Below are 131,826 nucleotides of genomic sequence, written 5' to 3'. Positions count from 1 at the left end.
AACATGCTCGGTGTTAATCTTATATGTGAGTATAAGAAGCCCAACCGATAAAAGAAGATGTCAGGACGAGGCCTTACGAGTGCAGCCTCTTGCTTCTCTGACATAGGCTCCAGGGCCGCCCACTGATTTGCGGTCATGGACAACCGCAGCCATTCGCTGGAGCACTCACCGCGAAGCAAAGTTGGGACCCTCGGCTGTATACCGGCTTGGTCCAATGCGGCGTCCTCCTTCGCCCACACCTTCTCCTTTCCGGGGTGTCCATGACTGACGAGGCGGTGGTCGAAGGGCCTTTTCTCACGAAGCTCCTTGTACCATTTTTTGCTGGCCTTGAATTCATCTGACCTGACCCACTCCTTGAACCTCTCCCAGTCCTCCTCCGAGATCCCCTTCTAGTGCTTGTTCACCTCTGTCTTCCAGTCTTTGCCGATGAGCTTCCGGCAGTTATATTGCCACGTGCTCTGGCCCTTCCTCATGACTTGGTGCATCCGCCACTCCAACCGTCTCCTGATCTCATCATTGGCAGGCACGAACCGCTTCCATGCCGCCTCGTAACAGTCCTGCTTCACAGCTTCCGGGACGTCGCTCCATCTTTGAAAGATCCGAGCACGTACCCGTACGATGGCATTGCATGTGTTGGAGAATCTTTCTGCGTCCTCCACCGGTTCCTCCGGGTAGTTTTCTTTGCTCAGCTTGGTGACGACCCACGACTCCGTCGGCACCTTGTTCGCCCCCCGCTTGGACTTCGACTGAGTAGTCGACTCCGTAGCCTGAGACGTCACACCTTGGGCTTCTTCCTCGGTAGCTGCTCCTTGAAGGAGCTGCTGCTTCTCGGCTCCTTCAAGGAACAACTGCTCCTCGCTCATGGCAATTTCCGAGCCCGAGGAAGATGCCCCCGCTTCTTCTTCTACTTCTCCCTCCACAACCGGTGGCTGCTCAGGCACCTCTTCAACGCGAGCCTGAGGTTCCTATCTAACACTTATAAAAGTAATTTAAAAAAACGGAAAAATTCGGCATGACCATAGCTGTAAAACAACAAATGAGTCTACCCCAATGTTATAGCTGCATAAAAAAAACTCCCACCCACATATACCCCCTCGGCACGTGAACCGGACCCTTCTCAACGACCCGGCATGATGGCCGGGCCCAAATTCCTCATATCAACCGACACGATGGTCGGGATCACATGCGTGTATCAATCTTTGCACCAAGAGCAATAATAACGAACATAAACAGCAACCACGTAGCTAGAACTAAACATTAAAAAGCCTAAGTAACTAGAAAAAACATAAACAACAAGATTTAAACCCTAAATAGCTAGAACTAAACATTAAAAATCCTAAGTAACTAGAACTAAACATAAACAACAAGATTAATTTAAACCCTAAATAGCTAGAACTAAACATTAAAAATCCTAAGTAACTAGAACTAAACATAAACAGCAAGATTTAAACCCTAAATAGCTTGAACTAAACATTAAAAAGCCTAATTAACTTCAAATTTAAAACATTATAAACCCTAACACTAATTAACAGCAAGAGAGAGAGAGGCCATACCGTCGCCGGAGTCGGGGCGGCGACAGCGGGGGTCGGGGCGACGGAGACGGTCGGGGTCGTGGATGGGGCGGAGGTGGCCGGGGCGGAGGTGCGTCTCGAATACAAAATTTTGGCGAAGTCTCGCCCTGTAATATATATGGGGAGGGTCTCCAGTGGCAGGTATTTCACGGATACCCGCCACTGGAGACCTTCCTAGGGTTACAAGTGTAGGAGACCGCCGGTGGCGGGTATTTTCGGATACCCGCCATTGGCGACCCACCAGTGGCGGGTATGTGAAAACCCCGCCACTGGTAATTGGAACAGGAGTGAGGGTTAACCACATCCCTGTTCCACGCACTAGTGGCGGTGGTATTGTATATACCCGCCACTAGTTATTATTTTGGTTCTAGTATTATATTTTTATTATATTCTGTGTCTCTCTGAAAATTATGGCACATGTACTTTCAAGTGTATAATAATTATTTCTTGTCTCATTAAATATTTCAATGCTAAATACATTGCTGAAATTGAAATATTTATGCTTTTGTAGTGTTTACCGTGGTTAAAAATTGTTATAAATTACAAAATTGCTCAGAATGGTCTGATATTTGGCATGGAGGCTTCTCACACGACAATAAGAATAACAATTTTTGTGTCAAAATTCCAAATGAAGCCCATAAGAATAACATATTGGGATCATTTAGGTAAATATCTCTGATACCTTCTAAGCCAACATCCAAATTGTAACATTATAACAACTTTGGGCTTGATTTTTTTTTTCATGTGGCTTCATTAGACTGGGAGGTGTTCCCATGCCAAGTTTCAGCTCATTTTGATGAAAATTGAATTTTATGGAATTAAATTAGCACCAAAGCCACACATAATCACAGAAATTTGTATGAAATACTATGAATTAATGTCTAAAACTTGTATTGGGAACAAACAATATTACTATACACCCAAAAGTACAACTGCTATATTTTTTGGAAACGCAGAGAATATAATAGGATTATAATAGAGCATTCTGAAATCATTACCAGTGGCGGGTTTCAGGAAAATAACCGCCACTGGTGATTTGGAGAAGTTTGGGAAATCCCAAGTCCTGTAGCACTCACTAGTGGCGGGTTTCAGCGAAATCACCGCCACTGGTGGCTGCTTCCGGTGGCGGGTTTACCTGTAATCACCGCCACTGGTACCCCTTCTGCGGGCTGCTGCACGAGGCGAGGTGGAAGTTTAGTCCCACCTCGCTAGTTTACGAGCGGTTCGACCAGCTTAAATAGCTTCCTCCCCTTACCTTTGCAGATTCCGAATAAAATCAAATGCCGCTCTCTCCTCTACTCCCATTCGCCTGGCCTGTGGGCCCGGTACCCTCTGTGTGCACTAGTGGGCTCGGATTATAGCCCTGTGGGCCCGTGCTCTTCTGGCCTAGTAGGTAGTAGGCAGCTCCCGGGTTCTTGCCTGGCTAGGCCCGAACCCGAAACAGCCTGGTTGACTGGGCGGGCTAAAAAACTTTTTTGCCTCCTTTTCTGGTAGCACGCAACAGTGGCGGGTTTCACGGAAATCACCGCCACTGGTGTTCCTTCCAATGGCGGTTTTCCTGGTAATAACCGCCACTGGTCCCCTTCCAGTGGCGGTTTTCCTTGTAATAACCGCCACTGGTGTCCTTCTGCGGGCTCTGCGCGAGGCGAGGTGGGAGTTTAGTCCCACCTCGCTAGTTTACAAGCGGTTCGACCAGCATATAAGGCTTTCCTCCCTTCTCCCATCAGCTTCCGATTAATCATCTCACTTATCTCATGTGCTCCTCGCCTGGCCCGTGGGCCTGGGTCCGCTTTGGCCTAGTAGGTAGTAGACTGCTCCCGGGTTCGCCTGGCTGGGCCCGAACCCGAACAGCCTAGTTGACCCGGGCGGGTTTAAAAACTTTTTTTTCTCCTTTATAATGATGAAACAAGCAAATAAAATATGCATTCACAGTAGAAAAATATTGCGAACAAATTTACGGCATTTGTTTTCAAATTTGAACAAGTTAAGATTCGAACCTCGTTAGAATTGAAATTACATTGAAAATCATCAACGAGCATAGCGAACAAATTTACGGCATTTGTTTTCAAATTTGAACAAGTTAAGATTCGAACCTCGTTAGAATTCAAATTACATTAAAAATTACACAAATAGTGAAGTATTGGACAATCTTGTATTTCTTCTTTGTTGTCTTCTCTTTCCTCTTATACGTTTGGACCTCATCGTGGCTGCTTCTGGTGTAGGCTCCGTCTTGTGTGGGTAATTTTGACTTTTTTCTTGTCTGGATCGTCCGTCTTGCCACCTCTTGTTGTTGCCTGGTCGTGGGATCGGGGAAACCTTCATAGTCTTGTTGTGAAGTTACTCCGTCGACCCCAACAATGCTCCTTTTACCTCTCCTCACGACTACGCGGTTTTTCGCTATCGGGTCTTCTACGAAGAAGACTTGTTTGCATTTGGAAGCAAACTGCCATGGTTTATGCAGTGCCGAGATTCTTTTGACGTTCACCTGATGACAGGGAATCTCTTTTCGCAGAATTATTGTTGTGAACCAATGATCTTCATGCCTGACATCGCGTGCCCATCTGATGCGAAACATGGCAATGGTGGTGAAGGTGTAGTCAAGCTCTCAGATCTCTTCGACCACGCCATAGTACGCTTCAGTCTGGCCTTCGCTGTTGGTCCCCGTCTCAGCTACGAGCACTATACCGTTGTTTTGGTACGTACTCTTACGGTCTTGAGCCTTGGTGTAGTACGTATACGCATTCATTGCGTATGACTGGTATGTCACGACGTTGCGGTCGGGAAGCCGTGACAACTTCTGGACAATCTTCTCATCTTCATTCGCCGCAGCCCTCGGATACCAAAGATCCTTGAGCCACATGGTGAATGTAGAATTGTGTTTTCGCTGGATCCAATCATCACTCCTATTAGGGTTGAGGTTTCGAAGTACTTCGATGTGCATGTCGATGAACGGCTCGACCTCTGGCGTGAGTTGTAGCACCATTGTGTGTGCTCTTATAAAGTCATCCATTCTTTGGTGGGCATGCACATCAAGCTCCTTCCGTCCAAGCCCACCTTCACCTTCTAACTTCCCCTTATGTCGTGATTCGGGGACCCCTACGGGTTTGCGGTCCGCCAACCAATCAGTGCAGAACTCAACGCACTCTTCTGCATGATAGCCTTCCATGATGCTTCCTTCGGGACGCCCTCTCTTACGAACATATCGCCTCAGCACCCCGTTCTATCGTTCGGGCCCAAACATGTTGTGCAGGAACGATGGCCCTAACAACAAGATCTCATCGGCGACGTGGACCATCAGATGGACCATAATGTCAAAGAACGTTGGGGGAAAGAACATCTCACATTCGCACAATATCTGTATCATTGCGTCCCTCAGTTGCAAGCAACGGTCCACCGTGATGGACTTCTGGCCGATCGTGTCGAAGAAGTCACAGAGCTTCATGACCGTCTCTCTCACCCATGGCTCCATGCAGTCTCTTATTGCAACCGGAAGTAGCTGCGTGAGAATCACGTAGCAGTCATGAGACTTCATGCCAACCAGCTTGTGGCTCTTCATGTCAACGAGTTTCTTGATGCTGGATGAGTAGTTCGATGGAACTTTGATGCCATGGAGACCCTCGCACATTCTATGCAGCTCGGCTTTGCTCAGACTGTAACACGCAGGTTTGCATCGCGTATATATCATGCGTTCACATTCCTTGTTTTCCTGCGGCGCCTCTTCCTCTATCGGCCACAGCTTCTCCCTTATCCCCATCCACTACAGGTCCTTCCGTGCCTTTGGTCCATCTTTTGACTTGTCCGCGTGGTGCATCATCAAGCCCAACAGGCTGTCGCACACGTTCTTCTCGACATGCATGACGTCTATGGTGTGACGGCTCTATAAGAACCTCCAGTAAGGCAGGTCCCAGAACACGGACCTCCTCTTGTACGTATGGCCACCATCTGGACCAGCAGCTGGTTGTGCTTTTCCGGCCACGACTTCAAGGTCCCTGACAATTTCGTATACTACGTGTCCAGTCAGTTCCCTCGGTTTGTGCCACCTCTCTGCCCTCCCGTTGAAGTTTTTCTTATCATCCCTCCACGGGTCCTTCATCTCCAGCCACTTACGGTGTCCCATGTACACAATCTTTTTTGATTCTGGCAGGAACAACCCTTCTGTCTCATCTCCGCACTTTGTGCACGCTTTGTACCCATGTGTTGACTGGCACGATGAGCTCCCGTTCACCGGGTAGTCATGCACACATGTCAGGAGAGCTGCTCGAAGGGTGAACTCCTCCTTATGAGCGTCCCAAACCTTTCGACCCTTCTCCCAAAGCTCCTTGAGCTCATCCTTTAGCAGTTCCAGATACACGTTCAGATCAGCTCCAGACTGCTTAGGGCCCTATATGAGCATTGATAGGTGGATGTACTTCCTATTCATGACAAGCCATGGGGGGAGGTTGTATATGAATAGGATCACCGGCCATGTGCTGTGTTTGCTGCTCAAGTTTCCGAACGGATTGATCACATCCGTACTCATCCCGAACCTGATGTTCCTGGGCTCTGCGCCGAACTCGGGGAATTCATCGTCCAGAGTCCTCCATTGAGCCGCATCTGCGGGGTGTCTGAGGACTCCATCATCGTTGCGGTACACGCCCTCAGGATCGATATCCGCCTGAGTCGCGTCGTGGTAGATGAACCACCTGACCTCCTTCTCGTTTTGGAACCAACGCTCCAGCCTAGTGCCACAAGGGAGATACCAGACCGTCTTTGCCGCCGCACCACGCTTCAATTCTTCCTCCTCGCCGCCGTCAGGATTGGGGTCTTTCTTCCTGTATCGGGATGTTTTGCATACTGGATGTGCATGTCTTTGTAGTCGCCCTTATATATGATGCAGTCCAGCGGACAAGCATGGTATCAGATGACCTCTAACCCGAGTGGGCATGTAACTTTCTTCGCCTCGTACGTGCTCTTAGGCAACTTGTTGCCCGGAGGAAGTACCGTACGTAGGTAACTCAGAATCTCCGTGAATCCCGAGTCCACGATGTTGTATTTTGCCTTTATACGCAAAAGCTCGAGCGTTACTTCTAGCACACTCTTATCCACGCTGGCATTTTCATATAACGGTGTCTTGGCATCCTCCCTCAGCTTTTCGAACTTACGGGACACTTTCTCATCCTCGGGGTCATCCAACTGATTCTGCAGATGCTGATCATCCAGCATCTCAACCATCCTACCGGTTGGAACGTCCTGTACTGGATCCTCGCCACGGTATGCTTCTTCACCAGGCTGGTCGTCAGACTCCATGTTTTCCATCTCAATGCCGTCATCGACTTCAATGCCATCCTCCCCGTGAGAAGTCCACCTTGAATAACCTGACACAAATCCCCGCATGAGCAAGTGCATCTCGACATCCTCTGGCTCGTACAGCTTGCTGTTCCGACATCTCACACAGGGACAACACATCTTATCACCCCCTTTCCTATGCATATCTTCCACGCCGGCATTGACAAAAGTCTTCAGCCGCTCTATCCACTCAACAAGTAACCTGTCCTCGTACATCCAAGCACGGCCCATCGAGCTACAACACAATTTTTTAAAAAATAAACAAATCAGCTTGATCGACAAAAATGGAAAATTTTGGCATGACCTTTGCTAAAAAAAAAATAGCATTTTGCACTACGAAATTCGATGCCTGCATCAAAAACAAATTACCCCCACCCACATCGGCACGACGGCCGGTATCACATCACATAAGAAATACACTGCACGAAGGCCGGTGTCAACACACATTTAGTATGTTTGAACATGCACGTACACCGATCACGAGGTTAAGCTTAACCCTAGGGCTAACCCCCAGGGGCTAAGCTCCCCCATAAGCAGCTATATATAGAGAGAGCTAGAGAGAGAGAGAGCTAGAGAGAGAGCTAGAGAGAGAGAGGGAGCTCTCATCCGAGCAAATTTAAAGCGAGAGAGAGAGGGAGGATCATCACTAGGGTGAAGGGGAGCTCCAGAGACAGCGGGGGCAGCCCGGGAGAGCCGCCGAAGAGAGATCGGGGCCAAATTTCCCAGCGGCGGCCAAGGCACCATTAATGGCCATTTTGCAAAATTGGAGAAGAATAAGAGGAGGAAGAAGGGAGAGGAAGAGGAAGGAGAAGGGGGGAGAGCTACCTTCCGGCTGCCGCCATCAAATTTTGGCAGGGTTTCGCCGGCGCCAGTGAGGAGAGAGCCGCAGCTGGTCCAGACAGACGCGCGAGCTCGACCAGCTGGGGCTCGTGCAGGGGTTATATATAGACAGGTCACCAGTGGCGGGTTTACGGATAAACCGCCACTGGTGACCTCCAACGGCGGGCGGAAAAATAAACCGTCACTGGAGGCCTCACCAGTGGCGGGTAACATTAGGCCCGCCACTGGTGCTCTCCCACCAGTTTCCCCTGTTTAGTCCCACCTCGCTAGTTTAGAGGAGTTCTGACCAGCATAAAAGAAATTCCGCCGCCCCACCTACCAGTGGTTACTACTCAGTGCTCGGTGCGTTCCCCGTTCCGGTTGAGTTCTAAATGAGTGATCGGGCGGTGCTTAAGGGGTTTAGGGAAGGGCACTGAGACTGAGTAGTACCATCATGTATCGGGTGGTCCACCAGTGGCGGGTCTTTTTTACGGCCGCCACTGGTGGTTGTTAGGGTTTCCATGGCCATTACCAGTGGCGGTGACAAACACCGCCACTGGTGATCCATCACCAGTGGCGGTGACTTGTTTTGGGACAATATTCACCGCCACTGGTGGTGGGGCAGCAGTGGCGGTGATTATCACCGCCACTGGTGGCGCTCATGGATGCCTCGAGAGGCCTCCAATGGCGGTGTGTTTTTTGGTCCGTTTTAACCGCCACTGGAGGGGGATCACGGATGGGGTTTTCTGTAGTAGTGATTCTACTCGAACACAGAGACCCATGCTGAACCACACATATGCACACGAACACTAACTCACGCATAGACACACCCCTAATCTGATTAGGACACAAACACATGCGCCTAGATAGACTCAAATTCAAGATTATCCTAACAATTTCCCCCTAATCTTGAAGTTGACGTCCTCCATGCTCCCCCTGCTTTTGGCTCTCTCTTTAGCTTCATGACTCGTCGTCTCAACTCAACGCATGATCCGGACTACCAACCCATGCGGACACATCTCGCGTGCTACGTGCAGATTAGACACACCATTAATCTCACGCAGGAACTCAACTAAACTGGTCTTGGTCCCACTACACGCCAAACTTGATCTTCTCGCCGAGACACGCAGATGACCACATGCCACCTCGTCTGCACGCACGTCGATCTCTTGCTCCAATGACACACCATACTGTAAGACCCCTGATCACAAATAGACCAGCGATTCACCGTACTCAAGCATGTCCCAAAGGATCAGCAGCATACATGAGTAAATGATACAAGTGGTTAATCAAACACACGTGGCATTATAAATAAAAGTGACTTATTACATCATCCTGAACATATGGTTCAATACATAAATGACATAATAGAGTTCACACAGCGGAAATAGAAATAAAAATAAATAGCATGGTGTGGCGCCAACTCCACAAGCAAAGTCGAAGTAAGTCCAGAACGCCGTCACTAGTACTCCTCGTCGTACTCACTGTCGAAACCTGTTGCTCCTGATAATCACAACATAAAAGAAATGGCCACCTGAGTACTTCTCATGGTACTCAGCTCCACCCTACCCTAACCTTAATTTTATGCAAGACTCTATATGAGGTTGTATGGTAGAGGTTTGTTTGTCATTGCAAAATCAGCAACTAAGTCTACACAATTTTATAACAATTCTCTAAAAAGTTTTAGAAACATTTAACACACAATTTATATAGTATCCATCCAATGCCGCTCAACAACGACACCGGATAAGCAGCGGGATCCTCATGACCCGGCGGCACAATCGACCGTTGTCAACCCAACACACTCACACACACCAACCCTAAGAATAGAGAGATGACAGGTAGATAACCCAAAGTGCCACTTCACTCGTCCATGACCGCGGACACGGCTATTCGAATAGTTTTGACTCTGCAGAGTTTGTACACTGGACCGACATGAAACCGACGTGTTACCCCTTTGCTGTCCTCTGGCCTGAGTAGCAATGGCATTGATTACGTGACCTTTCAATCAACGATCCTTAGTATTGTCTCAGCCCGCTAAGGTTTCCCAGTCAGAGGTGAGTACGTCCACCCGCTAAAGGCCCCTCTTGCGCCAAACACGGCCGCAACCGCTTGGGATAGCAAGTCCCCCAAGTCTCTACGAGACCCAATCCACCACTTGGCTGAGACGCCATCAATTCACGCTAACCTAGTTGGTACACCTTACCTATTTAGGCATGTGGTTGCACTTGTATAGTGAAGTAAGCGGAAATCAGGCATTTTCCCTTATAGGGTACAACGGCAAACCACACACTCGAGGGACTCCAACCCACTCCACCAATCATCCGATGCCGCCATACCCTTGGTAAGTTAACCAGAATAGTTTAAAACCGGCCGGCACTTGTCGCACAAGTCCGACAACACACTCAGCATCCAACATGCTCAAAAATAATTCAGTTTTAATTGAACAATTCTCACTCTTGATGGTCCTGCACCATCAATACATACTTGCAAAGAATATGAACTAAATTATTAAGCATGGCTAAGCATCAACTATTCAGGTTAAGATTCTGCTACTAACAGTAGGTAACATGGCATGGCATCATAATTGATGATAGGCATCAATAGTTTGACTCAAAAGCATAATGCAATTTTAAGTAAATGATTCATTTTGGAAAATATAGGATCAGAAAAATGTGGTGGCACCTTCAGCGTGGATGTCTTCTCCTTCACCTGCTGAACCGTAGCCAAAGTCGCCCTCTCCTCCTATATGTCATATAAGTATAAGCGAATAAATAAATAGCAGAAACTCCAAATAGAACGAATAAAGAGCAACACACAAATCAGCACTTCACAAACATTTATACAGCGGTACAATTCTGCATAGGCTAGAAATACTATGAGTAATCCACAACAGAAAACTAGTCCACTAAAAATAGGACACGGCAAACATATGCAAGAATGACCATTTTTATTAATCTGTGCAAAGCAAAAATACATGCAGCATTCACATAGATATGGATGAATTAACTAGCATGTTCAGAATACTCCTAAAAATATCTAAGATGACATGTAATGGATTTTTAGAAAACAAAATTTGTCTAGACATGGATTTTTTTGTGAAATTCATGCATATGAATTTTCAGGTCAAACAGATTAACTAGAATGCAAAATTTGTCTTTTAGAAAACAAAATACTTACCCAAAAATGAGGATTCAAATATGAATGTTTGACTAACATGAATGTAAGTAAATCTAGGTACTAACATGATTTTATAAACATTTGTGCGAAATTTTACAGAGCAAGAAAAACTATGATCGATGTGTCTACTCCACATAAAATGATGATTTTGCCATTTCAATACCTTCAAATCTACTAGTCAGAAAAATATGATATTAATTGTATGCAAACTAAACTAAAGATACAACATGTTAGACATTTAATATGCAGCAAGTTTCATACAAAAAGAAATTCTAACGAAAAAGATGGAATCAGTCTAATTAGCTCTATATGCAAGAATTTGTGTTTGAGATTTTGAGTTCCAAATCCGTAGGAGACTGATTCGGGACTTCTAATCAGTACCAATGACACCTAGAGATGATCATGAAAGCATGGAAGAAGTATTTGTTCGGTGGAGAAAAATGCAGAAGTTGGAACAAAGGTTTTGGGGTGGTAGGACAAATGGGATCCGAATTGTACAAGAACTGTTGATTGTCTGCGTAGAGAATCATTCAAAAGGGATGTGGATTGGACTAGCTCACCAATTCGATGAACAGAAGTTGATAGAAGAGAAATGAATATTGGGCGGCTGGTGTAGTCGATCAAGTAAAGTCTGCAGCCCCTCGTTGGTGTGACTTGGCCTTCTCTTCCTGGTGATTGATCTCCTTCAGTGCTTCGCTGTGGAGTCCTTCGGTGGAGAATGGAGAATGCAGAGGAATGGTGCGATGTGTGAAATGGTGAGGCTGGGTGGTTGCTTTGGCGTGAGGGCAGTTCCACGAGGGAATATAAAGGGCAATAAAGAGATTTGTTTTAAAGGATTAATGGCTGGGATAAAATGGAGTTAAGAGACACAATTGTTGGAGTTTTTTAGATGATGCGCAAGGGTCAATTGGGTTGTCTCTTGCCCCTGACCGAAATACATAAACAAACAATCACCAAGCAAAAATAAATTATATATAGTACTAATTTATTTTTGGTGAATTTTTTTTCTCCTAACTAAATTATCCTAAGTAACAACACACTTTCACAAGCATGATGAAAGTGGTATGTTACACATACCGGACAACCTTCGACCGTGACATGCTTCCACTGCAATAGAGCCTCACACTGACGAGCACTTGGACACAACCACGACTCACAGACGCTGATCTGGACACACATAACTCTTCAACGAGCTTGCCGACGATAGTTTGCCCTGATGCCGAGTACTTTCCGGCGATCAGTATTATGATCTCCCGTTACTAGAAGATCGGCCCACCGTGATGACAACTCGATCCAATCCACTCCACGCTGCTCCGTTGCACAACCGCAGATCGCCCGCTTTGATCTGTAGACGCCACTCCGCCCATTGACCGCTTCAATCCGCAGAAGTCGCTCCGCCACGGTTGCCCGCCCTGAGGCGCTAGCACATTGCCTCCCCGGGGCAAGCACGTCTTCAAATCTTAGACCTCGCTCTGATACCAAATGTTGGGTTTGCCCAAAGATCAATCACATGAATACGCACACGCACAAACGATTTCATTTGGCCAAAGGCACGCATCGTGCCCTCTATTTTCTCTTTATTTATTTCTCTCAAATCCACGATCTTATTACAACGTGCTGCCTTGGTCTGTATATATACACAGAACCAAGCTAGCTACATGACTCAAACACGACTAGGACAAGAGGTCTAACACCACACAGACTACTAATCATACTCAAACACAGAGACCCATGCTGAACCACACATGCACACGAACACTGACTCACGCATAGACACACCCTAATCTGATTAGGACACAAACACATGCACCTAGCTAGACTCAAACTCAAGATTATCCTAACATGCTGCTGGAGCAAGGAGCTGCTGGAGCACGGGGACATGGTGGTGGACATCCTCCGCCACCTCCCGCCACTCGCCCTCGCCGTCTCCCGCGGTGTCTGCAAGGCCTGGCGCGCCGTCGTCGACGACCACCGCCTCCTCCGTGCCGACCTGCTCCCGCTCTCGCTCGGCGGCGTCATCTACGACAAGAACGACTCCGACATGGCGCTCTTCGCCTGGCGGCCTACGGCCAACGCCGTGATCGAGCATGAACTACACCACCGACTCCGACCACCCGGACCCGGCCTACGACGAGGTCCTTGACTGCTGCAACGGCCTCGTCCTGCTCCGGAACCTCGTCGTTGGCAACATCGCCACCCGCCGGAGCCGCACTACGAGGTGCTCCTCGTCCCTCGCACTCCCCGTGATCTGCCCGCCAGCGAGTCCAGCGCCACGGAGTGGCCGCCTTCCCGGTACGCCATCCATGTCTTCTCGTCGGAGACCAAGTGCTGGACGGAGAGGTCGTTCGTGCGACAAGGGGATGATGCCCCGGGGACGGTCCAAGACGTGCTCTCGTGTCGTAATTCTGATAGGGATTTGTACTGCGCAGCTTATACTGGCACGGCTCACTCTACCTTCCTTTTGTGCACAGAAGAGCTAATTTGGTCCTCAGGTATGTACCATTCTACTCACAGATCAAACACCATATAAATATACAATCAGTTAATAACATTTTGTTATAATTATTTACTTATCAATATATATAATTTGGGTTCTTAATGTTTTGGCGGTGATTTGATTTTTCCAGAGTAAACTTGACGAATCACAAGTACCAAATAATTGAGTTGCCAAACAGAGCCAAAAGATGTGCATATCGTATAGGAAAATCAAAGAAAGAGGGTCTACTGTGTAGTGGACTATCCACGATGCAAGTTTCAGATTTGGCTTCTTTATGAAAAAACCTGCGGCACGTTAGAGTGGATGTTTAAGGATAAAATCAACCTTAAGTCAATATCAAGGAGTTTTCATGACAATGGGCCATGGATCATGCATGAGAATGATGACATGGGGTGGTTGCTCAAGACTGATGTCAACCTTAAATTCATAAATGAATACAACGAAGCCCTAGCAAAAGATGATTTTCAGTGGGACTCGGACGACGAAAATGCTGTCGCTGTTGAAGATTGCACTAAAAAGTGCCCTCCCAGTTTGCGAGCTTATGATATTCTTTTTTGTCTAGGGCTCCATCCTTACAAAGAAATTGTCTTATTTCATGACGAGTCATATACAAATTCAGTATTTGCCTATCATTTAAATAGCTCAAAGGTCCGATACATTGGCAATATGAACGACCGATCCTGCCTACTAACAATGATATAGATGTTTGTTTTCCCTACAGCCCATGTTGGACGATGGACTTACCTGGAAGTAACTAATACAACGTTGTGTTGTGTATTTTATTTTTCTCAATTCGAATGTTAGTATCTTGTCTTGATCATTCGTTTCCCTGTCACTGCTTCAATATGTCTTTTGTAATAGGCTTCATGTAAGATTTGTTTTCCTAGGTGGAATCAAGCCAATTCGGTAGTTCGATTTGATTCCTTGATAAGGGATAACAACTCAGCGTAACTATCACATCAAATGAAGAAAGACATCTTCTCTGTGGTATCATTTTTTGCAAGATAAAATACTGTCAAGATTTCAACATGAAAACTGCAATCAGACTGGAACGCCAACATAACAACTCGTATCTAGCCTGCGCTTGGCATAGCCTTGGGGCCTTTGGGCCGAGAGCTGATCGCATTGCTTGGGACCTTTGGGCCGATAGCTAAGGAGAGAGGAAAGCTCTACAATCCTAGTACTATAAAGAAAGGTAGCCTGTGGCAGCTATCTACGGCCCAGTGCTTTTCGTATGCAAGTGCAAGCCTTTTCGTATTTCAGATGCCATTCAATGAGATCAGACCCACCATGTGACTGCATTAGATTTAAGGGCAGAGCAATTTTGGCCAAACGTTGTCGACACCAACATGGACCAAAATCACTTGGGTTTTGAAGTGGCACATTTGGGCAATAGTCCATCTTAAAAAAGAAACAACAGTTTCTGTTCACTCGATAAGTCGAGTACAAACTTCACCCATGATTTCAAGTTTGGAATCATAGAACAAAGTGAGAATATAATCATCCAACATCCAGGAAAAACCACATGTTTCTTTTCTAAAACTAACATGATTCTCTTCTAAAACTACAGATTGAGATTATAAACTTCAAAAATCCAGAAAAAATGCTGTAAGATCTGATTGATGCACAGAAAATAAAAGAACAAACAGAGCTTAATTACACATATAGAACAAGAGTAGCAGAGGTGGAGTTGCACGTCGTGGGAACATGGTCGGCCGCGCTCAAGGGGAGGGCAGCCGGTCCGGCACGCCCTCACCGGACACCGCCTAGCCAGATCTGCCGCCGCCATGGCCGGCAGTGCTCAAGGACTGCCGAAGACTTCCACCATTTGATCTGGACAGAATAGGGTCCAGGATAAGTAATATGCAAGAATTTTGTATTGATAATTGTGAAATGCATGAGGATAACCGAACAAGAACAGCTCTTTCCCTGAAGGTTACCCACAACACAAGCATAACTTAAGGAGATGGGAACATTATAACAGCTCTGACGAAATATGCTCACAAAGAAACTCACCAGGTGAATGTATAACAGCTCGAACTTGCTATATGCTGGTAACTGTCTCGACGTCTCCTCCGAACTTCATATTTGATACCTCCTCACCAAGGGGTTTTTTCAATGCGACTTGGGCATGGAACAATGACTCTGCAACCTCTGCGTTGCTAGGAAGCTCCTTACGGAGCACCTCATAGTCCCGCACGCAATCAGCCCAACACTCAAGCTAACACAATGTTAACAGCGAGGTGTCAATAGCGCAGTAGGTGAATAATCAGAAACATGTAAAATTCTTACCTCTGCGTAGGATGCTGCCCGTCTTAAGAGAGCTTTTGTGTAGTTAGGTCGGATTTTCAGGGCCTCGTTGCAATCCTCAGCAGATTTTGCCCACCGACCTAACTTCGACCAGCAAGCTGCTCTATTACAGTACAATACTGAGTTTGAGGGCTCATATTTGAGCCCTTCACCATAGGCTATAGATGCCTCAGCAAACTTCCCTGCCTTAAAAAGGTCATTCCCCTGAGCTCGAGCCCGTGCAACTAACTTCATGCTATTTAGAATCATTCCAACCTCTGCATTCCTAGGATCAATAAGTCTAGCCTTCTCAGCCATGGCAACAGCTACATCAAACCTGCAAAACTAGCTTCAATGCTTGTACCAGAACAGAAAATTGATCAGAGTCCTCAAAGTGTATTAGAATTGTACCTTCCAAATGCCATGTTGACCTGGGCTTGGACAACATGTATGTATGAATCAGCTAACATTCCTGACAGTTTTGTGGACACTGAAGATAGAGACGCGCTGTCCAATTTCAGCAAACTTGTCATTGTTGAATCAGCCTCCTCTAGTTTGTTAAGCCGGAGAAGTGCTTCCGACCTCAAGGCAAGGAGCTGCAGGAGAAACATAACTCGATTGTGATCGACTGAACTCCAAAGTTGGTAGCAAAATAACGGTATATCTTCCGCGTAACAAAAATCACAATGGGAAGTTACCAACTGAGAGGAGTCTGCTCCATTGGCAATGGCGGCATCTGCTTCCCTCAGTGCACTCTTCCAATCTCCGATTTTCCTTGCATCCATACAGTTCCCCAGATGGCTCTCCACCTTGTGCAGTTTCTGCCACTCAGCAGGGTCAGACCCGTTCACATTCCCGGCCAGCGTAAGCTGCCTCCTCGCCTTCTCAACCATCCCAAACCTGCAATGTGACCATCACCATGCAATTTCAGTAACAATTCAAGCCATTAACTCACATGGACTATATATACACACATGTATTAATGTTGGATTTGATGGATAAATTAGGACCAGAAATTTCACGACTAGTCTGCAATTCTGTGTGCCGGTGGTCTAAATATGATGTACGACACGGGTAAGCACTCAATTTAAACCCATTCTGAGATACAAAGCGCATTAAAACCACATTAATTTCCAGCGCAAAAATAAATAAATAAATAAAACCACATTAATTCACTGAACTAAATCAATCAGGGATATTACAGACTTCCCCATCCTTTGCAGCAGTCTGAGAATTCATATGATATGAACTCTTGTCACTGCAAGATCAAATCAAGCAAAAGGGCCACTACCAACGATATGATGATCTATCTGTAAGGAAGCACACAGTGCAACGGTGACAAGCAATGAAGCAATGCAATGCAGCAAGATAAGCGTGCACAAGATCTGTGGACCAATTTGGGGATTTCAATGCAATGCAGCAAGATAAGCGTTCACAAGATAATCACCGGAGACACAGCGAGGCGAGGCGGCCATGGGCGCGGCCGCTCGCTGGGTCGAGCCGGACGGCCTCCTCGCACTCCCGGAGGGCTTCGGCGAGGCGGCCGAGCCCGACAAGCGCGGCAGCGCGGTTGCCGCGGCACGCGGCGCTGTCCGGGCACAGAGCCAGGGCGCGGTCGTAGTGCCGCAGCGCCTCGCCGTACCGGCCCTGCTTGTACACTTCGTTCCCGGCACGGGTCACCTCCTGCAAGCTCTCCAGCGGGAAGTTCGCAGGAGTTTCGATGGCCCCGCCGCCGCCGCGCATGATGCTGCCATGGCCGTAGTGGCCAGTGCCAGATCCGAGCACGTCGGGGCGGGGACGCGGTCGGGGCGCGGCCGCGGCACGGCCGGAGGAGCAGATGTTGCCTGTGGGGTGCGCATTGGTGAGCGACGAGCTCGCGGTGCTCGAGACTCCGCCGCCATTGCCGCCGGCAGCCGAGCTGCTGCTCCCCCCGCCGGAGAAAATCAGCGGCCCAGATCCGGAGCGCCGGTGCCCGGGCGGCCGCGGCGGGTTGCTCTCCGCCGCCAGCTCGCCCGATTGCGTCCTCCTGACACTCCCACCTCCCCTCGCGCCGGCCCCCGCCGCTTCCCCGGCATTGCACAAAGCCGGCGACTTTGCCGATCCGGCGGACGACGACGACGACGACGGCGTGGCACGCATCAACAGCGGCGACACCGGCGAGCCGAGATCCGCGAAGAAGTCCTTCTTCGAGTCCGGCTTGTCCTTCCCGTCGAGCGCCAGCACCGCCGCGCGGAGCCGCACCCTATCGGCCTCCTCCGTGCACGACATGGCCGGCTGAACAACTCTCACCAGTGCCACCACCCGCTCACAGCATCAGCAGCAGCCACCACCGCTCCCCTCGCTGACCAAGCAACTGGCATGCAAGAGTGGGGAAGAAAGAAGAAGAGGAACTGCTACAGTACTCAGCAAGAACGGAGGAAGATGAAGTGAGGGGGAGGAAGAAGGAATATAAGGAGGAGAAGAGGACGAGCGTTGGTGCCTTGGTGGTGTTAACTGAGGTCTGAGGGGCTAATTTATAGTCTTAATTTTTTTAAGTGGGAAAGTGTTTTTTAAGGAAAAATCAAAGAAAACTTACTATTTTTTATTTCTCTTAAATCACTCGAAGTTATTTGAGCGTAGAAGTATATTTTGAAATAAATAAAGTACGTAGTTTTACTGTGATGGCAAGTTAGCATATACAGTAGTTACTGCGTTCGGAGGCTCGGAGCAGGGGAAGACTATAAAAATATACTCCATTCATCCCAAAATAAAGTGGCGTGGATTTGTATAAATTCTGATACAAATCCAGGTCGCTTATTTTAGACGGAAGTAGTATCAGCAATAGGATTTAAGCAAAATTATGGCCAAGATTGAGAAAGAAACAACTTAGTTGGTTCAAAAGTTCTTTCTTAAACAAAAGTCATTATGCTAAGTTTACTAAGTGGGGTAGTTTTACTAAGTGGGGTGGTTTTATACTTCCTTCGTCCGGAAACAAATGACTTGGATTTTCGGACGGAGTGAGTAGAATTTTCAGGATCAAATTTTTCATCAAATGTATCTGTGATAAAAAGAATCACACTTTCTTAATATTATAAAAATGAGAAAAACACACACCAAGAACAAAATGCATCGATCTAATTTTGTCGGTTCTTACGACTAACCAGATTTCCAGCACTACTTAATCCACATTACTGGAAACTAATTACCTACTACCCTTGACTGGACTCTTCTCTGCTAGTGCACATTCTGCTATTAACAACTTAGTACAGATGCATTTCTTAATGCATTGTAGCTAATAAATTTTCCTTTCTTCATTCATGCAGGCCAGGTACTGACTGACCAGTCAGATAATGCAGGGCAGGCAGAGATGCATGATTCCAAGTAGATTGAAAATAGACCCCCGTGTCGCCCTCCTCTGGCGACCCGGGGGAACCCTAGGCGCCGCCGGCCCTAGCCCTCAACCATCTCCTTCCCTCGCATCGCCGCCGCCGGAGGGGTGCCGGCGAAGCCGGGCACGCCCAGGGAAGGTGGCGGCTGCGCGGTTTTCTTCCCCTTCGCGCGTGGAGGCGGCGGTTTCTGCACGGGGTGGCGAGGCGGCAGGGAGGCGGCTGGGCGGGGCCGGTGCAGGGCGGTTCTAGCGTGGGGCGACGCGTTGGTGGCCGTGCAGGTCCGGCGTTGGAGGCGGGGGCTGCCGCTGTGGCGGGACGGGCCTGGTTCGGGGCCGGCGCGGGCCTGGCGGGCCGCGGACAGGGCGGGCGCTGGCGGCCACGTTCTCTGCGGATCTGCGCTCGGGGTTGCCGGATCCGGGGCCGGAGGTCCGGCGGTGGTGGGCGGCACGGTGGTCCGGCGCTCGAGGTAGCGGGCTGTGAGGTGGCTTTTCGGGCGGCTCCGCGGCGCGGCGGCAGATGGCAAGGCTGGGGCGACGCTGCTGCTACCCTGCAGCCGCCTTTGGGTCGGCTCCGGACGGTTCTGGAGTGTGGTTGTGGCGGCGGTGGCAGTGCGACGTTTTTGGTGGTCGGCGGTGACGCGGCAGCGGTCGGCAGGCTCCCTGTGCTTCTGGTGCCACTCCTTCGTGGGTGTGCGTAGCGCTGGTTGTCATTGCAGGTTGGCTGTCCGCGTGTTTGAGGAGTGAATGGCGTGGCCTTGGCGAAAGACGTGCTCTAGCCTTGGTTGGGGCCAACGATGGCGTTGCCCGTGGGCGTCGTTGCCTTCTTGAAGGCATCGTTGTTTCGGCCTTGCTTTTCTCTCCTTCTGACCGAGCTCCGAGGGAAACTTGCGATCCAGTTGGATTGAGCGATGGTGACGCTCTCGGCGCCGTTTTCCTCCTTGGGGGCATTGCTTTTGGAGTTCGCACCTACCGTGGGTCTAGTGGTTTGTGGGCTGCCTGTCTGCGTGGTGTCCGTTAGCGGCATGTGTGGCAGCGACGGCGGTGTGTTGTGCTGACGTTGGGCTGCGGCGATTGGTAGTCGGTCCTCCGACATGTCCGTTGGCTTTCGAGAGTTGGTTTTGCTTCGCCGTTGGGAAGTCGGAGTCGCCAGCTCAGTGGAGTGTTGTGTGATGACGATGACTCGGTGGAGGAATGGTCCGTTCTCTAGGGTGTTCGGCGCAGGCCTGCTTTTTACCCCTCCGAAGCTTGCTATCAGAATCGGCGTCTTTTGTTCGCTAGCGAGGGTGACCGGTTGTTTGGCATGGGCCGGCGTGTGCTTGCGTGCCTGCAAAGGTAGAGTCCCCGTTCTTGGGCGTTTGTGGGGGAAGTCGGAGTCGCCAGCTCAGAGGAGTGTTTGTGTGATGACGATGACATCTGCGTACAACCTCGGCGGTATTCTTCTTTCTGCAGTGTGTGTTGAGTGTGCGTGGGTGGCCAGGTCGGTCACGTTGTTCGGTTTTCGGCTCGGTTTTCCTTATAAACGAAGACATTCTATTTTTCTTTAATGCACTGCACGAACCCCCTGCCCTCTTGTCGAGGTTCGGCAAAAAAATTATTAAATAAGACCACTGCCCGTGTTAAACCAACCTGTATATGTACTCCATTGCCATGTATATATATAGTGCCTAGCTTAGCCTAGCCAGTCTTGAACAGTGCTAGTACTCTTAAAAAAAACAATATAATGGTTGTGGTCTGGTCGGTCTAACTTATACATGTATGATTTGATATATAAATACTTCTCCGCTTCTAAATACAAGATGTCCTACCTTTGTTCTAAATTTAAACTTCTTACAGTTTGATCAAATTTATAGAAAAAATACTAACATATATAACTCTAATTTAGTTTTATTCGCCGCGATATATCTTCATAATATATTGAGTACGTACTTTTAGGTGTACCATACCCTTTTCCTATATACTTATTAGGTATTGTAGATATTAGTGTATTTTTCTATAAACTTAGTTAAACTTGAAATCTTTTGACATAGAACTGTTTAGGAATGGAGGCATTGGTATTGATCTCCTGTTGCAGTTAACACGATTGAGTCTCTCTAGTGATCTCATCATGATTTGACCTTCCGGGTTTAATAGGCCCAGCAGGGATGCAAACAGAATCTCACATATATCCCACTTTTGTTCAATTTCAAAACTTAAGCTAAATCTTAACCAAAATTTTAAGCTAGCAAATCTCAAATGGTTTAGATGCAAACGGGACGCCACATATATCCCACGATACTTTTAAGCTTTGGAAAGCCCCATGAAGACATTTTATTTAATAAAACTGAAAGGGATTAGTCTGCGTGTGGAAGCAACGTAGCATTGTGTCTCAAGCTAAGCCATGCCTGCAAGATTTGCAGCGTTAAACAATTGGATTTGATCTCTGAGATTAGCACTGCAGGAAGGAGGCCATGTGACTAATCGATGCCTGCCAGGTCATTTTTGCCGCACTACTGGCGATGAGATCCATAGATTCTTCTGCTCTTTAATTTCTCTTTAGTTTAGCAATCATTCGATCCATGTAATTAGGTGAATTAATCAATATGTTTATTATATATAAATGAAGCAAACACATTTTATTTTTGGTAGTACTAGTACGTGCCTGCAGACAATTTGTTGTCTCACAAATGACCAGAGAGTTTGTATGTATATAAAGCCTTTTATGTCAAGGCCCAATCTTGGAGATTGCCAGAATGACTGAATGTCGAAGTATGTGAAACCATTTTTGATAACTCGGCATAAGTCACATTTTTAAGTTGCATTTTTCTTGAAAAAAATAGATAATTCGCGAGACGTGCAGAAATCACCAAATGGATCAATTTACATGACTTGTATTGTACCAACTTGTTTCCTACCTCATTTTGTGATTTTTTGCACATCTCAGAAACGATTGCAATATTTTTAGTATGAAAATTTCCAAATGCAAGTTTCTACCTTTGTGCGTGTGTTAGTGAGCGTCAGCATCTATATAGTGCATTCTTTTTCTTAAAAAATTCCAAGCTTTCTGCCCTGTTTTTAGTCATGGAAAATCTAATCTGAAGATACATCCCTCAAAATCTGCCCGTTGGAGGATGTTGTTAGCCGTCCGGATGAGTATCCCAAATTCCAGATGTGTCTGGACTTCTTCGGAACGCCTGAAGCTCTATGTACTCCCCCCCTTCTCTGGACTCTCAGTTCAGATGAAGAAATTCTTCCCAATTAGCTGAATTAGCACATGATTAGGAGATATTTCCCTTAAAGATCATTTGATAGTACCGCAGTATATTTTTACAGCAAAAACTTCCCTTAAAAATCACTTGATATATTTTTTCATTAGAGAGATCATGCACAGTTTCGATGTGAAAATGATCACGAATGGATTTGATGCTGATACTCATGAAACTTCAAAACTCAAAACCTCAGCATTTTTCTTGATCCCCTCATTCCTAACTTAAAAAAATCAAAGAACAAATTGAGATTATAATCTTCCAAAATCCAGGAAAAACTACATGTTTCTCTTCTAAAACTAACATGATTCTCTTCTAAAACTATAGATTGAGATTATAAACTTCAAAAATCCAGAAAAAAAATGCCACAGGATCTGATTGGTACACAGAAAATGAGAGAACAAACAGAGCTTAATTACACAATATAGAACAATAGAAGCAGATCAAGGACTGCCGACACCTTCCGCCATTTGATCTGGAGAGAATAGGGTTCAGTACATCTCGTGAACTGGATATGGATAAGTAATATGCAAAAAAATTGTATTGATAGTTGTGAAATGCTTGAGGATAACTGAACAAGAACAGCTCCTTCCCTGAAGGTTACCCACAGCACTAGCGCAACTTAAGGAGATGAAAACATTATAACAGCTCCGACGAAATATCCGTACAAAGAAACTCACCAGCTGATGTATAGCAGCTCTAACTTGCTATATGCTAGTAACTGTCTCAACTCTCAACCTCTCCTCCGAACTTCATATTTGATACATCCTCACCACAGGTTGTCTTCAATGCGACTTGGGCATGGAACAATGACTCTGCAACTACCGCGTCGCTAGGAAGCGCCTTACGGAGCACCTCATAGTCCCGCACGCAATCAGCCCAACGCTCAAGCTAATACAATGTTAACAGGGAGGTGTCAAGAGCGCAGTAGGTGAATAATCAGAAACATTTCGACACATGTAAATTTCTTACCTTTTCGTAGGATGCTGCCCGTCTTAACAGCGCTTTTGTGTAGTTAGGTCGAATTTTCAGGGCCTCATTGCAATCCTCAGCAGATTTTGCCCACCGACCTAAGTTCGACCAGCAAGCTGCTCTATTACAGTACAATACTGAGTTTGAGGGCTCATATTTGAGCCCTTCACTATAGGCTATAGATGCCTCAGCAAACTTCCCTGCTTTAAAAAGGTCATTCCCCTGAGCTCGAGCCCGTGCAACTAACTTCATGCTATTTACAATCATTCCAACCTCTGCATTCCCAGGATCAATAAGTCTAGCCTTCTCAGACATGGCAACAGCTACATCAAACCTGCAAAACCAGCTTCAATGCTTGTACCAGAACAGAAAATTGATCATAGTCCTCAAAGTGTATCAGAATTGTACCTTCCAAATGCCATGTTGACCTGGGCTTGGACAACATGTACATATGAATCAGCTAACATTCCTAACTGTTTGGTGGACACTGATGATAGAGACGTGCTGTCCAATTTCAGCAAACTTGTCATAGTTGAATCAGCCTCCTCTAGTTTTTTAAGCCGGAGAAGTGCTTCCGACCTCAAGGCAAGGAGCTGCAGGAGAAACATGACTCGATTGAAATCGACTGAACTGTAATGCTGGTAGCAAAATAACGGTATATCTTCCGCATAACAAAAATCACAAACAATGAGAGGTTACCAACTGAGAGGAGTCCGCTCCGTTGGCAATGGCAGCATCTGCTTCCCTCAGTGCGCTCTTCCAATCTCCGGTTTTCCTTGCATCCATACATTTCCCCAAATGGCTCTCCACCTCATGCAGTTTCTGCCACTCAGCAGGGTCAGCCCCGTTCACATTCCCGGCCAGCGTAAGCTGCCTCCTTGCCTTCTCAACCATCCCAAACCTGCAATGTGGCCATCACAATGCAATTTCAGTAACAATTCAAGCCAATAACTCAAATGCACTATATAGTATACACACATGTATTAATGTTGGATTTGATCGATAAATAGGGCCAGAAATTTCTCGACTAGTCTGCAATTCTGCATGCCGGTGGTCTAAATGCGATGTACAACACGGGTAAACACTCCATTTGAACCGCATTCTGAGATACGACGCGTATTAAAACCACAATAATTCACTGAACTAAACCAATCAGGGATACTACAAGCTTTCCAATCCTCTGCAGCAGTATGAGAATTTACATGATACACTCTTGTAACTGCGAGATCAAAACTTTTGCTACCAAAACAAGCAAACCGGCCACTGCCAACGATATCATGATCTATCTGCAAGGAAGTATTATCACACAGTACAACAGTAACAAGCAATTCAGTGCAGCCATTTGGGGATTACAGTGAAGCAAGACAAAATCAAGATCCTTGGACCAATTTGGGGATTACAATGCAATGCAGCAAGACAAGCGACAGAATCTCACCGGAGACACAGCGAGGCGAGGCGGCCATGGGCGCGGACGCTCGCTGGGTCGAGCCGGACGGCCTCCTCGCACTCCCGGAGGGCTTCGGCGAGGCGGCCGAGCCCGGCGAGGGCGGCGGCGCGGTTGCCGCGGCACGCGGCGCTGTCAGGGCACAGAGCCAGGGCGCGGTCGTAGTGCCGCAGCGCCTCGCCGTACCTGCCCTTCTTGTACCACTCGTTCCCAGCACGGGTCACCTCCTGCAAGCTGTCCGGCGGAGCTGGCATGGCCCCGCCGCCGCCGCGCATGATGCTGCCGTGGCCGTAGTGGCCGGTGCCAGATCCGAGCACGTCGGGGCGGGGACGCGGCCGGGGCGCGGCCGCGACACGGCCGGAGGAGCAGATGTTGCCGGTGGGGAGCGCATTGGTGAGCGGCGAGCTCGCGGTGCTCGAGCCTCCGCCTCCGCCGCCGCTGCCGCCGGCCCCCGAGCTGCTGCTGCCCCCACCGGAGAAAATCAGCGGCACAGATCCGGAGCGCCGGTGCCCGGGTCGCCGCGGCGGGTTACTGCTCTCCGCCGCCAGCTCGCCCGAGTGGCTCCTCCTCGCGCCGCCCCCCGCCGCCACCGCCGCGGCATTGCACAAGGCCGGCGATTTCGCCGAACCGGCGGACGACGACGAAGACGACGGCGTGGCACGCATCCGCAGCGGCGACACCGGCGAGCCGAGATCCGCGAACACGTCCTTCTTGGAGTCCGGCTTGTCCCCCCCGTCGAGCGCCATCGCCGCCGCGCGAAGCCGCACCCTCTCGGCCTCCTCCGTCCACGACATGGCCGGCCGGATAACTCTCACCAGAACCACGACCCGCTGTCAGCAGCAACAGCAGCCACCACCGCTCCACTCGCTGACAAGGCAGCAGGCATACAAGTGTGGCGAGAAGAAGAGGAGCTACTATACTCGGCAACAAGAGCAACAAGTCCAAGCAAAGTCAAGTGCGAGGATGAATTGGAGTCATGGAGAAGGGAGAGAAGAAGTGGGGAGGAACAGAAGGGGGAGAACAGGGGAGGAGGAGGAGGGTTGGGTGGTGTTAACTAAGGGCTAATTTATACTCCAAATTTTTAAGTGGGGAAACTGTATTTGTTTTGTAAGAAAAAATAAAAAAAACTTTAGTACTCGCTCGGTCGCAAATTTAATACAAAGTTGTACTAAATTAGTGACAAGTAATACCGACCGGAGAGAGTAAGTAGTATTTTTTAAGAAAAATAAAATGATTCTTCTTACGGTACAACTTTTTTAAGTCGACTAAGCTCTGGATACTCCGTAATTTGGAATCATTTGTCTTAAAAAAATCAAAGTTATTTGAGCCATATACATCTTTGAGAATGAATAAATATGTAGTTTTTGCGAAATATACACGCAAGTTGGTGTGTAGTTACATTCGAAAAGAGTATATCAACAAGAAAATGTACGCACAAATATGGACGCGATCTAGGAAGAAACAAGCAACTTACTAGTTGCTTCATAAATTATTTTAAGACAAAGTCATTATGTTCGATTTTAAGTTAATAAAGCCATAAAGGTTAACAAAGTGTCGAGGAACAACTTATGGTCAATGAGAATGTCTTATCTTATATGTTCCACGTCATTTAGAAAAGACAACAATAGGTTATCTTTTAGTATCATATATTATAATTAATGCTTAGACGAATAAAATTAAATACATAAATGCTAATAAAAAGATGAAATTTAGTAAAGAGATAATCTCTTAATTAAGAAAAAGTTGTGCTTTTTCATCATTCATCTTTCTTTCACGTCAGTGACATTGTTAAGAAAAAACTGACATCATTCGAGTCATCTTTCATTCCGTTAGGCATGGCCTTACAAGCCAAGCTCGAAAGGGAGACAAACAACGAAGCGGCATGCCCATAGAAAGATCAAAAGAAGGGTCACCGAAAAACCACACAATTGTTTAACCTGCATTTTCCTCTAAAAGGAAACTGCATTTTTCTCTAAAAGGAAACTCTCCATTGTGACCTGTACTGCTGTACATGTGGATTTTTACGGACGCAAATTAATTAATTATTAATGAGCACAGGTCGACACCTCCTTCACTGGGTCCAGCCTAGCGTACACATTAGACTTACTATTATTAACCAAAACAAGGGAAGGGCCGTTGGTTTGGTTTCCTGCCTTGCCATTCGGTTTGATTATAGAATCAACCATAGAATTATTCTCCTAAGCTTGGCATCCATTAATCAAACATATATATTATTCTCCGCCTAGCTCTACATATATATACACATATTTCTATTTGCATTTCAGTTTGATGGCAATGTATAAGATTGTTGCTTGGGACCAAATGTCACCGTCTTGTTGCTCAGGACAAAACGTGCTCGCCGAATGAATTTGGTGGCTCGGGGCTTCCTAATTTACGTCTGTTGAATGTGGCCCTTAGAGCAAGATGGTGTTGGTTGCCCAAAGTGGAGCCATGTAGGGCTTGGGGTGAATTCCGGCATATGCCTTGCGAAGCAAGCTTCGATGATCTGCCAAGGTTTTTCGGCTGCGGTTTCACATTATTCTGGTTTGATGGTCGATCTGGAAGCATAGAAATGCGATCCCCTTCCATCGTTTCTCGGCTGCAGTTTCACATTATTCTGGTTTGATGGTCGATTTGGAAGCATAAAAATGCGATCGTCTTCAAGAGTCATGCCTCGTGTAACGAGAATCCTTCACATGATCGAGTCCGAGGGCAGGTTGTGGTGGAGCGCCAGCTTCTTTAAGGGCCAAAGAGAGGATAGTCTAGTGGGTAGAATGTGGAGTAGGCGTGAGTAATTGATTTGTATCTACGTCTAATTGCTTTGCAGCATTCTTCTTCGATATAGAATACATCCAATACATCCACTTGGATGTATTCTAGAAAAAAAAAGATTATTTGCTCTCTGTCATACACGTGTCAGTTCCATATATACAGCTGGATTTTCTTTATTTCTCTTGAGATGATATATAAAGCTGGGTTAATTTGCTAGCTGGCTGGCTATACGAAGATACGTACGTACATGCCAAACAGAAGTTTGCAAGTGCAACGGTCACGATGACGCGTGCCCGGAAGATGAGGCCTGTGACGTGTGGAGTCACTGACGCCTGGGGCCCGAATGGGGCCCGAAATGCATGCTAATATTCTCTCGAACATCTCCATACCCCCCTTTGACTGTACTCTTTCCCTGCAACAGCAGAGTTGATTAACAACTTAGTACAAATGCATTGTACAAATGCATTTCCTAATGCCATACATGCAAGTTACAGTAATTACCACTACTAATTTCTACCAGCTTTCTTTCATGCAGGCCAGGCACTGAGCAGTCAAATAATGCAGGGGCAGGCAGGCACAGATGCATGGCATGATTGATTGTTAAGTAAGACCACTGTCCATGTTAAACCAACCTGTATATGTACTCCATTGCCATGTATATATACAGTGCCTAACTTAGCTTAACCATTCTTGAACAGTACAAGTACTTGCTCTTCAGAACACAATGCAGGTGTCAGGTTTATCCACATGCATGATTCTTTTAAAACAAGAATCAGTTTCTTTTAAATTTTGATTAAATACTTCCATCAAATAAGTATACCGTGAAGATATGTATCTTGATGGATTTAATAAAACTAATTTGGAGCTGTTAGTATTGATATGTTTTTCTATGGATTTTGACTTGGAACAAACTTAAAACATCTTATATTTAGAAACCGAGAGCAGGAGTCAGTTACTTTTTTCGAGCTTTGGAAAGCCCCCCCATGAAGAAATTTATTGATTAAACTGAAGGAGAGATCAGTCTGGGTGTACAAGCACCGTAGCATTACGTCACAAGCTAGCTAGCTTGGCTAAGCCATGCTTGCAAGATTTGCAGCACTTAAACAATTGGATTTGATCTCTGAGATTAGCACAGCAGGCAGGAGGCCATGTGACTAATCGATGCCTGCCAGGTCACTTTCGCCGCACTACTGGTGATGAGATCCATAGATTCTTCTCCACTGTTCAAGAGCAAGAACTGGGACAGCAATTAAGCTCTTTAATTTCTCCCTAATTTAGCAATCATTCGACCCATGTAATTAGGTGCATCAATATGTTTATTGTATATAAATGAAGCAAACACATGTTTGGTAGTACGTGATTGACAGTTTGTTGTCACACAATTGGTCAGAGTCTGTATATATAACCTTCGGTATCAAGGTTCAATCTTAATGAATCATGCAAGTTACTTAGCCTTGCCAATTTTGGAACAAAAATATGATAATTTGCGAGCCGTGCAGACATCACCAAATGGAACAATTTCAATGACTTGTATTATACCAACTTGTTTCCTATCTCATTTTGAAAATTTTAGCGCAGCTCGGAAATGTTAATGGTTTTGTAATGAAAATTTCCAAATGCTAAGTTTTTATGAAAGTTTCCAAAGCTAAGAATTACTTACATGATTGCTTTAAATTTTAACGTAAAAACGTGAGTTCTTGTCAAATGATTAAAATGTGGGTTCATATGCAAGCTCAAGCTTGGTTCAGAGAATATGCATACCTTTTTTTTTCCAGTAGCGAAGGCACTAAAAAATCAAAGCCCCTTGTCCTGTCCATTAATGAAGCATTGCTATCTGAAGTTTTTAATACTGCAGAAAAGAAATCGGCAGATACAGAAAAATGATGACTTAACTCGACACTAATTACAGGATGATATCAGAATTAATTCAGAGCTTGCAGTCTAAAATGGAAGCGTTTATCCATTGAATTTGGAGCAGGCAAGAAAAAAGAAGAAATGATTGAGTTGGGGGCGTACTCACAACAAAACTTGCCAGGCTGTCTGCCCTGGTTTTAGTCCTGCAAAATCTAGTCTGAAGATACACGCCACCCGGTAGGAGCTGTCATGGCATGGCAAGCAAGTTATTGGGTAGTGGCTGCAGAGGCATGCGGCTAGGTAGCCATGCCAGCATGTGAGTTTGACACCCAAAACATAAATGTTCATTGGGGGAACAATCTTGAACCCTAAAGAGTGGAGAAAAGTAGATGAATGCACACCTGTCCTACTTAAATGCAGATCACTCTCCACTTGTGATCCATGGCACCATTACTTATTATTCTCCTCAGATGCTTCACAGCAGCTAGCTTTGGGAGCCACATACATGTATACATACATGCATAAATAATTAGCATATGCATACACCCATCCACATTGCTTCCAGCTCAAGACCTGGTTGTACTTTGTAATATGTGATGCTCCCAACAACCATATAGTATGTATGTATATAGCACACTTCTGCATGGATGCTGACCTCAGATGACACAAGCATTACATTGTATATAATTAGGATGGCCGGTTGCCTCAAGATGAAGGGTCAATTGGTTCTTAATTTACCATGCAATGGCCCTCAAGATCACAAAACAAGGATTTTGCCATGGTTATCTTTTAGTTGGCACTGTCAGTTGATTGGGTCTCAAGGCCTGTGCAAAGGAAGGGATCCAATGGGACACCAGCTAGATCATTGGCTCCATCAGGATCAGATTAAAAGCTGCATGCATGTGCAGTTCAGTCCTTGCTCAGTTACTAGATTTTTGTATACATATATGTGTCTGTGACAGGAGGTCCTATCTTGCAGATGACCCAAGGAAATTAAACTGATGAATGGTACGGTAGTGCTATTATAAAGTTATAAGACTGAAAGAAACAAATGTGTGCTTAACTATTGCAGCTTTTCAGTTAGCATCTCATATGTACTACTACCATGGGAAAACATGGACTACATATCATATAGACATGACTTGCAAACACTTAAATAAAAGGGGCAACTACTCCATTGGCCTCTCTCTGGACATGTGCATCGTAAAGTTGGAAGCTTGGCTTTTCCTAGATCTAAGAGTGGTCGACATGACATGTTCTTTTCTCTACTATTTTTTGTTGTATGCTTTCAGATTTCCCTCCAAAAAGTCAGTGATCAGCGAATGTACAAGGGGAACAAGAAAGTGCAATGCTTGGTGGCAACACAGAAACCAACAATGGACGGCAGAGAAGAATGAAAAACAAAACAAAACTCAACCAGAAAAAGATTGAACAACATGGTAAAAGGATGACAAAACTTAAATCAACTGTTTTTCAAAGTAACCAACGGCTGTGGAAGGATCTGCGCCTGAATACATTAGTCCAAAACAAGAGGGGAAAAGAACCAATGCTCCAAGAAATTACACGTCGATAATGTCCGATGGATCTAGAGTGAGATCATAGGCGATAGACGGTGGACGAATCAATGAAAGTTTACACAGTGACCCACATTTTCAGAAAACAGAAGACCAACACACACATCACCTCCAAATTCAGTTCCTAGCTAACTAGCCAAGCTGGGTTGGTCTGCGTCTAGTCATGTATTGTTGGAGCAATTTGAGTTCAATGTTAATTATGCAAGCAAAGTAAACTGGCCAGTGAGTGCCACGTGAGTGGGGCTCCCCCCTGCACGTGCTTGCTCCACATGCATATATGCATGCTGAGCTAGTTCATGTTTTCTTTCCAAGTGTTCTTAATCACAGACTGTTTGTTATTCAAGCTTGAAATGCAGTGGCCAGCTAGTCATGGAGGTTAATTGATGAGAGAGATGGAAGAGATATATATATATTTATATGGATATGGTTAAAAGAGAGGAGAGAACAAGACAAGGGCATTTCCCTTTTCATGGGATCCTCTACCCTATCCATCCCCTATTCCATCTTTGCCCATTCCTAGCTACTTATTTATCTCTCGCATTATTCAGACACTCACTCCTCCGTGCTCACTCAAAACTCATGCTGCTGCACAACTTATATCTAGTTATATATATGCATGCATCAACATTGATGTGAGTAGCTCCAAAATTATGAATATACTGTTTGACTGAAACAGCTCAGATAAATTATCAACAGCATTTTCTACTGTGCAATTTCTATTTCACGTTTCTTGTTGTTTCAACTGAGCTCTTGTTGTCATCACAGGAAGACATCAATTTCTATTGGGAAGTGCCATAGGTATAAGCCTACAGTAGTGCTGCAGGAGAGGCTGGGCAATGGACTATAGCATGGTCAATGTCCTGCATGCAGAAGCAAACGATTCTCCAGCACAGTGCCCCCCCTGTTGGCCCTGGAGCACATATATATATTGTCATGCTCATGTGCTCCAAAATCCATGCATTATTTCCCTCTCACATTCTCATGTCTCTAGCAGCATGTGATGATCAGGGGCCAAACCAAGCTGCTGCATGAGACCTGTGACAAACGGCTGGCTGACCAATCGTACGATTGTCTGCCGTTGGATCAATCATCCAATCTCCCTCCCTGTGCCGCAGCCGTAACGGCACTGCTGCCTAATTCTTCCTTCCTTACAGCTCAATGTGGGCCCCGATGATCTGGGACCATTGATGACCCGGTGGACGGCCCCGATCGATGAAAGGGGCCAGGATGGGATGCGAACTCTGTGCCAGGAGAAGAAATTTGTGGGGCTTGGTCTTTGCCTATCTATACATCTAGTCTCTTGTTGCTATTCATCTCACACTGGTAAAGTCTTGCTTCTGCCGGCCATGTGTCGCCGCATGACATTCCTTCCTTTGTCGACAATCAACAGAAAATTCCTATCCAACTGACCTATTTAAGTCTTGTTTTGAACACGGGAATTTTTTCACTTTTACTCATGAGGAGAATTGAGATGTTTACTCCAACAATTCTGCTTTCTATGGTAGCCAATAGACATGTATGGATGCTTGTCTAGTTGCAAGAAAAGGTGAATCACCCAATCAATGTACTAGGCACGAGACGCACCTGAGCTCCTGCTGCCATGGATCAAGTTGAAGGACTTGCAGGAGTTGACGATCTATAAGTGAAGAAGCTGGATGCATGCACTTGCAGGCAGGCAGCAATATGGGCATCTTGGCCTTCCCATGATGACGCCAGCAGAGGAGAGTGAGTGAGGTCCAGCTTTGCCTTTGCCATCATCTTCTTCTCTGCACTGCCCATCTCTCTTGGTGCTCATCAAACCGGCACCAAAACTGGAAACTGCAGCCCCTGCTCCTGCCACCAACAGAATGATTCAGTAAAGTGCCATATTTTTGGTGATGTGCTCCAGTGCATAAGCCACAACAAGTACTGCTGCTGCTGCTGCTGGCACATGGCAGCAATATTTGCCTGACAATGGCAGCCAAGAAACATGTGTTAAGATGATCATAGGAATGAAGGAAACATTTTTTGAAGCTACGCAAAAAGGATTACTTAAAAACATTATGATGAAGCACAGTACCAAGCAGATTGAAAACAAGCACAGTTTTGTACCAGTATATAGGTCCATATCCAGCTTGGGCCTTGTCTGGAATCTGAAGAGATGAACCCCATGCTGTGGAGTTGAGTGTTATAGTTGTGATTTGATATGATATACATGCAGCTCACAAGTTATAGGCTGCTGAATCCATCAATAAAGCATGATTTCTGTCTTTCTGAAGTGAACTCTCTTTGCAAACAGAAGGTATTACAGATGAAAAATAATGCTAATTTCAGAGATTTAGTCATCCATACACTCAAAGTGACACTCTCTTCTTAAGTCAAAACCACACTGAAACAAAGAAGAAGGCACGATACACAATCGTGTCTGCAAACAGAAAACCTGTACAACTCCTTCAGCATTAAGCTTATGACCAACTAAGCTACCTAGGCCTAGCAACTGAAAAACTAAGCCCCTTTTCAACATCAAGTAACAAAGGGCAAAAAAAAGATAACAAAGAAAACAAATCAACCTAACATTTTGCGAAGACCTAACAAGATGTTCAGCATGTGAGCCGAAAGCTTTTCTTGTAAATCACTTGTAGGAAGATAACACTATGAATAGATCCTACAAGATGTTGGGCACTTGTGCTGAGAGCCTTTCTTGCAATTCTCTGATCTTAGAGCAGAGCTCCACCTTCTGCTCCTTGTAGCTCTGAAGCAGGAAGTCCTTGCCTTCAATAACTTCCTTCAGATCACCAACCTCTCTCTTGAGCATCTCCACCCTCTCTACCTCGACGTTTCTCTTCTGGATACCAACACAATGAAGGTCGTGGTCATCGACGCTGCTAGCAGGATAGCCATTAGCATGCCCATTGGTGGCATCTGATTGCCAATGTCCAGCTTGTAAAGATTTATCATGAGAGACTGCTTCTGCGAGACAATGATCTGCAATGATCTTCCTTAGCTGCTGAATCTCTCTCTCAGATTCAAACAGATCTTGGTTAGCAGCATCCAGCTGGGACTGCAAATTGGTGGTTTGTGTCACCTGGATGCTGAGAGAATTCTTAAGATCAGCTATCTGTGCTTGCATCTCCATGATCATCTCATCACGTCTCTTCAGGTGCTGTCTCAACTTCTGTATGACCTCTCTCTTGCTACAAATGTCAGATCCTGATTCAGAAACACAGGGAGAGCCAGAACTGTTCGAGTACTGAAATGGTCTGCGAGGATCTTCAAGACGGTCAGGCGATGATGTCCACATGACACCACTGTTCTCTTTGCTTGAATCTGGCCCTGACACCCTCGCAAGAGGAAGGGAGGGTTCATCTGGCTTTGATAAAGAACTCGCGGGTGCTTGCTTGACTTCCACTCCACCATCTGCAATCCCTGCATATAACAACCAACAGATATTTATATTTTCCTCCACCTTTTTGGAACAGCTTATGTTGCCGAAAATAGCAAGAAAATAAGCGTCTAGTTTTACAACAACCTGATATAAATGCAACACTGTAATCATCAAAACTTCTATTAAATCGAAGCTCATATCGTTTGGTGCTCAAACTAAGCAAGGATCCAGAATCCAGCTTGAGTTTTGTAAGTAGTACAGTACCTAATAATTATTAGCCCTGGTAAAAAGTTCATCACCCTAGTTTGATGGTTCTAATTAATGATAAAATGGTTTAAGTAGTTTGGATATGCCTTATTAATTGGTATCATGCAGTCCAATGTTAAAAGAACCGCAATCAAATGTCACAAACAGCAAAGTACGACTATGCACATATGCATATGTTGCCACTTGCTAGTATGCATGGACTACAGTGCAAGGTATTCTGTATGGCGGATTACATAAAATGCAATTCTGGATCCAATGATAATCATTACATCAACTGCATTACTAAATGTAATGCCAGCTGAAAAAAATTCATACACTAAATAAGCAACAGAGGATAAATGAAGTTGCAGAAAAAAAAGTACCTGAAACACAACAGTAGCAGTTGGTTTGGTCATAAAACCGGTAGAGATTCGAGTGCAGTTCACATGCTCGAGGTCGTCTGTTGTCTGCAACATTAGATATAGTCAGCACGCATCACTTCATCAGCCAGCAGAACCGATTGCATTAAGGGTTACAAAACGCAAATGGGGAGCATCAGACCTTTGGTGGAGGCACTACTATTTTGCTTCTTCACATCAAGCATTTGCTTCAATTTGCACCCGAGTCTGACCGAAAGCGTGCTCAGCAAAACTCCCCCCGCAACAAGAACCCAGCTTGCTCCTTCTCCACGGACATGATTGACTTCTCCGGCCCTCTGCGCGCTCCCGTTGGCCTTAGAAGACCTCATCTGACAAACCAGTTCCTTCAGCCGTGGAAGAGAGGGAAGGTCTCACCAGCGCGTGGATCTGGAAGTGCCCAGATGAGGGAGAGGCAGAGAAAGAGAGAGAAGGTCTCACTAGTCAGCCAGTGGGTCGCCCGTCTGCCGGGTCGGCTCGGTTCGCCGGTCGCCGCCAGCTCCCGCCGCGGCCGCCGACGCCCAACCGCCGATCGCTGCGCCGCCGCCTGGGGAAGTGGGCGAGAACTCTGATGAGCAACTGATGCCGCTTGGGGAATTTTGGGCCCGGCCGCCATTGAGTGTTTTTGGTCTGGGCCTAAAAAACATTTGGGCCTCCACTTGGGAATTTTGGGCCCCCAGTGGAATTTTCTTCTTAAAACGGAGAGGCAAATATCCTCTCAGAAGTCAGAAAGAAAGAAGGAAAAGAACAAAATGATCTAAGCACAGAGGAGTTTCTTTTTTTTTACTGAAAAATGTAGGAGAAGTTCCGACATATATATATATATATAAAAGAATACATACAATGGGGGGGGGGGGGGGAGACAAAGAGAGGAAAAGGAAGAGAACTCACTTGGGGCACGGAGGCAATAGAGATGAGCCATGCCCTTAGCGCCTCCCTGGCGCCTTCTTTAAACCTACAACTCTAATTTTTAAGAGAGACTTTGAGCTTTAAGAGACAAGTCTGAACAGTAGGAGTGACATTGTTAAAAATGAGATCATTTCTGCATTTCCAGAGTTCCCACGCCGCGGAGAGGAAGATTTCCTTGTAAAGTTCCTTGTGCAGACAGTTCTTGGAGTGCCGGATGAAGGCCATGAAGGGGGGGTCCGGCCCAAGACTAGTCCAATCGAGGCCAATCGTGCACCAATAGTTTAAACTGAAATCACACTTGAAGAAGAGGTGATCTCTGGTTTCTCTAGCATTCAAAGTACAACAGGCACAGGTAAGAATCCCATCTCGGTTGCAGTGGCGGCGATCCATCAAATCCCTGGTGTTGAGCCGATCACAAGCAAGAAGCCACATGAAGCCTTTGATCTTAGGGACACAACGATTCTTCCAAATCCAGTTGAATTGAGAGTCAGTGTGGATTCTAGGGAAGTGGTGCTGATAGTAAAGCTTCGAGGTGAAAGTTCCACTGCCCCATTGACAAAGCCAAAGATCAGTTTCATGGGGCTCAAGGTGAGTATGAGCCACGCAAGCCACGATTTGCTGGTATTCCTGAAAAGCCAGGTTGGAAAGAGGTAGCGCGAAGTGGTCCAAGTGATCACTGGCAAGAACAAAGTTGGAGAGAGTAATGCTCTTATCAATGGCAAATGAGAATGCTCTAGGGAAACGGCTACTGAGGGGCTCACCAACCCAGGCATCTTGCCAGAAGGAGAAGGAATCCCCACTGTCTGGCATTCCCTTAGAAAAGGCTTTGAAGGCAGGGATTAGTTTAACCAAATCTCTCCACCAGAATGAACCCCTCCTGTCATCATCTGTGGGGACAATGCCATTATAATAGGCAGACCAGACAAGCTTGACCCGCGGAGCCTCCGATCGGTTGAAGAATTTATAGATAAACTTGATCATCTGAGCGTCGTTGAAGACAGAGAGATCAAGGATTCCAAGACCACCTCTATTCTTGGGTTTACAGACCCTGTCCCAAGCTGCTAGGGCTTTGCATTTCCCTGTGATTTCAGACCTGTTCCAGAGGGCGATCCTTCTACGCTTGTCCACAGCCTCCTTGAAGCCTTCCTGAACCTTGAAGACACTAAGAGCATAGGCAGGAAGGGAGGAGAAGACAGATTTGACCACCTGGATGCGGCCTCCAAAGGAAAGGAAGGAGGAACAGGAAGCTAAACGCCTGTCAATACGGTCAATAATTGGCATGAGAGCCTTGATTTTGGGCCTGGAAGTTCCCATAGGCAGGCCCAAGTAAGTGAACGGGAAGGTACCAATCGCACAGCCAAGAGTGCCCGCCAGAACCTCAGCACGCTGATCAGAGATGTTGATGAGGCCAGACTTGGCAAAGTTAACCCTCAGACCAGTAGCTTGCCCAAACGATTCCAGAAGAGCTTTTAGGTAGACTAATTGGATGCTGGAAGCTTGCATAATAATGAGGGTATCGTCGGCATACTGAATAATAGGGAAGAACTCGTCACCATTAGGGATTGGGAGGCACAGCAAATTGAGTTGGAAGGCTCTGTTGGTGATGATTTGCAGAAGTTTAGCATGTTGGGAATATGCCCTAGAGGCAATCATGTATGATGTAATTCCCAATGTATTCATAAATATTATTGAGTTGTCCTTGTTTGGACATCTGATATGTATCATTGAATATGTGATTTGATTGTGGAACTATGTATTCATGTTGTTCATACTAAATTGTCCTTAGTCATTGAGGTTGTGCTGGACACATAACCTAGACTAATGTGAAAGTTGGCTGATGACTCGGTTCCACTTGTCATGGGCATGGTGATGTCATTCCAGCTTACACGGACTCGGCTAAAGAGTTTAGCGAGTCGGACTGACCCATATTGAGATGCAACGAGTAGGTCGTCATTTGCATGTCTCAATCAATGTAATCCTTAGACCTGAGGTTATCGCACAATCCGAGTTGTGGATCACCAACTTAGGTTCTGTCAAACGTTGTTCCGTAACAGGGCAGTTATAAAGGCAGAGTTCGGGTTGACTGAGAATCAAGCTGTGTGATGTGGATAACCAAGATGGGATTTTGCCCCTCCGACTGGAGAGATATTCTCTGGGCCCTCTCGAGTGATATGATTCGGGAAGCATGGCCATGCGCGACTTGGTTAATTGTTAACCGGGTCGATCGACTAAGAGTTAGTCGGATGAATCGTATATCACAGATCGAGAAGAGAGTTGAACTATTAAAGGGATGACGATTAATCGCCTATAGTTCGACAAGGTATATCGTGAGGCAAAAAGGGACTAAGACGTATGTCTCATTGGAAGGTACGTCGTCATGACTCGATGGTACTTGGGAGTCGGCACGTTCTGCTAGGAGCCGCTACCGATTGATCGATTGTGAGTCGGACTCCAATCGTGTCCAAGTCGCCATGAGCCTGTGGGGTCACACACTTAAGAGCGGGAGCAAGTATTTGGTCGGGTTGGACCCGAACTGGAATTGGGCTGACAATGCGAGTTGGACTCGCAGGGTGGATGGGCCACAAGGCTTGGAGCCCACTTCCACTCGATATATAAGCAGGGGCGTGGGATGCCTAAAGGGCACGGTTTTTTCCACTCTCATGCGTTGAGAACCCTAGCCCGATTCAGTTCAACCGTCGCACCGGATCTAGCAGTCCGCCGCCGGAGCTCCTCCTCGCACGTGTGGATACCGGCAGAGGTGCTGTACGTTCAGCACTTCGACGATCGCGGGATTGGATCGGCTGGATCGGATCGAGGGACTGCACTGCATCAAGGCGCCGCATCAATAATCCGCAACTGCGCGTCTAGTGGTAATCCTCGTGGCCTTCTACCTCGGCTAGATCTTGGGAGTTCGCGTAGGAAAAGTTTTTGTTTATCTCTACGCGCCCCTTCATAGCAGCCAAGACGAAAAGCAGAGGCGAGAGAGGGTCTCCTTGACGAACACCTCGAAGGCACTGAATCTGCTTGCCTGGGACACCATTTAAGAGCACGGAAGAAGACCCCGAGGAGAGCAGGTTCTCAATCCAGCCCATCCATTTATTGTCAAAGCCCATATGCTGAAGGATGGCAAGGATGGCAGAATGCTCAATGAGATCGAAGGCTTTCTCGAAATCCAGTTTGATAACCACAATTTCCCTCCTGAAGTGTTTGCACTGATGAATATATTCAAGTGTCCAAGCCAAGCAATCTTGGATGGTCCGACTCTTGAGGAAGCCATATTGGTTGGCATGAACCAGCTCAAGGATGATGTGTTGTAATCTGATCGAAAGCAACTTAGTAATCAACTTAAGACAGGAGTTCAAGAGAGAGATGGGTCTAAAATCATTGACAGACTCTGGAGTTAGGATCTTGAGAATGAGGGTGATAAAAGAGGTGTTGAGGCACCGGAGATTGACATTGTTGTGGAAGAAGTCATTACAGAGCGCATACACCTCATTCTTGATAATGTGCCAGCAGCTTTTGAAGAATAGGCCGTTAAACCCGTCCGGCCCAGGCGCACGATCAGACCGCAGGCGCTTAAAAATATCATTAATTTCAGCACAAGAGAAGAGAGCCGACAACGATTCCAGACCTGCATGCCGAGGAATGAGAGAGGCCAGATCGGGGTGTAAAACCCGTGGTTCGGCCTGGCCCAATCTAGCGCAGAAGGTGATCCAGAGGGCATGGGCCTTGGCTTGGTGCGAGTCGGCGATTACCCCATCGAGGCCGCGAAGCTGCGGGATGGCGTTGCGACAATGGGCCTTGGTGGCCCAGGCGTGGAAGAATTTGGTGCACTCATCGCCAAGCTTGGTCCATTTGATCGGTCTCTTGAGGCCTCGGAGTTTAGCAATGTGGGTTTTTAACAGTGAATGGAAGTTACGTTCATGCCTGACCAGGGGTCTAAATTCCTCCAGGAGATCGAGCTCAAGAACCACCAATTCACTATTGCCAATCCAAACGTCCAACCGGGGAGAACGTTTGCTCCAGATTTTGAGCCCTCTTCTAACAGCTTTAAGCTTGGGCACCAGACAACTAGCAGAAGAATTAGCACGGACCGATAGATTCCAAAAGGTAGCCACAACCTCAAGAAAACCTGGAAGCACGGACCAGAGATTTGACCGTGGCGTTGGGGTGATTGATGACCCAGGCGTTGGAAGTGAAGAACCAATCAAGCTGTTCCAGCAGAGGTTCCTCCTGCATGTTGCTCCAAGTGAAGGCCCGACCCTGGAGAGGGAGTTCATTGAGCTCTAGCGAGGCAATTGCATTATTGAAGTCGAGGATGTCTTGAATATTGCCTCCCGGGCGATTACGGTTCTCCAAAGATCTGTAGAAGTTGAAGTCCCCCATGAAGATCCAGTCTTCCTCTTCTCCAATATCCAGCGCACATAGCCAGTCAAGGAATTCTGTTCTGGCAGGCTCAGTGCACGGCCCATAGATGTTGACGACGTGAAAACAGTCAGCCGAAAGGTTAGAGTGAAGCTCCACATGGAGCGCAAAGGGATGGGCAGCCACGACAGTTCTTGAGAAAAGAGCCCCATCCTAAATGGTGATTATCCCACCCGAGTTCCCCACAACACCATCTGCCGGCACAAAGGTAAAGTGGTCAAGCCGGCGGGGAACGAATTTCTTGACAAACTGCAAATCAAAGGACACTTTTTTGGTTTCCCGGAGACAGACCACAGAACAATCATCCTCCAGCACACGAGCACGAACCGCATCATGTTTAGCCGATGCATTAAGACCACGGACATTCCAACAAAGGAAGTTCAGAGACTGGAGTTATTAGAGTGGATGGGAATTAAGTACTCCTAGCTTACATTGGTGCTTGATGATTTGGTTAAATTATTTCTATTTGCACAAACGTGCAGAGCATCTTATATTGTAGATTAAATCTCTCAAAAAATATCCCGGATCAACGAGAATACACAGCAACTTCGACTGCACAATCCTGACAATGAAATCTCTCCAAAACATCCTGGCGAATTTTTTTTTACTGAGCTATACATCGAAATAGATCTTCTGATGCTGGTGACCCCCAACGTACATTGCCAAAGAGGGCATCAAACAACATCATACATTGCCAAAGAATGTACCCATTGGCATAAACAAATAATCCAGAATGATAATGCAAAAGAAAGAAAAATGCACAATCTCCTGACACATCATCAACAGAGGCCAGAAGCAAGAAATAAAACTCTACATAAGCTGGATGAGCTCAACAGATCAGGTCAAGTGTCGGCCGAGGGGAGCCCATCCTTGCAAGGCAAGTGAAGTTCCTTCAGTTGACCAGATGGAACCCCGGGCTCCATCACCAAGTCCACTTCAGCTCGCCTCTCCACTACCGCCCTTCTCCGCCTTATGACAGGTGGCTTTCGCACCGCTCCTCCTTTCCTTGTCCGTAGACTTATCACAATTTCAAGTTCCTTTTTGCGACCATGCCACTTCAATCATAAAGACAGAATAAGAACATGGAGTTAATGTCAGGTCATCTCTGGAGTAAGTAAATGAGGAAAGTGCGGTATATGATTAGTGTATAGCAGCATGTTTGAATGGTGCAAAGGAAGGAGATCAAACAACCAAACGGATCAAAATCTGGGCATTCTTAGAAAACAGAGTTGATTCAAATAAGTGTGACACTGATGAACCTTTTTCTGATAAAAATAAATAAATAAATTCAGATGAGGCCATCGACCATCTCTGTAAACAGAGAGTACCGAAGGCCAAAAAAAGAGCTTACAAGCTTTAGGCTCGATGAGAGAAGTAAATACAAGCCCTTTCAAGCACTGCAATGCCACCAATTATTGGAAATGTCTATTACCTTGGTGAGCCTCTCTTTAAGCTTTGGTCTTGTAGATGCTACCACCCGTCTCGGCTGAGCATCTGACTTTTGTAGAACTAGCTTCTCAGGTTTCAACTTCCTTGCCCTTCTAGTCTGTAGCTCCATTCTCTCTGCTGCTTGAAGCTTCTTGGCTACTATTTTTGTCACTGTCCTTTTAAGCTTCTTGATTATTCGTTCCTTCTCTTTGTTCCATAGGAACATAGATATCATCTGAGACTTTATCTTGCCATAGCTGTCCCAATCCAGCTTACCTTGGCAGTGGCCACCTTCTTTTGCTGCTCTGGCGATACTATTTGACCATATCTGAAGGACTGTCTGTCTTGACTTGACAGAAACTATTCGCCTCTCCCATATCTTTCTCAACGCAGCACTTATTTTCTCTTTGCTCACTTGTCTGAAAAATGATCAGCCATTACTTGTTTCAAGTTTTGCAAAGCTAGATATTTATTATCTGCACATCCATCTTACATAACAGAAATATGCATTTTATGATTTACCTATGTAATTGACGACGTCCTATCATTTTCTTCTTAACCTGGGATTAGAAAAGAAAAAATTGCAAGAAATTGACTTGATTTTCCCAGATAGTTCACAATCCATAACCTAGTAGTTCTTTGGTAGATGTACAAGTGGTTTCTTACATGACATCACCTTGGGATCTCTCAGAGCCTCGATAGTGCGTTGCTTGATGAGCTGCTTGTGCTCTACAGGACAACGTTTTAGTCCTCATTGTACTCTACTGACATACTGCTTATCTAGCTCACAGTAATGTAAAATTCAACGGCGAGAGCATGGTCATACCTTTGCTTAATTTCCTTCCTTTTGTCCAGGGAGCCTTCCCCTTGTTTGCAGCACCGATCTTCCGTCTCCTTTCGATCTCCTTCTCCGATAAACCAGTGGGATTAACATTATTTTCCAGATCTAATGGCAGGTGAGGTTGATGACCTTGCACTTGCTTCATCATATCACTCTTATAACTTGATGGCTGTGCACTTGACAATGGGACGCGGTCAGAAGAACAATGATGGGGCCATTGTTCATCCATGTCATAGGCCAATCGTTTAGAAGCTTGTACTTTGAAGGATGACAGGAACGAAACAAATTCTCGATCACGAATCGATCGATTGCGTTCTCGGATTTCTTTCTGTAGTACAGCCCGCTCCGACGAGACACGGCACTTACAGCGCGCGAGTTTGACTCTTGAAGGTGTGACAGAACCACATTCGAAGCTCATAGAAGGTACACTCGACCTGTATATGATTTGAGTCGGCAAGCATATTTTTAGCAGAAAGATACAACGTGTTTCAAGAAAGGATTAAAAGGAAAAAACTATGGACATGTTGCAGGCCAGTTTCTGAACTACTGAATTTATCATGAGCCCTTCTGTGTGTGTGATAAATCGTTTTTTCCTTGACTTCAAAACAAACGACCTACATTTCGTCCTAGAAGGTCCAAAATCTAAGAATGAACACATTCACATTATCATTGCAATTACCTAGCACAACGGCGGGCCGCCGCCGCCATGGCTTTGCCGGCGGCGTACACCACGCACGGCAGGCTCGCGATGTTGGCTGTTGGGAGAGGGGAAAAAATATTAGGGGACAAGATGAGATTGGAGGAAGGGAAGAAGCTCGGGGCGTGGAAGTATAGAGACTTCAGACTTGGGAGAGGGAGGGAGGAGGAGGAACTCACCAGCAGGCCAGACAGCAGCAGCAGTTGCAGCGGCAGATTGGCCCTGCAGACTCGCGATACGGCCGGAGGAAGGAGATCGGCGGCGAGCAGACGGCGGGAGGAGATCTGCGGCGTAAGGCACTGGAGGAGCGATGGATTATCCGTGGACTGTTATTACCCGCAAAAAAATAAGAGAATAATGGGCTGTCATTTGCTCGGCTGGCTGCGAGCTTTGAGCTCGGCTCGGCTCGGCTCAGAGGCCAAGCGAGCACAGATGACTGGCTCGGCTTGGCCTGTTCACGAAGTGGGGCGAGAGCTTGGCTCCAGTTGCATATTAGCAATAAATCAGTTGTTTGTCTGTTTATCTCAACATATATCGCACAGTAGTAAGGGCCTCCAGTAAATTTATCGAACGCTTTATGTACGCATGTAATGGATCTTTTTACAGTAACAACAAACAAGGGAAGTGTTCTATACGACAGCAGTTAACAAAATTTCTAAAACTGGCATGTATATATCAAGCATACTGTACGATAATATCAAATACTCACTCCGTCTCAAAATAAGTGACGTGAATTTGTTTAAGAGTCTATGCAAATCCAAGTCACTTATTTTAGGACGGAGGAGGTAAAAGATAAGCTGTATCAACCTGTAAAAGATCAATGGAGGATAGAGCAAATGCAGACATGATTACTTTACAAAGAAAAAACTAGCCCAGACTAGGGAGCATCTTACAAGAAGATATTGTTTGAACCATGAAACCATTGCATTCGTCCATACCAAAGCTGCAAGAGTGGGAGTCCAGAGATATATGCACCTTCAAATTGGTCAAACTAAATGTGGATGACAGAAAAGTACAAGGTGCTGGAGCATTGGTATATGTTAATCAAACAGCAACACGACCTTGCAAAAAGAAGTCGGGAGGGGAGGCCACTACCTGGATTTTATAATAGGAACGAAAGAGTTCCATGGAGTTCAGTAGTACAAATCCCAGAAGGGATAACAAAAGGCTGAGCACAGCAATTTTTACAAACGAAGCAAGCATTTTATAGGATGCATAGAAAGTACAGAGAGAAAAGGAACTAGTCAAGCAAGTCTTCAATCCATGGATGAGCAGCCAGCTTCTCCTTGAGTTTCATACAATGAGACCAGAGTCTCAGAGCAATGCCTCACAACCACCTCCCAGGCATCCATCTTGTCCGGAGCAGCAAGCGACCCGCCAATAGTGAAGAGATCATCAATCCCTCCATTCCGGTAGTAATGATGCTGAGAGCCTGAGACACAAAGCACAGAACAGTTAAAAGAAAACATAGAACTTGGTGTTCAACAGTGAGATTTGACGGTATTACAGGGAATGCAGCAAAAATAAATGCCCACAGATGTTTAAGTGCTCAATTTGGACAATCCAGATAATGATCAGTTATCATCCTTGAATGGTTGTGAAGTCAAATATTTTGCACGAGAAGGTTCAATAATTAACTAACTATGCTCTGATCTACGGTACATTATCATTTACAATGTAACCGCGAAAGGAATGAAAATGGCAAAGGAAATGATTGTGCTTATATCTGCAGACAATGTCTAGTTGTGTGAGTTCCTTCTCAGAGATAGAACTTGCAAACAAGTCAGAAGTAACCAGGATAAAAAGTAATTGAGTACACACCACAAATAGATGTGAGCACTCAAAAATAGGCAACCATGCACTGAACTGCTTGCTCCTGCTATATGCCATAAGCAAGAAAATCATTTACTCCCACGAATCCGTATTAATTGTCTCAAATTTGCCCAAATATGGATGTATCTATGCCTAAAAAGCGTCTAGATACATGTAATATTTCGACAACTAATATGGATCGGAGGGAGTAACTTAATTAAACCTAGATATCGTGCAACCACATAAACATGTGAAAGTGCCCCATTTGTCATTGTTGAGCTAGTATCTTGCTGCTTGTACACTGAACAAAACAGATGTGTTGGTTGATTGATGGCAGCTTAGAGCTGAGGACTTTGAACAGGAGTCCAAGAAGTGGTAAATAAGTCAGTGATCTCGAGCATTTTCTACAATCTTATCGCTGGATGGGAAATAGGCATAAATGTAGGACAGCAAAGCTCCATGAGACCATAGGTAAGAAGAAACACATGAGAATGAATTCAACAACATACCATGAAAATCATCATATAGACATTATATGACTAGTGTACAACGTGCAAAGGATCCTGTATTGCTATCGTATCAGGCCAAAGGGACAGAACATACGCATGTACGACGTGCAATTAGAAGCCTAGGAGAAACCACACAGCTAATTAGTACTGTAATGCTTAGCAATGTACGGAGTACTAAATGGTAGGATAAATCATAATATCAGTACTCCTGTTAAACATACAAACAGTGCCTCCCAAGAGACAACACAGGCAAATCAGTCACGAGTAGGTGCTAACTTGAAATCTGCGCGGATCTTTCCTTGGAACCTTCAACCTTGTCATAACCCATGAAGAGATAAGCTAACTGAATTGCCACTGAATCGCCGACGGAACCCTAGTGAATCCGTGGGAATGGCGGCGCGCGGGGCGGCGGGGTAGTGGAAGAAGAGTGCAGGTCGTACCTGGGGGCTGGAGGGGAACCCCAATCGATGGGTGTATATGCGGCCGAACCGCCGAAGAAGGCCCGCCGCACCGCCACCATAGGCGATAAGATGAGAGAGCAAGAAGGGGAGGAGAAGACAGAAATACGCTTTCCAGAGGCGTATTTCCTTGGAAAGCGACAACTCAGAATCAAAATCAAATATCCCCCCTCTCCCCGCGACGCGAGTCCTCGCCCTTCTCCCTCGTCTCCGGTAAACTTTCTCGCCAAGTTTCCAGAGGATCGCCATGAATCTACCGCCCCGACCTCCCTTCCCCGCGTACGGGCGGAACTTCACGGCTGCGCCAGGGCCAGGCGGGCCGGTGCCGGGCTACGCCAGCTACGGCCAAGCCTCCGCCACCAATGCGGAGGGCACCACCTCCGTACATGGCCCCTCCTCCTCCTCCTCCTTTGGCACGGCGCCGGTGTACGGGCACGGGCACGCCGCGCCGGGCCACGTCCACGACGCGGGCGGCTTCAACCACGGCGCCTACTACAACCCGCGGAGCACCACGCCAGCGGCAGGATTCCCGCACGCCGCACCGGTCCGCGTCGCCGGCCAAGCGATCGTCCCCGGTTCCTACGGTAGCGGCCTCGCGCCCCACGGCGCGTACGGTCCCCAAGCCCACGCCCGCCACTTCGGGCCCCAAGGCCACGGCCAACTGCTCAACTCGTGCTCCTACGGTGGCGGCCTCGCGCCCCACGGCGCGTACGGCCCCCAAGCCCACGCCGGCCACGGCCAACTGCTCGAGCTCGACTCGAGCCCCTACGGTGGCGGGCTCGCGCCCCACGGCGCGTACGGCCCCCAAGCCCACGCCCACGCCCCCCAATTCGGGCCCCAGCTCCTCCTCTCCGATGGCGATGCCGATGCCGATGCCTACTTGCCTATGCCACCATTAGGTCTGATTGCTGATGTTGTGGTTCAGAGTATTTGGAGAGACAACAGTGATGAAGCTTTCGGAAGGATCAAGGAGATGCTCAAGCACAGAAGAAGACACCTCCACATCGCCCTTGACTTGGAGTACCTCGCCAGCGGCAGCACAGATGTTAAGTTTCGGCCAGTAAGCGCCATGGAATGGTACGGGCATCTTCAGGATTTTGTGAACAACGGACAGGTCGTGCAGCTAGGGATGGCCTTTGCCGTGCAGCCACTTCCAGGGGAACCCAGTGTTCCGGTTGCAGCCTATGAAATCAATTTCCAGATTGACTTGGAGCACGGAGATTTCAATTCAGCAGGAGTAGAATTCTTGAAGAAACAAGGACATAACCTGTTGATGCATCAGAAGCTTGGAATTCTTCCACAGATAGTGTATGCAGGGCTTTTATGCCATCTCCCTTTCGGACAGAGTGATGTGACATGGCTAGCTTATAACGGCGATCGAGACATCGCATTTATACTAAGACTGCTGCAATATGGAGGCTCCGGGATTCAGTTGCCATCGAGGCAAGGCACGTTTGGGTACCAAATGAGGCAGCAATTCCCTAAATACTTTGATGTCCGTGTGTTAGCTCAGCTCGTCAAGCCAGGCTGGAATGGCAAGCTGACGACGCTTGCCACCGAGGAATACCTGAATGTGGACAGGATAGGAGGCGAGCACTTCGCTGGTTCGGATGCGTTGCTCACCATGTCGTGCTTTGCTAAAATTCTCAAGGTTGCCCAGAGGGAAAGGATCAGGGCAAGAACAGGCTTGCTTTCAGGAGTGGAGGAGTTACACCTATCTATTCGGTGCAGCAGAGGAATTTTTGCATCAGACATTGTTCGCATGGAGATTCACAGAAAGAACTTTGATCAGGAATCCAATTTGATCTCTCAACTTATGTCTTGCAATTTCGATATTCTTGGTATTCAGGTATCGACAGTTCCCACGTCTTGTATTGTTTTGGTCCCATTTTATACTAGTACTCCATAAGCTTAAACTGTTCATCTCTTGTAGGTAATTGTACCTGGGCAGTGCAGTGGACATGTGAATCAACACTATCAATCCATCAAGTCTCACATTCGAGGGGTCACCAAGTTTGACGTGCAGATGGGTTTCATGAACAGTGAAGGGCGCCTCGGGTTTGGCAGGGTTTGGCTTTTTCACCTGGACATCGAACCCGGTGAAACACGTGTACATCCTCAGAGACTAGCCGCTCTTCTAGCATCTACCGGAGCTACTCATGTTGACACGACTACATTTCTGGCCTACCGAGGTGCCTACGGGATGGAAGTTCTTCTCCAGTCGTTCATACACCCTGGTGAGCTCCCGGTTCATTCGTGCTACTACGCGACTACTTTATCGACCTGGTTCCCAACTCTGTACGACATCTCTCTGCTTGCGGGCGTGTGCCCTGGAGTTGTTTGCACTGGCAACGAGACTGCTCTTGCTCAGGTTGCCGCGTGCCTCGGTGTTGATTCAGATGAGTGCGAAGTGGTGACAACACTGAGGTGCTACTTGAAGATAAGGGGACGGATTGGCTCTCTGCAGATGACTGGATTGACGCGCCAGCTAGAGTGAACCGTCTGTCGTGTACTTTTTTTTTTAGAGCATGTCTGTCACCTGTCACCTTAACATCTGGAAGATAAAGGCCACATTCGCTCCAAATATGCAGACTGTAAACACAACCACGTGCTCTGTATGTAGCATTCCTTCTAACCAAATCTCGAGCCCAAGAGGTTTTTCGGTTTCTGGATCTCTTACGGTTAGGGCTTGTGTTTGAAAGCAAAACTAGACGGATTGGCGCGCTCCGCGACGCCGTCGAGTGTGTCATGTCATCGATTTCGAGTAACTGTGCTGTTATGCATAGTTGTTGCGTCACTAAATGAAAAATGAAAGACTTTTTGATTTTTCTGTCCCGTCTGCTCTTGTTGTCAGGTGCCTAGAAGTGTGACATTGTGCCCAGACAAATTTGGCATTGAACATGTAATTATTATACGCAACATCAGGCCAACACAAAAAAAACGCTTTCCATCATAGTGGAGAGGCTAAGAGCCTAAGAAGAGTATACCCTCATATTTTGTTTATGCGCATAGCAGCCTAGCAGAAGACTTACTCTTCATTGGAGACAGAACCACCGCTGGGAGATAACTAAATCTAACATCATTTTGTATAACTAAGACTAAAGAAAAAATGTACTTTCCCAAAATTGACCTGAAACAAAAGAACTATCATTAGCCACCGAAATAATTTGAACCGATTACAAAACACAGGGGGAAATGGAAAGACATTGTGTTCCATGAAGCTAGTCAGAAGATGGCAGGAAGACAAGCAGCTAACACCGGGAGTGCAGTCTCCCATGAACCTATCATCATTTTTGAGATCTAAATCTTGTAACAGTTTCACAAGCCATCGAGCATAAAACGTAACAACGGACAAGCAACCGAGGACCACATAGGGTAGAACTATGAAAATGCTGCACCAAAAGAGAAAGGTGACGCCTGCACACTATGTTTCTACAACAACAAGAGGTAGTAGGCGATGGAGACGACAATAACACGAAATCACATCACCTATGTTCAGAAATGAACAGCCAAAATTTATGTAGCCAATAGTGCTAACCAGGGCACTGCATTTGCAAAATACATACGGCAAATAATCACAGGCAGGACATATTTAGATATAAACATCACAAACAAGTCAACTTGTTATTCTTATAGAATGCCGTGCCTGTTGCCTTAGATTTTAGACCTTGATAGTCTTGGGATAGTTTCATCTCAGGCCAACACTTCATACCTACACGTCCAAGAAGAGAATATCTCAATTTCCCATATTATTATTTCTATGATAACACCAAGGCCATCTTGAGTGACAGGGCCATACTAAATTAAAATGCAAATTAGAAAGGACTATAATCTTGTTTTGAGGCCATTTATGAACTATGAAGCCCAACACGACCAGGTGCAAAAATAGGGGTAGATGTGGACCAAAGCTCTAGTTAACCAAGACCTTAGCTACCTCTAGTGTGTAAGCGCCTAACTAATAAGAAATATCATCTGAACTGAATTATTGTAATAATTCCCAATTGAATGCATGACCATACTCATTTTTGTGAACATATATGAATACAAAAAGTTTGGTCACATTAATCAATATAGAATCCAGAAGCTAAATACCACAATCCAAAATTCTCATGCTGGTTCATTCCGATTAACCTCATGTAGGCTAAAAAAAGGAAGTCTCAATTGCCAATTTGATAGAACATGCATTTAGTCTTATCACTCCAAGTGTTCAAAACCAATGAAGAGTATCTCAGAATCAGTTCATGCCAAGCACTTGCTTTCGTATGTACCTAAAGCTCTTCTGAAAAAAAAAAGGGCCTTGAGCTCAGGGCCCGAGAGATGGTGCAATTTCTCATCGAATGCCCCTTCGGCAAACAGGTAATAGACAACAGATAGATACATAAAAGAAATACACTCTAAACTGTGGCTGTAGGCGTGAATCAGATCGCTAGTGATAGGTTAAGACAACAACTGTCTGAGAAAAAATCATGATAACTGGTCTCTCATATAAATAAGAAGTGTTCTGATGTTGTATAATTTCTAAATAAACTGACAACCATGTTCGACTGTAAACTTGTGCCTCCTATCTAGAGAACAGATGCAGTTTCAAATATGAGATATATCTCAGAGAGAAGTTGAAAAGGCAAATCTGACCGAACACACAAATTTTACCTCAACACTCTCAGAAATCCACATTGTACTATAAATTATGTGTCCAGCATTTAAAGTAAATTGCAGTTCAGGTCTAATGGGACTAAAATTAATATTAATTACACAATAAAAACAAGATATGAAAAACAACTAATTCACATTACAAGTAGTATTATCAGTTCATTCATAAGAGAAGTCCGTGAAATAAAAACATCATTGAGGCAAGATTGATTATGTGTTTGAATCAGTATAAAGTATGAACCTGAAATAGACTGTCTTTGACTATGTCCTTTTTTCTCCATTGGGCATTTACTTCCATGTGCTGTACTGCTCTTTTGATGTACATGTACGTAGCATAATAAATCTTCCATGCCGAATTGTGCATCTAGTTCTAGTTCTTCCTTCATCGATGCCAAATATGGATTTAAGACCTCAATTCAGGGTAGGGTAAGGTGTTCCCCGTCTCCAGAGCAGCCTCAACTAAATAAACACCTTGTTCAGCCCTGTTCACCTAATAAAGGATATATATATATAGTGTGTGTGTGTGTGGAAGGAGACAATACGCACACACCAGGGCTTCATCCTGATTAAGATTTTGAAAGCTCTGTTATGAGGATTTTATGGATTGGATGAACCTGCTGGGAAATGGCATTTGACAAGCAAACAGGACATCAAGTCAGCACAGAAAGACCTAAAAAATGGCTGTGAATAGCAGCCGATGAACTGAAATAAGCGTGAGAACAGCGGACCACCAGCCACACCGCCAACAGCGGGCGACAGCTGCGCACCACATTCGAAATGCAGCTGTGCGACAACGTGCTAAACCAGCACCTGCAGCCATGCAAATCAACGACCAAATGGAACCGAGCAAACCAAACGGTTAAGGAAGAACGGACAAGGCAACAATGAAACCGAAGCCGGCAACAGATCGAATCCCATACCAGACCGCTTCACGCCTAAACCACGGACACCCGGGAAAATCACGGGGCCGCAACAATCCGAGGGGGAAATCACGGGGCTCCACTGCTCCAGGAAGCCTCGAGCCTTCGAAAGCACAGAAATCACCAGACCAGGCCACCGCCCCAGCAGAAAGCACACAATGGAAAGCAAATCGTACACCAAGAGGGAAAAATGGAGAACAAACCTACAGCACGCACCGGCGAGACGGCCGTCGAGAACAGGGTCAGCAGCCGGCGGGGGAGCGGGGCAGTAGCCGCGAGCAAAGAGGAATCAGAAGAGGCCGTCCCACGCGGAAAGAAGAAGATGCAGGACGAAAGAGTCGGCCCCAGATAAGCCGACGAAGCCCAACACGTAGCCCCTAGAACCGACCATGCAACGCTATTACGACACGTAGCCAAAACGAACCGTCATAACGCCAACAAACTGACAAGCCGGCCCATAGAGCAGGGAACCCGGGCGAAGAAAGCGGCAAAGCGCTGAGAGGGCGAGAAACTGCCCAGCCGTACAGATTGTGGGGATTCTGCTGTGATGGGAGCACAATTTACAGTATGAATGTGATTACATGGTCAAAAAAATCTCGATAGTATACCCTATTATATATGGTAGTACAAAACAAGCACTACATTACATATTCTGATACACTAGTAGCACTCAATATTTAGTCTTTAGCTGTTTACCAGTTAACTCAGCACAGTACTAGATACTACTAGCTAGAACAAACTTGCAACAAAATTAAGGCACCCTGTAATTAAAGAGGATGTGCATGTACCTAGTTGTTACGCTCTGCTACCAAACCAGGATTCACCTCTCTATATATAGTTTGCACTCTGCTATATATGCTACTATTAGGAAAGCCCATCGCGTTTGCATGGAAGTTGTGTTCCGTTTAGCGGGACCGGTCGACCCCGAGCCTCGAGCTGAGCCATTTGCAGACATCGTCCATCTCTTCAGGGATAGTGTAGTGTCCCAGCCTGCAGCGACAGAGATGTTTCTTCACTGTGTTCAATGTTCATATAATCCGTGGGAAAGCAGAAAGGAAGATGAGTTTAATTTGTCAGGTGTCGTGTCGTGTATGCATGCAAGATCTGTATATACCCATTGTAGGACTTGAAAGTCAGATAGGAGAACCCCGATGAGCGCAGAAACTCAGTCGATCTCTCACCATTCTTGTAGGACACAACCTCATCCGCTGCAACATCAACACAGAAAATCAGTGATGAGTATATGGCAGCATCTTTGAGTTGCTCTGCTTGAACTAGCAGGCTTTGTTTGTTAATTGTTACCTCTGCCATGGCAGAGCAGGATGGGCAAGGAGGCAGCTCTTCTTGCTGACATGCTTGAACTCTCCATCTTGCCCCTCAGTGTCCTGAATGCATTCAAATTATATATCAGGAAACATTAAGAAACATCAAGGTTTTTGTTATTAGATTATGAGTGATTGAAAACAAGTACACGGTGTTTTGACAGATGAGTTGGACCTTGAGCAAGGTAGCCATCCACTGAGGCTGATAACTGCACTGAGCGTGATTGGGTAGGGGATACCAGTGCTGAATTTCCCATGAGCATAGCAAGCTGCCGAGTGCAGGGCCGCAGAGGCACCCATGCTGAACCCGCCAATCCCGAGCTTCACTGCATCCACAAGTAGTGAATATGAATGGGGGTGCACATTCAGTTAGCTGAATTCTACAAATTGTGCTGCTAGATAATCATCACACCAGGGATGCAATCAGGATCATGTTAGTTCAGATTTTTGCTCTACCAAATTTGGAGATTTGCTTATATACGCGAGATAAACGGGATATTCTTACACGACACACATTGGTATTTAAAAGATTGTAACGGAAAACATGTTGTGCCTTCTACTTTGATATATATTTCCTTAGATGTTCAGACACGTGTTTCTATGTTCATTTTTGGTACTATGGTTAACCGATCCAAAGTAAGATATAAATAGACTAATAAATTACAGATAAAGCTGTAATACTGGGATTAGCACTTGAACACCCCAGCTAGCAGCTCTCAAGGGTTAAATATACAGATCTTGTGTGATCCAGAAGGGTAGTACCGTCAGACGGCTCGGATGACAGTAGATTTGCTATGTGTGCAGCTGAAGCATCCAGCCCTTCTATGTCGTCGCGACCATCGACCGAAGTATCATCCATGACATCAAACCCTGTTTCGGTTCCATAAAAATGATGTTTAGCCCGTTTCAAAATTCACTGCTCACGGCTTGCTTGAAACACTACATGAGTTCAATAAAATACATGGTTCAATTCCCATAGCATTCATGCAAAATGCACATGTTTAAAACGGGGCCTCAAAAATGTGTAGCAGAGACATCCAAGGAAGAGGAAACCCACATGCAGTGCAGGGGAATCCGCCGAAAGCCGTGACAGGCCGGGTTGCTGCTGTGGGGCATATCCACTTGATCTACATGAGCAAATGTAAGCCTCAAGGTGAATATATATTATATACACTTGGTTGCAGTAGAAACCGATCTGCATGCCCAACCTATCAAAACATCCACTACTGTACTTTGTTTAGAATATTATGCGCTAAGTTGGGCGAGTATCTATGCTTACATTGGGCAAGGGAAGGGAATCCAGGAGCTGGGACCAGCTGAAAAATTGCAGAATGGACAAAATACATTTAGTTCACTGCATCAAGATTCAGGAATAGGATTGCAGCAGCAACAGGTAAAGATATTCCATTCCAGCTTGCAACAGATTATATGAACTGCACGTGCTGCCTAAATTAGTCCTTGGCTGGGGTCTTTTTATATTCCTACTTATTAGAAAGATGCCTATTTCCTTTTAGGTAGCCTTTTCTTTTTAACTAAAAAGCATACTTTCAGGCTTAATTTTTTAGATGCTTGGCTCCAGAAGCAAATGGTAGCAGTTAAGAACTCTATATAAGTGGATGACAAGACCAAGATACTCTAATCTATTGCCAAATCATAAACCTATCATAAATTATGTCATTCTTTATTTACGTGCTTTGCCCAGACAGGGTGATAGGAAATTTGGGATCTTGCATGAACCTACACTTGGGAAATATTTTATATATCATTTGCACACATCAAAGAAATATTTGACATTGCTCTCCACTTACTCAATGAAAAGTGAGAGCATTACAGATGTCCTTGAGAAGATAGTTAGGTGTGAAGTAGGACAAAGAAATCATTTAGTTTCTGAGTAAAGCAATACTAGGAATATACGCATGCAAAAAAGGAGGCCATGTCAATCATTAATTTCAAGCTAAAAGATGCAAGGGAATAAAGTGTTACATTGCGATTATCTAATCACAATCCTCTTTGGTTGTTTGACATGTGCGTGGTTTATGGCAGGTTATACATTTACACAACATACAGGCATATAGCATGCATGTTAAATGCCCGTTTTCGGAAAAAAAAAATAGCATTCATGTTGCATGGAGCAGTACCATGCATGTATCTTGTTTATCTTTTTTTCTTCCAAATTTGGTTAGGAAGTCTAATATTCAGTTAAGAGAACACGTAGGCGGTTAGATCGATACACTAGGATCAAAACCAGATGGGTGGGATTGATGTTTAATCTATCATCTGAGTAGGCAAAGTTTAGGAGAAGTGATACCTTGCACCATTGTCACCTAGCCCATGGAGCCACACAATGGTGGCTAGGTGTCGTCCCTTTGGCCTCACCACATAGCTCCTCCCGTACTCGACTCGACGACCACCCCTGCCACCTGAATCAATGGTAATTTTTGTCAAAGCCCGGCACTGATCTTTGGCCGTCCGTTATCAGGTAGATCAGAAGACGAAAATTGACCAGAAGAGCTGCTTCCATAATAGCTCATGATTTCTGTAGTATGTATTGATGCTTCTGGAGCTCTAGTACTAGTTTGTGTGCTCTCAAATGCATATATGAAGTATGAAGTCCACAGCCCCCATTTGGCTGTATTTATAGTGCAAGCCGAACTGAAGCCCTGAAGAAGGGAATATATGTTAAAACAATCCCTTGAATCTGCATCGATCACGCGACAGTGCGGTTTTTCTTTGTTTTGTTTTCTCACCGTGTGTGCTTGCTGCAGCTGTCTTGACTTGTGACAGGAGAATCTGGAAAGCTCTTTGGATTAGTAGGATAAAAAGATTTCCAAGGTATTGCTCTAGAAGTAAGAATCTGGCACAATGCTTACAGCCTTCACCTTACCATTTCATGCAAAGGTTAAGGATGCATATAGCACACAGGTTTTGATAAGATGCATCTTTGGCAGTCCCAAAGGAACCGAAATATACAAATGTCCATGAATTGGTGCGACTTGGTAAGCTGTACAAAATGGTAAGGAATAATAAGCACAACCAAAATTATTTCCTAGACATGCATGAAGCTTTGTTGCAGAAGCTCTTTTCTGAAGTATCATCTATCCATGGAATTCAGCAAAATCATTTCCGATGGTGGAATTTCGGTGCGGAAAGAATTGTATACCGCAACTTGGTTTCGGTATGCCGTCAGGGTACAACACCCCTATAAAGAATGGTAATATTGCTAGAAGTGCCTATCAAGTGGCAAGATACTAAATCAGCATGGATTAGGGAACCAAATCGGGCCCAAATGCAAGTCAACTTGCAGCATAAACGTGGTGCGTCCTCCATGAAACCATGGCGGTACAGATTCTCAAGACAGAAGTACACCAACATAACCGCTTAAAATGAAGTCGGTATATACACATCATATAGTGCTTCTTAATTACTCTCGATGGCTTACAAAAAATCATACTGGAAAGAATCTAAGCGTTAGTAATTCTCGTGATAAAATGACATAATCAGTTATTCTTAATTTCTTATACAATGTTTTACAATAGGTGTAAATATTAGACAAAATAGGAATAAATATTGCTGAAGAAGAGAACAGCAATCTTGTTCTTTCCTTTGAGGTTCCTTTTTCATAACCAACTTCTACTCTAGGTTTGCTTGGGAACAAAGGTGAGAACCTTTGCAAATATGTGCCGAGTTGCTTTCAGAAATATAATGCAGTTGATCCCTTCTCAACGGCAGAAATTTAAATGGTATTAAAAAAATACAAGCATAAATTGATCTTAATGAAATTTTACCTTTTCATACCAGACCAGAGTGATGCAAAGGTTTGCATCTGGTTTTTCTGGTGTGCTAACCCACTACATACAGCAAGAATCATATGCTCTTCCCTTTTCATTTTCTAATGATTGGGATGGGCAATGTGGGGGGCAGCTCAAGCTAAAATATGTGGTCTATATGCCATTTTTGTTCCTATCTAAGATGAGAAATTTGGGGCTACATCAAGCTACATGAAGCTATTTCTAGAGACAGGTTCATCAGCAACCTTGTAGTCTATGATTGTGCTGCGCCTTAAGAGTACCAGAAGCCTGCATATTCTTCCCTATTGCACATTTTTTCCGCTTCTTCTTGCACATGCCAGTGCCACATCCTTGCCCCTATGAAAAGTGAAGTTTCTATAAAGTAAAAAAAAACATTCTCGAAAAGACACACATACAAAATATCAGATTTGTCGTTTCTAAAAAAAGTATAGAGTTACAGAAGATATGAGAACAGTAAAATAATATTCTTCTTAAAATGTTATCTACATCACGCTTCATTTAGCTTTATATATCGACAGGCTAACTCCAATACTCCAATACACAATGTCAGTGGCAATTTGCATGTAGTATACTTACACTGTAACACCATAATATTTTACCCTTCCAAAATACTATGATATTTTGCCAGGCAAGAAATTTTCTGATTGAGCATGCGATTTGGTACAAGTCTTAATTCAGTTCCCACTAAGGCCAAATCACTGAAACAAAAGAGGTAGAGATTACTCACTGTGACATTGAGTCCACATCAAAGCCTTGGATCTTGACAGAAGTCAACTTCCAGAATGCAAGAGGGAATGTTGCAACATGAAAGATTGTGTCGTGGCCACCATTATCAGAGGAATTATGCCTTTTAAAGTAACTGGGGTATTCTGCATGCTTCTTATTGCATTGGCTGGTTTCTCTTGAAATGCTGAAGTAACGTCTACTTCCGTGCTTTCTACTTTGTACTGCTGATTGTTGATGTGCTTTAACTTTGTTCCTTTTAATTAAAATTTGGGTGTTTTTATGTCCATGTACATGCTGTTCTTTGATTCTATTTCCTATTGGATTTCTAAATTGTTCATATCTCAAAGTTGTGAGATGGAGCATCATTAAAAAAAAGGCGTAAAAAAATCCATGTATAACAGGGAAAAATGAACTCAGAGCTTGTCTATAGGCACTGAGTTCCTTTTTTTCACTTTGTGAGTGCTCTCTCAGTGTCAAGTGCCAACTGCACTGTTCTACTCTCAGTTTTCACCAGAAAAGGAAAGAGAAAACTACGGAAACTTAATTACCTCATAGCTCCGTGAGTACAGGACATCAGAAGGAATTCTGTTCTTAAGTGCATCATGCTGGCAAAACATCGAGAACAGAATAGAATACTTACGGTTGAGGAATTACGTTCTATTTCCGTATGTTTAAAGGAATGTGTACAGATTTGAGACATTTCTCGATTATTCAAAGTTCAGCATCGAAGTAACAAATGAATTTATCATACTACCAACTTAAATTCTCTCAAAAAACACCATGTTTACAGCAAGTAGATGGATGCATCATTCACATCACTCTATCAACAGAGAGAAGTTGTGCAAGGTGCTTAAGGAACATCGTGTGTTCTAGACACTCAGTTTTTCAGGCAGGAAAATCTCAGTTATTTCCTGCTATTCTGATATCCTGAATGCCAAAACACGCTCAGAGTTGATAGAGCGGAAGAATCAAAACATTATCTTTTTTGATGTGGCCTACAGGTATATATGGTAGAGTTATTAGTGTGAGAATGTCAATGCATAGATGTCAAAGTCAAAGCACGGGAAAAGTGGGGGCTATGAAAAGAGGATGATCGAAGAGCTATAATATTTGGCAAAGAAACCATAGTTCTTTCATAGGGAAAGCTTGAAATTCCATGCTTGTGTGTCCTTGTGATCGCTGCAGATAATTTCTAATTGCTGATTCACCATTATCTTGCACAATCTATCATTCGCTTTAAGCTTTAGCATGGAACAAACATTGTTCTGATGTTTCCTGTTTCCTTTTTCTTTTACGAGAAATCAATTCCGGGTGATTATGTTCTAAAGCAAATACCAGAAGAATATTTTGTTCATGTTAAGTAACATTAGCAGGACCAAGTAACATTAACACAGCAAAAGTAATGTGTTTGAAGTGGTCTATGTTTCAAACAAAACTTGCTGCCATGTTCAGCTTCTAGTAAAGAGCTCAAACTAAATTCAAATGAGACAAAGTAAAAACTTGCATGATTTATTGATCATGCCAAGATTTGAGCTGACCATGATATGTTTCCGCATAGCCGTTTACAAGTCACTCAGAATACATAACATTAGGAAATATTGTAAATCTAGGGAACTCAATTCAATGCACGATTCAGAATGCTACATGGCAGATGAGAAAAGTCTGCATGTTAAATTATGGCCTTCAGAATCTTAAGATGCTTCAGAAAAGGATTTAGTTGGGCAACAAACCTAGATTTGGTAGACGATGGTATAATAGCCTAGCCAAGAATTCAAGATTGAAATATATTGCTCATGGTATAATGTCTGTTTCCAGAGTTTCTAATTCTACATGCCCTGCATACATACTCAATAGGTGTCACTCGGTTAATTAGGAGATGCAGCAGGGATAGCGCAGCCGTTAAAAGTCTGTCAGTGAATCACTCTGAAAACCAAAAGACTGGAGGGAACAGAAAATGTGTCACTATTTGTTGTGTATTTTAGAGCAGTTGAATTTTAGGCAGCAAATCAATATCAAAGGAGACTATATACAAAGTGGGACAAATTGTTCGTTTTATCATATCAACCAACTGACCCAAGATAAACAAGGAAATACTAATAGCATAATAACTTAACAAGAAAATACCAATGGAATCCTCTTTTACACAAGTAGGTAACAACGCGTCTTTTGCAAATATGCCTCGTCGTGGCCATTCTGGCGAAGCATCTCCCTCACCCTCCTTTTTCTCTCCAGGAGCTCCGCCCTCCACCGCTTGTATGTGACTAAACGGGGATCGTCGGCGGCGCCCAGGCCCGACAGGAAGGCGTTGTACCCTACCATGAGGTCCAACTGCCGCTTCCTGGCCAGAGCAAGGAAGCGAGCAAACAAGGAGGAGGGGGCTCCGGCGTCAAAGAGCGGCGGCTCCATGTCCTCGGCGGTGGACCACTCCGCCAGCACCTTGAGGTCGTACAGGTTCGGGAAGAAGACGTTGCAGAGGTGCAGGAACCTATGGCGGTCGGGCGGGAGGGCGCCGCCGTTGAGGTGCCTGACCACGTACGCCAGGTCGCGGGCGCCGTCCATGGTGACCCAGGTGCCTTGGGGCACCGCGGCCCGGCTGCAGGAATACAGGGCCTGGCACACGCGGTACGGGTCGGCGCCGGCGCCGGCGCCCGAGTGGAAGTGGAACCGCCAGATGCGGCCGCCTAGGGCTAGCTCGCCGTCTATGTTGAGGAGGGCCAGGGCCAGCTGCGCGGACCGCACGCGGTCCACGCTGGCGATGACCGCCTGGTAGCTGCTCTCCATATTGTCCGGCGGCGGCGAGGAGGGGACGGCGGCGGCGGCATCCTCCTGCTGCTGGGATGTGGCGAGGGCCGCGATGGGGAAGGCGCGGACGAAGGCGCGGAGGAGATACAGCTCTTCCTCCTCGTTGTGGGCCCACACGTCCACCACCCGCATCTTGCCGCCGCCGGCGGCGGATTTAGCAGGCGGCGCCGACATGCTCGTAAAAATCTCGCCTTCCTCCCTTCCGCTGCTCTGCTCGGGCCCGAGAATCCCTTATTTATCTGCCAGTCAACTACAGTAATCTCTCAAATTTGTCGATCTGTCTATAAATATGAATCGGAGGGCTCTCCCCAGTCCAATTTGGAACGGAAACGGATTTGGGGCCGTCCACGGCGCAAGGCAGGCCGGCCTACGGATTAGAATTCTAGTACAACTACTGTACTATTTTGGTTACGATTCAACTTCACAAAAATTGGCAAGCAAAGCATACAACTCTTTGACTTCACAAAAATCGCCGGGCTCAGTTGGGCTGCGGCCTGCTTCCACCGAACGGGCCGTGTAATTGGGCTGCGGCCTGCTTACACCAAACGGGCCATGGAACTACTTTAAGGGAAGCTCGGTCAGTCAAAGCCCCCCCGAAGTTCCCGCGCTAGCTCGCTCGCGGATCCAGATAAGTGGGACCATTAACTGCTGTCACTCACTCACTCCTTCTTCCTCACTCGATCGCATGCAACACAGCTCCACTGGTTCCACTCTAGATCAGAACTGTACTGCTTGCGTCCATGGCGGTGCACGGGAGAACGGCGACGAGCTACGCGGGGCAGCTGGCGGGGCGGGTGTCGAGCCTGGTGGCCCGCTGCTCCCGCGCCACGCGCCGCCTCCTCCGCCGCAACCGCCTCCGCACCGCCTACGGCAGCAGCAGGAGGTCCTCGACGGCGACTACGGCAGCAAGCGTGGCGCCGCGGCCGGCGGCGGCCATGGACACCGGCGGCAAGAAGGGCAACTTCGTCGACGTGGACGACGGCGAGGGGATCTGGCGGCGGGCGATCCTGATGGGTGGCCGGTGTCAGCCGCTGGACTTCGCCGGGGCGATCCACTACGACAGCTTCGGCCGCCGCCTCGACCGCCCGCCGACGACGCCCCGGTCGGCGTCCTCGCTCTCCTGCCGATCCTCCGACAGCCTCGCCACATACCTCGACACCCCCCAGCTCTGATAATGGACGCCTCTGCTGCTGCATTTTTGTTTCTTCTTCTTCTTCTAGCTTCAGCTGATCGATCAGATTCTGTCGCGTGATTTGCTTCCTTTGATGATGAGCTCTGTGCAAATTAATTAAGTTTTGTATGCATGCGCATGGTTAATTAGCCTGCCACTAGATTATTATTCATTCTGATTCAGGTCTCCACAATAAGATTAGAGATTACAAATTCAAGCCCGAATTCCTCCACATTCTTTTGATCGACAATGCAACTCGATCCTAGCTTAATTGGAATGGACAAACTGAATTCCCAACTGTTTGTTTGCCGGCCGTTAGATCTCTCCATCACAAACTGACAATTAATCTATCTCAATGTGCTTTCTTCTTACGTCGATCGAAAACAGGGTTAGCTGACAAATAAGTTGCCACTAGATTGTGACACCAAAGACGTACGTACATGTATATTCTTCTGAATTACGCCAGGCTAGCTCCTCAAGCAACGACGATACCAAATGCATGATGTTGAGATATATGTCGAATATGTGTACGAGTAGGGTTACAGTTGGACTTGGATTAGCAGAGGGTTAGGTGTTGGAGTCGAACACGTGTAACCCGGGCCTAATATATAAAGGCACCGCGGGTAGCCCAAAAAGATCATGACAACATAATAGCAATAGACTCGCGGGGGAGCCAGCGCCTAGAGTGGCCGGTGTTGCGGCGTTGGGGGAAGGAGCGCCCGTAGTCATGCCCCGAGGATGTAGCCTTCGGCCGAACCTCGTTAACAAATATCGTGCCTCGGTGTCATCCTTGATCGTGCATCCGCCGGATTTCGTAACAAGTGGTATCAGAGCGAGGTTAAGGGGATGCAGAAGATCTTGTGGGATGTGTGAGAATCATACTCGACGGGCGCCACGGAACGTCCAATGCGGTGCAAGGTGGAGCATGACGGCGATCGGATTTGCGATCGGTGGAGTCGGACACTTCAGGCAGGCGGCCTGAACCGTTCGATGGGCTGCAGTTGGCAAGGATCAACCAGGCGTGGTGATCGGGCCGACACAGTGGCCGGGAAGACGTCGCGGATCGGACGACGGCTTCGGCTCGCGATCAGACCGGTGACCAGACGCAAGGACGACCGGATAGATCGGGGCGGGATGCATCGCGGTATAGCGGTGGATCGGGTGTAGCACAGGGCGGCATGGGGGACGAGTTGTGTCGACGATGTAGGTGGCCAGGGTGCAAAACGGATTTGTGCATATAATTTGCAAAGGGTGCGACTTTTACAAAGTGCTGGCGGCTGCGTGCTCGTGCAGCAGGTGACAGACACCAGAGTTTCGTCGGACGAGGCTGCGGAAGATGGATTGAAAATCTGAGTAAGAGTTCTACTGCATACGTGTAAAGACGGCGGCACACAAGGATTTTTGTTCGCAGGTTTCGTTTGAATCGACGGAAGGAAAGTCATCGGCGTGGGCATAGAATAAAGGAAGGATTTGCATGCAAGACTAGTTTGGCTCGGATTCCAAGAAGAAAAAGAAAAAGACATGCTGTGAGAGTACTAATCGGATTGGAATTCAAGTAGTGAAGAAACGGAAGAAAACTTGCATGTATATGTATGTTAGGCCTTCACGTGTAATGTTGTTCTGGTCGGGTTCAAAGGAAAAAGGCAAAGGACATAAGGACAAGGGAGGCCAGGTGCGGGACGTCTGATTCCAGGATTGATAGCAAGGGGGTCAGGAGCAGGTGCCGGGAGGCCGACGGACCGCATGCGTCGCAGCGTGGGCAGAAGCCGAGGCCCAGTCTGTGCGGCGAGGCGTCGCAGATATATGTCGAATATGTGTACGAGTAGAATTACAGTTGGACTTGGATTAGCAGATGGTTAGGTGTTGGAGTCGAACACGTGTAACCCGGGCCTAATATATAAAGGCACCATGAGTAGTCCAAAAAAATCATGACAACATAATAGCAATAGTCTCGCAGGGGGAGCCGACGGTTTTGTGCCGACGCCCAGGGTGGCCGGTGTTGCGGCATCATGGGGGAGGAGCGCCCGTAGTCATGCACCGGGATGTAGGATTCAGCCCAACCTCGTTAACAAATATCGTGCCTCGGTGCCATCCTTGATCATGCATCCGCCGGATTTCGTAACATATGATATTTATGTTCTTGTGTGTTGACTAGAGCTTTATATTCGGCACTTGATCTTGATACTGTTGCTAGCTCTTGTTATACCAAGTTTGACTCGAGAAATACTAAGAAACCTCCGCTACATCTTCTATCAACCTAGCAGCTAGCCGGCCCAATTTGCATCTGAGAAGGCAGTAACACCATCAACGGAAGACGGATTTACATCAAGTCCTGTTCTGGCCGTATGATCGATTCACATATGTAATAATGTATTTTGCAGCAGTCCAATAAATTGATGTGGGTGCATTATGCAAATATTGACAGACTTTATTGACCGACAAAGAAATATCTGGCCTTCTAAGGGTCAACATCTATCATAAAAAATTGCATTTGGTGCTATCTAACATGTTATACTACACAACAAGGTATACATAGAGATATACAGCAACCATGCATTTACTAATCAACTACGAGTTTGAATCCTTTATTCCAAGCTGAGAGCAACTCCCTGGGCAGTTCTCCAACTTGCGTTTTTTCCTGCAACAATTTGCATCGTGTTAGACTACAGGAAACGAGCTGAAATCAGTAGGGATTTATACTCCTTTTTCAAAGGGTCACTACCTTCTCTGAAAATGGCGTGACGTCAGTTTTCCAGTATCATCAATGGAAGCTTTCTCTTGCTCCTCCCGATCATGCTTCAGCAGCCCATTTGATTGCTGGGTTGGTGACTGGGAGAAAGCACATGCATCAATTGATATAAATGTGAAATAGACCTAAGAATGTACTTTGCATCTATATATGTCCTGATGAACGGGGTGAAATTTGTTATAACAAAACACCCTGGTGGTAACTGGCAAGTAAAATATAACAAGGATTGCATAATTACACTTTGATGTTGCGGCAATATTTTGGGTTGAATTGGTCTTCTTAATTTCTCAAGGAACTGAAGAAGCGAGTTGTCTTGATCACTTGAAGAAAGTATGCAAAGCTGCAAATAAACAGAAGTAACTGTATTACGCGTGCCCAAGAATCTGAGGCGAACAAATAATGTTAACTCAACGAATTTATAATGATCTAATCATAGAGAAAGACAAGACATTTAAATGCATAGATCATATAATCATAATCACACGTTCGATTTAGATTACCTGCTTGGTGACTCGCTTTATCACTTTATCCAGAGTGAAAAGTTCGAAGGACTTTGGCCCAAGAAATTTCAGACAGAAGTCTTCAAAATTGCAATTGTCAATAGAGTGATCAAGCAGTCTGCAGAGTTTCTCCTTAAATCTGCACCATTCAAAGAAAATGTTGTGAATAAAAAAAACCCTCCAATGGCGAGGACTGAACAATTCACAGCATCCTGGACATTACTCTTCATATAGATCGCTGGTACATAAATTTCTCGCAGTTTGTAGTCTCTCGTATAAAATCTGCCATATAAGGAATGCATAAAAAAATTACAATGCAGGGACGAATCATGGCAGTTTGTGGAAAAGATGCTTAGTTTGTTGACTTGCCAACAAAAAAAAAAGAAATTACAGGGAGCAAGGTAAAAGTAAATCCTGAATACCTGGTAAAGCCTGCAGAGCACCATGAGAGAACAACAAGCACCTCCTTTCACACCACGCGATTTAGCTGTTCTTCTGGAGTGCTGCCTTGATTCATGCTGCGATTCAGGCTCATTCCCGTGGTCACAAGTACTAGGTCGGGAAGTATCAGTTGCCAGACATCGAAAGCTCAATCCATCTCCAACAGATGCAGAAACATCACTACTTGTTGGTTCTTTAGCGGGTATGAACTCACCCTCCTCGATCTCCGCATCAAAAACATCATGCGAAGAACTACAATCGATGGAGTTTTTCCCACCACTCTGAAACGAAAATTAACAGAGTGCAGGTTAGTTTAACTTGACGTGGATAATGAACAGATTATTTCCTGCTATACCTTGGGAGTTAAAGAAAGCTTGTGAGCAGGTGAATCATTGGGAATGCTACCAAGGAAATCTTTTTTGATACCACAATCTTCACAAGCCTCTTTGTGAGCTACAGTTTCCTTCAAGTAGTCTGGCCATTGACAATTAGCCGAAAGAAATGGATGTACTAGTTTTGTCCAAGTCATCATCTGCTTCTCATCAGAAGCGCATGCAGAGGAAATGATACTGCTTATGTCCTCATGCATCACAGGATTAGCATATTCATCTGCAACATTCAACCTCGTTTTATTGATTTCTTTGGCTTCAACCAGCAAAGCTGCAAGAGAGACACGTGCATCAATGGTTAAGAAGGAAAAAAATGCAAGACTTTCTTGAATCCATTGCTTAATGTAGGATCTAGGCTTAGCAGGGCCTAATAGAGTATTACAGGTAATGTTATTTTTGGGAAGAGTGAAAGTTCAAACTACCTTTTTGGCTCATCCTCTTTGTATCCAATATTTTGAAAGAGGGGCCATGATGATCTAGCGATTTGTAGTAATTTTTGGCAATAACCTGTGAGCGTGTCTTATGCAAACATAAACGTGCCTCCGACAAATCTTCAACCTTCTGATTTAAACGAGAAAGTAGAACAGCAAGAGCAGCACTAGTGTTCTTACTCTCCAACAAACAATAATGATCGTAATCATCATTATATAGTTTTTGAATGCACTTCCGGTGTAGAGCTTTGCACAAGAAAAAAAGGCAAAAATAAATTAAGTTTAATAACTGAACAAAGAGGCTTATTCTAAACATTCTGGGCAGTGTATCGTTCTTACGAGATAGATGTTCATTAATCTTCAAATCTCTGTCAACATGCTGTTGGAGATTTGAAATAAAGTCAGCAGTCTCACTAAACCAATGCAACAGCATGTCACTCTCAAACCTTAAATAAAACACAACCGTGAATCATCTTAAATTAATAAAAAGGAAGTTACGAAAACCATTGATTATCCCCCGATAGCTGAAGGAATGAAACAAAGGCTGAACATCAAAACAAATCAGGAACTGGGTACTTACATTTCCTCTTCACATGCCGAAATTGTTGATTCAAATTTATTTTCAATTTTGGGCTTACAGCTATCCGATTCCTCACACCCAGCAGATGATTCATTTTTAGTTTTGCACTTAGAGCCATCTGATCGCTCACTCCCAGATGTGCTACAAACCAAACAATCATTGAAAATAGACCTTCCCAGTTCGGTCTGGTAGCTTGATTGAAGAGTTATACACTGCGATTGAGGACGAGTAGGTTTGAATTAGTTGTGCCAGTAATTTACATGAGGAGCTCATAAGTTTGTGGGAATTTACATTATCTGGTAGCAGGTAATAGCTACGAGTGTAACGTTTGCAGTTAGTGATGTCTGCCTTTGGGGGAAATTCCTTTTCTCTTGAGGGAATCCAGTCTGGCAAGGGCTCAACCTTGTCTTCCTCGCCCTCTTCGGCACAAGGCGGTTCTTCATAACCTATCAGAGGTGAGTACATGTATTAAATTACTGAACCTGCTGTAGACTGCATCTTATTATTTCATTTCTAAAGATCAGATCTAGCAAAATATATTGATGTATTTCTCAATAGCTAGGGCGGCACACTTCAAAATAATAGCGATTGCAAACAACATTTTCAGCCGTATTATTAAGAAAGGTTGACGAATGTTTGTGTCTGGTCTTCGTAGGTGATTGTCAAAGCCAAGAACCTAAGGCGTGCTTTGTGTTCAGAGCAGAAGGAATATTAAACTTCGGCGCACCTTCTTCGCTATCATCATCTTCCATAAGGATACTATCCAAGTTGTGATAAGCATCTGGAGTAATGCTTGAAATGGCCTGCAAAGGAGAACCGATGAGATGATTATGTCACATATATAGGTTCATATAATAGACAAGAACAATGATGTAAATTTTGATGAGAAAAGTCTCATAAACATTGCAACCAACAGCAACGTGATATGATAAAAACTGACTGATATATAAGCCATTTCATATGAACAGCGTGTGCTATGGTAAATAATGATATGAGCTATGTGATATGTTACCTCGCCCACTCGACCAGGCTTCAGATTTCTGCAGGACTCCTCATCTGGCAGAGCAACATTTGGGCGAGGTGGCAGATAAACTTTTATAAACTCATCTAGTAACTCGGGACAGTTACTCAAGCATTTCTTCACCTACAAAGTACAAACACAAAGAATTACTATGAATCAGCCCTGATACTTCCAGTCTATGTTTTTTAACCATTCTTCCATCCAATCTTTTGCTGAGAAATAAATAAGTATACAATTACTGAAGAATTAACAAGTACATTATGGAAAACATCTGCAACGGTCATGGTCCCTCCTTGCTTTCTGTATGCTAGCAAGGTCTTGATAATAGCGGCATACTCCTCGTTAGTGATGTCAGGGTTTCTCTGCAGGCATAAAGTAAAGATCAAGTTAACAACCACCGGCACAAAATAAGCACCCGCAAGAGGATCGATGATGAGAATTTTCTCGAGCACCTTCAGTCTCTGAATGAAATCTAATGGATTTTCCATCCGGATAGCATTGTCCTTGAAGGGGCTATGGCCTTGTGTAAAGTAGATGAAGCCCTGCATGACTTCAGGCTGGCCCTGGAATAGCTCCATGACCGTCTCTTTGTAGCTTTCGACGGAGATATTCCTGATTTCACCGTCAGGATCGACACTGCAGTTGGAAAATCTCAGATAAGCTAGAAGCTAGGAGGCAATGCAGTCGGAAAATCTCACATACCTCCTTTTCCAAATCTCAGTCATGGTCTTGACAAACTCGTCGTACACGTCACGAGGCAGGCTCTGCCTAGCAAGTACCAAGCACTGTCGAGTCTCTGCCATGTACGACTTCTTCCCCCTTTCGGATCGAACGTCGCCACCGTCGGAGGCCGCCTCATCAGCGGACGACGCCATTTCTGTTTCGGCCTCTGCCGCTCCACTGATAGGTCCAGGAAAAGTCACAAACACCTGCACAGCACAAACGAGGATGCATACAAGTTGATGTGACATGATCTGATCGAGAGTACCAAAACCTAACCTGGCCATCGAGTTAAGCAACTGAAAAATTGGGCACCGTGAACTCAAGTAAACCTCCTCCGTACCGGGTTCTGTGTCAAGCAGCTAGCCACGGCGGCGGCGGCGGCGGCCATGTCCTCCGCCACCGAAACTACTCCCCCCCAGCGAAACATAAAATCGAACCCTTGAAAGTCATCAGGGAACTACTCCCGACCTTTTACCAGCGCCCAGCGGATTAAACCTAAGCGACCACACCGGCCGATTTCCCCCCGCCCGCCGCCCGCGGCGACCGGCGCCGGAGACGAAGGGCGCGGAGACGTACGGGAAGGAAATTCAAATGCGCGCGGGACGATTAAACTGGAGATTGATTACGTACCTACGGGCGGCAGCGCCTGGGCAGTCGCTTCTCTGGTTCTAGACCGACGGACGGCGTCGGCGACGGTGGCGATGGCGACGCGGCCGAGGGAAAGGGGGGGAAGAGAGATCGATCGATAGATAAGCGAGAGAGGGAGAAGAGAGTATTTAAGCGAGGGCCTCGAGACCGACGAGGACACTGAGGCTCTTGGGACTCATGGGCTTAGGCTTGCTTCCTTTCGACTTGGGCCTGCCACCGAAGCCCATGTTGCCAACCGGGCGGTAAGAAGGGCCCCGTAAGCCCAGTTCTAAACGGCGTCCGGCTGTCTCTGCTTTGCTCGCCGGCGGTTTGCCGGTCCAGTACGGCGCCAGACCGCCTGTTTTCTTTTTTTAGAAACAAGAAGGTTGTAAAACTTGTGTTTGTCAGAGTCAGGCCAGGTTTCTTTTTTTTTGCGGGCAAGAGTCAGGCCAGGTTTTGGATACTACTTTAAAAAAAAGGTTTTGGATACTTCATTCTTTATTTATTTTCTCTGGAGAAACGGCTGTTTACTGTAAGTTTGGGAAAGACTAGAGAGAAGGCAATTGTAAATTTGTGATTAAGATTGAGATTGCTTAGTGTAAGTATAATAGATAGACCCGGTAGACATTGGTCAGCACTATATATATTGTTGGGATCATGTGTTTGCAAGAGCTCTACTCGAAATTTGCTACAAGCTTCAGCTGAGGGAAGATGTTGTTTTCATCAGCTAGCTAGCAGGAGCAGTGGAGGGTTGCTGCCTTGTGTTCCCAATTTGCTAGCAGAACCGAGTTCAGAAAGGTGCCTTCGTTGCAATATGCAATTGAAAATGATGTAACTAATGGTAACAGCAACTAGCCTGGCTCCTCGCAAAAAAGAAAAAACAACAACTAGCCTGGAATGTTGCCAAGGTGTAGCATATAGCCAGTGGCTTAATAAAATTGCTCTGTAATTTAGCACTGTTTCCTTCTAGCAAGACCTTTTTTTAACAGAAGGGATTGTTCCAATAATCTTAGAAACCATGACATGAAACAAAAAAAATTTGTACTGACAAATATGGTACTCCGTAGGAAATGTCTTCTATAATTCATTCTTTGCTCTCACCACCTTCCATCCTCTTCCCCTCAATGAACTCAAGAAGGTCCCGGAACGCGGCATCGGCGCCGTCGTTCCTCATCAAGACCTCGGCGACCTCCGCCGGCGTGACCGGCACCTCCTCCAGCAGCCGCTCGATCTCCGGAAACATGTCATGGTCCTCCACGGAGTGGTAGTTCCCGGCCAGGACCCGGAACGACTCCGGCGTGCAGAACCCCATGTGGACGTGCACGTCCATCCTGCCCGGCCGGAGCAGCGCCGGGTCGAGCCGCTCTTTATGGTTGGTGGTGAAGACGACGATCCTCTCCTCCCCCGTCGTCGACCACAGCCCGTCCACGAAGTTGAGCAGCCCCGACAGCGTCACCTTCCCCCCGCCGCCGTCTTCGTCCTCGTCTCCGGCGCCGGCATCGCGGTGGTTACGGAGTGCGCCGCCGCCGTTGACGACGACGCTGCTGCTGCGGTCGATGTCCTCGATTAGGAGGATGGACCGGTTGGCGACGCCGACGAGGAGGCGGCGGAGGTCGGAGTTGGAGGAGACGGCGGGGAGCTCGAGGTCGTAGACGTCGAACCTGAGGTGGTTGGCCATGGCGGCCACCAGGCTCGACTTGCCGGTCCCCGGCGGGCCATGGAGGAGGTACCCCCGCTTCCACGCCCGCCCGGTCTTCGCGTAGTGGTCCCTGCGAGTGACGAAGCGGTCGAGGTCGGCGATGATGGAGCGCTTGTGGGCGGCGGGCATGGCGAGCGTGGCGAACGTCGACGGGTGCCGCAGGTCGACGGCGGCCCACGCGTCGTACTCCACCATGTGCATCTTGAGCGCCCTGTTCTTGGACCGGATCTCGTCGGCGGCGGAGATTATGTGGGGGATGTAGGAGCTCAGGGCTTTCTCCGTGTGCTTCTTGTGGAAGGTGAGCTCCAAGGATTTGGTCGGGGCGTGGCCGCCGTGGCCGCCATGGCCGGATTTGGTGTGGGGATTGTTGGTGTTGGCGCCGGGGTTGGGGGAGACGAGGAGGCGCCAGGTGTAGGAGACGCCGTCGTGGGAGTCGGTGGTCTGCTCGCCGAGGTCTATGGTGACCACCGTGGCGCCGGCGCCGGCGCCGGAGGAGGAGGAGTCCTCGAGGCGGGTGGCGCGGAGGCGGCGGGCGGTGGCGGAGACGGAGGAGGAGGAGGAGCTGAGGTAGGAGCGGGCGGCGTCGAAGAGGCGGTTGGGGGAGAGGCCGTCGGTCTCGTCGATGACGACGACGCGGCGGGGGGAGAGACGGGCGAGGAAGGAGCGGGCGGCGGCGGAGGCCATGTCACGGAGCTCGTACGCGGCGCCGAGCGCCATGGCCGTCCCCGCCGCCGTCGCCAGCACCGTCAGGTACTCCCTGCAAGAGTAAGACGATGACGACGACATTGCTGAGATGGTTTCTTCTTCTTCTTCGAGATCGGCTTCTTCTTTCTTCTAGCTTCCTCTCGATCTTCGGTGAGCTCACAATTTCGTGTTCCACAAGAAGCTAGCTTAACTCCTCTCAAAAGAGACAAAGAAGCGCCCGTAATGTAATAAGAACTCTACTCGAAATTCTGCTTCTTCTTTTGGAACACGAAATTCTGAGCTCTACTCGATCTTCTGCTGTTCAAAATTTATTACTCCGTATTATAAGAACTCTTTTTTTTAATAACTTATTGTAATGAGAACTCTATGTTTCTTCTCTTTTGTTGAGAAAATAAACTGGCCCGTGGGCCACAAGGCCACTTGCGTAGTGCTAAGATTTGTTTTCTATTTCTCTCGAAATTATCAGAGTATGTTTTTCTTTTTGCAATAGGCTCGGCTGTTTGGGCTGAAGTAAACCAAACAGCCCATTAGAGGAGTACCGGGAGTGGTTAATGGGCTGCAAAATAGTCTTTCACTGTGAAACAAACAAGGCCTTGGAGAATGGACTGTGGGCCGTAAGAAGCCCATTTAGGCTATGTCACAAATAAAATAAAATCCAGCACGTCTTTCAAGCCACTATGGTAAAAATAATCTGGCATCCCGTGCTTTGCTGTATCACAAATAAAATAAAATCCATAGATAAAAATGACGATGCATTAATATTTAGGCTATGTACCAATAACATTGAAGCATGGTGATACCCTTTGGTAGATTCGAACTATAAAACCAAGCTCACTAAAAATTGAGAGGAGAAACAACATTAGAAAATGAGGAGAGGAACTGATTATTGATTGATTTCTTAACTCACTCACGAGTTTGACGGACCAGCTTATTAGACGCAAAAAGAGAAGGATCGTAAAGAAATGAATAGACAAACACCAAATCTAAACTTTATAAGTAAAAAAAATGGTTCACATTTATCCGTCATTCTATCATTATTACAAAGCTAATTACTCCGTAATCCGTACTAATCTATTGATGACTAATTAATTGTGCAGGTACTAGTACTAGCCCAACTTTAAAATCCAGGACAAGGACGCCCACCGTTTGAGGCTAAAAGGAGACACGCCACACGTTTTGCTCTTTCACACCCCAAAAATAAAGCCTTTTGCTTGTGCTCTAATCAGAGTTGCAATGCTAATCCAATTACCCAACCCTAATCCTTTCTCTCCAGCTGTTATCTGAACCTGTGCTTGTGTGTGGGTTTGGTCAGCAGCAGAAAATGGCCACATTCCACAGCAAGCCGGCCATTTATCTATCTATCTATGATGCCATCATACTAGTAGCAGTATTTTCTTTCTCTTTGGAACTGAAACTATTTATATTGCTTTATCCTGCTTTAGGTTTCCTTTGTCCCCGTGGTATTCCTATCTCCTCTCCTCTTTTCTTCTGTGTCCCTGTGTCCTCTGGGTGGATGGATCTCATCAACAACAAGAACAATAAATAACCCCTCTGCATGTTTTGCTGCTCTGCTCTGCTCTCTCCTCCCAAAGAAAGCAGCTTGCTTGGAGGGATTGGGGTTTCCAAGCTCCTGGCTTGTTGAGCACAAGCAGCAAAGCAAGCAAGCAAATCAAGAACAACAACAACCAACGAACGAAACTCGAACTGGTAATCACAATCCTCGTGCTGCTGCTTGCTGACGACGAGGTCTTGAATCGGGGATCTGCAATCTTGTGGCAAAAAAACGTAAGAATGATGACGACATGAACGACGATTGAAACAGGGGGATTCGATCTGTGCGAGAACCGGTAAATCCCCCCTTCTTCCTCATCTTCGTCTTGCTTGATTCTGTTCGGTGGATTGGGGATCGATCGATCGATTCCTCATGCTTGCTCTTCCTGTTTGATTATCTGTATCAATACAGTTTTTTTTGTGTGCTTGGATTGGGATTAGTTGCAGTAGATCTGAGCATCAGGAGCGCGATTTCGTGTTAGAACCACCGCCATGGAAATTTTCTTCTAGTTCGATTTGGTCTGGGAGGAGCTGTTCATGGTGCCCAAGTATATATCCATCCACAGGAGAAATAGAGAGAGGGGAAAAAATGAGGTAGAGGAGAGAGAGCCGTCTCCGTCACCTGTCAACCACCGACCTCATCCCTCTCTCCCTTTCTGCCCTACGTTGCATCCGCCGTGCGCCGCCAACCCCAACGCCGGCTAGCTTCTAGGCTCCATTAGAGCGGATTCAATCGAACCCCGATCTGGATCGATCCACGGTGGGTGGGTGGGGATTGAGGTTTTCTGAACGAATTAGGTAACTGCATCTTATCTTCAGATACCACACCAACTTACCACTTCATCTGGCTTTCTTCAATTCCTAGGCTGTGGTTCCAGGACGTGTGTTTCCTGTCTCTAGGTTTTTTCTTTTCTTTTCTTGATGTGTGTGGGGAACTGGGGATAGATCCCTCATGGACACACCTCATGTTTCAATTGCTTTCTTAAGGTTGTGGATAGATTAGAGAGATACTGATTGTTTCAGCTAATAGCCTCTTGTAACATGCTGTAGAATGTTTTGATCTAGCCGATGGCGGTAAGGTTAGTCTAGTCATTCTTGCATGGCAAGGGTCTACATTGCTTGCCAAACTTGGTACTTGATCCGTGCTAGCAACATATGTTTCTTCGCTGTTCTCAGTTTTTTTATGATGGTGTGGTTTAATGGTTAACTGGTGCTTTTCATGAGCAAAATGATGCAAATGTACGGACGTGCATAACTCTAGTTTAGTCGAAGAGCTGCTATGTTCTTATGTTTGCCTTGGTTTGTTAATGGTGTGCATTTTTTTTGATCTATCTGAGATCGTATATATCACGATGTTCCTGATGAAGGTGTATTTCTCTTGTTGCAGTAATGATGGGAACAGAGTGCATAACTGCCTCACTTGGCGAGGATCCTGAGCCCTCAATTCCACCTGGATTCGGACCTTTTGCTGCCCTTGCGTTGCAGGGAATCCAAAAGGATGTCAAGCCTGCCGATGCTCACTCTAGTTCTGTTCACGTATTTCAGAGCAGTGAGAAACATGTTGAATCTTTGGAATGCCAACCCTATTCAGCTCAGAGTCGGAATGACACACTCTGCAGTACTTCTGGGAGCCATACATGTAGGAAATCGCTGCGTAACAGACCTCCAATAGATTATAGCCGCTTTGACAATATCTCAGATGAAGATTCCGATGTTGAAGTAGCAGAAAAGGTTGCCTTTTCTACCGCTCTAATTAATTCTTCCTTCTCCAATCAATTGAAGTCTAATACGTTTTTGACGTGTTCCACAATATTTCTATGTTCTTTTGGCAGGGTGTAACTTCAGTGAGACGCAGACAACAATTACCAAAAGGGGTTATTCGGGGATGTGCAGCATGCAGTGACTGTCAAAAGGTTTGAATTCTTCTGCCAAATTGCTGTATTACTTCCGTTAAGTTGTGTTCTTGTTGGCTTATGTCATATCACATCATGCAGGTTATTGCAAGATGGGATCCTGCTGGTGCACGGAGGCCTTTTCTTGATGAGGCTCCTGTTTACCATCCTACTGAGGAGGTACCTTCCATCTTGCTAACTGCTGTTTATCTAGCACCGTTGATCTACTGAATTTATTTACATACCCCAATTTATAATATGTTTTCTCGTGGATCAGGAATTTAAGGACACTCTAAAATATATCGAGAGTATACGGCCAACAGCAGAGCCATATGGGATTTGCCGTATTGTTCCCCCGCCTTCGTGGAAGCCGCCGTGCCTTCTTAAAGAGAAGAGCACATGGGAAAGCTCAAAATTTTCTACACGGGTACAAAAGGTTGACAAGCTCCAAAACCGGACCTCATCCAAAAAGAGCAGAAGAGGTGGAATGATGAAGAAGCGGAGAAAGCTTTCAGAGCCAGAAGAAAACAGTGATCTTAATCAAAGTCAGACCGGGGTGCAACAAAACTCAGAAAGATTTGGATTTGAACCTGGACCAGAGCTCACACTACATAAATTTCAGAAGTACGCAGATTACTTCAGCGAGCAGTACTTTAGGAAAGATGCCATGAATTCACCACCATCAGTGGAAGATATTGAAGGCGAATATTGGCGTATAGTTGAAAATCCCACAGAAGAGATTGAGGTATTGAATATGTCCTTTACAATTCATTGCTCATTTCGAATGTTAGAAAGTGTGCATGATATGAATCACAAGTCACAACTCTGTGATATCCATGCCATGGATTATAGCCTTGTTGAGAGTTCCTACTTAAGTTGTGCGGTGTGGTATTGTTGGATATGCTATGATGGTTTGCATCATTGCATGTAGTCTTACCTAGTCATAGCACTTGCATATCAGCCATTGTAATTCTCAAGTTTTCTAATAGATATTTTACCTTGGGTTTTGATTCTTAACTTATTAAAGATGTATTATCACGTAGGTGATTTATGGCGCTGATTTGGAGACAGGAAGTTTTGGCAGCGGTTTTCCAAAGTTAGCGCCTGAGATGAAATCTGATGTTGAGGATAAATACGCACAATCTGGTTGGAATCTAAACAACTTGCCTAGACTACAAGGGTCAGTTCTTTCTTTTGAGGGTGGTGACATTTCTGGTGTGTTGGTGCCTTGGGTGTATGTTGGCATGTGCTTTTCATCTTTCTGCTGGGTAAGAAAGCTTGTGCTGTTGCTTGTTATGAATCCATGACTATATCTTTTCTAAGTTTGCTTGTTTTTTTAAAATTTGATATTATCACACTCTGAGATGTCTTACTCTGCAATGTTGTGTCTTCAAACAGCACGTTGAGGATCATCATTTATACTCCCTAAACTACTTGCATTGGGGTGCCCCAAAGATGTGGTATGGAGTTCCAGGAAAGGATGCTGTGAATCTGGAGTCTGCAATGAGGAAACATCTACCTGACTTGTTTGAGGAGCAACCTGATTTGCTTCATAACCTGGTGAGTGTTTTCTCTTGACTGGAAAATCTTATTTAAATATGTATCCTGTGTTGTGCAAGGTCTGTGATCTTATTATATCCATGCTTTTCCGACTACGTTGCTTTTTTTTCTCGAACATGCGGAGCGGTGTGTCATTTCCAACTACGTTGCTACCACTACCTATCTGGGAATTGTTTCAAACTGACATGCTTCTCTATACGGGACGATGTAGTATCTGTCAGATGTTTTTGGTGTTGTTTCCACTAGCTTTTTTTTGCCTAGTGCATATGCATGAAGCACATTGTAAGGTAGTTTGTTAAGTAGTCACCCAGGGGCTTACAGGCTAGCAGCATAGATGGTGGGTCAGCCAGCCTGGGTCCAAACCCTCTCCGCTTAATTAAGTCAAGTACCTAGTCCCTCCTAGGTATTCATTGTCTTTTGTATGGAAAAATTTTAGTAATAATTGCAACTCCTGCAGGTTACTCAATTTTCACCATCACTACTTAAATCTGAAGGAGTACAAGCCTACCGTTGTGTTCAACGTGAGGGCGAATTTGTCCTGACATTCCCGCGAGCGTACCATGCTGGTTTCAATTGTGGCTTCAATTGTGCAGAAGCTGTTAATGTTGCGCCTATTGATTGGTTGCCAGTTGGACAAAATGCTGTGGAGCTTTATCGCGAACAAGCTCGGAAAATAACTGTTTCCCATGATAAGCTGTTGCTGGGGGCTGCAAGAGAAGCAATAAGAGCTCAGTGGGATATCCTATTTCTGAAGAGGAATTCTGCTGATAATTTGAGGTGGAAAAGTGTATGCGGACCTGATAGCACTATATGCAAAGCACTCAAGGTAAATGACAGTGGCAATAGTTTATTTTCGTTTTGTTTTAAACTCAGGAAAGTCTGATATTTTTTACAACTTAACTGCTTAGGCACGAATTGAGACGGAGTTGGCGCAAAGGCAAAATCTATGCTCCCCATCTGAATCTAGGAAAATGGACGCTGAATTTGATTCCACTGATAGGGAGTGTGCCTTTTGTTACTATGATTTGCATCTTTCTGCTTCTGGCTGTTCATGCTGCCCAGAAAAGTATGCTTGCCTTTTACATGCAAAGCAGCTTTGCTCATGTGATTGGGACAAAAGATTCTTCCTATTCCGATATGATGTCAATGAGCTCAATATCTTAGCTGATGCTTTGGGGGGCAAGTTGAGTGCTGTTCACAGATGGGGTGTCTCTGATCTTGGCTTAAGTTTGAGCTCATGTGTCAAAAGAGAAAAGGCCACTGATTCCAGGACTGTTCGCAGATCAACTGATGGCCCAAGAAGGTCCTATATGTCACAGGCGTCAACAGTATCCTTGGTACCTTCGTCTGCTTCCAGTGAACAGAAAGATAAGGGAAATAAGATGCTGAGCTTAGCTAGTCCGGAGACTAATAATGCTTGCCCTTCTGCAGAGCAGATGAAACCGGGAAATGTTTCACCATCAAAGGAGCCATGCGTGAAGAATGATACATCATGCCCAACAAACAGTGTTGCCAACATATTGCGGTATAATGGAAGGCTTGGAGACCAGAGAAGCTCTGCAACCATCTTATCTAGCCAATCATTTTCTTCCAATGTTGTGACGAGACCCTTCAATACTTCAAGTGAATCTATGAAAAGTTTGCATGGTTTGGCAGGATTGAAAGGGAGTGGAGAATCTTCTCTTCAAACTGGAAATTGTAGATCATCACATGGTGAGCATCATAACAGGTCACCTACTATGATTCATGATAGAACCAACATGAATCCCAGTTTAGAAAGCTCAAATACATCCCATAGGTTGATCGCATCTGACTCTAATGCAACTCTGTGTCACTCGGACAAGGATCATGGTCTTGTAACACCAGATACTAATGCCTCGGTAATGAGTGAGAAAAGCAGCAGCCAGGTCCGTACTGTGCCAAGCCAGCAGTTTGATAAAAATATTGCACGGACACAGGGTGCGTCACAGGAAGCATCCGTTAGTGTCTCTGTTTTAAAGCCACTCGTAGATCCTTTTGCTGTGAAAAATCCACATGGGTTTTTTACTTCAGGCAATGCCCATCATGGACATTTGACTTCAGTCAATCAGCAACCAAGCGATGGATGGCTTGAAAGGAAATCTGAATCACAGTCTGCTGTAGAAGGTAGGGCCAGGGGACATCCATCTGTCTTAGCACAACCTGTTATGGAAATTCACAACAGGAATGGAGTGGCACAGAGGGGTCCTCGCATAGCAAATGTCGTGCATCGGTTCAGAAGTTCTGTTGAACCTCTGGAAATTGGCCTTGTATTATCAGGGACGTTGTGGTCTTCAAGTCAAGCAATCTTCCCCAAAGGTTCGTATTTTCATGGCTAATTAATTGTTGATACACCTTTTCAGGCTTGGTTGATTCTGGGGAATTTCTGTTATGGATTAGCAGAAGACTAGCCAGATTGTTACATTATATTTGATATCTTTGCCAGTCCGACCTCTGTTTTGTTACTTCCGTTAGTACTTAGCACCGCTATTTCTTTGTAAATGCAGGGTTTAGGAGCAGAGTAAAATACTTCAGCATTGTGGACCCAATGCAAATGGCATACTACGTTTCTGAAATATTGGACGCTGGGTTGCAGGGACCTTTGTTTATGGTAAATTCCAGTCTTGGGCCTACTATATATACCTCTGTTTCAGCATCTTGATCAATTACTGCTTAATGCATTTTCAGGTTACTTTAGAGAATTGCCCGGGTGAAGTTTTCATCAATGTGTCCCCGACCAAGTGTTGGAACATGGTCCGGGAAAGGCTGAACATGGAAATCCGAAGACAACTAAGCATGGGAAGACCTAACCTTCCTACTCTGCAGCCCCCGGGATCAATCGATGGTCTTGAAATGTTCGGGCTTTTATTACCAGCAACAGTCCGGGTGAGACACTGGTTCTTGGCATTCACTAACTAATTTCTGAAGAAACTGTATAGGCGCAATATGGGCTCTTCTGTAATCCTGACCTTTCATTTACCGATTAAATTATTAGCCTAAATACCTAATTCAGGGTGCTACATTTTCATAATTGCTTAATTGCATAAATGATTGGCAGAGTAGATCCGCTGGTATTGGCTCCTATAAATCTAAGTAGTTCTGCTTACATTTACTCTACGATTTTTCCCAATAAAGTTAATTAGTTGGAGCCACAGGTAACTAAGATTTGTGCAGTAATCTGTTCTTTTAATCCTTAACAGGCAATCGAGGCACAAGATAGAGACCGTAACTGTACTGAATATTGGAGATCCAGACCCCATGCGGTCATTGACGATCGAGACATTCACCATACCCTGGGTCCATCGAATATTGCTCTGAGGGGGCTGTTCAAGAGGGCTAGCCCCGAAGAACTGCGAGCGCTGCGAGGTCTACTGGCAAGCAATAGCAATCTGGATGATAGCTCCAGGCAGCAGGCTACACATATCCTGGATGAGGAGATTGCAAAGCATTGGCGCTGACAAGAGTAAATATTAGCCGAGTGTTGTATCTTAGACGGCATGATTTTTTATTTTATAAATTGGTGGAGCGAGTTTCTTTCTTATCTTCTATGAACATGTTGATCCTTGTGGACAACTTGGCATGGCATATCTCTTTGTCTGCTTCTCATGTATAAGATCATTCTGTACTGGACATCTGGGCATCATCTCTTTAAAGTCTAAATGCCATGACAATGGTTTCCATTTGTTTTTCATTCTGTTACCCTTGTTCTGAGAGCATCATCTCTTGCTTGTTGGTAGTCCACAAGTGTACATAGGTCTTTGAGTGCTTCCAGTTTTGCCAAAACATCATACAGACAGAGCCTGCAAGCTTTCATTGCTGGGAAATACCTGCTCCTCGACATATTCTCTTTAAGTACTTCAGGGTAAATACCTGCGTACCTCAACAATGAATGATTCATCTTTTTCAGCTGCATTTATGTTCCTGATGACAATGATCTAATTCTTTGCAAGTTGATGAGTCTGATCTCTGCCTTTCGCTAAGTACATATGGTCACATGATCTGGTTTTCCATTTTGTAATAGCTGCTGCACTACCTGTCCTCTGCTGGGCAATTGATCATGTAGCCAAATTGTTCACGGTAATCTCCTCCCTCATCTTTCTATAGGTAATTGTATATTTCATTTTCACTACCTTTGAAGTTCACTATTATATTTTGTTGCACAAATGGTGTCCACTGCCTTGGAGTTAATACTGTCTTTCTGATGTCTTGTTCAGGGGATACTTGGAAAAACCTTGTCTTTCGATAGAGACAAAATAACACTACTCAGCTTCCTTAGCTTAAATGCTAATGTACTGTTCTCGTGTGTTGCTCCAACTTTTCTCAGAATTATGAAGATCCAATTTTGTTTGAGTAATTACCTCTAATGACTTGTACCTTTGTTATCTTGCAGATGTCAGACTCTCATATACTAGCCTGTAAGTTATCTTTTATGCACACTTGCTCTTATTACTCTGCTCCGTTCACTTCATAGCTGTTGGATAACGGGAGGGCACTAGTTGCTGATTTGTTGCAGATTTATAGTGATGCTCCTTGTTTACTCTGCCATTTCAATTTTATTCTAGAAACCCAGAATTTCTTGCCTTGTTCTCTCCATCTAATGGTACTAGCTGGGAGGTAGATTGATCTGGTTGTTGGGAGGTAGATACACCCAGTAGAGTTTGGATTTCAGCTATATATACGTGTGTATTTTTGGTATCAGAGTCGGCCATCGATGCTTCGGAGCTGTGTAAGGATTTGGACATAATCATTTTCTCGTGGCATTTAAATTATAAATGTTGGATGAATATAGATGAACGTTAGAGAACTTGAGACCACACATATGAAGTAGGCGAGAAATGGCCAAGGCTGGCTGGATACTTGTTACTAGTTTCTGTAGTTGGCTCACAAGATGTCATGTTGCATATATGCAACTTGTTACAACGGTACTTACAAAATTATTCAGAAGCACACTGTGTTAAGTACCAGTGTGCCTCACTGCTCCAAATCCGCAATGTTATTAGTAGTCAAAATGATCACATATTTTGCAATGGATCTCATGTAGGATCTATGTACATGGTACGCAGGGGACAGATGATACGACCACTCTTTGATCACCGTTAGCTTCCTCATTCCTAACTGCTTTCATCTTCTGTGGAATCATCCATCGTCTCATTGGCATCTTTCTTCTCGTCCACCTGCTTGTTTTCAGTCTTCATCTCATTGGCATCTTTCTCCTCCTCCACCTGCTTACTTTCATTCTTGATCTGATTGGCATCTTCCTTCTTTGAGTTTAGGAGCACGACAAGATCACTGAGCGCAACATCGGTGTCGTCATTCCTCATCAGAACCTCAGCGACCTCTGCAGGCGTCACTGTCACCTCCTCGATCAGCCCTTCGATCTCTGGATAGGTGACGTGATAGTCGATGGAATGGTAGTTATTGGCAAGAATCCGGAAAGCCTCCCGGGTGCAGTAGCCCATGTGGATGTGCATGTCCATCCTGCCAGGACGCAGAAGTGCTGGGTCGAGACGCTCCTTGTAATTGGTCGTGAAGATGATGATTCTTTCCTCCCCACTTGTGGACCACAGCCCGTCAACAAAATTGAGCAGCCCGGATAATGTTACCTGTGCAGACAGCAACCGAATTGTCAATCAACATAGGTAAGAAACCTGTGGAATCAAGGAGAGGTGAGGTTTATATATATACAAGGTATTCAGACTCCAAAGTTACCTTGTCCTCTGCCTTCTTTTCTGTAGAGCTGGACTTGGCTTGTTCCTCGTCCTCCCGCTGCTTCAGTTCGATGGTACAGTCGATGTCTTCAACCACAAGAATGGATCGGTTGGTCATCCCAACGAGAAGCCTCCTGAGGTCTGAGTTGGATTCAACCCCAGTCAGCTCAAGATCGTATATGTCAAACCTGAGGTGGTTGGCCATTGCGGCAATGAGGCTGGACTTGCCAGTTCCTGGTGGACCATACAGCAGGTACCCTCGCTTCCATGCCTTACCAATCCTCCTATAGTAGTCCTTTCTCTTGATGAACCTGTTAAGGTCATCCATGATGGACTGTTTCTGCTTCTGGTCCATGGCAAGCGTGGCGAACGTCGAGGGGTGCTGGAGGTCAATTGGTGACCACTCGTCCGAGTACTCATTCATGTATATATTTAGGCTCTTTTCCTCGTCTTTTATGGCCTTGGCGGTGGCCACGATGAACGGGAGGTATTCTTTGAGTGCTTTTTCCTTGTGCTTCTTGTGGAAGCTCACCTCATAGGATTTGATCTCCCTCTGACCATTGCCGTTGTTGTTGGGGTCGCCCTTGACCTCACGGGAGACGAGGCACCACCTGAACTCTACTCCCCCATAGACGTCAGCCATCTCCTCGCCCGCCTCCATGCTAATCACCATCTTCTCGGCGGTCTCGTCGGTGCTGCTGACGCGCAGGCGCTGCATGCTGATGTCGGTGTTGATGCGCGTCGCTAGGTAGGCCCTGACGGCGTTGTAGACGCGGTTGCTGGACCAGCCCTCCGTCTCCTCGATGATGATGGTGTGCTGCCACGTCATGCGTGACCGCAGGTTGCTGAGCGCCGAGGACAGCATGTCGCGCACCTCGGACGGCAGCAGCTCGCTCGCCAGGCTGCGCACCAGCATCAGGGACGCCGCCAGCGACGCCGCGGTCGCGATGGTCTTGTCGTAGGACGCCATGGCTCTTTCCTGAGACTTGTTCCCTTGTGTTCTTGATGTGGAACGATGGTGTGAGCCTGTGAGGGAAAATGGGGCTATGTTGTGGTGTCTTGTGTTGAATTGAGATGGAGAGAGAGCCAGGCCCCTAGAGAGATCTGGGCATTTTATAGTCAGAGAGAGTGTGGGGTGGGTGTGGACCTAGTGATGTCTTCCTCTGAAAGGAAGAGGTCTGGAGGTCTGAATAGACTAGCATTTGCATTTGGTCCTTCTTCCAATCCCCACATGCATTCTGGTCTTACTCAGCAAAAAGGGCTGACACCATCACATTACCACGCAACTTCCACGCACTAATTAATTCCCCTGGAATCTCCATATGGTAATAAATTTGTTGACACCATCTGCAAATGCACCTGCTAATTAACAAAACCAGCGAGCATATCTTGATTCTCTTGCCAAATCACTGTACATCTAAACTCACACGTTTTTTCAGGATTCGTTCCAGGTAAACACTTTTTTGCTCGTCGCAGCATTGATTCTTTGCTAATCACTGTATCCAACCCAAACGTTTTGGGGATTCGTTTCAGCTAAGTTGGGAAAAGGTGTCACCTTGCTTCCTTGGCATCCAAGTTCCTTCGGAATTATAATGTTATTTTTTTCCTTTTTTGCCAGGGGAAAGACGGAAGAGTTGTGGGCAGCAAGTTTCCTGGAAAAAGAAACAGAAGGAGGAAGAGAGGGTCAGAGTTGGAAAGAAAGCTCAATGCGTGCATTTTCCTTGAGGACTACTGCTCGTGCTCTGGGATGCCTTTGTTGACCAAGACTTGTTGACGTCGTCAGGCCGTCTTAGCATTAGCTAATGCTGTGTGGTCTTCCTTAGCAAAAAATGGAATTTTAGCTGTCATTTGGGGAAAGTGATAAGGTTATCTATCTCTTTCTTTCTGGGCATTTTAGCTGGGGAAAGTACTTTTTGAGATTGATCCACCGATGGAACTCAGTGAGGACCTGCGATCGTTTAGCAGGTGCTGTAAGAGTGTGTACTCTTCTTTGCTGCCAGAATTGCTTCACTCTCTGTGGTCAAATCAGTTAATTTAACCTGGGGTGAAACGAGAAATTATACCAACAAGTTGTTTTCTTCTTGGCCATGTGCTACTCGTCGCCCGTGTTTATACCTTGCAAAGAGAAGAATATGAGTGATTCCCTGTTGCCCGAATCCAGATCTTGACCAGCGTTGACTGACATGCAATCCCCTACACGTCCCATTCACGAAATGTCCAGTTCGCAGCCAATGTTCGATGGCCCAGCCCATTTTCTCAGCGGGCCTCTGGGCCCAGATCGCGAGAAAACATAGCCCATTCCAACAAAAGGGAAAGGAAAAAAAAAGCCGCAGCAGCACATAGCAAAGCTAGGATTCGGCGAGTCTTCTTCTTCGTGAGGTCGCATCGCATTCCCTGCTGCTCCCCGATTCCAATCGGCGGCGGGGGGAGGAAGAGAGAGGCGTAAAGGATCCGGCGGCCAGCGATGGGAGGTGGGGACGCGAGCGGGCTGGGCGCGGGGCCGGAGCGGGAGCAGGAGGAGGAGCAGGCGCGGAAGCGGGCGGCGGCGGCGGGGTACGACTACGAGGGGGACGCGCGCTGGGCCGAGTACTGGTCCAACGTGCTCGTGCCGCCGCACCTCGCCTCCCGCCCCGACGTCGTCGGACACCTCCAGCGCAAGTTCTACCAGCGCTACATCGTGAGTTCTTCCCAGCCCTTCCTTCCTTCCACCCCCCTTGTCCCCTTGCTTGCTCCGCCTCAGCTGCTGCTTGCTTGCTTGCTCCCCAGCCGAATTATTAGACCGTCGGAGCTTCCTAGGATCCGCGAAACGCTTCCTGTACGCACGGCACGGAGACTAGTTTGCTTTGCTAGCTTGCTGCGGCGCTTCAGGCCTCTCTTCGATGGGCACTAGGTCAGCGGCGTCCGGTTGGTGCGTTGATGATGCGCCGTCTCTGCTGCTGGAGCCTCGCTCTTTGCTTTTGATTGCGGTAGCAGAATTGGAGTGCTCCCTGCAGACTGTAGTTCATCACGATCTGTTTTTTTGTGTGTGTTTGAAATTGGGTAGATTCTTCCACTGTTACTTAATAGCTGAAATTAGCTAGAGGGGAAGGGCTGTGTGTCTTGGTGCTAGAACCCTCTGTTGCAGCTTGATCTCCAGCAAACATCTTGAGCGCTCCAGCTTCTTCCAACTTGTATTGTTTCGTGAACATGGAAGGCGATTTGCTAAGTCCAGACAAACAATCTATAGAGTAGATGGAAACATTTTTGTCCCGTGACTCTGCAGGAAGAGGAAATTGCTTCGTGCGTGAAATGAAGAACAGAAGTTGCCACTTGGATTTGGTCATTTTTAATTAGCATTGTCAGTCATCATATCCTGCAGAACATGGTGCTGTCTAATGCTGTTTGGTTTTCTTTCTCGACTAAATAGGATCGTGACTTGGTGGTCGAGCCGATGTCATCCATTGGTTCCACTCAGGCGAGCAGGCCAGAAGTAAGGTCTTCATCTTCAGCATCCAGCGAGAGTGTTAGGCCCCGCAATTCAGGTAAAATGTTTACATTTTATGCTTTTACTGCCACAAGATCCATCGATTTATTGGATGGTGTCTGACATCTGAGTTCATACCATGTGTAGGATCTAGTTCCAGATCAGCTGCTCCGCCGCCGCCACCACCACAAACAGACAGGGCTGCAAATCCTTTGCGTTTCGATGCACGGACTATACATTTCTCCATAAATGCCTGGGTAAGGAACAAATCACCTCTTTCTGCAGTGCCTGAATGCGTAATTATGTGTGATATTCGGTGACGGAGAAGTGAGTTTTTTTTTTCTCCTATAATCATAATCATGGTTGTCCACACCTTGTGGAAACCCAACATGGCATCTCTCTTTTAGTATTTTCCTTGCTGTAACATCATGTTGTTTTGGAAAATCATCTCTTCTAAATGCCATTTATATTCTGTTAGCTTATTTGGTCTTCTTGCCCTTGTTCTGACCATCACCGCTTGCTTGTTGGCACTAGTTATTATAAATGAGCATGACATACTCAAACTTGTCTATCTCAGGTGCTGGTTGTCGCTGGTTTGGGAATGCTTCCAATTTTGCCAAAACATCTTGCAGATAGAGCTTGCAAGCTTTCTTTGCTGGGAACAATCTTGTCCTCAGGCTATTCTCTATACAGTACTTATGGGGTAAACAGCTGCCTACATGATAACATGAACATTGAATGGTCCATCTTATTTTGGATGCACTTCTTGTCCTGATGACACTGTTGTTCTAATTCTCCTTTTTTTTTTGCATGAAGAAACCAAGAGCGTTGAACATGCAGGCAATTCAGGGTTGGTTGAACTCTGTACTTGGAACCAAAGATTTTATCCACTTAATGTTCTCCCTTTTGCTCTTCACGTCTCAGCTGCACTTAAAGAGTAAGATACAGTTGTTCTCCGGCAAGTTCATGATTCTAGTGATTTCATTTATTATTTTTTGCTGTAGATGTTTACAAGTTCTGATTTTCCTTTTTCACAGTTGCTGCACTGCCTGTTTTCTGCTGGGCACTCGATCATGTTGCCAGATTCCTAAGGCGTAACTTCACCCACTCATCTTTTTATAGGTAATTATCCGTTGAATTATCTCTGAATTTCATTTTTGTAGTTTGTTGCACTGCCCCGTTGTTAAGGTTGTCTTTGCTGTCTTGTTCAGGGCATACTTGGAAGAACCTTGTCTTTGGGTGGAGACAAATAACACCACACTCAGCCTCCTTAGCTCAAACGCCGAACTAGCCTTGGGATTTCTTCTGATCATATCATTGTTCTCGTATAGTACTTCAGCCTTCCTCAGAATTACGAATATTATATTTCGTCCAAGTAGTTTACATCTTATGAGTTATACCTTGTTATCTTGCAGGTGGAGACGCAACATAATTCAGACATTCATGTACTGGAACGTAAGCTATCTTCTACATGCCTGGTCTTATTTGCTTTCTCTAATTGCTTCCTTGCGTGCGCTTCATAGCTAAGGGATAACACAGGGCACAATATGATATTTTGCTAGGTTTTATAAAGACAATAATTGAGTGTATCATAACTACGATCAGTCTCTGGCTAGTTGTTCATGTATACTTGTCATGTGTACTCTACCGACTACCGTTCCATTTCACACCTAGATTCAAGATTTTTATCCTGCCTGTTTTGTCCATCAGCACTTGTCCATTAACAGCTGAAAATTCTTCTTCTTTTTTGTAATCTTATGTCAATTATACCAATGCTCTATCTCCATTCTCCAGCAACTTGTATTGGCAATACTAATTACTCACTGACTGTTCCTGGCTTGTCTACCTGTTTGTCCAGCTGTTGAAGCTGATGTACCGTGCACCCGTAACATCTAGCTATCACCAGAGCACATGGGCGAAAATCGGGCGAACTGTCAACCCGTACATCCATCGCTATGCTCCGTTCCTCCAAACGCCCATCTCTACGATCCAACGATGGTGGCTCCGGTAGAAGATGGCACAGGAGGATGAAATGAGATCTCACATATGTATTCTGTCGGAGAGGGAGGGAGAAAAAGGCATATATCTACTTGTATTGACCTTACTAGGGAGAATATAAAGTGGCCACACTCGGAACTCAAAACATAGTGCAGCTGTGCCATCTATTTCATGTTCGAGGTCAACTTGTATATTGAATCTTGATACCTCTTGTGTGCTGAGGTGTTGAATCTACTTTAAATCACATGAACATACATTTCGTGCCTGCATGCATACACCTGGCCAAGGGCAAATGCTGCTAAGTATACTCCACTAGTAATAAGTGCGTGACTAATTATTTTTTCTAAGACCTATCATTATCAACCTGTAAGCTGGCGTTCTTTTGGGAGCCTGTTATTTTTGGTATACTTGATGAAATCAGGTGCTTTGCTTTCTGAACCATGTGTTACATTATCAGTTTCACAATGCAATGAAATCCATACGTCCATTGCATGCGTTTCCTGCTCGCTTGTCCTTCTCAGTCCATGATTAACAGGTTAAGCTTTGACATTTACAAATGTGGGTTCCAGAATGCCATGAAGGCCAGATATTCGTCTGCGTCAACAGTAGTACAAAACTGCAAGGAAGATTACATTCTCTTTGTTGAATTTGCGACTACGCGCACAAAACTTGCTCCCAGATATTCGATGCATAGCTGAAAAGGTCAAAGATAAATTTTTCCAAACTGGAAACATTATGTCCAGTTTACTGAACAAGAACATGCTGAGCAGTATCAGAAATGACTCCAAACAAAGACTAAACCAGACCTGGTACTGAAAAGCCTCGAGAGATACTACAGCTCTTCAGTTGATCTCTTCTTACAAAATGGAGTCAATCCATGTTCAAGGCAGACCCACACTAACACCTCCAATCTCCTGCCAGCAGTTGAACATACAATCCTAATAACGCCATACAAAGAAGGGCAGAGATCTACATGGAGAACTGCATAAATATTTACAAGCTTTGCCAGAAGTTTATCAGTAACTTCTTGTCACTAACATCTCGTCTTGCACACTAACTGTGAACTAAATACTGGAAAAAGGATCTGGGAAAGTTACTGTCACTCAGCCACGTCTTCCAAGACTTCTTGTCACTAACATCTCGTCTTGCACACTAATTGTGAACTAAATACTGGAAAAAGGGTCTGGGAAAGTTACTGTCACTCAGCCACGTCTTCCAATCTCTGCCCTATGATGTAGAGATCATCCCTAATAGAATCATGGAGTATGGCATATGATACCTTGGCAAGATAGCAAAATACATAGAAGGTGAGATTGCCCAACCATATGAAATGGTATACTGCAGTGTTCACGGTAGCAGAGTAGCCAAAACTTGGAAAGAGGCCCTTGGCGAACACGTAAGGAACAACCAGCATGGTGAGCAGCTTTGTGGCCATAGGCATTAACAGATGTTGAAAAAACCAACACACAGATATCACCCCGGAAATCCAATTCGCCTTTGCCTCAGTAAGCTTTGAGTCCCACCTTTCACCAATGAAATAGACCAGAAAAGGTATGGTCCTTGAGCGATGAACCTTCAAGATAAAAATACTAACGAGTTAAATATTTTCCTATAACTAAAAGTGTGGCAAATATAAATACTAATAGTGCACGGGTGCCATATGAGACAAGGAGGGGGGGGGGCATTTTATGGGTTTTACAATGAGTACAAACAGATGGCAAACTTGTATGACTAAAATCAATTTATAGAGTTGTATGATAACAATGTAGGAGGTTAGAAAGTGACAGGAGAAGCTGAAACTCACCAACCCCAGCCAAACTCTCAGCAGGTGTTGCCCTATGAACCACGAGTAGAAAAAATCAAGAACTCGGTCCTCATTATCACGCCCAGCAAATGGTGATATTAAAGATAAATCAACCAGCAATCCCATTAGGAAGGGAATGATGACAAGCTGAGAAAAAAAAAGGTTCAGTTATTTAACCGAGCATAAAAAATATGGAGGAAACCACCTAAGTAATTTGCTTACCCATAAGAACGTGATCAGAGAGCGCTTCAAAGATAACATGTGTGTTCTCCCAGAAGTCATGCATGCAAATGAATCTCTAAAGGCAGCAATAATAGTTGACATGATACCAAATCCGACAACAAGAGCAAACAGATCTAAGAGAAAATATTAGACAAGTAAGCCAGAAGGAGATTTAAATATTTAATTTGTTTGCATCTATAAATAATCATTACCATTGGACTTCAAGCTGCCTGCGAATGGAAGCCGAGAAATGGTAGACAATAATGCACGCCCAACTAAGATTGGAAGAGTTAGCATGGCCACATTGAATGTCACAACAGTCAACCATACAAGCGCCACATTTAGTGCAACCAGTCTCCTGGTACAATGTTTAACAAAATGTAAATACTTACTCAAAAGAGCAGAAAAGTCAAAAAACAATGAATAAAGGAAAAAAAAGAATGGTGTTTGTCATGTAAACCTATTGTTAAAGGGTATAGAGCACTTTCCCTTATCTAGCAATTCCCTGAATGAACAGAACTACAAGGGCTTACCATTTATCCTTAGCTTCATCGGTGCTACCATACTGATCTTTTGGTGCAACACTGCTCCCAACCTCATGCCCAGAAGCTCCATCAGGCCAAATAGTAACAAACGAATATTGCATTACCTTCTTCACTGACCATTCATGATAGAGGAGTGTCTGAGTATGGCAAATGAAAAACCTCAGAAGAAGAAGACCAAAAACTGAATCGGCATAGTTTTGTGGCGCTTGCCAAAATGATCTGTCATCAGTATCACGCCTAAAATACCTGCAAATTAGAAACATTAAACTAAAGTATTGATTCGTCAAAAAACTTATCAATACAACAAATGAAACCAATAACAAATACTTACGTTATATCTAACGGGAACAACTCAGGTACCAATCTGTTGGCAACTTCAATAGGAACGAAAATAACCATAATCATAGAGATGACGCCAACAAACAGACTATGAAGCTTCTTTGAATGAAATTTGTAGAATGGTGCGAAAATATCTTGGCAAACACAAGGAAAGACAACTCTTGGCCTCAATATCTATTTAAGAAAAACAAAAAACACATTATGCCCCTGAATCGTATATTGCATATATTGTTGACATGATAAGACCATAAATGTAGAATGATAAATACCTGACAAAAAGGTCTAAACAATCTTGAGCCTAGCTTAAAAAAAATGAGTCCAATATGCCAATGAAGAGCAATGGAAGCAAAAGACGAAGCAAACAGTAGCTCGAATCTCTGAGGCATTGTTGCACCAAACATTTTTGAAGTACAGATATCAACACAGCACAACAGGCTGTCCTTTTAGGAACCTTTGTAACTCTCAAAGCTCTGTGCTTTACAGACTTTGATATGTACTATGTTGTTAATGAATAAATCCCCCCTTTTACAAAAAAAAAAAGTAAGACAGATGTGTTAACCACTAGTACAACAAAGCAACCTGTTTGCACATTGGTGTTTCTATCTCAGGCCATACTATCCGAGAAATATTTCCCTTTGATCCATCTGGAGGGCTGTTTTATGGTCTTTTCTCACAAGGGATTTTTCAACTGGAAATAAATGTCATATTCTCACCTGACACTAAGATATATCTCGAACGGTTACTCCTTTCATTTGATTGCTCCAACGAATCTGGAGTTGTTCGTCAATGTGCAACAAAGAGTAGTTCAATGGCTACCTCCTAAATTTTGCCTAATGAAACTGTAAGTTTTATTAAATTTACATCCAGTTGAAAAACCTTGCCAGTAGACCTTAAACAAACGTCCAGATGGATCAAAATCAAGAGAAACGTAAATATAGCCTGAAATGGAATAGAGAAGTATTAATGTTAATAGAGTGAAACTAACACGAAGTTGCTGTGGTGTAGTGGTTATCACGTCAGTCTTACACACTGAAGGTCTCCAGTTCGATCCTGGGCAGCAACATCTTTTTGTCTACTTTATTTCTCTTTTGGCACTTCAGGTTTCATGAATATTGGCAACTCTACACATTTTTGTTTAAGTATTTTTCTTGGCAGTACAATCCATGAACAATATGTTCGCATTCTTTTTCCAATCTCATTCTCATCTGCTGTTTACAAATTGGGGAAACAAAATATCTAATGACCAGAAAGAAGAAAACAAAGATCCCTACTCGCTTTCAAGTTTCACCACAAGATGCCATCTTTTCCTCCTTCCTCTGCTTGCCTGGCCAAGTGTCCACTCGTATCGATAGGCCCCTGCAAACTCTATCTTCCCCAGCCTGCCAGCGGCGCCATTGCCGTCGTTGCTCGCAGGTCGCAGCTATGGGCTTGCGGATGGTGCGCGGCCCTTGCTGCTGCTCGCCCTCGCCGTCTTCCTCCTCCTCGTCGCCGTCCTCCTCGCCATGGATGCTGCTGCAGCCCCAGCTCCCGAAGCATCATCCCCAATCTCCATGTAAGTGCCTGCCGCTCGAGTCCTGGGCTTCTTCCGTGTGCAAGAACCTGCATGCATTTCTGTACCTTATATTCTTCCGTGTGCAAGAATCGATCCCTCTTGCCTGCACAAGGTGCTGCGATTTTGTCTGCACGCGCGGTTACCTGACGGTTAATGCTTTGTCTGAATGACTCTGTAGTCTGTATCACTGTATGTATGTTTGGCTTTTTGGGTAATTTTGGTAGCTCACAGCCTGAAAATCCCTTGTTCTTGTGCTGGATGCAGTGAGTGGAAGGTCAGTTTGTTCTGAATCCCTGAGGGTCCTGGCCTTGCATCTGTTGCTCAATCGGCGTGCGAGTCGCAGCCGTAGCCAGGGCAATGACATCCTGAGAACCTCCGCATCTTCATCCGGTCTGATGCAAATCACAGAGCGCAAGTCAAGCAGCTCGCCAAAAATCAAGGTCCAGACACACTGCAATCTTATCACCCATGTAATGTAATTTTGTGTTTTGGACTTTTGGGAGTACAGGAAATGACCACATTGTCAATTCCAGGTGGATGCAGAAAGAACGGCCCTTGACAGGAATGCGCAGCACTTGGACAGGATTTATGAAGACATGTCTCCTTGGATGGATACAACTTCTTACACAAGTAGCAGCTTGGAGTATAGCCTCTTGATGCAGAACATCCATGCGTTAGAAAGTAGTTTGGCTGGACAAGACCTGGTGCTGCTGGAGAGGAATATCCTTGTACATATCGAACAGCTTGGCGCTCTGCAATTGTTCAACGCGTCGAGGTCCAGGGCTATCGTAACACAGACCTCACATGAATCAGACTTTGCACTTCCTGGGAGTGTTGCCGAATTTGATCCAGTGACTCCTCTCGGAGAAGAAAGCGATCGACTAATTGTTCGAAGCGGAAAAAGCCAAGAGAGGAAACTGAAGAGAATTAGATCATTGGAAAAGGTCTCAGGGGTTTGCGTAAAGGCGTCCTCGCGAAAACAGAAAAAATCGTGCAAGTCCAGTAGTAGTCAATTTATCGCTGAATGGAAGAACTACCCAGGACGACGAAGGAGCATCGTACGAGAACAATCGGCATTGTTGATGACTATCAAGGTATTCACTTCACCTGCATTCTTATGTGCTGAACAAACGCATGTCATGCTTTCACTTTAAAATCGATCATGTATTTATTTATTTTTCTCTCAGGAGTGTGCAAACCTTGAGAAAATCAGAGAAAATATGGTGAAAGAAGGGCAGGAGGTCAGCTATGATAGGTGGGCTAAGGCAGCTGGAGTTGATGAAGCAGTTCTGAAGAGTAGACTGCAAGCAGGTTACTTCTGCAGAGAGAGGCTATTGGTGACCACCGAATGGCTTGTCAAGTACATTGCGAGGACATACACTGGAATGGGAACAGCTTTTGAGGATCTACTCCAGGTTGCAGGATTATACTTCTTGCCTCTATTTATCCCCTATACCTTGACAAGCAGTAACAGTATATAATCGAGTTATTTGAAAATGACAATACAGGCTGGGAAAATGGGTGTCCTTAATGGCGCCGATAGGTTTGACAGCAATAAAGGGTGCAAATTCTCGACATATGTGAAGTACTGGATAAGGAAAGCGATGCTAGCACTCCTCGCTGAAAATTCTGGAGTAATCCAGCTACCTGTATGCCTTTGAAACCAATAACAACCATCATATATTCATGTAAGGAAAAAAAAACTTTGCTCATAGTATTTACTGACAATTCAATTGTGCAAGTGTAGGCAAGGATGGAGAGTATCATCCGCAAAGTGAAGGAAGCTAAACGGGCAATCCGATCCAGCACAGGGAGGAATCCAATAGACGCGGAGATTGCTACCTTTGTTGGTGTGTCGGTTTCCAACGTTAGATTGGCAAGGAAGTGCTCTCGTCGCGTCGTTTCACTCTACATGGAGATCGGAACCGGACAGAACGCCAAGTTCATGGTATTGTCTGCTGGCCACGACACAACAACACCCTGTCAGATATGTAGATAGATCATAACAGCAACCAGATTTATGACTGAACAATGTTATGTGCTCTGTTAGGAACAAAATTCATAGAAACCTATGATCGATTAACAGTCAATGCATAGAGACCTATGAACAATTTACCAGTCATGACAGCTCATGTACGTTTGGCCGAATGTCGGTCTGACGGAAGGTTTGAACTGCAGGAGGTGACCCCAGACACGTCCCTGGAAGCTCCGGACGAGGCCATCTTCCGGAAGCAGCTGAGGGAGAGGCTGCTGCTTGTCCTGGACAGGCTCCCGGCAAGAGAAGGGCATGTTCTGAAGCTGCGGCACGGGCTCGAGGACGGCAAATGCAGGTCCCTGGAGCAGATCGGGGGCATCTACCATGTGTCCAAGGAGTGGATCCGGAAGATCGAGAAGTCGGCCATGTCCAGGCTCCGGAACGAGGAGGACGTGCACCATGACCTCAAGGACTTCTGTGGATTCTAGTGCAGTTTTGGCACAAGAGGAGCTCAGCCTAATCCATGGGCGAGGCCATTGATGATTGTGATAGGATTCAGACAGGAGTTTGTATATATTTACAACATCACACTGCACTGAATGACACACTTGTCCTGATGATGATGAATGAGTAGCAACTAGCACATACTTAATTATATATGCAGATTCTGCGCAAAAAATATATACATGCAGATGTAATACAGGATTAACTTGATTATTTACACAGTTGAACAGCAGTGAAAAGCTGTAAAAAAAAACTTCTTTTCATGTTCTGTAGTTCAGTTGCTGATTGATAAATTGCATCCTGAGCAATGGATCTGTTGGTATAGACAATATGCAAACTAGGAGCGTTGTGTGAGGAATTCAGAGGACACACGCAAATCGTGACATCTTTCTGTCAAGCAAAAAAGATGAACGATTATTTTTCTCCAGCAAGTACTCCTGCTCTTTTTCCCTAAAAAAAAAGTACTCCTGCTCTTTGCTCCAAGAACACAAAATTATACTACTCCACATCGCGATCATTGCATCACATGAGCAAGTGATCATCGATCGAAAGAAAAAGGGTTATATTACTCGGATCTAATCTAATTCCTGTGGTGAAGTCTGCAGTTGGTGCACATAGAGGAGCTGCTGTTTCTTGGCAACATTGCACTTTGAGTCTGAGAGCGCACCGGAGCCGATGGCCTCGTCGCAGTGCCCGTCGTCACAGACCATCGGAACCTAGATCGATGTTGACTAACCCGCCATTGTTCTTGTCCTCCGCTTTCGCCTCCAAGCCTCTGGGATGCTACTGTCAACAGATGAAAGACCTCGCTGCCGCCTTCACCAATGGCACACGGCTTCTGCCAGTATCCTTGTCAGGCGGCGGCGCTGGCTAGGGTTTGCTTCTCACGTGCAGCCCCTTTGGGAGGAGGACACGCGAATCTCCCTCTCTTCCCCTCAGCGTGGTCTGTGCTCGCGAGGAGTCCGGCGGCGGCAGCCTCGCCGAATATGTCGTGGGAGGGAGCGGGGGCGGGGCAATCCAATCCCAGCGCGGCGGAAGCTTGCAATCTTCTCAGGCTGCTTCCAACTTCCAGGACCAAGGCGGCCGGTCATCGGCTTAATTTGCTGTGTGGTATGAACCAATGCTCCAATTTATCCCCATCTGGGTATTTCGCTCTTCGATTTCATCAACTGCACGGCACTGCATTGCATTTTTTTTTTGTTGGGAGTTCTCTCGAGTGCAAACCCGATTGCTACGACGAATTTACCCCAGTTAGTAGCTGCAGATGGTTTTGTTTGCGATCGACGATGAGATAAACGTCGAGAGGAACAGTAGAGAAAAAACTGAACACGGTTTGCATTTCTCAGTATTGAACACCATTTTATCTCGCCAAGCAACCATACAGATACAGGTCGATTTTAAATTCTGAATTATGATTCTCAAAGAAGAAAGAATAAGTCTGAAATTGGATTTGTATCTTCGTTGGGCATCTGGCCTGCGTAAGACAGTAAATGGAATCCATATTTCAGTGTTCACCACATAGTATTTATGTTCTTTTTATCCAACCACTCGAATCGAAAATCAAAGTAAAAGTAACAGTATTCGAGCTTTCAATCCAAACTCCAACGCTGTTCACGACGAGATCACTCTACATGATAAATCAAGCTAGTCTGATTTTTGAATAAAAACAACAACAACAAAAAATGATCTACATATGTTTTCCTTCTCATCCATCTGTCATCCTGTTCATCTTTCTCATGATCAGTCGTCAGTTGGCAGATGATTTTCCAGAACCGACTTGGCCTTTGGTTGTTCAACCCTTTCATAGAAAAGAATGTAGGCCTGACACTCGAGTACCTGTTTTAATTCTACTTGTGTGATGCTCTCATCGCTTGCACAAAACCATAAGGGAGTGCCACAGCTCTCCTGCTGCTGGCCTCCAAGTTGCCTTGCTCTCACATAAGCAAAATTGTGTCCTTCCCGCAACATCGGTCCATCATGTACAATGACGGCAGCAAGACAATATTTGTACTCATCATTTCTGAAAATTTGAGGAAAAAATAATTATCATTTTTTTTTCTTGGATCCATAAAAAATGTTATGTTCACTCAGATAATCTGATATTGAAAGAGGCCAAAATCTTAGCTATATTGAACTGAGTAAAAGTGTCAATACCCAGGGTCCATGAACTTTGTTATATCAAGTGTATCCTGAAAGCTGACATGTTCTCCCAGCTTGCTTGGCATATCAGGGTGAACATAGTTGAATCTCTTCAGCTGAATGATTAGTAAAGGTGCCACCTTGCTAATGTCATATCGTACTGTTGCAGCTCTGTATATCTTCTTTTCCCCTTTCTGCTTATTATGGCTTTTTTCCATTTGATTTTCATTGCCATCAAGCACCGGTAGCTTTCCATTGTTCTGATTCGGTGTTCTAGTTTGTCTGTCAGCTGGATGGTTGGATTCCTCCTTTCTGTGTGTTTTATTCTCCGACTGTTCAGGTCGGCCATCATTGACTGCTGCATCTTCTTGGCTCAAAGAGACATTTCCAGCAGCTAAAGAACAGTCCGTACAGTGCCAACTCTCGATCACCCCAGCAACATATAAATCCAAGCAATCCTCGATTGATGCAGGCTTCTTTGATGGTATTGCCAGACTGAGATCAAGGTCCTCGGTGGTAACTGATGTGTGCCCACATTCTTTGCAGGAGACATGTTTAATAACCTGACCGCGGAAGAGTGACTTGACCATTGTAGGTTCCTCATTATGCAAAACATCCAGCAAGGAACCAAGCATATTATTGCTGTCTTCCTTCATGCCGGGTCTGAAATCTGGACTCTTTGAGCACATATGTAAGAAGAGGTCCTGTGCAATCAGCATATCTCCTTCGCCATTGGTATCGGTTGTCTCTATGAAGAGCTTCTGCAGTTCCTGACCAAGGTACCTTGTTGGAGCATCCGGTCCTAACATCCTTGCGCGCAGCTTATCAAGTGCAAGGAGACTCTGCAACACTGCATTGAAGTAACATCTGTTCCCGCCATTCTGCATCCCTCTGACCACATTGCCTTGCCCATTTCGATCAACCATATCTGTGCTTAGCATTTCTTGATCGTGCTCACTTGTAGCTACTCTTATAGCCTCTCCTTGTTCCAGTGTCCTGCTATTATTCTCGTGGATTTGTCCCATTTCAGTCCACCCATTCCCCTCCTGTGCATCAACTTGCTGCATCTCTGATCTCTGCATGTTAGCTTCCTCTATTTGTTCCCTTGGTCCTGCACAAATCGGCTGCATCTCTTGTGCAAGCTGAACATTCTCATCCTGAGGTGCTCCAGGGGCATCTTTTCCATACATATCTTCCACTGGCCATAATTTGCTCTTCTCAATTCCACAATGCCATAGCAATGTCCAGATATAGGTTATAAATTCTCCTCCCGACTCGAGGCACTGCTTGTGCGCCTCCGCGTTCCAACTGGGGGCAATGTGTACTAGTAAATCTGCCCATAACCCAGACAGGATCTCCCAGCACTCTTCTTCAGTCTCTTGATCAATCAGTTCCTTCCCCAGCATTGCACCTAGTAGCACAACATCTTCTTTCTTTATTACATCGTCAGCATCTTGGATAGCCTTCTCTGCTTCTTTCATTAGTTGGTCATACCGGCTCTGTAATGAGTCGCAGTTTTTAAGAATATTATCTCGAGCACGTATCACGGTCTCTTCTAAGACCATCTTGGGTACATGAAAGCTATCAGGGATCAGGTCAGGCTTTAAAAGTAGCAGAGATGCACAGTATCGAGACAAGCTATTCGCAGTGATGTACATTTCCTGGAGCTTATCAGGCAACTTCTCATTCTCTTTCTTCTTCTTTTTTGTCTTCTCGTCCACGTCCAGAAGATATGGTTTTGATGAGCAGAAATTAGTGAAGTACAGCAAGAGGGAGCCCAGCAACCCAGGTTTGCTTAAGTCAACACCATGGCCTCGAGCAAGCTTCATCTCACACAGGCTGGTTGCAATGTGCCACACCAGAATTACATGAGAGCATGTGGGCAGGTCGAAGCAGGCCCAACCATACCGCTTCCTTCGGTCACCGTCAGACAGTGATGTGATAACCTTGGGCAGAATCCAACCACTCCTATCCTCATGATTTCTGTTAGGGTTGTCTGGCTGTTGTACGGCGTCAAGAGTGCTGAGCTTCTCTAGGTTTGCACAGAGCTTCTTCAGTATTGCCGGCCTGACACATTCAGGCACATTGATGGCATCGGCGAGGGTTGTTCCATCTTCCTTCTTTGGTACCATTCCTATGGTTATCGTGTGAATCAGATTCCAAAACCTTGGTCTGTCATCATATGACTCCAGGAAGACGTACTGGTCAATAAGTCCATGCCACTGCTTAGTAGTTATACTAGACGTGAAAAAGGATGATATTGTGCTCTCCATCCGTCTGTTTCTAGTGCACTCTTGCTTCTTCTGTGCATACCTGCACACAAGGAGTAATCTTGTCCAGTCCGAGACTAAGTAGCTGGACATCTCCCAGCACTCTTTGAACACCATAAAAAACATGAATACCCATGTGATGATCATGTCAATGTTGTAACCATGCACCACATGAGCCCAATCATTCTTCGGGGGCTTATAGACCTTATAGATGTCCACAGCAAGCCAGCAGACAACGCCGGAGGTCACCACGGAGAGAAATAGATTTGAGAAGAGAGAAAGCAACCCGTTCCAGAAGACTATAGGGTAGCGGGTGTTGAAGTAGTCGTTTACAAAGCCGAGTTGCAGCTCCATGACCCTGAAGGCGCGGTCAGTGTTCTGCTCCTCAAGGATCTTAGTCTTAACTAGCTTTCGGTTAATGAAGAAGAATTCTTGTGGCAGTGCCACATCCTCAAGCCGGCACCGAAGCAGTCTGGACAAGGCAAAGGCCAGAGAGAGATCTTTTGGGTCATTCCCCTGATTGTTTTCCGGGCTTAACAGGTGCCTGCGACATCCCCATATCCTGTCTAGGGTGACCAGCGATGATTTTTCTTGACTCGTAGCAGAACCATGCTTAGCTTGCTGGACCTTCTGGGCATTATCAATAGAGATGGCATACCGAGGCTTACTGAATTTGATGCTCTTATTGGTTTCTCCATGGACCAAGTATTTGTATCCTTCCATCTTCTCTGCATTGCAATCCTCTGGTTTCCAGTTGCTAGTATGAGGGCCTGCACGCATGTGCTCAGTAACGACCTCTGAACTCCTGCCATGCCAGACCGAACGGACCGCCAGACCATATGAAAAGAATCTGTACCAGCTCCTCAGTATCTGGAGGGCCAAAAGGGACCAGAGTGCAGGCGCGAACCTCGAGCCGCGTGACAAGTTCAAGAACGCCGACCCCAGTAGTCTCACCACGTTCCTCCACTCCAAGAACCGTCGCCCATGGCGGTCGTGAACACCATAGCCAGAGATGAAGTCGACATTGTAACGGAAACTAACAAGCACAAGGGCCCAGACCGGGAACAGCTGATTCTTGAAGTTCGCTGTTTGCATGGCCCCAAGCAGGTATAAGACAATAGAGTCAGAGACCGCATCAAAGATGCTAAAGATGGTTTTCATGATTATGTTGCGGATGTGGCGACGGAAGATGTCCATGATGAACATTGCGAGGAACAGGAGTGTGACCAGGACCACAAGAAACTCAATTCGAAACAGGACAAATTTTTCCTTGTTCAGCATGACAAACAGGGATGACACACCGTCGCGTATGTCTTGGATGCCCATCGCTTTCCTAGCCCTCTTGTGTTTGTTCCTATCGGGCAAGCGGAACCTGCAAGGCCAGTTCATCAAAGATATTCACTAAGAAGATGGACTTTGAATAAATGTGGTTGTGGAAAGAGTGGAGTAGTTTAATTCCACATTTCCCAACTCTTAGAGGGTGCTTACTGTCTACATAGACTACTTTTGAATTTCGTGCAGCATAATGAAACTTTTGTTCAAGCACAAATGAAGGACTGTGTCGATAAATGGAAGGTTCAGACTTTCAGCATATCTAAAAGCAGCTAAAGGATAGTTCCACTTTCCATTGGACCATTCATATGGCATAGCATCTTCTGATCAGGAATGTCTGCAACAGATTTCTTGATCTCCAACTATTGCTATGTCAAATTATTTATTTATTTGTGTGTTGGAATATCTGGGCCAGCCAAACTTACTTCAAGTTGACCGGAACCTGTAAATCTTCATTTTAAATTCCTTGGGTGAAAAAATTAAATTAAATTAATTTCTCATGTCAGAATATACACTCTCCTACATGTAGTACTTTGAAACATCATTGATTACAGAAGGGTAAAGTTATGTGCCTTTAGCATTTGTTTGCACTTAGTCTGTTTGTTTCCAGCTCAACTTGTTCATATTTTTGTTGGAAAAATCCCTATGCAGACCCGAGATCTTTTCAGTCCTCCATTTTATGGATTTTTCATGTAACTAGGCTAGGATTAAAAAAACATGTTTTGTTGCAGTTTTATTTGAAGCTGGAGGGCAAACACCAAGCTATGGAGAAACAGAATATTCAATTAGGCTAGGTAGAGAAGGTAATCCTCTTTAGTACAATGTAAGATCCCTTTTTGATATTCAGACAGTTAACATGACTCTACATGCCTACTTAGCAGTAACCAAAGTAGTGTTGGTATTCTCGATCATGGTTCAGTTGCACGTGGATGGTTTACTTAACCCAAACTTTATGCCAATTGAGAAGTATTTGTAGCTGCGTTGGTTGCTGAATTGGATTTTGATAGAACTTAGGTGTGCAGTGGTTCAGCTAAGATAAAGTACCGATGCTAGCTTATGAAGTGCAAAGCAAATGGCATGTACAGTTATTTCTGCAACTAGGTTTTGGTTCCTGTTCACATTGTGCCTTTGCATAGGGAATCATATTTCCTTAAATTAATCTTTCATCTCTTCTTCGGTGACTCGTACTCTGCCTAGACACTGGAGATGCAAAGGGAGAGGTCCTATCATATTATTGCTCTTCAGTAATATTTGTTGATTCCATTCAGGTTTAAATTTCTTTATTTCAGATGAAGTGGAAACTGTAAAACATTGAGCGATTAGCTTCTTAAGCAGAGGATCATTGAGCATGACAAGTGCCCGTTTGGATGTAATGTCAGTGAAACTTCATTCACTTTGCTCTGGAATGTCCACGCACAAAAATTATACTAATGGCTCTGGGGATTATTGTGACTGGGCTCAATGCCGGAGTGAGGTCTTTACTGACTACAGAAATACAGCCAGTCAAGAAAAGCAATCAGCGTGGAGAGTCAGGTCAGCGACTACATATGGCTAGGGGATTATTGTTCTTACTTAGTGGATCATATGGCTTGCTCAAAGTCATCAATTATTTGTCGATATCTTAGTTTCTGAAGCAGTGATGATGAAACAATGTCCTGAAAATTTGAAGCTGTGGATCAATAGGATCAATATTCAGATAAGGTACTCTACACAGCCTTAGATTGAGTCATGGCCTGACTAAATCCCCCTGCTCCTATTCTATCCCCCGTTTCTCTTGTTTTCTATTTTACTTAGAAGATGAGTCTCCCCTATGTAATTGCCTCCGGTTTTGCAGGAATGGATAGCGCTCAACCATGTTCCCAAATGCAGAAGGTGCAAACAAAGGCAAATATGAATCTCGGAGCTGCAAACCCGAGGTCGCGCAGGAGAAGAACAGCATTCTCGATCTTACCAAGGGACTGGCCGCAGTAAGCATAAATGTCCGGCAGTGAGAAGACTCGACGGAGCGTTAACAGGTATTGAAAAGAAGTATGCAAAAGTACTATCGGTAACTAGCTAGGGTGATCGGTGAGCAGTTTGAACCTGGAGGACTCAGTATAGCTGCTTGCTCATGCGCGATGGCTGGAGGCAGCAGGGGGTGGACTCGTCTAGGTTTTAGTAGCTAGGTGGTGTCTGTCCTGGGGATAAACGGAGAGGACACCTTCTTATGGAGACGATACCTTTTCTACAGCATTATAATTATAGTTATATAGTAGTATTAGTATATGCCATTGTTTGACGATCGAATTGACTATTGAGCTAAACATTGATCGAGCATCTACTACTAATTTGTCTTTGCTGAAACCGGCGAGCTAGTGGGACAAAACTCTGCCGTTGCACTATAAAGAATGGACACCTCGTTTTTAAAGAAAAAAATGGAGGGGGCAAACCTTACATTGCTCGGTTATCTAAAGGAAAACTGGTTAGAACTACGACCAGAACAGGCTCGATCACTACCTTAGCTAAATCAGGCCTAAAGCACCATCAAAGTACTCCATATACAGCGAGATTAAGAAGCCGGCCGCCGAGCTAAAGAACACACATGATCTCTAACAATGTTTTTTGGTTAGATACTAAACAGATTTGGTGGTTGGTCCTTCACTATACCCGAATATGGATGTCTGTATTCAAGCATGAGATGCTAGAGGTGGTTGAGGGTTTTTGTTCCCACCTGTTCCAGGTGCTGCAGGCACCTTCTCCCCTGGGGTGGTCATGACAGCGGTTGACGTTACTGATGGTAATGTTCTTCAACCTCTGTCCCTTGGCTCGCCCCCTGAATACTCTATCCTGGGTGGATGTGCAAGACTTCAGATCTCGGATGCCTGGCTGATGGTAATGTTCTTCCTTTTGTTTGCAGCCGATACTGCGTTTTTTTGCTCGTCCTGTGCAATGTGTCTCACCCAGGTTTCATTGAAAAAGAACGCACATGAAACAGGCGGAGCTCAACATTGTTGTCGTCACTGCTGCATACTAGACCAAGTAATTCCGACTTCACCGGAGCAAAACATCATGAAATTTATATCATTATATTCGGGTTCAGTAGTTGTTGGTAATTGCGGTTTCATATCATATAGATCACATATATCAGTGAAGTGATTGCGGGTAAAATTTTGCCTTAACGAAACCAAATAAGTCATGTATTGAAATGGAGTTTCCTGGGATCCACGAGGGACATAATAAAACAGAAAGAGTACTTAATCACTTGGTCAAGCATATATAGTACGTAGGTTACACTTTGTTTGATTGGTTTATACTATGAGTACTGTGGCAACTTGGCTGAATACTGTATAGGTAGGCACGCTGTTTATTTTATTGGTAGCATTTTTTATGCCATCAGCATAAGGACAACTAGCCCATTTGTTTAAAACGCAATTACCCCACTTAGCGCATCTCCAATAATTTGTATGTTAGGTTGTGAGAAAAAATGTCCATATCATCTGCCAGCAATGTTTCATACCACTCTTCCAATGGATTGTATGTAAGTTTCCCAATAAGAGATGAGAAAATAAACCATCTTCTCTCTCATTCCACCTTGGAGATTGAGCAAAGGTTGTTGGTTGATCTACATACAACTTTGATCTCTCTCCTCATTTATTCATTGCCACATCATCAAAACATTGTAGGTGGTAAATGAACCAACAGAGTCATCCAACAACTATTGGAGATGCTCTTACCGTGCATGTTGTGTATGCAATTTTTCTTTCTACTCCCTCTTATGTATGTATGACCTCATAAAAAATTAAATCGGTTGTGCATGCTTAGTATCTTATATATACTAATACCAAATTATGCACGATAACAATTTTGTTTCCATTAATTGAGTGTCTTGGTTTAGCATGGAATATTCAACTAACAGTTCTGGATATTCAAATAGATTCCCACCAACTTCATCTGAAGATACCTTGCCCACGACGACACCCAGTTAAAATTGTGAATAGATAAATGTAGTCGAATTGCTAGCAGTTCCTTCCGCCTAGCTAGTTTTGAAGTCAATGGGTGAACAGTGACCACCATTCATAGACATTATTGGAAATTAGTTGTCCTTGGAAATAGCTGGGTTGCTCGATCGATTGAACCTCCCAGCCAACACACAGAGGGAGAGAGGGAGGAAGAGGGCCAGGAGATCGAGATGCTTTCCCCATATGTAGTTTCATCTTATATGATGGCCACCATGAAAAAGCTGTTCAAGATGGACAGCGCTACTGGTGCAGCCAGCGTGGAGCTCTGGGTGCTGATGACAACACTGTTGCTGGTGGCGAGGTTCCTGCTGGACTTCTCCGGGCCGTGGTACGAGGACAGGGCCATGGCGGCCACCGTCCAAGTCATCGATATGCTGAACTACTCCATGGTGCACTACACCATGGGGCTGATGCAGCTGTCGGCCAAGATGGTGAACGCCTACTTCCAGGTCTGGGCGGTGCTGCTGGTGACCCTCAAGTACAGCATCAAGACTGACCGCCCGTACGGGAGGTCGTCCAAGCAGATCCCATTGCTGGACCTCATGTCGTCTTTCTGGGCAGCCAACCTCATCCGGGTGCAGACCTTCTTCCTCCTCAGGATCCCTCTCTGGGTCATCTGGGGCCTCAACGCAATCCGCATCATTTCCTACTGTGTCTCCTCCGATAGGGCTGCTGCCATCAACCAAGAGAACGCCAAGCTGGTCAGCGACTACATGCGATACGAGCACACGCTCACTAGTACCGGTGATCATCCTGACAATGAGATCGTCAGGATTCAGTGGTACAAGTACCTGGTCTGTGGGGAAGAAGCGGCGTTTCATGATGCCCGACAGGAGAGGAGAGCTTCTTCATCAGCTCAGCCTCAGTACAGGGTTCGGTTGGATCCGGATAGCAAGAAGCTCGTTACATTAGACAAGATATGGAATGTCGCCGATGCTTACACTGGCAGCAGTGGGTTGCTTGGCAGCACCAGAGACGCTGACAACCAACTCAAAGACGTCTGCCTCTCCTTTGCCCTGTACAAGCTGCTGCGCCGTCGGTTCTACAATCTCCCGATACACGAGGCTAGCCTAGGGAAAACGAGGCGGCTTGTCTTGAACTACATCCTACTGGGGGGCTATGAGAGGGCATTCCGCATCACGGAGGTGGAACTATCCTTCCTCAAGGACTTGTTCTACAGAAAGCATGCTGCCATTTTCGCCCGCGGGTTTCCGGCCTTGGGTATGCTCATGTCTCTGTCTCTGATCGCGGCTACCGGATACCTTGCATACCCTGTCCGTCATATCCAAAACACGTTGGACAAAGACAGCGAAAAAATGATCACCCGCGGGGTGTCTGTCACTCGCCTCATAGTTGCGCTTATCGTTATCAAGGAGCTGTCGGAGGTGTACCTGTATGTATGCTCTCAATGGACCAAGGTTCTTATGATCTGTATGTATGTCAAGCACCCGCGCTTGCGGCATCCGTTGGTGGAGGCAGCCATGAGAACGATGTTCTGGTTCATCAGGAGGGGCAGGTGGGATCAAATGATCTTCCAATACAACCTTCTGATTTCTTATTCACAGACTTCCAAAAAATTCCCCAGAAGAATCAAGTTGGAGCCAGAGGTGAAGACGGCCATATTTGAGTCCTTCAAGGGCCTGCAGCAGCATCCGGAAAGGATCGAGTCCTACTTCTCCAATGCCTTCGGATCAAAGGAAACCATTATGCAGCAGACATGGGCGACTGATGAACTGGAGGCTGATACCCACAGAATACTGGTCTGGCACATCGCGACGTGCCTCTTTGAGATACATGTTTCTGATGAAGTGAAAAAACTCAAGTGTGCACGTCTTAAAAATAGGCTCTTGGCCAAAAAATCAACTACTCCAGAAGATGAGTGGCCACATTACTTAACTGCTGTCAGTTTATCGAACTACTGTGCGTACCTGCTTACCAAAGCATTGGTGCCGGACAACGGCATTGTTGTTACAAAGGTCTTGGATGTGGTACGAAAGGAGACCTCTCGTGCCGCTTCCTCCTCCAAGTCATTGCAAGATGTCTACAAAAAACTTATGGAGATTGCCAAGAAGCCCTCTAAAGAGTCTGAGGATGCGGCAAACGGAGAGGTCCATGATGAAGAGCATAATGGACAAGAAGCCGCTGGAAGTTCGGTACTCAAGGATGAAGCGTTCAAGATGGCCATCGATGAGCAAGATCCTGAGGGAGAGGAGCAGCACACAGGAGATGGTGACGACATTAATGGCTCCATGACCATGACCAACAATGAGCAGGTGCCCAATGGCAATGGGGAAGCCCCTCCTACCAAGGGTGATGATAACATCCAGAATTCCGTAATCCAGATGGGTGCAGAACTTGGGAAGCTGTTGATAGAGACTTATGAAGCAGAGAATGACAGAGCAGGTCTGTGGAGGGATCTGGCAGTGTTCTGGACGGGCTTCCTCCTCCACTTGGCGGCGTCAACCAGAGCAGCCAAGCATAAGACACGGCTTGTCGGAAAGGGGGAGCTCATAACACACCTGTGGGCTTTGCTGTCTCATGCCGGGTTTCTCGGGAAGACCATGCATGGGCAGACACTCCTGGACCCAGATGACCTTGATGATGTCGACCCGCTCAGATGATCAATTCCATGGACAGTTGTTGTTTTCTGTACTAGCTAGCTAGCTGGATGACCTTGATGATGCATGGGTAAACTCTGCTTACAAGTTGATGATGCTAGCTGTTGATTTTTCTGCAAAGGGCGGCCATTTTCGGACGCCTATTTAATTGTATCGTCCTATATATACTCGTATGTGTTTAAGTTTGTCATGTCTATCAATGGGTTTCTGTTTTGGTATTATTATACCTTCGATTTGCCACGGGCTTTATTAATGCTTATGGATTTGTGAGAGCTTCCGATTCTTTTCTCTTTTCTTTGTACAGCTCAAGCTTCTTCTGAATTTATGGCATTGTTGGCGACTATCAAGGTATTCTCTTCACCAGCATTCTTATTGTCACATTAATTGTTCATGGTTTCACTGAACTGATCATGTATTTTCTCAGGAATGTGCAAACCTTGAGAAAATCAGACAAAACATGGTGAAAGAAGGGCAGGAGGTTAGCTATGATAGGTGGGCTAAGGCAGCCGGAGTTGATGAGGCAATTCTGAAGAGTACACTGCAAGCAGGTTACTGCTGCAGAGGCCAGAGAGAGGCTGTTGGTTACCACTGAATGGCTTGTCAAGTACATTGCGAGGACATACACCGGAATGGGAACTGCTTTTGATGATCTACTCCAGGTTGCAAGATTATACTTGCTGACTATGTTTATCTCCTATACCTTGACAACTAGTAAACCTTTTGTAATCGAGTTATTGAAAATAACAGTACAGGCTGGGAAAATGGGGGTCCTTGATGGCGCCGAGAGGTTCGACAGTGAGAAAGGCTGCAAATTCTCGACATATGTGAAGTACTGGATAAGGAAAGCGATGCTAGCGCTCCTCGCTGAAAATTCTGGAGTAATCCAGCTACCTGTATGCCTCTGAAACCAACAACAACCTTGACATATTCGTGCAAGGAACAAAAATAAACCCTTTGCTCATAATATTTACTGACAATCCAATTATGCAAGTGTAGGCAAGGATGGAGAGTATCATCCGCAAAGTGAAAGAAGCTAAACGTGTAATCCGATCCAGCATGGGTAGGAATCCGATAGACGCGGAGATCGCTACCTTCATTGGCGTGTCGGTTTCCAACGTTAGGTTGGCAAGGAAGTGCTCTCGTCGCGTCGTTTCACTCTACACGGAGATCGGAACCGGACAGAACGCCAAGTTCATGGTACTCTCTGCTAGCCACAACACAACAACACCTTCTCAGAGATGAAATCAGATTTATGACTGAACAATGTTGTGTGCTCTCATCAGGAAGCAATGCATAGAAATCTATGAACAGTTTAACAGTCGTGAAAATTCATGTACACTTCGCCGAATGTCGATCTGACAGAAGGTTTGAACTGCAGGAGGTGACACCAGACACATCCCTGGAATCTCCAGACGAGGCCATCTTCCGGAGGCAGATGAGGGAGAGGCTGCTGCTCGTCCTCGACAGGCTCCCGGCGAGAGAAGGGCACGTGCTGAAGCTGCGGCATGGGCTCGAGGATGGCAAGTGCAGGTCCCTGGAGCAGATCAGCGGCATCTATCATGTGTCCAAGGAGTGGATCCGGAAGATTGAGAAGTCGGCCATGTCGAAGCTCCGGAACGAGGACGTGCACCATGAACTCAAGGACTTCAGTGGATTCTAGCACAAGAGAGCTCACCGCCTCAGCCCCTTGTGATAGGATTCAGAGTTTCAGACAGGAGTTTGTATATATTGACAACTTGCAGCATCACATCGCAACGCATGATGACACACTTGTCCTGATGTTGAGTTGGTGACCAATGAGTAGCCACTAGCACATACTTAATTATATCACAAACATGGAGATGTAATACAGGGTTAACTTGATTATATATATAAGGGTGAATTGACAGTGAAAAACTGTAAACAAAATTATTATTTTCATGTTTTTGTAGTTTAAGTTCATTTGCTGATTGGTAAATTGCATCCTCTATATTAATATTCATCTGAATACAATGGACTGTTTCCATGAATATTTTGGCTATTGAACAAAGGATTGTTGGCAAGAGGTATCATATATCATATCTAGCAAGTGAATCTAATCTAATTCCTGCGGTGAAACGTGCAGTTGGTGCACATACAGACGCTCTTGGGCACAATGCACTTTGAAAGAGCACCGGAGCCGATGATCTCGTCTCAATCTGCCTTGCAAGACCCTTCGTCGCAGACCATCGGAACCTTGATCGATGCGCAGTTGTCCTCTGCTTTCACCTCCAAGCATATGGACTGATTACAGGCCAACAATCCAAGTGGGGATCAGAGAGAATGACACCATTAATGTACTCCGTCCGTCCCGAATTAACTGATGTGGATTTGTATTTTGGGACGGAGTGAGTAGTATTGTTGTTTAATCCCTATGAAATTAATTTATCCATCTCTCAAAAAACTATATCCATGGTAAGTGTTTTGTGAAATGTGTGCAAGAACTTGGTACCTGAGGATACCACCATGAGAGCAAGAATGGCTAGCAGAACCAAGTAGCTAGTTAGTCCTCATGATCTTTGCTGAAAAGGCCAATCGAGTTTGAATGAGTTGGTGGTGCTTAATTTTTTAATGTTTCAACCTTGTGAAGACCAAATGCATGTAACGTGTGGGTTTACAGTGGAGACAATGCTTACTCTTTCGGAAACAATTTAGAGCTACCTTTTCTTGTCCAAATCAAAAATCAAATTTTTGGTACCCGTTTTTGTCGATGTTGATGGAACTAATGAACAAACAAAACCCAAGAAGCCTCTTTCAGTGGGTGATGGTGCGGTGCGGTCGAATCCACCTGTGACACAAGGCCGCGCAGCCCCACCAACCATCCACCACCTACCCCTCTCCGCCTCCTTAGCCCCCCTCCCACTCAGCATCCCTCTTCATCCTGAACCGACCCCTCCCCCCCCTCTCTCTCGCCCCTCTCCGCCTCCCTTTATATCTCGTTTCCAAACAGCGCTCCTCTCTTCTCCTTGCACCTGCCTGCGCTCCACCGGCCCCTCTCCTCGTGTGGCCGCGCCCTTCTGCCCGTGCAGGGATGCGATCTCTAGAGGTCGGATCCGCGCGCTAGGGCCTCCCTATGGCACATATCACCCCAGATCTGTGTCGGCACGAGCCCGCTGCCATGGATCCGCCGGGAAGGAGCATGCCGTCATGGATCCACCACCATGGAGGAAGGAGAGGAGCGTGGACCCGGATCGGCGCGTCGCCGCCGTCCTCATCCTCGTGCGTCGCCAGGGGAGTCAACGCTGCCGGTGAGTTTTTTGTACTAAATGACACTTATTATGAATCGAAGGGAGTATAAATTGAGGTTTTCAAATCAAAAGTACTTTCTCCGATCCATAAAAAGTGTTACCCATTTTGTACTACGTTAGTACAAATTTCGTACTAAGTGGCGACACTTTTTGTGGATCGGAGGAAGTAAATTGTTTTTTGCAAATTGGGAAAATCAAAAGCTAGAAATTAAAATGGAATAAACCTTTTTTTTTAGGTCTAAGAATTGAATGTACCAAGGGAATCCCCCAGGCCGACAGAACAGCCCTTTTCTAGCTTACCCAAAAGGCCCACGTCCGAAGCCCATGGGTCTTCTCTCTTCCGCACCACCAACCCCCACGAAGTGACGAGAACACCCCTGGTCCATCACTGTCCCCGACATTGGTATAACCCGTAATTAACCCTGAACGTTCCAGGCCCAAATCCGACATTTCCACAGACCGGACACGCGAGCCCGTGGTCTGAAAACGGAAAGCCGTATCACACAACACACACACCACTTCGCTGCAGCACTAGTACAGTACAGCGCCTCCCCCTCACTGCAGAAGAGCCAAAGGGGAGAGTCGAGAGAGCTTGGCGGCGGCGGCGGCGGCTAGGGTTTTGCTCCCGGACGACTTCTACGGACACCCCTTCCTTCTCCTCCCCCGTCAGTTCGTCGTCCGTGCATGGTAATCTCGTCGAGGGTGGTGGCGGTGGTGGCTGCTTGCTAGATTCATTCGTCTCGGGCCGTGGGGGTTTAAGTTAGGGTTTGGGGAATGGCGTCGATGAACCAGTTCGACCTCCTCGGCGACGTCGACAACGACGACCCCTCGCAGCTCGCCGCCGCCGCGGAGAAGGCGAAGGCGGCGGCGGCGGCGGCGGCGGGGGCCAAGCCTGCCGCGGGGGCGGGGGCGGGGGCCAAGCCGGCGGCCAAGCTGCCCACCAAGCCCGCGCCGCCCGCGCAAGCCGGTGAGCTTCGATTCGCTCTTGATGGGGTTCTCTTTCTCCCTCGATCTCTGTCTGTGTGCGTTGTTGTTACAAGGGTGCGCGATTGTAGGGTTGCTGGATCGATCTCTAGATGGCTTTTGGTAGTTTGGTACCCGCGGATTAGAGTAGAGTGCTGCGAATTTTTCAGTCTGCTTGATTTGATCTGATGCTCATTATGTGTGTTGGTGTTCCTCTGTTCTGTGGTTGCAGTGGAGGAGGCGAGGAACTATGGTGCTCCGAGGGAAGGAGCTGGGCGCGGGAGAGGCGGACGCGGAGGCAGGACTGGTCCGAGGCGAGACTATGGTGATGCTGATGCCAACGGCTTCGATGGAGGGTATGGTGGTGGTGCCGTGGCTCGTGGGGAGGATGGTGAGGGGAGGCAGGCACGCGGGCCGCGCCAGCCTTACCGTGGAGGAGGAGGCGGCCGTCGTGGCGGCTACGGTGATGGGCAGACCACTGAGGAGTTTGGTGGACGCCCGCACCGGCCCTATGAGCGCCGCAGCGGCACTGGCCGGGGCTTTGGGATGAAGCGTGACGGCGCTGGCCGTGGCAACTGGGGAACTGTGACTGATGAGGGACTTCCCCAGTTAAGATCGATTGGTCATTTAAGCTTTGGTTTTTGTGATTGATGAATTGTTTTTTTAGTGTTTGACCATTTATTTGCTTGTTTAGGGAAACTGTGGAGCCTGTCAACACTGAAGAGACTGCTGCTGCTGTGGCAGAGGATGAGAAGAAGCCTGAAGATGCACCACCGACTGAAGTTGAGAAGGACAAGGAGGGTGCAGTGAATGAAGAGGAAGAAAAGGAAGCTGAAGAGGATAAGGTATATTTCTGCTATCATCTCATTGCTTTACAGACACAGTTTACACTTTACACTGTCTTGCCATAGTAGCATGTACATTTTGTATTGGTGACGAGGGTGATGGTCACTATCTTGCTGGACATGCCAGACACCATGTTTCATAAGCTTGCTACCATATGCTATTTTGCGGAAGTCATACAGTTACTCAAACAGTCTTGATATTTCCTTTACAATGCTCGCCTAACAACTACTTTTGTCACAGTACAAAAATGGTTTGAATTAACCTCCCTGGAAGCTGCATTTTTTTCCTCATCGCATTTTTTCCTTGTCTTTCATGTACTTCAGTCATAATGTAATATGGAGTTCATCTTTCAAGCCATATTGCTTAGTCTGATTGTCATATTTTGAAATTTTCTTCTCATTGGTGACCAATGCTATATACTTCAGTCATAATGTATCGCCTCGTTTTTTCTATAACCTTATGACACAAGCTTTTTAGCACTATGTCAGATCCTCCACCAACTGTGACCTCAGTGAGCAATTGATTGCTGCTGGGTGCTTGCGATATGTGTTGACTAACCAATTGGTAGCTGAGTTGCCACTTTAAAGGCTAAACTGTTTTTTTTGGTAAGCGATAATGGAATATCCAGTGAGTCTGTTAAACTCTCTGGATCTTATTTTTTTTGAACCTGCACCTAAGTTCGTGTTTTATCTAGCTGGTAGTTGGTTCATATAACAGCTTACATTCTTTGATGTATTGTTTAGTCTTGTTAGTGCAATAGTTTTCCCTAGAGTTTCTGACTTTCTGTTATTTCGTCGATCTGTTGAGTGTCATTTCCTTGCTTGTTGGTTTCCACAGTTTGCTCTGAGATTTCCCTGGGCTTGTTTTCTGATGATGTTCAGTTAGAGTTGCACTACCCCAGTACCCCTTCACCATCTTCCCCTCTTTTTTGGGTGGTTTGTTGTGATATTTAACTTCTCTTACATTTCCAGTTACCTCAGTAGAAGTTTGATTGGGTCTGTGGCATGCTTGCACTCTTTCTGATGTTTTTTCTCCTATTCAATGTGTGCCTGACCAAGGGAGTTTTTGCTGAGAAAATGTTGACATGTCATCATCCAAGTACTATCACATTTGTCATTGATAACATGTACCCTGGCTGCCATTATACAGGAGATGACTTTGGAGGAATATGAGAAGGTATTGGAGGAGAAGCGGAAAGCTTTGCTCGCACTGAAGGCCGAGGAGAGAAAAGTTGAAGTTGATAAGGAGCTGCAGTCCATGCAGCAACTGTCAGTTAAGAAGGTTGCTGATGAAGTATTTATCAAGCTGGTAAGTTGTGCATATGGTGTTCTTCTTTCTTGTGCCTGTGGTCGTATAGATGTTAATTTTTACCTAATCCCCCTGATGCAGGGCTCTGACAAGGAGTTGAAAAAGAAAGAAAATGCAGAAAGAGAGGAGCGTGCCAAGAAGGTATGCCTATTTCTGTTTGCCCTGCTAAACTTCTGCTCTGTATAACCGGTGTAACTTCTAAACTTTTATCTGAGTAAACTGTTCTATATCCTAACTGTTATGTTTCCTGTTCTGTTTGTTCCCTGCCTGAAGTCCCTGAGCATCAATGAATTCCTGAAGCCGGCTGAAGGTGAGAGGTACAACCCTGGTGGCCGGGGTAGGGGCCGTGGGTTCAGGGGCCGGGGTGAGCTGCGTGGGGGTTACAATGGTGGCGGTTACAACGGCGGTGGTGGTAGGCGACAAGCTCCTGCTCCAGCGATCGAAGACCAAGCCCAGTTTCCGACGCTAGGTGGGAAGTGAAGGGGTCCATGCCCTGTGCCCTGATACAACTAGCAGCAGCCCGGTTCACCCGGAACTGTGTCCTTGTTGAGTTGCCAGTAGTGTGTTGTTTCGCCCATCTTTTATTTATCATTGTCTCATTGTCGTCATCATGTATCCCGTGTACATCCGAGGTGCACCCATCAGTGTCGTGTCAGTCAAAATTAGCAGCTTCTTGTGTTTTCTTTATAGGACAAATGGCATGTATGAGATGTTTTTCTGGTGCCCTTGCTGCTCTCAGTGTGCCGGTTTGGTTCAATGATTTTGCTCAGTTGAGAATCAGTCATGTTCCTTTTTATATATTTTCTGTCTTGCGTATTTACTGTGGGGAGTCAATTCTGCCATGGCAAGGCACTTGGAAAAATGTTGGCAAATCATAAACACAAAAATTGGCTCAGATTCACAAGCAATGTGACTCCAGACCAACAGGCACTGAACCAGCACAATGTCTTTATCTGTTCATGCAGGAAAAGAACGGAAAGGCTAAGCCAGGTCTCAGCACAATGTAAAAAGACCTAGCTAGTACTAGATATAAACGGAGCGTAGAAGCAAGAATTGGCACCATATATATCTCAAGCAATGAGATTCCACAAAGGCAGTATATATGAAACAGCACCAAGTATAGCAGCATACTTTTCTCAGTTGGCTAATGCGCAAAAACAAGAGCTAACCCAGAGAGCTCAGCATAATGTAAAGCCCTACTACAATACCATCTACTCCATTACTATGAACAGCAGCAAAAATTGGCAGCATATACATACCTCAATCACTACATTGTTACACAAAGGCAAAGAATAGTAGTATATATTTCATCTTGGCTGGCTGCAATCTGCAGCTGAAGGATACCACAATCTGTGGGACAGGTCCTCCCTATCTGGATCCCAGGCACTCCTCAAGGTCTCATGAGAACGATTCACTTCACCGACACACTGCGACTGCGGGTCAGGCTGAACCGGGCTGCTCTGCTCCTGAAAATGCAGCCGGTCGCTCTGCATACGCCGGCTCATGCTACCGGCGTCGCTGCTGGGAGCCAAAATGCAGCCGGATTCCAACACCATGTCACCCTCCAGTATGCGGAGAACCTGTAATAATATGGACATGGAAGAAGGGGTAAGCACACACAGGAAGATCATTCCTAGTAAGAGCTTCAGATGGCTGAGATGTTTGCATAGGGTCTGACTTACATGGGACATGCGTGGCCTTGAATGAGGGTCGCGTCTTATGCACAGGTTTGCTGCGTGTAGCATGCAGTAGACCTCGTTTTCACAGAAGCGGTCCTCGAGGCGTGGGTCGATGAGTTCGTCGATCGCATGGTCTTCCAGTAAAGGTCGTGCCTGTTGCAAATGAAGGCGAGAGGATTAGTATCATAGAATGTGGCACAGATGGACCTCGTTTGTGTCGGGTGATTGATTGGAAACAAGTAGAGATATATCAGCCAGTTCCATGTCAGTGGATGTAAACAGCATTCAAATAGTAGATTCCTTAAACGTCATTCTTCGGTTAGAGAAAACTATCACTGCTGACTTGGTCATACTCATACTTTATAGTAATACCACTATAATGGTAACATATCATTAACTGACAAAACAGAAAACAAGAAAGGAAACTACGATACTAGTGATTAACCGAGTGTTTGGTGCCTTGCAAACAAATTAATAATTTGGTGAACTCACCCATTCAGTTAGAAATTGCTGGCCCTTCGGTCTGTTAATATCGACAGCCTTGCGTCCGGTGACAAGTTCCACTAAAACAACCCCGAATGAGTAGACATCGGCCTTCTCGGTTATCTGCCCGCTCTGGGCATATTCAGGTGCCAGATAACTAAGCATAGTAAAAACAAAAGGGGGTAAGATTTGACCAATTTCAAAAATTACATTTGTCCAAGCATGGAAAGTATATATATATCTGATTACTTACCCGAATGTACCAATGACTCTTGTTTCAACACCCATGTCTCCGTCAGGTTGCCACCTAGCCAAGCCAAAATCGCCGACCTGTCACACCATTATGAAGAAACTTCAACCTCATAATGTAACGACAATCAATACTTAACGCGGTGACTCAATGGGAAGACAAATCTGTCACACTTAACATTGCATAATAAATCTAAATATGAAAGTAACTTTAATGCATGACAATGACTTTTTCATATCAGTGGCTCCAAATGTATCACTTGTTCACAATGACAATGGTAGCATACCAGCGGCTCAAAATCATGTGTGACGAGGATGTTGTTTGGTCTCATATCACGGTGGATTATACAACCAACCCTACATTCTTCATGGAGGTATCGCAGCCCTCTGGCGGCTCCCACTGCAATCTTCTGTCTGGCAGCCCACCCCAACGTCTCTTTGCTACGGCCTAAAATTGTGCAGCCAATAGTTTAGTTCAGTAAGGTCATACTCATGCCTCAAATAAATGCCGTAAAACTAGCTTAGATTCCATGAGAAATCAGGGCAAGCATTGTGCCGCAGAATCTGATGCATTTTTCTCTAAACTTCTCAAGTTGTCAGTGTGCAGACTAAAAAACTAGCTTAGCTTACCATAAAGATGAGTATCCAGTGATCTGTTGCAAATGTACTCGTAAACTAGCAAACGCCTCTTGTCTTCGACACAGAAACCAATCAGCATCACAACATTCCGGTGCTGCGCGCAGCTCAGAACCTCCACCTCCGAGCAGAACTCGACATCGCCCTGGGAGCTAGCTAGTTTGTGCTGCTTGACAGCAATTGCTTGGCCATCAGGTAGCACCCCTCTGTGAACAGACCCAAACCCACCTTCAGCCAAGAAATTTGCTTTCGAGAAGCCACCAGTTGCATGGTCCAGTTCTGCATAGCTGAACCATCGTGGAGGCTTCCCAAATACCGGCGTCTTATGCTGGCATATCGAGCACAAAGGCGGTGGCCCAGGAGGAGCACTCCTTGACAGTGAGACAACATCTCTCACATTTCCTCTGAAGTTCAAGTCTGACCTGCTCCTGACTGCACTGATTTCAGTCAGTAGATCCAGCTTGGAAATCTTCTCGAGCAAGGCATCTGCAGTAGGAGTTCTTCTAGTTCTAGGACGGTTTCGTACTAATCTGGATGATGCAGGTTCCTCCAGAATGTCAGCCATCCATGGTTGGAGTGATGAGGCTGCCGGAGGAGCTGACGTTTCGCTCTCAGAGTCAGATATGTTGACATCCAATTGCTTGAAATCATCCGTTTCTGCTTCTTTCTTCAGAGAGCTGTTTGCCCCTGGAGCACAACATGGAGAAGTGCCAGGGTCTGGACTTGCGACAGAGGATGTCCCGGTGATATCCATGGTTGCTTCTTTCTTCAGAAAGCTATTTGTTTCTGAAGCACAAAATGGAGAAGTGGCAGGGTCTGGACTTGCGACAGAGGATGCCCCGGTGATATCCATGGTTGCTTCTTTCTTCAGAGAGCTATTCGTTTCTGAAGCACAAAATGGAGAAGTGGCAGGGTCTGAGCTTGATACAGAGGATGTTCCGACATCGGTGCTGTAAAATGGTGTTTCTGGCTCCGGGCTGCTACTTGGTGTCACAGCAGGACCTCGAATCGAAATCTGCTCCTCCTTTACATCACTTGCATTTTCATGAACTGAAGCACTCAGCTCGGGCTGCGGCGGCGCAGTTGCTTCTGACTTCACTCTTTCAGGAGATTTCACCAGATTAAGCCGAAGCACTTTGGGCCGAGAGCGCTTCATAACGACGATATTACACTGCAGTTCTTCCATGCAACGCTTCTCCTCAAGCTTCAGCTCCCTGAGTAACACAAATTTAACATGATCACTAGTTAAGGGGCTATTCAAAAGCAACAACACATATGACTATGCCAACACTGGAGCTGATGTGCTACTGCCACATTACCTGTCTAGAACAACCCAGCTGGCATGCGCTCGCTTCGATTCGGTGGCCACCACGCCGGAAGGAGAACCGGAGACAATCCGAACCTTCACATTTATCTACAAAACAAAAGAACAGAAGTTAAAAAGGAATATTGCCAAGTGACAACTGACGGACAGCAACAGCAATAGCTATAGTTCAGTATCCAAATTTAACCTTGCTGGGATCATACACGTCGCGGAGTTTCAGCATCATCTGAGCACAAAGCTCGGAGACGTCCGACTTCTGGTTCGACACTGCCTTGTGGCCGCTCGCGCAATCCCCCGCAAAGAGTGGGAATCCCCAGAACTTCCTGCCTGGAAGGAGAAAGAGGGGCACGAAAGATTTCAGCCAATGCAAGCAAGAAAATTATGAGTGCAGACAAGTCATGATCCTGAACAGCTCAACGAAAAGACAGTGGTATCTGCCAGTCATAATCCTGGCCATTTCAAGACATTATTCAGGTGCAAGAGGAAGAACTGACATATTAAATCCTGAAGAGCTAGCTAATACAGTGATACGAGTCTGTCTGTCTGTCTGGGACATTTGAAGGCATTTCCAAGGCAAAATTGTGCAGAGAAAGCAAAATCCTGAAGAGCTGAACAATGCAATTCATATGCAGAAAGGGAGGGTGTAGGGAAGGTGAGAAGGTGCGTACCGGAGGAGGGCGGCGGCGGCATGAGGACGAGGAGCAGGATGGAGTCGCCGCGCTGCACGACGTGCGTCAGCGCCCACGCCACGGCCGTCCTCGGGACCTCCCTCGCCGCCGCCCGCGCCGCCACGACCACCACCGCCGCATCCTCCTCCGGTCCCCGGCTCTGCTGCTCACCGTCCGCCGCCATCTCCTCCCTACCAAACCTTACAAGAATCGAAACCGCAGCACCCCCCCGGGAGAACTGAACCAGACAGTAAAACTAACACCGCACCAGAACGAGAGATTGGGGGAGACAGAGACAGATGCAGGCGCGACCACCGCCGCTACGCGCTAGCTCCGAAGGCGAGGGAGACGAGGCAGGAAGGAATCGACGGTGGTGAAGAGAAAAAGGGGAAGAGGCGTCTTTTACTGGAGCTTTTGCTTGGGCTTGGCTGGGGGACCGAGCAGAGTTCAAAATTCCAAACTGAAACTGGGCGAGAAAGAAAGGGAGGGCAACTTTAACTGAAACTCAAACTGGCGCGCCGCCAGAGCCGGAGAGACAGCGACGTGGGGAAGAAGAAGAAGGGCCGCCGGCGCTGACAACGACGAGATTGGTAGGCCTGTGCTTCGGCTTGGCTTGCTGGAAGCAGAGGCGGCGGCCAGGCCACTCAAGGAAGGAAGAAGAGAGGCACTGTCTGGCAGACAGAGAGAAGCTCAGAAAAGCAATTAAAACTCCATGGTTGGCCGGTGAGGTTGCTGGCCGGCAGTGAACCTCCGTCCGTCCGTCCGTCCGCCCAACGAAGGAAAGCTCTCTCTCAACTAAACTATGGGGTTTTGTCACCGTCGGACGTCACACCGGCCTTAACCCCTGCACCTCGGCGTTGTGCTATATCTACGGAGCTCTGCCACTCCCCTAGTCCCCTGCTTCAGCTTTCTCCAGTCAACATAATTAGGACACACGACACGACAACGACCAGGGCCTGTCTTTTACGAGTCAGAAGAACTCAGGCCGACACGACGGGCCCACATGTCAGACGCAGTTGCTGCATATAAATTGTGGGGCCCGCCCGCCGTCCTCGGTGGACAGACAGCGTGCTACTCCAAACTTAGCTTGGCTCTCGTTTGAATTTTGATCGATCTTCTAAAACTGGTGCTCAATATAATCCGTAGATGAAGAGCAGGATTAATTAGCGTGTGTTTTACCTACACGAGCTTAAGCATGACGCCAAACTCTAGAAAAATCATGTCGCCGCATGGCCCCGACGGGTTTGATTTTTGACAAATTTGGCCAAGAATTTGTTAATTTTTCCCTTTTACTTTAATTTGCATACAGGCTGCGGCATTTTTGAAGCGGTGAAAGAGAGCATACACATTTGGAATTGACAGAAAGGGAACATGGAAATTGATCATCATCGTCATATGATCGAAGGAGAAAGAAACCGAAACAGGGCATGAATCCCTCTTTTTTTTTACGAAAACTACCATTCACAGCTTATTATTTGTCTTTTAACAGTCTGAAAAAAATATCCGACCATTGGAGCGGTGACTCTGCTTCATAAGAAAAAGGCTGGCTGAAAAATCGTGTTTCAGTGCACTTTCCGAACCGTATTACTTGTCACAAATTTAACGGTGTTTCGTGTCCTGTTTAATTTAAATTCATCGGCTCGGATTAATCTCGGGGGCATCCAAGGAGGACATATAGGATAATAAAATATACTCCAGCAAAGGCGAGTGGTGAACTCGATGCGTTTTCCATGGCATGAATGCATGCTTGGCACGGAGGTTAAGGGCAGCAGCTTTAATTTGCATGCAACACTACACGAGAGCTTTTGGTTTTGATCATTGCACTCTTTTCTTTTCTTTTCTTTTCTTTTTGCATCGACAGTCGCGCATCGATCTCGATCGTTTTCCCGGGTCCTCATGTTTGAATTGAGGAAGAACTAGTATACACTTGGAAAACGAATGCCTATGCAAAGCTACGACGACAAGTTTACTTTGACGGAAAAAATTCAAACATTTCTTTAACCAAGCCGGTTAAGGATTTGAGAAACAATGTGATTAGGCTACTAATTAGAGACTTAAGAGTAGATACATAGCTACTCTCTGGCTAGATCAATGCCTAGCTAGCTAACATATGCTGATGTGCCTAAAAAACAAAACAGAACTGTAAGTCCATAAGCGTGCAGAGTCTGAATAGGCAAAGGTTTTTTTTTTTGCCTAGCTTGTTACAAAATATAAAATCCTCATATCTCGGTTAATTAACCGTTTCGTTTCTTTTTGTCAAAGAAAGGAAAAAAAAAGCAGCCGGGTTTTGTCATATGGGCCGTTCTTTTTGGGCGTTGCTGGGCCTCAATGTGCTCGACCCACTGCTTCTTCTTCCTCGTCGTCTCTCTAGCTTCTCGACAGATTGTAAGGTTTCTTTGTCTCCGGCTGACACCGCCGACAAGCCTTGTTCCTACTCAATTCTAAGCATAAACCTTCGGGAAACAAGAACGCCCAAGTTCCACATATAGCCGCACGGCCAAAATAACACAATCAATTCCAGTCAGGAGTCATGTTAGTCTATCAGCTCCAGTAAGTTCTAGTCTCAAAAGAAAAAAAAAACTCCAATAACTTCTTACTATTCCATAAACTTGTCCTGAAAATTTACAATCATACATCGATCTGGGCACGAGGCCAATTACAAAACCCTGACAAATACGTCACTTTAGCCTCTAGGAGTCATTCAGCTGCCTCTTGTAAGGTAAGGTGAGTGAAGGCAACAAAAATTGAAAATGATACTAGGGCAACATATAACCAGTGATCCAGCATAGAGTACAAACGACAATAGGAAGACACGATTCACTCATTTCGGTTTTTAATCCAAAAGAGAGATAACTGAACCTCTTAAAATCATATACTCCGTAGCTGGCTAGCTGCTAAATCGAATACCAGCAACACATAAAAACCCATGAAAAGCGCGAGATCCACACCCCAAGAAGGAATATATGGATTAATCTGTGCATCAAGAAGTGATAGCTCTTTTTAGTGCAAACAGAGATATGGCAGCTAGAAATTAAGGACCTTAACATATAGCTATCAGGAGGGGATCGACAGTCTTATTGCTACCAGTAGCAACAGATATCTTGATATTGTTTATGCACTAAAAGCATAGCTGTCAACATACATATTCATATAGGACAGCAGCAGTCCTAACGAGGAACATGAGTTCAATAAGACACCACACTTCAGATAATAGGACTCACTTGAACAAAACCATGTTCACCAATAATCGCCACAAGAGCACGCCCCGCCCTTGAAATGGTGGAACCGCTTATTGTCCCTCACGATGAGCTCCCTTCCGACAATCCTTGACATGATCTTGATGGCATTGTGGCAGTCTCCGCAAATCCTGAGGTTCTTGATGATGCGAAGCGGAGTCCTTGCCGGGGTGCTGATCAAGCCATAGGCAATTGCCAGCCTCTCGCTGTGGTACATCAACGCCTGCTCCTTCGCCTCCTGATCAATGTCATGGAGGACATACCTTGTGTCTGGGACATACCGCTGCTCGGTCACCACCTTCTTTTCAATCTTGGGAGGCAGCCTATACTCCCCCAGCTTGTTCCTCCCATCAAGCATGTTAATCCCAAGGCGCCTCTTGGGAGGAGGAGTTGGCAGCTTCTTAGGATTGACTCTGGATGGATCGAGCGAGACCAGCAACTCCTCTGCCCGGTCCTCAAGGTCGATGTCACCATTCATCCGTGCCAGGTTCAAGAGTGATTCCCAAACCACTGCGGTAGGCTCAAACGGCAGCTTCTCAATGTACTCCACAGCCTCGTTGAGATGCCCCGACTTGCCGAGGACTTCGATGATCCCAACATAGTGCTCCTCACCAGGCTCGATGCCATGGTCCCTGGACATGGCTTCGAAGTAAAGCAGCGCCTCCTCGATGGCGTCCGAGTTGGCGCACGCATCGAGCACCAGCGCAAACGTGCGGCCGTCGGGCGCGATGCCGCACCGCTTCATCTCCTCGAAGAGCTGCAGCGCGTCGTCCCCGAGCCCATTGGCCGTGTACCCATCGATCATGATGTGCCAGGAGGCCATGTCCCGGTCGGGCATGTGGTCGAACGTCCTGCGTGCGTGGGTCATGTTGCCGCACTTGCCGTACATCTCGAGCACCTTGTTGTTGACCTGGAGGTCGGCGCGGAAGGGCGAGCGGAGGAGGAAGTCGTGCACCTTGCGGAGCTCCTCGAGCAGCTTGGGGTTGGAGCAGGCGGCGGCGAGCTCGTAGAAGGACGGCGCGTCGGCGCGCGCCCCTCCGGCCAGCAGCTCCACCGCCTCCTTCACGCGGCCCTCACGGCACAGCCCGATCAGCTCCGTAGGGCCCATCACAGGAGGCGGCGGCGGCGGGGCCTGCTGCTGATGCTGGGGCGGTGGCGGGCCATAGTTGTTCCTCGGAGGCGGTGGCGGAGGCCCCTGCTGCTGGAAGTTGTTCCTCGGAGGCGGAGGCCCCTGCTGCTGGTAGTTGTTCCTCAGCGGGGGAGGCCCTTGCTGGTGCTGGTGGTAGTCGTTCCTCGCCGGAGGAGGCCCTTGCTGCTGGTGGTGGTAATTGTTCGCCGGCGGGGGAGGCCCTTGCTGCGGGTAGTTGTTCGCCGGCGGCGGATGGCCCTGAGGAGACCACTGAGGAGGAGCATGGCGCGAGGGCGGGGGCGGGGGGGCCCACTGCTGCTGATGCGCGTGGTTGGGGACGGCGGCGGCGGCGGCGGCGGCGGAAGGATTGTAGGCGTAGGACGAGGAGGAGGAGAAGGCGCGGGAAGGGGAGAGGAGGTGGAGCAGGGAGCGGGACCTGGACGACGAGAAGGCGACGGAGCGGAGCGGGTGGGCGGCGCGGTGGATCGCGGCGGCGGCGGCGGCCATGGCGTTCGAGGAGAGAAGGGATTCTGGCTTCTGGGAACGAAACAGCGTGGGGGTTTAGCGAGATTAGGATGAATGGATGAGATATTTCTGGGCTCGCAAATGGGCCGTCGGGTTGCACTAGCCCTTTACGCTTTCAGCCTTCGATCAGAAGCTGAGAGAGGCCCGACCCAAATGCTTTCAGCGCAACAATCATCAGAGTCTCAAATAAAATATTACATGCATGTATCTAGACGTTTTTTAGAAATAAATACATTTATTTTTGAACAAATTTGAGACAAGAATTATGAAACGGAGAAAGTACTTCCTTGAACTTCTAGTTCCTCCGACCATAAGCAGTACTTTCTTCGAACCATATTACTTCTCAAATTTGCCCAAATATGGATGTATACATGTAAATGTAATATTTTGACAGGTAATTCAAAATTAGCAGATTCAGTTTACAGAAGTTGGTTTCAAAGGTTTCTCTGATGTCAGCGTGTTACTTCCCGTTTATCCGGATTTTTTGTTGTCGCACTTAAATAAATCCAGATCATAAGCTCCTTCCCTCTGGTTTCTAAAAAAAAATATGCTCCTTCTGTCTGAATAAAACGTACAGTAGCAGGTTCAGGTTCAATTCAGCTCTTCATTTCAGTTCAGAAAAAAATATATGGCAAGAGATGGATAGCTGCTAGGTACAAAGATCTTGGCGGATATAAAGGGCAAATAATCCCAATACATTTATTGTTCAACAGACCCTAAAACGAAACGAGAAAAGTTCCTCGGAAAAAGAAAGAGAAACTGAAAGAAATCTGTACAGGCAGCTGGACCAACAGAAGGATGAATTATAACTACTAGAACAAGTCTCAGGGAGAGAAGGAGCAGCATGGATAAGCTCATTTCGCTACACACCTACAATACAAAATGCAAATTGCCCTACAGAAATGCTGAGCTTGCAGTCTCTAACCCCCCCTCCCCCCAAACAGTCCAGACCCTCGGCCGGAAATCTTAGGACTGGAATCTCACGGATGTGCCCGAGTCTCTTCTGTCGCCGCTAGTCTCGAACTCGCTCGAGCTCGCCTTGGACTCGGTGTCCGTGTTGCCACCATGGCCCCTCCGGCTCCTCCGGTCCTTCGATAAGATCACAACAACAGAAGGTTCAGATTCTGTAACGGGAATGTTACATAACATGGACTGATATTTGAAGTTGAACAAGCAGAGGGAAAGTGGCAACAACCTCCCGCGACGGGACGTCTTCCGCCTCGAGCATCCGAACAACGTGACCCATCGTGGGTCTCTTCTCTGAATGCGGGTCGACGCACCTCAGCGCCACTAGAAGAGCACGCTTGAGGGCCCGTATGGTTGGTTTTACCTCCATGTCAGGGTCCACCACCTCCTCGGCTCTTCTCGAGCCAACCATACTTTTCAGCCACTCCACTAGATGCACCTGCAGGGGATCCATCTTGCAGTTGATTAACAGGACACCCGCGACAGGATTGCACAAGTAACAGAAGGGCTACTGGGCATAAATGAACAATGCGAGACACTAGTACGGACTGCTGAACATGCATGATACACCTGAGAGATAGTAGGATACATGCTCACCTCAGTATCTGGACGACTATTATCAACAGGATCCCTCCCAGTCACTGCTTCCAGTAGAAGCACCCCAAAACTGTACACATCACTCTTCTCGTTTAACAGACCTGTGTTGGCATATTCAGGGGCCACATATCTGAAACGATGGCAGAGCAAAAGGTAAGCGCTCCTGTGATGCTAGCTGCTTTAATACATGAAGAAAAAAAAGTCTCTGAACATTTAACATCTCCTACTGTATATGAATACCAAACCTTTTCATGACTTAAGTCAGGTACTACAAGTTGGAAAATAATAATAACATACCCAAAAGTTCCCATAACTCGAGTAGTGACATGGCTCTTCCCTGCACCCAATAGCTTGGCCAGTCCAAAATCAGAAAGCTTCCCATTGAAATCTTCGTCAATTAGGATATTGCTTGATTTGATATCACGATGCACAACTTTTGGTTCTATGGCTTCATGTAGATAAGCAAGCCTGTGTATCATTTAGTTAGAGAAAATGTCTTAACCAGCTAAATCTACACACATAAAAGGGGGGAAGAGATGAATGGTTTGATTCTTACGCCTTAGCAATTCCAAGAATGATTTTCATACGAGCTTCCCAAGTAAGAACACCATGTTGCCGCATGGCGCCGTGGATCCACTGTTCTAAGTTTCCGTTATTCACATACTCATACACAAGCATCCTGGAACAAAAAGATAATGACGCATTGAAAACTTGAAATAAATAAAAAAAACATGAGATGCATATGAAGATATATTTGCAAGATGTATATTCACCATAAAAATGTTAACACAGGGCTTAATTTTGATTGACTATTTACCACTGAATTTTCATTAAGTATTGAAACAAGGAGCATGCTCTGGTATGTTCAATTTATCATAACTGGAGTTCAAGAATAATTGCTGTTGATTACATGAACAATTCCACTACCAGAAATATGACGGATGTTTGGTGCAACAGAAATCTAAATTGTTAGACGTTGCTAAAAATTTATCTGTTTTTTTTGCCATATAATATCTCAGAAAAAATGATGGATGCGTAAGAGGAACTGCATATCAATTTACTTAAGAACAATAGTCAAGTTGAAGAGGAACAAAAGCCTGGGTGGTGGGGATTTACACATACACCACCCACCAACTGAGCTGGGCTCGGTTTCCAGATATTTCTCTGAATTAAAAATTTGGTAAGTAAAAATTTCCGAATACATGTACAGTGCCTTGACTGATCAAAATTTGAAACATTCTTGTACAGGACACTGCATACCTTTAGGGGGGATTTTGTTTGGTAATTAGATGGTTTAAAAGGACCTCTATTTATCAGGAAAATTTCTATCTTTATGGCTATTGTCAATAAAGCAGGATACATAAAGAATGGGACACGGTACCTTTTGTGCTTTAAATGAACCGTTCCATTATTCAACATATTGTCCAGGTAGAGTAAAAAAGAGTATTTGTTCAATTCCATAGTAACTCAAATCATAATATGATTATCTCATGGGCACAAATTTACTACTGAGGCGCGTGGCACGGTACTTAAAGAACAAGACTGAATATCCACAAACTAGCAAATAACGGAAGTACATTTCCAGTAAGAAACTTATTATAGCTGAGAGTGCTGAGCCAATAAGCTGTTTCTTCATTTTGATCCATTTCTAATAAAGTCTGTTTCTGATTCTATTTACATTTGCAACATGTGTGTCCACAGTCCTCCACTCCAATCATGCCACATTGCCGTCTAATATGTCAGATATGCTTGCAAAGTTTAAATACTGTTAAAGTTCTGCTCTGTCTGAATATTAACCAAGTTCAGCAATCTCACTCTGTTCAGAGTGGCAGCGCTTAAGGTACCATGGCATTTGGAAGCAGGACAGAAGAAAGTATCACAGTGACCAAGAAACAAGGGCAAACAGCTGAGGCAGGAGGTAGTTTTATTTTGTGTTTCCGGGCATAAACTCATAAGGGTCCAGTATTTAAAGCAGTTTTGCCTTTGTAATAGATTATTAATCCAGCTAAGAGTTGAATTGGGTTGTTGATTGTCAACAACACTTAAAATAGAATACTTATTAAAGATGCAAGCCTATGACATAATGTCCACTAAATGAAGTAGTGAAGTAAAACCAAAATGGAACAAACTGAGAGAATGCTCTGTGGAGGGTTTGGCTGCAAGTCATTCTGTGCTAAAATTTGTCAAAGTCATTCTGACCGATACAACTTATAAACGATCAAATAGAAGCAGAAAACATGCATGTGCAAATGTTGACTTTGATTAGCAAAAGAAATTTCTTAATAAAATGAATGCATTTTGGCAATATGCATTTTTATGAAGTTGAATCAAGTGATAAATGTTTGAAAGAGTAGAGACCTTGTATTTTGTTTTCATGAAGAATTAATCATTGAGCATTTCTAGTGTGCAAGTGATTAGAAATCAGTACATGTCCTATACTCCTATGTAAATAAGTGTTACAGAAGAAACAAAACTGGCCCTAACCTGTGGATTCCCTCAACGCAATATCCCAGAAGGCGGACAAGATTTTTATGCCTGACATGGCCAATAGCCTCAACTTCAACCCTGAACTCCTTTTCTGCCTGCCCCCTGCAGCCCACATAAAAAAAACAATGAGTATGCTGAAACCATCCCACAGAGAACATAGATAAAATCTAATTCAGAGTTACTTACATGTTATTAAGAAGCTTTTTTATTGCAACATCAGTCCCATTAATGAGTCGGCCACGGTAAACGACCCCATATCCACCCTCTCCAATGATATTCTCCTTAGAAAAGCGATTCGTTGAATGCTCCAAATCCCTCAGAGTAAACCAATGGCCCCAACCGAGGTGTGAAAATTCCGGGAGACCAACCAGAGGAGATGCGGAGACAGTTGCATATTGAGAATATTGCCTCCTAGCATTGCCTGAGCTACCCTCATCCCCAGAATATGAACTACCAGCCCTATCACATTGGTAGACTGAGCTGCATTGGCTCAAATTATCAGCATCACTTGATTTTGTCCTAACCAAGTGTCCCAGCATTTTGCCGGAATCTTTATCTTGAGATTTCTCCTGCACCGTCAACGCATGGCTTTCTTGTACTTGATAGTTTTCGACAACAGCATGCTGGCGCACTTCATCTACTGCAATCTCCTTGGATACATCAGGGATTTGAGATACTGGGATCTTATCAACTGACTTCTTTGGCTTCCTTCGGTATATGGACCAGAAGCACATGAAGCCTAGTATACACAAGATTACCACCCAAATACTAATGCCAATCACTATCCACAGCCTCAGGCCAAAAGGCGGCGTCTTGGATGATAGCTCTGCGCGTAGGCTTTCGGCCGTCGGCATCTTTATTTGTGGGCACCTACAGAACCAGGATCAGCAATGTAGTTTTAAAGTTGCATTCATTTCGTACTTATCAGAATAGTTATCTGAATCAGGACAAGATAAATGCAGTAATAACAAGCTGGTCTACAGAGCACAAAGCAATCATTCATCAGAAAAACTACCAGAATGAAAAAGGGGGGAATGGGGAACAACATGATGTGCAAGTTCCATGTGAAGTGAATTAAAGGAGCACAACATCAATCTTGCTCCTGGAAGCGCGCAGCCAGATCAAGAACGCACGCATTGTGATTTCGGAGAAAAGGGATATCACACACTTGCGGAGAACAACAACAAAAAAAAACATATCAAATCACCGGACATGCTCGGCGAAAAGAAACAAAACCCAAAGTTTCCCCTTTAGCCGCCTTCGTTGCAGAAGATTCGGTCCAAGTTTGGGGCTGCTTTTCCTTCCTCCTCGCTCCATACGCAGGAAGGAATCCAATCCAATCCAATCCAATCAAACTAAACTCGAGGCGCATCACCCTCTGGGATCCATCCAAGAACAGCAGCCCATCGCCATGCCACCCAGAGACCAGAGTAAAGCTTCCAAGCAGACCGCGCAACGCCGGCCCCAATGCGAACCGAACAGGAGAAGAAGGGGGGCAGAGATCAGGGTGTTTGATTCAAACCTCTGGGGCGAAAAGGTTGGCGAGAAGCCCTCGGTAGTCACCTCTAGGGTTCTTGGATTGGTGTTTTACTGAACTACTGACGGCACCACACGCTGCCACTGGCCCCTCCCCGCCTCTCGCTCTTCCTCCTCCTCCAGCTCGCGGTCACTCAGGAGCTTCGCTGCGCCGGCGCGGAGATGGACATGGGATGGGCAGATGCCGGCCGCCGCGGCAATGGTGGGATTGGGGGGAGGGAGAAGGGGGGCAACAGTGGAAGGGAAGGGAAGCAAGCAGCATTAAAGTTTGGGTCACTGATGAGTAAGAAGAGAGAGAGTGAGAGTGAGAAAAGAAATGATTTTGCAGGAACGGAACAAAGACAGCTGTAGAAAGAAATTGCAGATATGGCCCAAAACAGCGGCCGACAATTTTGCTACGGGCACCCCGGGATGAGTGTGAGCTCCGGAGTCCGGAGCAGCGAGGGTAACCAATGCAAGGACGCAATCAAACATCAAACGGATCCAGTTACACAATTAAATATTTTATCCGTTTCATATTAAGTGATTCAAATTTGTTCAAATACAGATGTATTTATGCATAAAAAATGTCTAGATATATGTAATAGAAAGTCATTTAATATGAAACGGAGAGACCGTGAAAATGGAAAGAAGGCATCGGAAAATGATCTTTGCCACGTCTAGTACAGCGTCTATGTATACTTTCGTGGCGAGATATAGTCGTGGGTGGTTCTCCCGATGGCTTGTGCAGCAACATCAAAGGAGGTTGTTACGCCGTGGCGAAGTTTTGGTAGCTAGCCTCCTAATGTGTCCATGATACCTGGCCTTGTCCATGCGCTATCTTCTTATCGTGGAGTTAAAGTAGTCACGGCAACGCTAAATGATGACGATGATGATCACTACGCCCTTCTGTTTTGTGGTGCCCGCAACACGAACCCTGCATATCTCGCAGATGGTCGTCTGGGATGAAACTGGAGCCGCAGGCTTGAGAGAAGTGATATTCAATGACGATGGCACGCGAAAGAAATCCTCGACACAACTTACTTCTTATCGGAGACGCAGACAAGCCAGTATCAAATGGGAGAAAACGGAAGGCTCGGTGACAATATATCTCGGGCCCACACGTCATGGAGAGCACGTGATCCTCGTGTGTAGACTCGCGGTGTGCAGGCAGCGCAGCGCACACGTGGGGTCTCTCAGGTCAAACCGAGCTGCACGGTCCAAATCGCTGCGGCGCCCGGGCCCACTGGAAGCCAGGCACTCGCTCGCTCGCTCGGTCCGGCAGCCGAAATGACGAGAGTGCCCCCCTGACCCGGCCGGCTCTCAACGGCTACCTCGTCCCCCTCCTGGGCCGCTCCTCGCTCACGCTCTAACCTGGCCCATCTCGACTTAGGAATCGTGTTTCTTTTTTTTTTCTTTTTTGTTTACAAGATTGGACGGTGACGTGGATCTGATACATGCATGGCTTAATTGATTGATTATATCAGTGCATGGGATTTTGATCTAAAGTTAATGAAGGAAAAGATGATGTTACTCCCGAGCTTTTTGCTCCCTCTATCACATCCCTCCATCTGCCGTCGGGCACGAGACGGCGATGATTAGGAGATAACGGAAAGCAGCTAGTGGCCGGGAGGAAAAAGATCGGGAGCACAGCGTGGCCCTGCGGTTTTACTGTAGTGCGACGTGCAATTTCTTGCAGTCGGCCGGAAAAGCTGTACGTACTGCACCGAGGCGGGGCTGTCTTGATCGGATCGACGTGCAATTCTTCTGCATCAGGCCATAGCAAAGGTGTAAGGGATGGAATGATCCCATCCCTCAACTCAGGACCAACTGAGGCAGTTATAAACGCTCGATGGCTGATCAGGCAGATCAGTATTCTTCGGTACAGCCCGTCCAAGTGAATCATGTTGCAGATAAGATATGTTATCACTCAAGAATTGCATGACATGCTAGCTCGCTGTACTGTACCATCACTGGAGTAGGTACCGCTAGTTAATCTTTTTCCGAACCGGAGGTACCGCTAGTTAATCTTCGGTGTGTGTCTCATTGTGCGCGGATCTGTGTTGTTAATCTTCGTAATATATATTCTTGATAGAAAATGGATATACATTAGGAAAAAAACCGAAATCGAATAGAAAAAAAAACACATATTCATTGAAAGAGAATGGATATATAGATAAAGAGAAAGAGGAAACACATATTTTTAGAGAGAATAGATAGACGGTAGAGAGAAATAATGAGAGAAAACATATACTCTCTCCATCCAGAAATAAGTAACGTGGATTTGTATAAGAATCTGCACAAATATACGTCACTTATTTCGGGACGGAGAGAGTATTATTGATAGAAAATGAATAGAAATACAGAAAAATAAAACACATATTCTTAAGACAATGAATATATATGTAGAGGGAAACACATATTCTTGAGGCAATGAATTTATATATAGACCAACAGAATGTACGTGGGTTGCAACGAAACAACAAACACATTTCCTTAAAAAATAATGGACATATACGTATATACGTATAGGGAGAACGGATCGAATAGGCCTATCTAAGGAAAATCCGTAATTTACATCTCGATGGGATCAATGACAAGATGTGGTTCTAAAATATAGTTTCCACCTGGGCACTCGATGCATTTCTTGATGGAACGTGACGCCCCTGCAATGGCTTCAGCAGCGCGCAACCAGTGAAATTGCTCCGTCCGTAGAGGCAGCAAAACTGCAATTCGACACTGTAGTCTGTACGAAGCGCCGCGCAAAAGGATGGTTTTGCCCGTTTTTATATATTTTTCTTTTGTGCTGAACGGCCGGACACTGTAGACCTACAGAGAGAAACAGTCCCCTGCCCGTAGGCCAAAACAGCGACGGCGTCTGGTGCCGTTATGGGGACTTCAGGCCGTATTCAGGTCTTCGCATCGGACGTCCTAGCGTAATTGCGTTGACGGCTTGGATAGGGGGAGCAGTCTGCTCGGGTGTAAAAAATCCCTTCTCATGAAATTAATGAATGCTGGGACAGAGTAGTGAAGAAGTGTTGAAGAGGTTTGAGCTGCAAGAGAAGCTGCTAAAGAGGAAGGAGAAGCTGTCGGAGGAGCTACGACGTGATGCATGGCTGAGCTCGACAGGCACAGGCTCCGCCGAAGCTGGAACGAGTTCGGCGTCCTCTTGGCCGACAACGACA

The 131,826-nt window shown here is 45.8% G+C and overlaps 20 protein-coding genes, 1 long non-coding RNA gene, 1 other non-coding gene and 1 pseudogene across 28 annotated transcripts; 9 read left to right on the top strand and 14 right to left on the bottom strand.

Moving 5' to 3' along the window:
- Nucleotides 1-14,812: 14,812 nt before the first annotated feature.
- On the bottom strand, nt 14,813-18,169 carry LOC112268509 (TPR repeat-containing thioredoxin TTL1-like). Its single transcript, XM_003565778.4, has 6 exons — nt 17,129-18,169; nt 16,380-16,581; nt 16,093-16,277; nt 15,685-16,018; nt 15,409-15,613; nt 14,813-15,225 (listed from the first exon to the last, which is right to left on the bottom strand). Exons 1-5 carry the CDS (start codon nt 17,947-17,949, stop codon nt 15,437-15,439), a joined length of 1,719 nt encoding a protein of 572 aa, XP_003565826.2. The 5' UTR covers nt 17,950-18,169; the 3' UTR covers nt 14,813-15,225; nt 15,409-15,436.
- A 4,636-nt stretch (nt 18,170-22,805) lies between these two features.
- LOC100825902 (inactive TPR repeat-containing thioredoxin TTL3) lies at nt 22,806-25,760 on the bottom strand. Its single transcript, XM_010232665.3, is given in 6 exon segments — nt 22,806-23,181; nt 23,263-23,596; nt 23,671-23,692; nt 23,694-23,855; nt 23,962-24,163; nt 24,698-25,760. Coding segments are annotated over 5 exon segments (1,200 nt in total). The 5' UTR covers nt 25,501-25,760; the 3' UTR covers nt 22,806-23,181; nt 23,263-23,585.
- Nucleotides 25,761-27,609: 1,849 nt separating this feature from the next.
- Nucleotides 27,610-31,025, bottom strand: LOC112271147. The gene is made up of 4 exons (XR_002964072.1): nt 29,734-31,025; nt 29,499-29,576; nt 29,240-29,327; nt 27,610-27,890 (listed from the first exon to the last, which is right to left on the bottom strand). It is a non-coding gene; the product is annotated as an uncharacterized LOC112271147 (long non-coding RNA).
- Nucleotides 31,026-33,190: 2,165 nt separating this feature from the next.
- On the bottom strand, nt 33,191-35,529 carry LOC100845287. 2 transcript variants are annotated; one of them, XM_010232663.2, is made up of 4 exons: nt 35,374-35,529; nt 35,078-35,264; nt 34,900-34,983; nt 33,191-34,311 (listed from the first exon to the last, which is right to left on the bottom strand). In XM_010232663.2, the coding sequence occupies exons 2-4, from the start codon at nt 35,262-35,264 to the stop codon at nt 33,551-33,553; spliced, it is 1,032 nt and encodes a 343-aa protein (XP_010230965.1). In that variant the 5' UTR covers nt 35,374-35,529; the 3' UTR covers nt 33,191-33,550. The 2 variants fall into 2 exon arrangements, with proteins under 2 accessions (XP_010230965.1, XP_003567800.1); XM_003567752.4 differs by lacking the exon at nt 35,374-35,529 and having other exon boundaries at nt 35,078-35,356.
- Nucleotides 35,530-40,829: 5,300 nt separating this feature from the next.
- On the bottom strand, nt 40,830-43,572 carry LOC100825588. 2 transcript variants are annotated; one of them, XM_010232662.2, is made up of 7 exons: nt 43,412-43,572; nt 43,215-43,290; nt 42,521-42,969; nt 42,371-42,423; nt 42,217-42,254; nt 41,699-42,113; nt 40,830-41,321 (listed from the first exon to the last, which is right to left on the bottom strand). In XM_010232662.2, the coding sequence occupies exons 2-7, from the start codon at nt 43,241-43,243 to the stop codon at nt 41,109-41,111; spliced, it is 1,197 nt and encodes a 398-aa protein (XP_010230964.1). In that variant the 5' UTR covers nt 43,244-43,290; nt 43,412-43,572; the 3' UTR covers nt 40,830-41,108. The 2 variants fall into 2 exon arrangements, with proteins under 2 accessions (XP_010230964.1, XP_014753774.1); XM_014898288.2 differs by lacking the exon at nt 43,215-43,290 and having other exon boundaries at nt 43,412-43,563.
- Nucleotides 43,573-45,997: 2,425 nt separating this feature from the next.
- LOC106866025 lies at nt 45,998-48,969 on the top strand. The gene is made up of 2 exons (XM_014898524.2): nt 45,998-47,860; nt 47,945-48,969. The coding sequence occupies exons 1-2, from the start codon at nt 46,259-46,261 to the stop codon at nt 48,506-48,508; spliced, it is 2,166 nt and encodes a 721-aa protein (XP_014754010.1). The 5' UTR covers nt 45,998-46,258; the 3' UTR covers nt 48,509-48,969.
- A 3,157-nt stretch (nt 48,970-52,126) lies between these two features.
- On the bottom strand, nt 52,127-59,268 carry LOC100844671 (acyl-protein thioesterase 1 homolog 1). 3 transcript variants are annotated; one of them, XM_024458953.1, is made up of 13 exons: nt 57,440-59,268; nt 56,937-57,048; nt 55,783-55,904; nt 55,651-55,693; nt 55,407-55,563; nt 55,212-55,323; nt 54,183-54,219; nt 53,961-54,030; nt 53,666-53,773; nt 53,079-53,229; nt 52,884-52,966; nt 52,696-52,789; nt 52,127-52,571 (listed from the first exon to the last, which is right to left on the bottom strand). In XM_024458953.1, exons 3-13 carry the CDS (start codon nt 55,788-55,790, stop codon nt 52,487-52,489), a joined length of 948 nt encoding a protein of 315 aa, XP_024314721.1. In that variant the 5' UTR covers nt 55,791-55,904; nt 56,937-57,048; nt 57,440-59,268; the 3' UTR covers nt 52,127-52,486. The 3 variants fall into 3 exon arrangements, with proteins under 3 accessions (XP_024314721.1, XP_024314720.1, XP_024314722.1); XM_024458952.1 differs by having other exon boundaries at nt 56,937-59,268; XM_024458954.1 differs by having other exon boundaries at nt 55,788-59,268.
- A 309-nt stretch (nt 59,269-59,577) lies between these two features.
- On the bottom strand, nt 59,578-60,219 carry LOC104583083 (CCR4-NOT transcription complex subunit 8). Its single transcript, XM_010234798.1, has one exon. It carries the CDS (start codon nt 60,217-60,219, stop codon nt 59,578-59,580), a length of 642 nt encoding a protein of 213 aa, XP_010233100.1.
- Nucleotides 60,220-60,646: 427 nt separating this feature from the next.
- LOC104583082 lies at nt 60,647-61,492 on the top strand. Its single transcript, XM_010234797.3, has one exon. The coding sequence runs from the start codon at nt 60,981-60,983 to the stop codon at nt 61,410-61,412; it is 432 nt and encodes a 143-aa protein (XP_010233099.1). The 5' UTR covers nt 60,647-60,980; the 3' UTR covers nt 61,413-61,492.
- Nucleotides 61,493-63,784: 2,292 nt separating this feature from the next.
- Nucleotides 63,785-68,986, bottom strand: LOC100824977 (paired amphipathic helix protein Sin3-like 5). 2 transcript variants are annotated; one of them, XM_010232661.3, is made up of 17 exons: nt 68,876-68,986; nt 68,225-68,451; nt 67,975-68,158; nt 67,780-67,884; nt 67,514-67,645; nt 67,229-67,304; nt 66,793-66,947; nt 66,502-66,713; nt 66,261-66,367; nt 65,913-66,167; nt 65,457-65,761; nt 65,083-65,382; nt 64,884-64,942; nt 64,661-64,799; nt 64,399-64,500; nt 64,134-64,240; nt 63,785-64,049 (listed from the first exon to the last, which is right to left on the bottom strand). In XM_010232661.3, exons 2-17 carry the CDS (start codon nt 68,395-68,397, stop codon nt 63,980-63,982), a joined length of 2,481 nt encoding a protein of 826 aa, XP_010230963.1. In that variant the 5' UTR covers nt 68,398-68,451; nt 68,876-68,986; the 3' UTR covers nt 63,785-63,979. The 2 variants fall into 2 exon arrangements, with proteins under 2 accessions (XP_010230963.1, XP_014753954.1); XM_014898468.2 differs by lacking the exons at nt 63,785-64,049; nt 64,134-64,240; nt 64,399-64,500; nt 64,884-64,942.
- An 837-nt stretch (nt 68,987-69,823) lies between these two features.
- LOC100824674 (AAA-ATPase At3g50940) lies at nt 69,824-71,572 on the bottom strand. The gene has a single exon (XM_003565774.3). The coding sequence runs from the start codon at nt 71,355-71,357 to the stop codon at nt 69,957-69,959; it is 1,401 nt and encodes a 466-aa protein (XP_003565822.1). The 5' UTR covers nt 71,358-71,572; the 3' UTR covers nt 69,824-69,956.
- A 1,036-nt stretch (nt 71,573-72,608) lies between these two features.
- LOC100844367 (lysine-specific demethylase JMJ703) lies at nt 72,609-79,990 on the top strand. Its single transcript, XM_003567749.4, has 12 exons — nt 72,609-73,123; nt 74,215-74,558; nt 74,660-74,740; nt 74,822-74,899; nt 74,997-75,464; nt 75,763-75,987; nt 76,118-76,279; nt 76,737-77,105; nt 77,188-78,616; nt 78,805-78,908; nt 78,986-79,183; nt 79,498-79,990. Exons 2-12 carry the CDS (start codon nt 74,217-74,219, stop codon nt 79,753-79,755), a joined length of 3,714 nt encoding a protein of 1,237 aa, XP_003567797.1. The 5' UTR covers nt 72,609-73,123; nt 74,215-74,216; the 3' UTR covers nt 79,756-79,990.
- Nucleotides 79,991-81,122: 1,132 nt separating this feature from the next.
- LOC100824372 (AAA-ATPase At3g50940) lies at nt 81,123-83,276 on the bottom strand. Its single transcript, XM_010232660.3, has 2 exons — nt 82,007-83,276; nt 81,123-81,900 (listed from the first exon to the last, which is right to left on the bottom strand). The coding sequence occupies exons 1-2, from the start codon at nt 82,973-82,975 to the stop codon at nt 81,409-81,411; spliced, it is 1,461 nt and encodes a 486-aa protein (XP_010230962.1). The 5' UTR covers nt 82,976-83,276; the 3' UTR covers nt 81,123-81,408.
- Nucleotides 83,277-84,353: 1,077 nt separating this feature from the next.
- LOC100824063 (transmembrane protein 33 homolog) lies at nt 84,354-87,813 on the top strand. Its single transcript, XM_010232659.3, has 9 exons — nt 84,354-84,682; nt 85,412-85,526; nt 85,616-85,725; nt 86,046-86,171; nt 86,285-86,405; nt 86,506-86,590; nt 86,680-86,793; nt 86,884-86,923; nt 87,327-87,813. The coding sequence occupies exons 1-9, from the start codon at nt 84,470-84,472 to the stop codon at nt 87,477-87,479; spliced, it is 1,077 nt and encodes a 358-aa protein (XP_010230961.1). The 5' UTR covers nt 84,354-84,469; the 3' UTR covers nt 87,480-87,813.
- Nucleotides 87,814-88,664: 851 nt separating this feature from the next.
- On the bottom strand, nt 88,665-91,771 carry LOC104583081 (annotated as a pseudogene).
- On the top strand, nt 91,367-91,439 carry TRNAV-UAC. Its single transcript has one exon. It is a non-coding gene; the product is annotated as a tRNA-Val (tRNA).
- Nucleotides 91,669-94,620, top strand: LOC104582577 (RNA polymerase sigma factor sigC). Of its 2 annotated transcripts, none has more exons than XM_024459274.1 (7): nt 91,669-91,928; nt 92,193-92,368; nt 92,462-93,022; nt 93,116-93,343; nt 93,437-93,577; nt 93,676-93,876; nt 94,094-94,236. In XM_024459274.1, the coding sequence occupies exons 1-7, from the start codon at nt 91,799-91,801 to the stop codon at nt 94,097-94,099; spliced, it is 1,443 nt and encodes a 480-aa protein (XP_024315042.1). In that variant the 5' UTR covers nt 91,669-91,798; the 3' UTR covers nt 94,100-94,236. The 2 variants fall into 2 exon arrangements, with proteins under 2 accessions (XP_024315042.1, XP_010230960.1); XM_010232658.3 differs by having other exon boundaries at nt 91,671-91,928; nt 94,107-94,620.
- Nucleotides 94,621-94,855: 235 nt separating this feature from the next.
- LOC104582576 lies at nt 94,856-107,036 on the top strand. Its single transcript, XM_024459273.1, has 6 exons — nt 94,856-95,517; nt 100,880-100,951; nt 101,438-101,849; nt 101,983-102,163; nt 102,758-102,924; nt 103,045-107,036. The coding sequence occupies exon 6, from the start codon at nt 104,317-104,319 to the stop codon at nt 106,765-106,767; it is 2,451 nt and encodes an 816-aa protein (XP_024315041.1). The 5' UTR covers nt 94,856-95,517; nt 100,880-100,951; nt 101,438-101,849; nt 101,983-102,163; nt 102,758-102,924; nt 103,045-104,316; the 3' UTR covers nt 106,768-107,036.
- On the bottom strand, nt 95,890-102,358 carry LOC100823751. The gene is made up of 3 exons (XM_024459272.1): nt 102,231-102,358; nt 96,562-100,188; nt 95,890-96,427 (listed from the first exon to the last, which is right to left on the bottom strand). Exons 2-3 carry the CDS (start codon nt 100,140-100,142, stop codon nt 96,148-96,150), a joined length of 3,861 nt encoding a protein of 1,286 aa, XP_024315040.1. The 5' UTR covers nt 100,143-100,188; nt 102,231-102,358; the 3' UTR covers nt 95,890-96,147.
- LOC100823148 (RNA polymerase sigma factor sigC-like) lies at nt 106,706-108,715 on the top strand. Its single transcript, XM_014899821.2, is given in 7 exon segments — nt 106,706-106,834; nt 107,069-107,112; nt 107,189-107,329; nt 107,331-107,423; nt 107,517-107,657; nt 107,761-107,961; nt 108,143-108,715. Coding segments are annotated over 7 exon segments (906 nt in total). The 5' UTR covers nt 106,706-106,830; the 3' UTR covers nt 108,425-108,715.
- Nucleotides 108,716-110,536: 1,821 nt separating this feature from the next.
- On the top strand, nt 110,537-113,945 carry LOC100843766 (RGG repeats nuclear RNA binding protein A). Its single transcript, XM_003567747.4, has 6 exons — nt 110,537-110,997; nt 111,226-111,601; nt 111,688-111,838; nt 112,989-113,147; nt 113,229-113,288; nt 113,421-113,945. The coding sequence occupies exons 1-6, from the start codon at nt 110,805-110,807 to the stop codon at nt 113,625-113,627; spliced, it is 1,146 nt and encodes a 381-aa protein (XP_003567795.1). The 5' UTR covers nt 110,537-110,804; the 3' UTR covers nt 113,628-113,945.
- A 243-nt stretch (nt 113,946-114,188) lies between these two features.
- LOC100822839 (inactive protein kinase SELMODRAFT_444075) lies at nt 114,189-119,022 on the bottom strand. The gene is made up of 9 exons (XM_010232655.3): nt 118,187-119,022; nt 117,706-117,845; nt 117,514-117,608; nt 116,189-117,408; nt 115,846-116,006; nt 115,563-115,639; nt 115,319-115,466; nt 114,830-114,979; nt 114,189-114,727 (listed from the first exon to the last, which is right to left on the bottom strand). The coding sequence occupies exons 1-9, from the start codon at nt 118,368-118,370 to the stop codon at nt 114,455-114,457; spliced, it is 2,448 nt and encodes an 815-aa protein (XP_010230957.1). The 5' UTR covers nt 118,371-119,022; the 3' UTR covers nt 114,189-114,454.
- Nucleotides 119,023-121,127: 2,105 nt separating this feature from the next.
- Nucleotides 121,128-128,968, bottom strand: LOC100843458 (probable receptor-like protein kinase At2g42960). Its single transcript, XM_014899119.2, has 9 exons — nt 128,649-128,968; nt 127,313-127,996; nt 127,124-127,228; nt 125,196-125,318; nt 124,937-125,107; nt 124,640-124,769; nt 124,272-124,481; nt 124,095-124,165; nt 121,128-122,573 (listed from the first exon to the last, which is right to left on the bottom strand). The coding sequence occupies exons 2-9, from the start codon at nt 127,978-127,980 to the stop codon at nt 121,424-121,426; spliced, it is 2,628 nt and encodes an 875-aa protein (XP_014754605.1). The 5' UTR covers nt 127,981-127,996; nt 128,649-128,968; the 3' UTR covers nt 121,128-121,423.
- Nucleotides 128,969-131,826: the final 2,858 nt, after the last annotated feature.

This window comes from Brachypodium distachyon, chromosome 2 (assembly GCF_000005505.3).
Source record: "Brachypodium distachyon strain Bd21 chromosome 2, Brachypodium_distachyon_v3.0, whole genome shotgun sequence".
NCBI classification, from domain to species: domain Eukaryota; kingdom Viridiplantae; phylum Streptophyta; class Magnoliopsida; order Poales; family Poaceae; genus Brachypodium; species Brachypodium distachyon.
This window is presented reverse-complemented; position numbering and strand designations above follow the sequence as displayed.

Bases quoted from the DNA above. Each gene is read 5' to 3' on its own strand.
- LOC112268509 (XM_003565778.4), bottom strand. From the start codon at position 17,949: ATGTCGTGCACGGAGGAGGCCGATAGGGTGCGGCTCCGCGCGGCGGTG. The intron at 16,582-17,128 runs GTGATTATCTTG...GTCACATTGCAG, and splicing joins CTCGCCTCGCTGTGTCTCCG to GTTTGGGATGGTTGAGAAGG. The intron at 16,278-16,379 runs GTAACTTCCCAT...TTTCTCCTGCAG, and splicing joins GAGCAGACTCCTCTCAGTTG to CTCCTTGCCTTGAGGTCGGA.
- LOC100845287 (XM_010232663.2), bottom strand. From the start codon at position 35,264: ATGAGGTCTTCTAAGGCCAACGGGAGCGCGCAGAGGGCCGGAGAAGTC. The intron at 34,984-35,077 runs GTCTGATGCTCC...CTAATGTTGCAG, and splicing joins TAGTAGTGCCTCCACCAAAG to ACAACAGACGACCTCGAGCA. The intron at 34,312-34,899 runs GTACTTTTTTTT...TGTTATATGCAG, and splicing joins CTGCTACTGTTGTGTTTCAG to GGATTGCAGATGGTGGAGTG.
- LOC100825588 (XM_010232662.2), bottom strand. From the start codon at position 43,243: ATGGCGGCGGCGGCCCGCCGTTGTGCTAG. The intron at 42,970-43,214 runs GTAATTGCAATG...AATCATATACAG, and splicing joins GCGGCCCGCCGTTGTGCTAG to GTCGAGTGTACCTTCTATGA. The intron at 42,255-42,370 runs GTGATGTCATGT...TTCTAATCCCAG, and splicing joins AGGCTCTGAGAGATCCCAAG to GTTAAGAAGAAAATGATAGG.
- LOC106866025 (XM_014898524.2), top strand. From the start codon at position 46,259: ATGAATCTACCGCCCCGACCTCCCTTCCCCGCGTACGGGCGGAACTTC. The intron at 47,861-47,944 runs GTATCGACAGTT...CATCTCTTGTAG, and splicing joins TCGATATTCTTGGTATTCAG to GTAATTGTACCTGGGCAGTG.
- LOC100844671 (XM_024458952.1), bottom strand. The intron at 54,220-55,211 runs GTATCACTTCTC...GCAATTTTTCAG, and splicing joins CTAGGTGACAATGGTGCAAG to CTGGTCCCAGCTCCTGGATT. The intron at 53,774-53,960 runs GTGGGTTTCCTC...GAACCGAAACAG, and splicing joins CGGATTCCCCTGCACTGCAT to GGTTTGATGTCATGGATGAT.
- LOC104583083 (XM_010234798.1), bottom strand. From the start codon at position 60,219: ATGGAGAGCAGCTACCAGGCGGTCATCGCCAGCGTGGACCGCGTGCGG.
- LOC104583082 (XM_010234797.3), top strand. From the start codon at position 60,981: ATGGCGGTGCACGGGAGAACGGCGACGAGCTACGCGGGGCAGCTGGCG.
- LOC100824977 (XM_010232661.3), bottom strand. From the start codon at position 68,397: ATGGCGTCGTCCGCTGATGAGGCGGCCTCCGACGGTGGCGACGTTCGA. The intron at 67,646-67,779 runs GTACTTGTTAAT...TGTACTTTGTAG, and splicing joins TTGCAGATGTTTTCCATAAT to GTGAAGAAATGCTTGAGTAA. The intron at 64,943-65,082 runs GTATTCAGGATT...CTTATATGGCAG, and splicing joins TGCTCTGCAGGCTTTACCAG to ATTTTATACGAGAGACTACA.
- LOC100824674 (XM_003565774.3), bottom strand. From the start codon at position 71,357: ATGTCGTCGTCATCGTCTTACTCTTGCAGGGAGTACCTGACGGTGCTG.
- LOC100844367 (XM_003567749.4), top strand. From the start codon at position 74,217: ATGATGGGAACAGAGTGCATAACTGCCTCACTTGGCGAGGATCCTGAG. The intron at 76,280-76,736 runs GTGAGTGTTTTC...CAACTCCTGCAG, and splicing joins CTGATTTGCTTCATAACCTG to GTTACTCAATTTTCACCATC. The intron at 78,909-78,985 runs GTAAATTCCAGT...ATGCATTTTCAG, and splicing joins TGCAGGGACCTTTGTTTATG to GTTACTTTAGAGAATTGCCC.
- LOC100824372 (XM_010232660.3), bottom strand. From the start codon at position 82,975: ATGGCGTCCTACGACAAGACCATCGCGACCGCGGCGTCGCTGGCGGCG. The intron at 81,901-82,006 runs GTAACTTTGGAG...CTGTCTGCACAG, and splicing joins AAAAGAAGGCAGAGGACAAG to GTAACATTATCCGGGCTGCT.
- LOC100824063 (XM_010232659.3), top strand. From the start codon at position 84,470: ATGGGAGGTGGGGACGCGAGCGGGCTGGGCGCGGGGCCGGAGCGGGAG. The intron at 85,527-85,615 runs GTAAAATGTTTA...TACCATGTGTAG, and splicing joins TGTTAGGCCCCGCAATTCAG to GATCTAGTTCCAGATCAGCT. The intron at 86,591-86,679 runs GTAATTATCCGT...TGTCTTGTTCAG, and splicing joins ACCCACTCATCTTTTTATAG to GGCATACTTGGAAGAACCTT.
- LOC104582577 (XM_010232658.3), top strand. From the start codon at position 91,799: ATGGGCTTGCGGATGGTGCGCGGCCCTTGCTGCTGCTCGCCCTCGCCG. The intron at 93,578-93,675 runs GTATGCCTTTGA...GTGCAAGTGTAG, and splicing joins CTGGAGTAATCCAGCTACCT to GCAAGGATGGAGAGTATCAT. The intron at 93,877-94,106 runs GTATTGTCTGCT...TTTGAACTGCAG, and splicing joins GACAGAACGCCAAGTTCATG to GAGGTGACCCCAGACACGTC.
- LOC100823751 (XM_024459272.1), bottom strand. From the start codon at position 100,142: ATGGGCATCCAAGACATACGCGACGGTGTGTCATCCCTGTTTGTCATG. The intron at 96,428-96,561 runs GTATTGACACTT...TCAAATTTTCAG, and splicing joins ACAAAGTTCATGGACCCTGG to AAATGATGAGTACAAATATT.
- LOC104582576 (XM_024459273.1), top strand. From the start codon at position 104,317: ATGCTTTCCCCATATGTAGTTTCATCTTATATGATGGCCACCATGAAA.
- LOC100843766 (XM_003567747.4), top strand. From the start codon at position 110,805: ATGGCGTCGATGAACCAGTTCGACCTCCTCGGCGACGTCGACAACGAC. The intron at 111,839-112,988 runs GTATATTTCTGC...GCCATTATACAG, and splicing joins AGGAAGCTGAAGAGGATAAG to GAGATGACTTTGGAGGAATA. The intron at 113,289-113,420 runs GTATGCCTATTT...CCCTGCCTGAAG, and splicing joins GAGAGGAGCGTGCCAAGAAG to TCCCTGAGCATCAATGAATT.
- LOC100822839 (XM_010232655.3), bottom strand. From the start codon at position 118,370: ATGGCGGCGGACGGTGAGCAGCAGAGCCGGGGACCGGAGGAGGATGCG. The intron at 117,609-117,705 runs GTTAAATTTGGA...TTTGTTTTGTAG, and splicing joins ACGTGTATGATCCCAGCAAG to ATAAATGTGAAGGTTCGGAT. The intron at 115,640-115,845 runs GTATGCTACCAT...ATGGTGTGACAG, and splicing joins CACATGATTTTGAGCCGCTG to GTCGGCGATTTTGGCTTGGC.
- LOC100843458 (XM_014899119.2), bottom strand. From the start codon at position 127,980: ATGCCGACGGCCGAAAGCCTACGCGCAGAGCTATCATCCAAGACGCCG. The intron at 124,770-124,936 runs GTATGTTATTAT...CCATCGTTTCAG, and splicing joins CGAGTTATGGGAACTTTTGG to ATATGTGGCCCCTGAATATG. The intron at 122,574-124,094 runs GACTAGCGGCGA...TGGCCCGCCACC, and splicing joins GCGAGCTCGAGCGAGTTCGA to GCCCCAGCATCAGCAGCAGG.